General features: G+C 42.8%; 3 protein-coding genes across 4 annotated transcripts; 2 read left to right on the plus strand and 1 right to left on the minus strand.

Annotated features, from left to right (window-relative positions):
• Positions 1-39,457: 39,457 nt before the first annotated feature.
• SEC13 (SEC13 homolog, nuclear pore and COPII coat complex component) lies at positions 39,458-57,380 on the plus strand. 2 transcript variants are annotated; one of them, XM_036738756.1, is made up of 9 exons: positions 39,458-39,563; positions 42,496-42,540; positions 44,171-44,286; positions 46,918-47,069; positions 47,355-47,488; positions 49,304-49,437; positions 50,204-50,327; positions 51,318-51,464; positions 56,845-57,380. In XM_036738756.1, exons 1-9 carry the CDS (start codon positions 39,561-39,563, stop codon positions 56,953-56,955), a joined length of 966 nt encoding a protein of 321 aa, XP_036594651.1. In that variant the 5' UTR covers positions 39,458-39,560; the 3' UTR covers positions 56,956-57,380. The 2 variants fall into 2 exon arrangements, with proteins under 2 accessions (XP_036594651.1, XP_036594652.1); XM_036738757.1 differs by having other exon boundaries at positions 39,493-39,618.
• Positions 57,381-71,551: 14,171 nt separating this feature from the next.
• GHRL (ghrelin and obestatin prepropeptide) lies at positions 71,552-79,087 on the plus strand. The gene is made up of 5 exons (XM_036738846.1): positions 71,552-71,597; positions 73,344-73,478; positions 73,706-73,811; positions 75,908-76,016; positions 78,877-79,087. The coding sequence occupies exons 2-5, from the start codon at positions 73,375-73,377 to the stop codon at positions 78,894-78,896; spliced, it is 339 nt and encodes a 112-aa protein (XP_036594741.1). The 5' UTR covers positions 71,552-71,597; positions 73,344-73,374; the 3' UTR covers positions 78,897-79,087.
• Positions 79,088-83,498: 4,411 nt separating this feature from the next.
• On the minus strand, positions 83,499-107,618 carry TATDN2 (TatD DNase domain containing 2). Its single transcript, XM_036737337.1, has 6 exons — positions 106,829-107,618; positions 98,829-99,284; positions 93,320-94,192; positions 87,597-87,724; positions 86,260-86,443; positions 83,499-85,750 (listed from the first exon to the last, which is right to left on the minus strand). Exons 1-6 carry the CDS (start codon positions 107,312-107,314, stop codon positions 85,610-85,612), a joined length of 2,268 nt encoding a protein of 755 aa, XP_036593232.1. The 5' UTR covers positions 107,315-107,618; the 3' UTR covers positions 83,499-85,609.
• Between the last annotated feature and the right edge of the window lie 7,425 nt (positions 107,619-115,043).

Below are 115,043 nucleotides of genomic sequence, written 5' to 3' on the forward strand. Positions count from 1 at the left end.
AAAACAAATGCAATGTAATTTCAGTGAGGATTCAATGGGAAAGATCCTAACTACTGGCAGAATCAAGAAAAGCCTCTTGAAGGAGATGGCACTTGAGCTGTCTTGAGAGGAGGTAGGGGTTCCAAGAGGTGAAGGTGAGGATAGAGAGCATTCCAGGCATAGGAGCAGTCTCTGCAAAGGCACAAAGGCAAGACATGAAGTTCCATGTATAGAGAACAGCAAATAGGTTAGTGTATGGAACATGAGGGTGAGGAATGGGCAGTAAGCCTAGGAAGAGAGGCTGAAGATACAACATGTAGGGCTTTAAATACCAAACAAATGAGGGTTTTATCTTGGAGGAAAAGGGGAGCCACTGAACCTTCTTGAGCCCAGAAGTGACAAGGTCAGTCCTAGGCTTTAGGACTATCAGTTTGGTAGTTGGATGGAAGATGGATGGAGAAAGAGAGGAACCAGAGAAAACCAATGTGGAAGCTATTGTGATCATTGCAGCAAGAAGTAATGAGGGCATGAACTATGGTGGTCGTGGCATGAATGGAGAGGAAGTGGACATGAGAGATGTTGAGGAGGCAGAATCAAAAATGTCAACCAAGTGGATGCAGGGGTTAAGGGAGAGTGAAGTGTTGAGGATGCCCCTGGGTTGTGAGTTCAAGTGACTGGAAGAATGGCTATGCCCAGAATCTAAACACAATACTCAAGTTGTGGCTTACTAGGGCAGAGTGCAGTGGGACCATCGCTCTCTAGCCAAAGATAGCATGCCTCTCTTAATGTAGCCTCAGATTACATGATTTTTTGTTATCACATTATTAACACACATTGAGCTGGTAGCCCACTAATACCCTATTTCAGGTGAATTTGCTATCTCACCTTGCTCTACCCCCTCTTCCACCATGTTCAGAAGATAAAAACAAGGACAGATAATTCAAGATGAAGACAGAAATGTGTTGTGGTCCTTTACAAGTAAACACTGTATCAAGAGTGCTAAATCTCAGAATGAACTAAATTTGAAGAAGGGCTGGGATTAAAGATGAGAAGGGGAAAAAAATTAATTCCATTTGGGACATGTTGAGTTGGAGATGTCCAAGGGATATCTAGACAGAGATGTCCAACAGGCAATTGGTAATGTTGGACTGAACCTCAGGAAAGAGATTTTGTCTGGGAATATAGATATAGGAATCATCTGTATCAAAAGGACAGACCCACAGGGGCTGGTAAGATTCCTAAGGCAGGGACAGCTAGGTGGCACCATGAATAGAGTACTAGCCCTGGAGTCAGGAGGACCTGAGTTCAAATCCAGCCTCAGACACTTGACATTTACTAGCTAAATGTGACCTTGGGCAAGTCACTTAACCTTAATTGCCTTGCCTTCCCCCCCACCAAAAAAAGATTCCTATGGTAAAGGGTATAAGTGTGGAATTGGGAGTCAGAGTTCCTTGGTTCAAAGCCTTATTCTGCCATTTACTATCTATGTGACCTTGGACAAATCACTTGATCTCTTTGTGAAATGACTTAGTTCTATTTAGTTCAATTTAACAAATAAGTATTAAGTGAATAAGGCTCTGTGCCAGGCCGGGAAAATAATTACCCCAAAATCCTTAAATACCTTTAAGGCCTTAAATGGAGAAGTAGGGGTAAGGGGATAAATTTATTAAATTGAACTAACTGTTAAATTAGTTCAATTTAACAAATATGTATTAAGTGGATAAGGCTCTGTGCCAGGCCAGGGAAACAATTACCAAAAAATCCTTAAATACCCCTATGGCCTTAAATGGAGAGGTAGGGGTGAGGGGATAAAAAATAAAAAAAAAAATTTAGGTGAGGGTAGAGATCAAGAAAGACTTTATATAGGAACCCAGAGTTAGGTTCTAGAAAGGAATGAGCAGCAATAGAACACAAGAACAAGGTATTTATTTGAGAGTAAAGAAGAGTGTGTAAGTGAACTGGTTAACAATGAGGTCATGACTGTGAAGGAAGGCACATGAGACAAAAGCAGAGGAGGTGGCCTGGAAGACAAGGAAGAATGGAGTGAGTCCAGGTCATGGTGAGGGTAAATAAGGTTAGAAGAGAGGCAGAGCCAGGCACAACTGTGATGGCAAATATCTGTAATCTCCACTATTCAGGGAAGCTGAGATTGGGAGATCACCTGAGCTTGGGAGTTCTGAGTTGTAGTAGCATTCCAGTGCTCCCCTAAGTCTGACACCCCCAAGAGTAGATGGCCATTAGGCTGCTTACAGAGAGACAAACTGGCCCAAGGCAGAAAAACAGAGTAGGTAAAAGCTTCCATACTCATCCGAATTGGGAGCAGGTCTGCGAGTAGCTGTCATATTTCCAAACTGGACGAGATAAATGGACCAAGTCTCAAAAAAAAAAGAAAAGGCAAGGAGTTGGGGAGGGAAAATGAGGCTGAGAGAGAGATGGAGGGATTGGCCGTAGTCAGAGGAACTTCATAGTTCTGGGTCAAAATGTTGAGTACTTAAGAGTGATGGTGAGGTTAAGGACATGTCTATCTCTCTGTAAGACTGAAGTTGAAAGAAAGAGGTCATAGGTTGATGATCTAGAAAGCACATGGCCAGGGGACCACCCAGGGCCTCAAGCACACACATATACACAATCAGTAAACATACACACATACACAATCGGTAAAGAACTTTTCTCTCCACTATTACCATGAGTTATTTGGACAATAGAAGTCTAATAGGAAGGGAGTTACCTTTCTAGCAGCCCCAAAGTATAGGTGTATCCAAGCCCTTAGAGGATTTTGTGGGATGGTATAAGAGGATATTGGGGCATTGCCTGTCTAACAAATCCAAAGGATATTTCTCTTGGGGAGAAAGGGAGAGGAGAATTCCAAAGCAGAGCAGCACTGTGAATCTTGAGAAGGACAGACACTGTAGGACTACATAAAAAAGGAGGACCCACTAGAGAGGGAAGAGAATTGTGTCTGTTTGTGATACTGTGCCCCTTTATGTATTTTCCACGTTTCTTAATGAGCTCCCTCGTATTTTATGAATTTTCCATGGGGTGAAAGGAAGGCTGTCCTGTACTTTAAAACTACATTTATTACCATGATTTCTCATTATAGGAGCTAAGAACCCTTTCAATTCACAACTGTCTCATCTTAGATATGAACTATGGTCAGAGGTTTCCTAGAGTAAACTGGGGTGAGAGGGAGAAGGGGAAGGCTATATGAATTTATGTTTGATGATTCCTTTTGATACACAATAAAATCAACTCTACTAACTCCTCTAGCTATCATGCAGGCTGGTCAGGATTCAAGTCCCAAGGAGTTACATTGGTAGCAGCAGCCAACTGGATCTAGAGTTAATTTGTAGAATGAGGCCACAGAGCAACTCAAATATTTTACCGATCAAAACGTACCTTTCTCTTGACTTGAATAGAATGGGCACGTTCAAACGAACAAGATAATTTTTTATCTCAGATTGGTGACTTTTGGAAGTTCACCAGCTTGTCTTTGCCTATCCCTCATTATAAAGTGCCATTTGCACTAAGTGCCATAGGCCACTTATTTTCAGCTGAAAGATCTGGAAAGGAACAGCTTCTCTTGGACATGTGCTCTTATCCCTCCTACTACCAGGATGGAAAAAATAAAATAAAAGCCAGGCAGAGCCAATATATCCTTTGTCTATCAAGCCTATTTATATCCAATCAATATATTGTAATGTTTAGACAGGCCAAATGTGGGGACTCAAGATCCTTCTTGATTGGATTACAATGTAATTTGCTTATTCATTCTTCCATTAGGTACAACTTCCTTATACCTCCTGATTCCATTTATGGCAAGAATGCCAATATTGATATGATTCATATCTTCCAGTAGTATGCCAACTTATTTGCTACTGAAGAAGCTCCCATTTAAAATACCAATAGTTAATGTATATAGTCTAAAAACAATATCCTCTTTAGCACCCTCTGCTCCCTTTTCTGCCACTATAGAAGAGGAACACACAGGATTAAGGGATATTTGTTTTGATCCAAGGGTTGCCAGAGCCAAATGATTCATCAACTGGTACGCAGCTTATCCATGGCAAACATCTCTGTACTTAGCTAAACTGCCCTTCAGACAGCAGACACAATCTCACATTACTCTACTCAAATTCAAATTCAGGCAGATTCTATCAATCCAGAAAGGCTTTCACCAGAATACTCTTCAAGAAACCAGGGCCACCTCCATGTCACGAGGCAACATCAAAGTTGTGCTTATGGATGATTGTGCTACTGGGCAGGGGAAGAACCCCTGAATCCATAGCTGGGCTTGATGTCACTTGTCTTAACTTGACTTCCAGTGCTTACAATCCTAGAGACTGCTGAGACCGGACCTCCCAAGACCTTTCTCTTTCTTCTGGTTTGACTTGAGATTTTATCTTATTCTCAGATGAGGAGCTCACTGGGGCGGGGCAGGCGTGGGGGTGATGTTAATATTCTAATCTGTAGAAATTCTCCAAATTCCGTTTCAGGTTTGTTTAGATAAATGAGTTTACTTGCTATTGCTAGTTATAACAGCCTTTTGTGTAACCAGCATTTGGTTGGGAGGGGCTAACTCATAAGGGTACCCTTCCCCTTTAAAGAGCAATCGAGGAAGTAACTTTTGTCTGAATCACTAAACACTGTGCCCCTAGAGTCATTTGAAGTATATCAGATAGATTCAGTTCTAATCAGATATACCTCTTAAAATCAGGAGAGATCTTTCACTCAGGCTCTAGGGTTCCTGAGTCCTAGATTCTACCTCCTCCTCTCTTCTCTCCCCTTCCATCAAAGTTGCTGGCAATATACTCATAGACCTCCTCCTACTTTGCAAAGGTAGGCCAGACCTCAGATCATATCTATCCATGCCATCTGTACCCACATACCCATATTACAACCATGATAGGTCCCTCAATCCATTTAGAGGTCATCTCCACTGACTGGAACTAGCTAGAGAGGGGCAAGTATCAAATCTCACCTCCTTCATAAGGCTTTTCCTGATCCTTCCAGCTGCTGATACTCACCAAGTAAATTATTTTATCTATACTCAAATCTGTACGTCACCTCCTTTTAATAGAAGATAATCATCTCGAGGGTAGGGATTGTTCCATATTTGTCATCGTATCCCCAGAAGCTAGAACAGTGGATAGGAATAAATACTAGATCCATAATTTCATCAATATTGGGAACTCCCAGATGAGGAAGTTCTACCAATGAAGATGAGCACCTTTCCTACATACCATGGTTCTAGAGAGTTCTCTGGAACACTGTGACTTAAGTGATGAGCCCAGGGTCAGTATGTGTCAAAGGAAAGACTTGAACTTAGGTCTTTCCAGCTCTAAGGTCAGCTCTTAATCTACTATGCCATGCTGACTCTCATAAATGCACTTAATAAATGCTCATTAATTGATTGATCCATTTGAACAACTCGAAGAAATTAACTAAACCGTATTACCAAAAAAAAAAATGGGGATCTGGGAACACCTTACAATGGAACCTTCCCCAATTGCCCTTTCTGCTATGGGAGACCATTCTCCAGCCTGTCCCTCTGCCAAACAAGTCCTGGTCCTTATCTTTTTCCCTTTCTGATTATTCTAGGACATCATTCTGATAGCCAGAAGTCACTTTATTTGGTAAGTTCATAAGATTTAGAATTAGAAGAGACTTCTCAAAACATCTTGTCCATATATTTCTGTACATGGCCAATATGGGAATTTTTTTTGCTGGACCATGCATATATGTTATGAGGGTTTTCGTTTTCTTTTATTATTATTACATGAAGGGATGGGCAAGGGGACAATGAAAGAGAGAGATAACAAATGTTTATAAAATAAATAAATATTTTTTAAAAAAATAAAGCCTATAGAGACATTAAAAAGAAAGCAAAGAAACATGGAGCTTCCACCCTTCATTTTGCAAAGGCAGAAACTGAGGCCCACAGAGAAGTGACTTGCCCAAGATCACAGTGCTAGTGGGTAGACAGAGCCAAAATTCACACCTAGATCCAATTCCAGTGACCACACAGCCTCAGGTAAACAATTCAAAGGACAGGTTTTTTGTTTTGCTTTTTAGAGGGGGTAGGGACATCTAACGTCAGGGAATTGGTGTGACTCATTCTTCCACTGAATTAACCAGATCAACCAGTTGCTTTAACATAGTAGAAAGACAGTTCAAACTGGGTGCTTTTCTTCCTTCTGGCAACCTGAGCAATAAATTACCTTATCAGCCCTAGGTCCTGCAAGGTAACAAGAGAGGTGTCAAGGACCAGGATGCTGCTGATGAAGTAGGGCAAGGAGTGGCTAAAACAGATACCCTTCCCAAGTGTCAGCTTGGGTCTAGAGATCTAAGAGCAAATATAAAAGGAGGAAGGTTGGACTTGATCACTAAGGTCCCTTTCAGCTCCAACATCCCATGAGTCTAAGAGATAGTCCATGCATCTCGGCCAATCTAGTCAGGCATTGCTCCCCAATAAGAAGGAGAGATGACCTTTGGACTAGATCCAACACAGTCAATCAAGGGTTCCTGGGAAGACTCCAGGGTATAAGGGGAAGAGAGAACATCATTCATAGATCTAAATGGTGGAAACCTAGCAATAGTAAAGAATAAACTAAACCAGAGGGAAGAGAGATGGCAGAGGCTATTAGCTTTCTTCTGCCTCCTCAGTGACATCCCTTCTCAAAGTTTTCCCTTTCCCCAAAGTTCTTTCTGGATAATGAGCTCCAGGGAGAGAAGTCTAGGAGAGGGGAAAAGGAGCCACTAGACTGTAAGCTTCATGCAGGCAGCACTGGGGTTTTATCTCAATTTCATAGTTCACCCAGCACCTAGCCCAGCACTCTGCATCCACTTTCAATAGATTTGTGATCTCCCTGGGGGCACACTCTCAGACTGTGCAGATCACAACCTATCCATCCCTCATCCACCCATGTGTGTCTTCCTGTCAGTTCTCCACCCACCATGTTGGGGCCTGCTTCCAAATTTCTCAGTGGTGTGTGGATATCAGTGGAGCAGCTGCTGACCATCAGTTATTCTTCCCTCAACACACAGCTGATCCACCTTTTTTCTTTTCTAGTCCTAGGGTCTTCTATATGCATTTGTAAAGTTTGGACCCTGCATACAATAAGCATTTAATAAATATTGTTTAATTGAACTGAAATAAACTCATTTCATCAATGCCTACCTACCATGTCCTTATGCAGTGCATTCTCCTGAATTCCATGGTGGGGTTCCACAACTTTAGACCCACTTCTTGGAAATCTCTTTCCCATTTTCTGCCTAGCTTTTGGATTTATTTGCCTCCTGGAAGCTTATGTTGACTCATCCCAGCCTCCTCTTTACTCTCTCGATCATGACTTGGACCATTTTCTTTTTCCATGCCCCTTCCCCCATTCTTTCCCCAGGCCCTTAAGTTAATTGGCCTCTAATTACCTCCTCCCTAGGGGCTGCACATTCAACTAGTTGTAGCATGAGACGTAGACTTTTGGACATGTCCAATGTGGGAATTTGTTTTCTTCAATTATGCAAAAGTTTGTTTTTCTTTTTTTCCCAATGGTGGAGGAAAGTGGAGGGGAGAGAAAAATGACTTGGTCTCTTCCTATTTTGGCTATTATATGGTTGTAACCTGACGCAGGTGATAGCAGATCTGTGGGGGCATGGGGAGGGAAATGTACCCTGGAAGGAAAAAATTTTTTAAAAAACAAGAAAAATTCTTGTTAATTGAAAAATAATAGTGCAGGCCCAAAGGGACCAGGACTAGAAAGGAGGCTAGATCATTGATGAGTGATATGTGGAAAATGCAGCCTTTCTGCAAAAGATCATAACTGATAAACCATTTAGTATAGATAGAACTCCAGAGGCCAAGTTCACACCTACTTATAGACTCCTAGCCCACCCCTGACATTTGTCCTCTCCTCCTAGGACTCAAGAAGCTCAGCACTCTTGATTCAACTCAGTATAGCATTTGACCGACCAGGCTCCGCAGAACAGGTTCCCAACACTGGTGCCACTGGGCAGGAGTGGGAAGGATCAGGACATAGAAGACAGCACAGTCCCCCAACACCCAATCCCACATTCACACCAAGTCCACTCTGCACCAGCTGGGACAGCCCAACCTCAGCCTTCACACCCTCCTTCTGATCTCATCTGGATCTTTCTCTCTCCCATACAGACTCACTCCTCCTACTCCACAGCCTCTTCTGAGCCTTTCCAAGTGTCAAACCAATTCATTTTTCCTGAATCATGCCCACCTTACATAACTCATGAGCCATTCTACCACAACAACCACCTTCCTGTACCTAGGATGGAAGTTTCTGTTTCTCCTTCTCCTCCTGCCACACACTTCTATCCCCTCAATCCCATCCAGTCCCACCCCAAACCACCCTCAACCCCCCAGCCCTCTACCCCCCCCATCCCTTCTATCCCCCCAACACCCTTGGGCCAACACTTCTTAAATGGGACCAGGTAACAACCAGCAGCTGTGTCCACACAGCCTTAGACACACAGCTGTTTCCCCTTTTCCAGCATGCTCAGGGTCTACTACATCAACATCTAGGGCAAGAGCTACTGACTTTCTAAGTTTCCTGTACCTTTTGGTTTTTAATAAGCCTTAAACAAGTGTTTATTCAGTGCCTACTATATGCCAAGCACAGGGAAAACAAAAAAAGGCAGAAGATAGTCCCTACTTTCAAGGAGTTCACAATCTAATGGAAAAGACAACATGCAAACAACTATGCACAAGCAAGCTATATACACAAGATAAATTGGAGATAACCTCAGAGGAAAGTTATTAAGATTTAGTAGGACTGGAAAAGACTTTTTGCCTTTCAGTATGAAAGATAATCAGTTCTAGAGTTTATCATGCATATGCACATGAGAAATAAAATAGATTAATCTCAATAGGACAATATATTTATCAAATTGTCCATATAACTAACTCCTTTCATACACCCCCCAGGGTTTCACGTCCCCCAGGGAACCCTGACCTAGGAGCTCGGGCCAAACCAGAAGGAGCAGACAATATGTGGAGTACTAACAAATACAAGGAGACATATGACATGATGCTAAGTAGAAAAAACAGAATGAGAACAATTTATAAAGTTTCCAGAATCATGTAAATAGTAATAATTAAAATAATATACTATATTAACATATTTATGCATTTGTATAATTTATTTAACATATTTGTATAATATATTTTGTTCTTATATTACAAAACAGCAACAAAATATGGAAACATACACAGAAGGAAAGGACCTCAGAAGGCAACATGGGATAAAGAGGATCAACCAATGAGCATTTATTAAGGGCCTGCTATGCACCAGGATATAGTGCTAGGCACTGGAAATGTTTCTGTTCCATCTCGTGGGCTTGGAGGAAATGGAATACAAGAAGGGAAGAGATAGGAGACGTTTAGAACATTCAAACCAAATTGCCCATCCTCCTTCCATGCAGGGCAATTCATAAATCCCGAAGGCTTTGCCAACATTGGTGCAGACACAGCAGGTTTTGTCATGCTTGCTTCTTTGTCAGGCTCATTCACCTGGAGACAGGAGACAGGCAGATCAGCTCCCCAGGCAGGGGCGCTCTACCTTTCTGAAACTCCAGCCATTGGTCAACACAGGGGTCCTCCCCATCTCGGCCCTTTTACTCTTGGAAATTAACCAAGTCATCGACCCGACCCAGACACCCGGGGCAGGAAGCCATCCGAGGAGTCCTGGCTGCAAAAGGAACTGGGCAGCACAGTGGGAAGACCACTGGTCTGGACGTTAGGAGAGCAGCATTCGAGGCCTGGTTCTGCTGATGCATCATTGTGTGACTTTGAGCGAGTGCCTCGGGCCTCTGTTGTCCCCTCCTGGTACAATGGGTAGGGGGCTGGACTTGGGTCATCCTGACTCCCGGCTGTGCCCCCTTACTACCTGTGTGACCTTGGGCAAGTCACTTAACTTGTGTGGGCCTCAGTGTGCTCATCTGTAAAATAATAATAATAGCAATGCTAGAGGCAGCTGGGTGGAGCAGCGGACAAAGCAACCTGGGCCTGGAGTTCAAATCCTGCCTCCACCACTTCCTAGCTATGTAACCCTGAGCAACTCGGCTTCTGCCTGCCTCAGTTTACCCATCTGTAAAATGAGGATAATCATAGCCCCTACCCCTCCGGATTATTGCAGAGATAAAATGGGATATCTGTGAAGCACTTACTATATAAATGCTGCCTATTATTGTTATCTGTGAAAAGAAGAAAGTTGGGCTATCACGCCGTGTCTCCAAGTCCAGCCACTGATAGGGGAGAAGTGACCTCAGCCTCTCTGAAATTACAGAAGAAATTCTTAATCGGTAAAATGGGGGTATATTTCCCATTGTTATGAGGATTAATTGAAACACCATGTGCACAGTGTTTTACGAAGCTTAAAGACCCCCACTAATGCCAATTCCACCGTTAAAATCCAGAGGCTGGATGAGATTCAAGGGTTCTTTGCCTGGGGTCCATGAGCTGTTTTTATTCTTATTTTGATAACTTTGCTTCCATGTAATTGATTTCCTCTGTCATGCTACATATTCTATTTCCTCCCTTTAACAATGCCGTGTTGATAAGGGGTCCACAAGCTTCAGCAGACTGTCAGAAGGGTCCCTGACCCACAGAAAGGTAAGAACCCCTAGATGAGATGATCTCCAAGATCTCTTCTGGGTCTCACATTCTAGGATTCTCGTTTACCAGTTTCCTTCTTCCTTGAAAGGAGAAACAAGGGCAGCTTTGAAATCCTGGGAACCTGGGAAGACAGACCACTCAAAGGGGTATAGGGGCAGGGGAGGGGCGCAGAAAGAGGAGGCAGGGACCCCAAAGACATACGCTCCAGCCTTCACAGTCTTACCAAGAGCTGGCTCTCTCTTACATTCCTGCTGTCTGGCAATTGGGGTCATCCTAGGACAATTCACTTCCCTCTGGGATCAGTGATGCTATTTCCTAACTTCAGGAAATTTTAGCATCTGAAAGGCCTATTTTTTTACAGCAGTAAGATTGAGGTGTCTCTATCTGAAAACTCTTCCAGGGTATTACCTAATTCAAATTGAGGACAAATCTAGCTTCCTGGTAGGTTTGTGAAATAAACTGACTATGCAAAGGCACAGACCACTTACCTAAAGTGAGTAGAAAGCCCCCCTGAGCAGATCCAAGTCCCAGCTGGGACACCCCCCATATTCCAACACTCACATTCCAATACAGCAACCTGCCTCCATATCTCTGAGGCAAAACATGGTGAATTTGACATCGGATATTCCCCCAAGAGGGAGTGCAATGAGACTATTGATAGGCAAGGCAAGGCAAGGAGGATTTATTAATCATTTACTGTGTGTTACTGTACTACACAGTGGACATACAAATAAAGGCAAAAAGAAAGACAGTCTCTGGCCACAGGGAAGAAACCAATAAAAGGGAGATGAAATATGAAGCAAAAGGGAGAGGAAACATTCCCTTAGGGACACCTTGGGGGGGGGGGGGGTCCAGAATGGTGTAAACTCCATCCAGAGGGTCAGAAGCACAATCAGGAAGGGGAGAGGACAGGGAGGCAGGTGGTAAGGAGCTGAGATTCCAAGGCACTATTATACTTTTGTGCTAGGTCTTAGAAGAAGGAAACAGCAAACCCCTCCAGTATCTTTGCCAAGAAAACCCCAAATGGACTCAGTAGGAGTCTGAAATGACTGGGCAACAGCAACAGCAAAAGGTCTTAGAACCAACTGAAAAGTGAAAAAGTGGAAATAAATTGTGTTGTCTTGGCAAAATGAAAAGACATTTGCACTGGCATTCGCAGGATCATAGACATAGAGTTGGACAAGACCTTAGAAGTTCTCTAGACTGATCCCTTTATCTTACAGATGAGGAAACTGAGTCCCAGGGAGATGAAGTGACTTGTGCAAAGACACAAAGGGAGTAAATGAGAGACAGGATTTGAACCCAGGTCCTCTGATTCCAAAGCCAGTGCTATCTCTAATGTTTTCAAGTCTTCAGCTCTCCCACGTAAAAAAGAAAATGAGAGAGAGACACGGAGAGACAGAGACAAAGACAGAGAGGGATGGATGGATGGATGGAGGGATGGATAATAGAAAGCAGGTAGATGACAGACAACAGGAAGACATTCAAATAGATAATAAAGGATAAATAGATAAAAGATAGATAATAAAGGATAAACAGCTTGATGACAAATGATAAAGGATAAACAGATAGACAGATGAATAGATAAAAAGAGCATTTATAAAGTGCTTATGTGCTACAACTCATATCCAGAGAATACAAATAAAAACAAAGTAGACCCTGCCCTCAAGAGGAGATTGCATTGTAATTGGAGAGGACAACATTAAAGGGAAGGTGGTAAACTAGGAGGGAAAGCACATATCTTCTATCTCTGAAATTCTGGCATTCTGTGCTTTTTTTTTTCTTGGGGACTGAATGATCCAGTCTCTTACTATTCTGGGTATTATATGGCTACACCCTGACACAGGTGATGGCAGAACTGTAATTGGGACAGAAATGTGCCCAAATAAACCAAGGAAAAAAAAGAAGCTCATCTCTGAGGTCAGAGCTAACAGAGTCTCACCTAAGGCAACAGAAAACCCCAGTGGAGTTAGGGTTTAATTTGGAAATATGGCCTCAGTGATTATCTACAGAGTGCGGGCTGAGTTCCCTTGGTCCTCACACAGCCTTCTCACCGGGAAACATCCTTCAGCTCCTTTAGACCTATTGGTGAGGTCCTCCCCAAACTCCATTTTGAAGCCACCCATCCTTTATTCCTTTCTGATTCTGCTAGTGACTCTAGGTTTTACCACCATGCATTGGCTACTTTCTCACCCTGAAAGTATCCTCATCTCCAATGACCCTCTAGAACATTCCCCTACCTCTGAGGACCTCTTGTAATGATGAGCTCCTCCAGAACCTCCATTTTGAGGAAAGGCTCGGGTCAATGGTTCATCATCCTTCTCCTGGCTCTGTTTCTGACTCTCCACCATCACACTAGGACTTTCCTCTCCTGCCCATTGCTTCTCAGCTCCCTTTATATGTTCTCCCCTCCCCCCATTTCCACACCACCCCCAAATATAAGCTTCTTGAGAGCAGAGACTATTGTTCTTTTTGTGTGTGCATATTATGTATTATATATATATATGTATATATATATATATATATATATATATATATATATATATATATATATATATTTGTGTGTGTGTATTGGCACTGGACTAATCATGACAGGTCACTTTCCGTGCCACAGCTAGAACATACAGACTTGAGAGCATGGTTCTAGGATTTACAACTGGAAGGTTCCTGAGAAATCATTCTTTCATTTTGCAGAGGAGGAAACAGACCCAGAGATATTCAGCGACTTACCCAAGGACTCACAGGTAATAAGTACCAGGTAAAAAAAAATAACCTGGATTTGAATGCAGGTCCTGACTCCACATCCAGGGCTCAGGGTAAAGGTCCAAGCCAGTAGACTGGGCTCTCCTGGTACATCTCAGAAGCTCTCCAACACAGCTGCTACTCCACCGTGTCCCTCTCTCTAGTTTGCCAGGGTTCCCACTGGGGAATATTCTCCTCTCACTGGCCCCAACTCAAGGACACTCTCAGGCAGCAACCCCAGCCCTACTGCTGCTAATGACAAGGCTTTTAAGAAAAGGAAAACCATCTTTCCTCTCTCAGAAAGCAGACAGTGACCCCTGGTTCAAGACAACAGCGAAGTGTTCCAATCGTCCTCCTGTTGATAAAGATCTTAGCTTACAGTTGTCCCTCTGTGTGTGTCATGCTTATACCCACAAGTAAACTCCTGTTTTAATGGCCCTCACTGTGACATCTGGATCCACACTGGGAGTCCCTACTCCCAGATTACAGCTGACAATCCATGCATTTTAACTCTGATTACAGAAGAGGCAACACGGGGCTGTGGATTCTGCATCATTAGCCTGGGTTGGAATCTTAGCTCTGAACTTACCTCCATGACCTCAGGCAAGTCCCTTTGAAGTCCCCTACTTCTCTCCAACCTCTAAGGTCCATTCCAGTTCTAACATTTCATGATTCTATTGCAGATAGATAGAGAGATAGAGAGATAGACACACATATATCTTCAATGGCAATAGGGAGCCACTGAAGATTATTGAACAGGGGAGTGACGTGATCAGACCTATATTTTAGGAAGATAACTTTGGTAATTTTTAAAGAATGGATTGGAGAGACTAGAATCAGGGAAAGTAATTAATATATTATTATAATAGCCCAGGTGAGGGCGGATGAAGGCCTGAACTAAGACAGAGGTTCCATGTACAGAGAGAAGGGGATAGATGTTAAAGACATGAAAGTAAAACTGACAAGACTTGACAGCTGATGGGCACTAAGACATGAGGGAGAGGGAAGAGTTAAGGATGACTCTGAAGGGAACCCAGGTGACTGAAAGAGGGGAGAGTTTGGGGGAAAGACCTTGAGTTTTGTTTTAGACATGTTTAATTTGAGATGGGCAGCTAGGTATTACAGTGGATAGAGTGCCAGACCTGGACTCAGAAGGACCTCGGTTCAAATCCAACCTCAGACACTTACTAGCTGTGTGACCCTGATTAATGCACTTAACCCTGTTTGCCTCAGTTTCCTCATCTGTAAAAGGAGCTGGAGAAGAAAATGGCAAAGTACCCCAGTATCTTTGCCAAGAAAATACCAAACAGGGTAACAGAGTTGAACACAATTGAAACAAGTCAACAACAACAAAGAACTTGAGATGCCTACAAAACATCTAGTTGGAGATGCTGAATGGGCAGCTGGTGATGCAGGGCAAACTCAGGAAAGGATAACTGAGCCCGTGGAAGCTGGCAAGATCACCAAGAGAGAGACTGTAGAGAGAGAAGAGAATCAGGCCTAGGGCAGAGTCCTAGGCAATGCCCATATATAGGGGTCGGGACACCGATGACGATAATCCATCAAGGGAGACTGAGAAGGAGCAATCGGAGATGTAAGAGGAAACCATGACAACAGCAACGTCACATAAACCCAAGGAGGAGAAAGCGTTTGGGGGAGGTGGTGGTAAATAGGGCCCAATGCTACACAGAGGTCAAGTTGGGTTGAGGTCTGAGAAAGGGCTATCAGATTTAGCAGTTAAGAGATCACCGGTCAAAAGCCATTCCCCAATAGGTAAGTGGTCATAGGATATGAACAAAAAAGTTCTCAGGAGAATTGCAAGCTACTACAAACATAGGAAAGAATGTTACAAATCATAAATAACAAGGGAAATAAAATCCAAACAACTCTGACATTTCACCCCCACATGTTAGACAAAGATGACTAAAGATGGGAACAGTCATTGTTGGAGGGGCTGTGGAAAGATGGGCACTCCAGTCCACTGTTGGTAAAGCCACACATTGTTCAACTGTTTCGTAAGGCAATTTGGAATTATGCAAAGAAGATGACTAAAATGCCCATCACCTTTGACCCAGAGATTCCACTGTTACCCCAGAAAGGTCAATGATAAAAAGAAAGGCCTGAAATACACAAAAGTATTTAGAGCAGCGCTTTTGATGGTGGTAAAGAATTGGAAACAAAGCCGATGTCCATTGACAGGGGAATGGCTTAAGAAGCTGAGGTACATGAATGTAATGGAATATTACTGCACTGAAAGAAACGAGGAATATTAAGAATTCAGAGGAGCATGAGAAGCCTTACTTGAACTTAAGAAGAAATAAACAGAACCAGGACAATAATCTATATGACTACAGCAACGTAAGGAACATAATAACAGTGAAACAATGGAAACCATATACTGGAAGATTATGACCAAGCTTGGCCCCAAAGAAAAGATATGAGAAGAGACCTCCCTTTCTGGCAAGGTAGGGAACCAAAGGAGTGGAACAATGCAGGTAATGTCAGACTTTTTAAATGTGTTCATTAGTTTTGCTGAACAGTTTATTCCCTCTTTCTCTTTCTTTGTTGTAGAGAATCTAAGTTTCCTTTTCAGTTCTAATGACACTAAGAAGGCTTTCTTAGAGGGAGAGAGCATGGAGAGAACTTTGGGGGGAAATGTAGGTGATATAAAAACAAAAGGCAGCGGTAAAAATTTTGTCGTTCCATCATTTTTCAGTCTTGTCCCACCCTTCATGACCCCATTTGGGGTTTTCTTGGCAGAGATACTGCAGTAGTTTACCTTTTCCTTCTCCAGCTTGTTTTACAGATGAGGAAACTGAGGTAAACAGGGTTGTGACCCGCCCAGGATCACATAACCAGTACATGTCCGAGGCCAGATTTGAATTCAGGAAGATGAATCTTCTTGACTTCAGCCCTAGCACTCTATCCACTTTGCCACTGAGCTGACCAAAAAAATTTTAAAGAACAACAGAAACTCAAAGTTTTAAAATCAGATGTTCAAAAACAAAAAAAGTTTTTGTATGCAACTAAAAAATAAGATACACAGGCAATGGGGCGTAGAAATTTATCTTGCCCTACAAGAAAGGAAGGGAAAAGGGGATGAGAGGGGAGAGGGGTGATAGAGGCGAGGGCTGACTGGGGAACAGGGCAACCAGAATATAAGCCATCTTGGAGTGGGGAGGAGGGTAGAAATGGGGAGAAAATTTGTAATTCAAAATGTTGTGAAAATCAATGCTGAAAACCAAATATGTTAAATAAATAAATTGCATTAAAAAAAAAAAAGAACAACAGAAAAAGGAAATCATTAGTAACCTTGGAGAGAGCAGTTTCAGTCAAGTAGGGATAGAAACCAGATTGAAAGGGTTTGATAAGTGAAGTGGGGGTAAGAAAACGGAGGCAATAAGTATAACTAACTCTTTAATTGATTTAATGTATAGTCTGTATATGTAACGAGCTTTTTGTTTTTCTTTTTCAATTGGAGGAAGAGGAGGGAGAGAAGGTAGATTTCTCTTCATTAAAAACAATTAAATTTAATTTGGAAAAAAGTTACGAATAGTCAAGTAAAACAAATTCCCACATTGTCCACGTCCAAAAAAATATACATCTCAATCTACACTCAGAAAGACTGCTCTTCCTGGGAGTGTGGCTATAAAAAGGAAGAGACATTCAGGACAATGGTCTGAGGGGATGGCAGGAATTGGTGAGGATTCTTTAAGACTGGGGCATAATTTACGGGATGTGTTTGTAAGGAGTAGAGAAGGAACCGGTGAATAAGGAAATGGTAAAGAATAGAGGGGAAAAGATAATTGAAAAGACACAATTCCAGAGGAGATGAGAGAGGATGTGATCAGAGGCAAAAGAAGAGGGATTGCTGTTGGCAAGAGATGAGCCATCTCTTCATAAGGGACTGGAGGAGGAGAGAGTAGAGGGCCATTTACAACTTTAATCACCCACGTGGCGCCATAGGGCATAGAGTGCTGTTCCTGGAGGCATCTCCCTGAGTTCAAATCTGGCCTCAGACCCCAAATGGGGTCACGAAGAGTTGGACACAACTGAAAAATGACTCAACAATAACAAAGTATAAAACTGAGGAGAAGGAGCTTGTAACAGATGACCATAATTTTTCAATGAAAAATGGGTCAAGATCCTCTGCTACAGAGAGGTATTGGAGGTTGGGATTGGATATAGATGGTTTGGAGAGAGTAGAAATGCAGCACCTTGAAGTCTGCAAGGTGTTTGATGTGTATTTTCTCTTTTGAACCTCATAACAGAAAAGTTAAAGGTGACATTTGAACTCAAGTCTTCTAACTCCAAGTCCAGCAGTCTATTCCCTGCATTTCGCTGCTCTGCTGAGTCAATGGGCAGTCTGTCCATCCAGCTGTATGTTATAAACTGTGCAATATACATTTCTCAATCATTTGATGTCTCCCTTATGGATTAGTAGGCCACCCTCTTTCAATCGCCCTGGATTCCACCGAAAAGGCCCTCCAGTGTCTGGGGCTGGAAGTAATCATCGTCAATTGATCTGCGATGACATTTGAAAATGTCTGCAAATAGGAACATTTGGAGGGCTTCACTGTGAATTAATGAATGAAAAAGATATTATTAAGCAATTACTGTGTGCAAACCACTGTGCTGCTCTGGTGACAGAAACAGAAAAGCAAGGCAGTCCCTTTTCTCAAGGGTCTCACATTCTAATAGGGGGAGAAAACCCATCAAGGAGGCTGAGACTTTGCGGCAATACATCTTACTTTTCATTGCTAACACCATCTCACTAAATGATGTTGAGGCAGTTGATAGAAACCAAGGCCTTTTGGTAGTAGGAACATTCTTTTCCAGAGCTTCAATAGCCATGGCGACTGAGGGGCAAGGACTGCAGGTCCTGCATGGGAAACTGCCAGGTGGCATCTCCACAAGGGTTGCTTCCCTGGATTATTACTCGGAGGCCAAGCTAGAAGCAGGGCCCATAGCCTGGGAGGTGCTGCTGTACCTACGGGCTCTTGGATTTACCTGCCCACGAATGGCAGTTGGTGCTGATGGTAATGGTAGCAAGGATGCTGGGCCCCTTTTCCTCCAGGATTGCCCTCCTAGATGGTGGCTGCAGGTGGCAGGCTGGAAGCACAACTGGTAGCATGGTAGGGATCTTGGGTTTGCCCATCAATGGCATTATCTGCAGGGAATCCCTCTTTCATGTGGACTCTGTACAGGATATGCTATAGCAGCAGTGAAAACCTTTGTCAAGCACACACCTCCCTAACATCAATAACTGGACAGTTGCTGGTGAACAAAAGTGTATCTGGGGTTGCCTTGATCAAGGAGTTTTGTATGATCTTAACATATGCAGGAGAGACTCTCTGTTGGAGGAAGGCCTCTAAAGCTGGTTTTTGCTCTATAAATCAGGCAGGAAGGCTCTGATCCTTGATAGGCCTTAGTTTGGTGCAATGGAAAGTATACTGAACTCAGAATCACGAAATGTGAGTTAGAATCCTGCCTCCATTGCTTACTTCCCTTTGACCTTGAACAAGGTCTCATTTTTCTTCTCTGTAAAATGAGACATTTGGACTCAAAGCCCCTTCCATCTCTAGATCTAGGCACTAGATATAGCCGTGACTACCCTGATCTTTGCCCCAATCTAGAAAATTTCTGTAGAATGAACATACAGCTTAATTCACAAACTCCTTGGATCAGGAACTCTGGTATGTGAGTTCTTGTTAACGGAGAGATGTTTGTACTTTGTGAATGAGGCACAAATGTGCTTTGGGCCCCTTTTCCCTTTGCAAATCTGAGGCTTGCCAAGGAAAATTAATTATCTGACCTTCAAACGTACCAGAGATGACGTTCTGTGAAAAGGTCTCTGCTTGTCACAGTGAAACCAATGATAAATATAGGACCTGGAGCAATTTCTCAGTAAGATTTCATGTCAGTATTTTAATAATAGTCAAGGAGAGCCCTGGGAACCAATTACAAAACTAGGGCAATTTCGCTAAAACTACCTGGTCTCCAATCCAGAGAACTTGTCGGCATTTAAGGCTGATGTGACCAGGTGGATTCTAACAGGTTTACCAGCCATCAGATGGGCCAATTTACAATTTCTTAATAATCATAACAGCTCGGTTCATACAACACAACACATACAACAGTCATGCTTGCATAATAATAGTTTCCAATAAGCTTTCCTTACAATCGTCTTACAAAACGGAAAGTAAAAGTACTATCTCCATTTTACAGATGAGTAAATTGAAACTCACAGAGGTGACATGACTTGACCGCAGTGACACCACTAGTAACGGCAGAGCCAGGATTTGAACCCAGGTCTTATAATAAGAAGAACAATATTTAGATAGCACCTATGTGTGTCAAGTACTACGTAAAGCACTTTACAATGATCATCTCATTTCGTCCTCACAACAATCCTGGAAGGTAGGTGCTATTATCATCCCCCTTTTACAGATGAGCAAGCTGAGGCAAACAAGTTAAGTGACTTGTCCAGGGTCATACCGCTAGTAAGTGTTGGAGGCCAGATTGGAACTCAGGTCTTCCTTGACTCCAGGAAGCCCATCCCTCTGGGAACAGTGGTGCCACCTAGCTTCCCCTTCTGACACCCTGTCCAGTGTTCTTTCTATTCCTTCTTGTCCTCCTCCAACACAAGGAACTTGACTGCAGGCTTAAAAGGAGGTGGAGACTCTTGGAGAGAGAGCACATGCAGTGGGCTCTTTCTATCAGCTCCCACCAGAAGCATTTTGTTTCTCAGTACCCATTGGATGGTCAATGGGGGTCAATGTTCCCGCTAAATTGTTTGAGGAATTAACTGTAAAGCCTGAGTATGTGCAAGCCTTGTTCAATTCCTATGACACCACCCTGGTCCCTGAGGGGCAGATGACCTGGTCCAGAAGGGCCCAGATTCCCAACTCTGAGTTCAGTTCACGTTCTATTGCACCAAGCTAAGGCCTAACAAGAATCAGTGCTTTGCCAGGTACAAAAAGTAGCCTTAAAAACCCTCCTCCAATAAAGAGTCCCTCCTGCATATGTTAAGATCTGACAAAACCCTTTGATTAGTGCAACCCCAGACACAATGTTGTTCAACAGCAGCCCTCCACTGAGGGATTGAGCTGGCCACACATAGCTTTGCCAGGGCTGAATACCTGGGCAGGCCACCTCCTCCCCAACAGCCTATGAAAACAAAGGCCTGGGGCCAGGGTCACTCAGGGAGTTTCCTTCTCTGCCACTACTCCCAAGCTGCTCCACACTGCTGGAAGAAGCCACACATCCATACCAACCAGTCCCACTCCAGATTCCTAATCCCAACTGGGACCTGTTTTTTTCCCATCAATCTTTCTCCCCTCTCAATCCACTCTCTATCGCACTCCTCACATTAACTGTTCCAAACCTAGAGCTCTCCAACCACCTCCACCCCCTCTCTCTCGGCATATGATCTCACCTCCTACTTTAATGAGAAAATCAAACTAATTGGTGTGAGCCCCCTCATCTCCACTACTTTGTCCCTCCAAAGCCTGTTACATCTTCCCCCTTGTCTCTATTGCTCCAGTCTCAGAGGCCCAAGGGGGTCTTCTCTCATACCTCCTTGGGGTGAATGAGGAAATATACCAATCAATACACAGACATTAACAGCCAGCTGTGTCATAGGGACCATGCAAAGCACTGATGATATAGAAACAAAAGTGAAATCAAGAATTTCTATTCTACTGGAGGGATGAGGAGGTAGGAGGTCGGGATACTGAGAGTAGGAGTCAGAGGGGAGGAGAAGACTAAGCCAGATGTTGAAATTCTTGGAGATGAACAGCAATGTCCTAGAGGTACATAGGTCACAAGGAAAAATGATCTGGGTAGGATAGAGCAAACTCTCACCGAGAAGTGGTTGCTGGGGGATGATGCAGAAGAAGAATCTCAAAGTGGGAGCAAGGAATATTCCAACTCCAACTCCTGTCCCTGAGAGTCAATGAAATGTGAGGGAAGGAGCAACCAGCCTTGGAGAGGGTGCCAAGAGGCCAGAGCTTCAGGAGAAACTTGGGTTCCAATAGGCAATAAATATGGAAGGAATGTGAGAGGAAGTGATCCAAGATGAAGAGAAGCTTGAAAATAAGAGAGGACTCCAGAGGACGGAGTGAAAAGAGCAGGCAGGGGAGGACTAGGAATAATCCCAATAGGGAAGAGAGTATGGGAAGAGGTGGCCAACCAAAGAATGGCAGGGGAGACAGGACAATCTCAGATGCAATCCTGGATGGGTGGGCCCTGCCCTGCTCCTTCCACCTATGTCACCAGTGACCAAGGTCCTAGCCCTCTTCTGGGGCTCCCTTCCCTCTGATCTTCCAGAGGAACTTGGTCCAACAGAGGATCAAAATTCATGCGACACAGTAGCAGAGCTCCCCAGACCACTGGGGGGCAAACTATGGTCCCCATCAAGACACCAGTGCTTGAAACAAAGCTCTAGCTACCCCACCTTAGGTATAACTCAGCAGAGCTCTAATATTCTACAAGGGGAAGGGTGGTTGTATTAACAAATGGGTAGAATGTTATGTTTGAAAGAACAAAATGTTGCTACAGCTTTCAAGATTATAAAACAACTTCCCAGCAGCCTGGTAAAGCCATTCTCTTGGTCTACGTGATGCCTGGCCTAGAACCCCTACATATTCAACAAGAATTTGTCAAGCTCCAGTTCAGGGCAAGGGGCTGGGCTAGGAGGGGGAAATACAAAGACAGAAAGTGAGAAATAGCCCCTGTTCCTAAGGACCTCACACTCCGCCAGGGCATCCGTAGGAGACGGCACTTCCGTGGAGCCTTGGAGGCAGCTATGGAGAAGGAAGGGCGGCCCAGGTTTGGGTATAGCATGAGAGACGATGCTGAGTCTGGGAAACAGCAAGTACGTCATTTTGACTAGAACTTAGAATTTGTAAAAGGCAGTGATGTGAAGTGAACTTAGAAAGGTAGGCGGAAAGCAGACTGTAGAGGGCTTTAAATGCCAAGCTGAGAAGCATGTATTTTATTTAGAGGAAATAGGTCACTAACAATTTAGGCAACTAATGTGCAGCTGACAGAAGTCAAACCTGGAGTCAGAAAGACATGAGTTTGAATCCCACCTCAGATACTTACTAATTGTAGGACCCTGGGCAAGTCACTTAACATCTATGTGGTTCAGTTTCTTTATCTGTAAGATAGGGATAATAATAGCACCCACTTCACAGGGTGGTTATGAGGATCAAATGAAATATTATATGTAAAGTGCTATATTATTATTAACTAATTAGCTATTATTATTAACATCTGTATATACATAGACTAGAGCAGCTAGATGGTACAGCAGATAGAGGGCCAGGCCTGGAGTCAGGAAGACCTGAGTTCAAATCTGGCCTCAGACACCTACTACTGTGTGACCATGAACAAGTCACTTAACCCTGTTTGCCTCAGTTTCCTCATCTGTAAAATGAACTGGAGAAGGAAATGGCAAACCACTCCAGCATCTTTGCCAAGAAAAATCCGAATGGGATTACAAAGTCAGACATGACTGAAAATATATGTGTGCAGATGTATTTGTATGTGTATATATATATATATACACACACATATATATGTATATATATGTGTATATATGTGTGTATATATGTATATGTATGTATACATACACATATGTGTGTGACATGTACATGTGTATTACATATAATCATGTATATGATTATATTATATATTATTAAGGCCTCAAATATATCTCATATATTTATATAGTCATGTATTGCTATATCTATATCTGTCTACATCTCTGAGGCCTTTTTGTGGGATGCAAAAGTGAGTCTGCTTGCTACGTTAACGGAAACCAAGACAAGACTGAACAAACCAAGACACTGCTTAAATCTCTCTTCTCTTCACTTTCAAACTCCTAGAAAGAATCATCTACACTCACTGCCTCCACTTCCTTACAACCCACTCTCTTCTCAGCCCCTTGCAATCTGGCTTCCGCCACTCAACTGAACCTGCCTGCTCAAGGTTATTTCTGAATTCTTAGTCACTCGGTCCAATGACTTTTTCTCAGTCCGTCTCTTCTCTGACCTTCCTACAACTTCTGATACTGTTAACTGTGCTCCCCCTCTTGCCGGATCCTCTGTTGGCTTCCATGACAATGTTCTCTCTAATCTCTCCGCCCACTCCTCCAAATCTTCCTTCTCTGGCTCCTTGCTAGATCACTCTCTACCTCCCACCCCCTAAGTGTGGGTTTCCCCCAAAGCGCTAACCCGAGTTCTTGTCTTTTCTTTTTCTTCTTTCTCTCTCAGCAGTTCCATCCACTTCCATCGGCTTGATTAATGTCTCAATACAGATCATTCCCAAACTGTTTATCCAGGTCGAATCTCTCTCCTGAGATCTAGCCTTGCATCAATGATTGGCTGGGAAATACCTCTTCTTTGATGTCAGGTAGGCATCTCAAGCTCAACATGTCTAAAATCAGGACTCATTCTCTTCCCTGCTTAAGATGCCACTCCCTGCTTCCAGGCCCTTTCTTCTCTCATTTATGCTCCACACATCTGCCCTAAAAGCATGATAATCTGACCATGACATTCCCCAGGCTCAGAAACCCATTGCCTCTAAGAAAAATAAGGGCTCCTTATCCTGGTATTTAAGACCTTCCACGATCTGACCCCTACCTACCCAGTTTTTTATAATACTGTTCCCAACCTCTTTACCAAGGGTGGGGAACCTTCAGCCTTGAGGCCACATGTGGCCCCCTAGGTCCTCAAGTGAGGCCCTTTGACTGAATCCAAACTTCAAGGGCCAGAGGCCGCCTGTTTCCCACCCCTGCTCTATATGATCCCCCAGGCTACTCCCCACTCCTGAAATGCCCTTCCTCCAAATCTCTACTTCTTGGAATCTCTGTCTTCCTTCAAGACTCAGCTCAGATGTTGTCTCTTCCATGAAGTCTTCCCTGATTCCCTCCCCCTCCCCCATGATTTTCAATGAACCTTATAGTTATTTGTGTACATTTTACATCCTCGTCCAGTAAAATAATAAGCTCAATAATAAGCTCCCCCAATAAGCTTCTCGACTGTTCAGATTGTTCTCTAGGGCGCATGCTTGGCACAAGGGATGGTGCTTGGCACAAGGGAAGCCCAAGAATCAAAGGCTGATGGCTAGGAACTCCCAGAGCAACAGAAACTGCTAAGCTTTTGACTTCGTGTCCCCAACATCTAGTATGACCAGAGGCTACAGTGGCAGAGAGAGCTGGTGGTGCAATGGATAGAGTGCTGGGCCTGGAGTTAGGAAGACATGAGTTTAAATCTAGCCTCAAACATTTACTAGCTGTGTGACCCTGGACAAGTCACTTAACTTCTGTTTGCCTCAGTTTCCTCACCTGTAAAATGGGGGGCAAATGAGATATTTATAAACAGCACTGTGCCCACACATAGCAGGTGGTGTAGAAATGCTTATTCCCTTCCCATGGTGGATAGAGTGTGGGACTTGAAATCGGAAAGACTCGAGACTGTGTTTTGCCTCAGGCACTTAGCTCTGTGTGACCCTTAGCAAGTCACTTAACCTCTCCATGCCTCAGTTTCTTCATTTGTAAAATGAGGGGGTTGCACTGGATGAGCTCCAAGCCCCCCTGCAGCCCTGACTCCCTTGAGCCTCGTGCAGAATTGTATTTAATCGCTGAAGTTTCTTGAATTGAACTGAATGGCGGAGTTCAACTGCAGGAGAAGAGAGAGAGAAGGCACTCTTGGAGGAGAGGGGGAATACTGTGACCAAAATCAGAAATGTCTAAGACTCGTCCGAGGGATGGTGAGAAGTGCAGTCCAGCGGGAGTTAAGTGCACGTAAGGGTACAGTGAGAGATGGAGCTGGAAGGGTAGGTTGAGACCAGATTGGAGAGGGCCTTGAATGCCAGAGCAAGGAATGTGGTTGTAGTTATTTTGGGAAAGGGACTGTTTGGATTTCCAATGAGGTCTGAGCAGGGGGTGGGGAGCCTCGAGGGCTGGGCCAGTACTTGGGCTTCAGATAGCTCTATGGGGCGCATGCTCCAGATGGTGCTCAGCACGAGGGATGCGCAAGAATCAACAGCTGACACATAGGAGCTCCCAGAGCAACTGTTCCGGGGAAAATTATAGCAAACTTTATTGTTATAGCAACCCAGGATTTCCATACTCATCCACCTGGCACAGTGCCTAAGGAATACACTTACTTTCAAAAAGCCACAGGAAAAAAAAGCCAATTTGTTTTTTTTCTTAACTCTAAACCAAACCTGGAAATAGAAACATCCTCAAGACACCGAGGTTGGGATCCTGGACACAGCTGGGGGAGAGAGCAGGGCAGGGAAGACAAAAAGAGGCAGCTATTCAGCTCACTTCAGTTCAGCACACTTCAGCAAGTATTTGACTAAGCTCCTTCTAAATGCCAGGCATTGTGCTAGGAGAAGTAGATACAAAACAATCCCTGAACTCAAAGAGCTTACGTTCTGCTGAGAGGAAGCAAAGGATACCCAGATAAGGAAGGAAGGAAACAAGTCTTCATTTAGCACAACCATGAGAGGGAGTTGTTACTATCTTCAATTTACAGTTGCTGAAACTGAGGCAGAGATTTAAGTGACTTGCCCAGGATTGCACAGCTAGTGTCTGAGGTGGGATTTGACCTCAGGTCTTTCAGATTCTAAGCCCAGAGCTCAGAGGCAACTAGATGGTGAAGTAGATAAAGCACAACCTCCCAAGGTGGTTGTAAAGATCAAATGAGATATTTGTAAAAAAAAAAAAATGCCTCCCACAGTGCCTGGAACATAGTAGGTGCTTTATAAATGATTCTAATCAGAGTTACTAAGTCTTTCAAAGTGTTTTTTACAGCATTCTTTTCATTGGATAAATCATTCTCCTGATTCTGTTTGCTTCATTTTGCACCAGTTTGTACAAATCTTCCGAGGCTTCTCTGAAACCATTCCCTTCATCATTTCACCTCATGCCTTCCACCTCCTGCTTAGCACAGCATGTCCCCTGAGGGAAGGTGGCAAGGGGATGGGCCTGAGAGTCATCCATCTGCCCCAAAGCAAAAACTTCTATCCATGCCAGGAAAAGGTAACCTCACCTTCTACTGCAAGCCTGATCTCCCAACTGGTAAACTCAACTCCCTTGAGGTAAAAGACAGAGGAGAACATCTTCCCCCTACACTTCCATCTCTTGCTGTGCTCTTTTCCTGATCTCCACCCTTCAGAGGGAGAGGAGTACTGAAGCAGGATGTCCCACCTGACCATCTGGCCATGTGCCTCCCATCTCATGCCACACTTGCCCCCAACCCAATCTCCAATCTCCATAACCTTCCTAACCTCCATTAGGAAAAGTGGAGTCATCTACTCAATTATGGCCCCCTCCACTCACACCTGGTCATACCCTTCACATCCCAGTGATTCAAAGCCCACTAGATCATTCCCCAACTCCCAACACTTGATTCCTTATTCCCATCCACCCCAGAACTTCAAATAAGCACCACCCAGTCCTTCCACTGTGCTCTCTGGAATGCCTATTCTATAAGCAGCAACAAACTTCCCTTCATCCTAAATCTTTTCCTCTCCCACTCCTTCCATCTACTAGCAATTACTGAAACCTGGTTCCCCAAGATGACATGCCTCCCTGGCCACCCTTTCACTCATTCTTCTCTGCTCACTGGGATGACAGCAATAGCCTGCTGGTAGGTCTGCCTGTCTCAAGTCTCTCCCCATGCCAATCCATCCTACAATCAGCTACCAAAGTGATATTCCTAAAGCACAGGTTCAGGCACATCACCACCACCCCTCCTCCAGTGGATCCCTATCACCTCCAGAATCAAATACAAAACGCTCTGTTTGGCATTCAAAGACCTTTGTAACCTGGGCCCCTCTACCTTTCTAGTCTTCTTATATTTTGCTCCTTACCACGTACTCTTCAATTAAGGGACGCTGACCTCCTGGCTATTCCACAAATAAGATGCTCCATCTTTAGACTCCAGGTATTTTTTCTGTCTCCATGCCTGGAATGCTCACCTTTTCAACTCTGACTATTGACTTCTTTGGCTTCCTTGAAGTCCCACTAAAATCTCTTACAGGAAGCCTTTCCCTACCTCTCTTAATTATTTTGCTTTCCCTCTGTTAATTTTTTCCCTATTTATCCTGTATATAGCTTGGTGTAAGTAAGGTGAATTTTAGTGTAAGTAAGGTGGATTTTAGTATGTGTAAAGTGGATTTTTGTTATTATTTCTTAGAGGTCAGTTTCCCAGGATCTATGGCTATAACAACTCAGTTTTCCAGGATCTGTGGCCATAACAATTTCTGTTTTCCAGGTATTAGATATGAGTTCCCAGGCTCATGATTCAAAACATCTCCACCATGCTTGCGCAGCATTCTATAAGGATAAATAGTATAAACATGTGTGCTGAAACTGTAAACATCCACTGTGACTGCACGGTGAGATAAAGGGATGAGGTGATGTAAACTTGTGAGGCTAATCCTGGCAATATGCCTTCTTTGTCTGATGCCCTATAAAACAGGTGGTCAGTGGTCAGTGAGCTGGGGAACCTTTATGGTTGAATGCACAAGCTGGGATGCTGTGTGCCTTGATTGGCCCCCATCAAAGATTGGTAGGGGGAATCTATGTTTGCCTCAACCAGCCCCCATTGAGGCTTGAGGGATTTAGGGGAACCCTTTAAGGTTGGATGCACAAGTTGGCCTGTCTCAACTGGCCCCACTGAGATATAAGGGTAGTTGCCCCCACTTCTCGCCAGCCCCTGAGAGAATAGCGATTGTGATGCTTCCATTATCAGCAATACTGTATTAGAGAAAACTAGACTAGAATAAAGCTTATTATTAACCCCTTTGAAGCTGTCTTTCATGTCTGACCAGATCACGAGTGAACCTGCTAGAGGCTGGAGTCCAAGCCTCCAGTGCCTCCTGTGTATTATCTGTCTAACACTTGGTTTGTATATATTCATTTGCAAGCTGTCTCCTCCATTAGACTGTAAGCTTCCTGAGGACAGGGACTGTTTTTCACCCGTCTTTGTATCTCCTGCACTTCGCACGGTGAATGGGCACACTTTCAGATTCTCATTCCTGTCGCCTCAAAAAAGAGTTTAAAATATTCCTGTGCAGCCTAAGTTAGATTTTTTTTTTTGCTTAGAACTAATCCTTCCTTTAATCTACCCTCCCCCAATTTCCATTCTCCCTTCTCCCTGCTATTTCTCTGTTAAGTGAAATATATTTTTATACTCAATTATGTATGTATTCCTCCTAACTTTAGATGATAGTGAGGTTCAATTATCAGTCACTACCCACTTTCTCCTTATTTGTATAGACTTCTACTTGTATACCCAGATTACATAAGATAATTTTCCCTGACATTCCTTTCTCTTCCTCCCCCGACTTCAGTGTATTCTCCCTTTATGACCCCTGATAATGACAGTGTTCAAAAGAGACACACATATCCTCTCCCAAATTAGAATATAAGCAGTTTATCTTTGCCTATAATTTATGATTATTTCTTTGTGTTTACCATTTTATGTTTCTCTTGACTCTTGTTTTTGAACTTCGAAGTTTCTACACAGCTCTGGTCTTTTTGTTGGGAATGCCTGGAAGTCCTTTATACAATCATATTCAGTTTTGCTGGGTAAGTTATAGGCTATACGCCTATATACTTTGCCTTCTGGAATACCATATTATAAGATTTTTGGCTCCATTATAAGAGTAGCGGCTAAACCATGTGTGATCTTGACTGTGGCTCCTAAGTACCTAGTAAATTCTTTCTTTCTGGCTGCTTGCAGCATTTTTTTTTTAAACTGGGGACTCTGGATTTTGGTTATAATGTTCTTGGGCGTTTTCATTTTGGAGTTTCTTTCAGGAGGTAGACCACTGGATTCTTTCTATTTCTACCTTGCTCTCTGGTTCTAAGAGATCCAGGCAGTTTTCTTTTAAGATTTCTTCAAGTATGATGTGGGTCATGGGTTTCAGGTAGTCCTGAAAGTCCTTAAATTTGTTCTACTTAAATTTGTTTTCTAGGTCAGTTATTTTTGCTATGAGATACCTTACATTTTTCTACTTTTTTTCAGTCTTTTGACTTTGTTTTAATATTTCTTGTCTTACAGAGTCATTGGTTTTTCATTTTCAGGGAGTCTGTTGTTTGGGCAAAGTTTTGTACCTATTCTGCCAAACTCTTAATTCCCTTTCCAATTCTTTCTTCCACAGCTCTCATTTCTTTTCCATTTTTTTTCCTTTAGCACTCTCATTTCTTTTTTAAAAAAATTAATTCTTTTTCAGTAAAGAGGTGGGAAACTACAGATATGGAATGCTGCATACAATTAGATATAATCACTATGATGGCTTGGTTTTGCTTAACTGTTTTTCTTTGTTGAGAAGAGGGAGCTATAGATGGAGGAAGTATATCCAGAACTTTGATACAACTATAAAATGTATGAAAACAATACCTAATTTTTAAAAAATTTTATCTTGTACCATACTACTTGGCACCTCATTAAACAAAACATTACATTACTATAAATGGCTATTTAACAAACATATTAAAACCAATCCATCCAAATAAGTGCATCCCCTTCAAAGTAGTCACCTTAGAAGGCCACACCCTTATTCCCATCAAGATGCCACTGCCCACAATGTCATGAATAATGGGAAGCTTCTCTTTGGAAGCTGCCTGTGGCACTTTGAACATCCTCAAAGGCAGCAAATCTTCAAGCAGGGATTTTTGGACAGAAGTCATTTGGAGTCTAGCCTGGCAAATATAAACAGAGACTGATTTTCTCAAGGGGATCATAAACTGACCCCAAAACAATCCCCAAATAGGAGTTTCCAAAATAGTTTGATCTACTGCAGCTCCTCTGAAACAGAAGCATAGTCTCTTAAGGTAACTGGCTTGGAAGATAACACCCATTTGGGGAGTTGGGGAGTATATTTGAATATAATGGCATATTGCAGTGCCATTAAAAAAAATGATGACTATGAATAACACCAAGAAGCATAGGAAGACATATGAACTGATGAAAAATAAAATAACAATATACACAATAAAAATGGAAAGAGAAAGACAGAATACTATGTGATCATAATGACCAAACTTAGTCCTGAAGAAGAGATGTGAAAATGTATTTCCTTCCTTCCATCTTTGCAGAAGTGGGGCAGAAGGAGAGGGGGTATGTGAGCTGTGCATCTACTATGAGACTCGGCTGATGGGTTGGTTCATTTTGCTGAACTGCTTTGTTTTTTTCTCTTTCTTTTTTATTCTTCATGGTGTTTTTCATGCATAGTACCCACAACTCAACCACTAATCAGTGCACCATTTATGTTTTTAGGAAAAGGGTACCCTCCAGAGCATATCAAGGAGACAGGATCAATGTAATGTCAATGGGGACATCCAAGTCTTACACAGAGATATCTGCAAAGCCAAAAGTCTCATCTTTTAATTTTGTTAAATTAATTAGGGCTTCATTTACTTGGCTTAATATGCCTCTGTTACCTATTAAAATACCAATACTTATGAAAAAGATTATACTTTGTAATCCAACAAAAATGAATTTAACAAATCATTAATAACCCTACACACTGTCTAACTATTTGTTCGCTTTACAGTTAAAGAAACTGAGGCCCAGGCGTGAAGTGATTTACCCAAAGTCATACAGGCAATTCATGATAAGCCTAGGATTTGAACCCTGGTGTCCTAATTTATAAGCTGGTGGTCTTTCTAATATATGGCACTCTTCATTATGGCATCATTAAACTTGATAACAAAAAGCAGTAATATCGTAAGAGAGAAAGATAGCCTGGAAAGGACCAGAGCATGAGGCCAGTCTAGGAATTGGTTGTGTAGCCAAGCACATACCCTGTGAGATGGGGCACCATGGAGCCATAGGGAGACCAAGAAAGGATAACCAAATAGGCAGAGAGGGAGACACTGAAAGAAAGAGGGGTGAACCCAGAAGTCACCTGTCAAGGGCTAGCTCTTGGAGCCAGGTGAATATAACGAAGGAAATGCATGTCTATAAACATGGTAAAAGCCTGCCCCCAAGTGATGGTGCTCTCTGAGATCTCTGCTGCTCTGTCAAGGAAGCAAAACAGCCCCATCCTCACCCACCACACAGACGCACACTTTCTGGGACTTTCCTGAGCAATTCACTTCAGCAGGCTCTCACCTGAGGATGCTTATGAACTAAATCTTCAGGCCTGGACTTAAAATCATGGGATTTAGGAGGGACCTTAGAAATCCTCTAGTCTAATGTCTTCATCTTACAGATGAGAAAACCGAGACTCTGAGAGACAAAGTCAAACGCAAAGAATCCGTATAGTGTAGTAGGAAAGGATGCTAGACAAGGAGCCCTGGGTGCAAATTAGGATTCTAATACTTACCAGTTGTGTGACCCTAGGCAAGTCACAAAACTTTTCAGAAGCTGTTTACTCATCTGTAAAATGGGCATAAGAACAAGTGTCCTACCAGCCTCATAGGGCAGTTGTTGTGATGTTGTGTTAAAGCATTATGTAATTAAGAACTCATAGGATCATTGATTAATTTAGAGCTGAAGAGACGTTCAATCTCATCTAGTCCAATCCCCTCATTTTACAGATGAGTAAACTGAGGCCTGGAGAGTTTAAGTAACTGGCTAGAAGTGATAAGGTACTTCCTTGGAGGGCCCAAATAACACTTTCTAGGGGCAGTGAGGTGGCACAGTGAGTAGAGCACCAGGCCTGGAGGCAGGAGGTGAGTTCAAATGCGGCCTCAGACACTTGACACACTGACTCGATGTGTGACCTTGGGCAAGTCACTTAACCCCAACTGCCCTGCCTTCTCCCCTCCAAAAAACAAAAACAAACAAACAACACTTTCTTTTAAAATTTAATCAGGAAACTTCACATACCTGCTATTTAGGGAATTGTGCTGAAATTTAAAAATGCTTAAAGTAGATAAATAGAAAAATGGTACAGACCAGGGCAAAATCATCACAAAAGTAAAGTTGGCTTCCAGAATCCCACTCTCCCCATTTGCCTTTTTTCTACCTCCTGGAGAGTATTCCCTTGTGTCTCCCCCACACAACCACCAGGAGCCTTCATAAACCACCTTCTCTCCCTATTATGACCTGCACTCAGGAATAGCTCTCATGAACCAATTCACACTAAGATGAAAACCTTTACTAAGCTCATGAGCGCGCCACTTCACAAAGTGTAACTCCACCAAAAAAACAGGTGCATTTTGAGAGTAACCTGGTATATTAAACCAAATAAACAAAGATCTGATCATGGCATCGCAAGCATCACGCAATCATAGGATTTTGGAAATAGAGAGCATCTATCTTTTTATAGATGAGGAAAGTAAGATTCAGTGAAGTCTTCTCAAGGTCACATGCCTAGTGAGTAGCAGAGGGAGACCAGAACTCCAGTTTCCTGCCTCAATTCAGTTGAATTCAATAAGTATTTATTAAGTGTTTACTATGAGCCAGGTACTGTGCTAGGTGCTAAAGATACAAACTCCAAAAAAAGTGGCCCCTGCCCTCAAGGAGCTTATATGCTGGAGGATAAGGGGAGTGCTAAATGTACATTTTGAACATATGCTAATATAAATACAAAGAAATATAGGGATGAAGCACTAACTGGGAGGATCAGAAAAGGCCTAGAAAGCTAGAGATTCCATGAGGCAGAAGTGAGCTAGGAGGGCAACCCAGCCTTCATAAAGGAACAGAAATGGGAGAGAGAAAGTAAGCCAGTCTGGCTGGAACACAGCCCGTTAGGGCAGTCATGGCAATAAGACAACAAGCATTTATTAAGCACCTACTAAATGTCACATGTTTTGCTGGGTTGTAAAATCCATCTGTAAAGATAGGCCAGGGCCAGACTCTGAAGGATTCTAAATGCCAAACAGAAGAGTTTAGAGTTTATATAAAGGCAAAAAGGAGCCCCTGAAGTCCCATGAGCAAGGTAACATCAAGGTTATGCCTATGCTTTAGGAATATTATTTTGGTAGCTGTGTGAAGGATGGATTGGAAAAGGGAAGAGATTGGAGGAAGGGAAACCAATTAGGAAATGTCTGCAATGGTTCTGAGACATGGTGATGATGGCCTGGATTATAGTGGTGACTCCCTGGCCCAGGGTACTTTGCCTTCAACCAAGTCAGTAAACCAGCAGAAAGGTGTCATTTTTCAGATGGGAATCCTCCCTAGGTCCCCTGAAGTCACACCAAGTAGGCAACTGCCTATCCTGCTTATATGTGAGGCCAGGATTAGAGGACAGTGTAGCCAACCATGTCAAGAGAATAATGCGCACCATCCTAGGTGGGAATGAAGAAGATGCTTCTCAGATTGGCATGCAGACTTCTTGGTCTCTTTTAGCTCATTCCTGGTGAGGCAAAAGTGACTACAAATCCTGAATAGGTTCAAACAATCTCAACTTCTAACAACCTCCAACAGAGGGATGAATGTTCTGGGACATGTTCACCAAGTAAGTTCACAGTGTCTTTGGCCTGTACATCAAATAAAAAGTTGTAAATTGCTTTGTTAATCCGCATAGAAAGCTCAAACTAGTCATTTTCTATTTCACAACATCCTTCAAAATTCTCAGAATCCTAGAGCCTAGAACCATTTGACTGTGAACTCCTTGAGAGCAGTGACTGTCTTTTGCCTTTCTTTGTATCCATAGTGCTGAGCTCAGTGCCTGGCACTTAGTATGTATTTTTGTTGATTGGCCATTGACTAATTGACCCAGGCAACAGGGACTCCTGGAGGATAGAGGTGGACTGGTGCAAAAGAAAGTGCTGGATTTGTAGTCAATTCTGCCATTTACTTCCTATGGACCTCAGTAGCATCAGAGGCAGGAGCTGCCCCTCCATGTTTCTGCCCTGGCCCCATTCTCTACATATGTGTCCATATTTGACCCCTGTGTGCATCCAGTCTTCCAACAGACAGTATTTGTGGGACCAGGTGCCCCAGATTTATAGAGAGAATGTTCTTTTCTTACTATGCTAATTCACTAAATGCCTTTGCTTTGAACTAATTGCATCCTCTGGCTAACTATTAAAAGGAAACACATCACTGGGGGCTTTTTACTGTGCTTTTGAGTAGACATAGACTCAAATTGCATCTTGACCTTGGGGTAGCTTTTCCAGGGAGTCAATGTCTCTAGATGTTACAGTGGGAAATATGGTTGCTTTGGGTAAGAAGCTATCCTGGAAGATGGGTGTGTTAAAATACAGACCTCAAAACAGTGACCCCAAGTCTTGGGGGCCAAAGATAAAATCTCTCAGAGGCAAAGGCAAAGGGTAATACAAGGGCCTGATAATCATCTAAGACCTCATTTACAAAGCCAAGGAGAGTTCTGAGGGAAGTTAATTGAAGTGAATGAAATCCTGAAGAGTTTAGCACTCAATTCATGCAACTAATTTTAGCCTAACTGAAATGGAGAGACCAGAAAAAAACTGCACAAAAACTGAAGAGAAACTAATTTGGAATACATAATAGGAAGCAAACTTCTCAAATTTCCTAAGAACCCATGAGACATGATTATTCAAGAAATAATTAGATGCTATCCTGGGGGGAATGAAAGCTAAAAATGAAGAAGGGGAAAAGAGAAAGATGCCAAAAGGTCGTTGCTTGTTCCCAATATTTTTCTCTTTCTGGAGTCAAGATACAAGAATTAATTGGCAAAAGAACAATACAGAAATGAAAGAAACAGCCAGTAAACGAGGTTGGGAAGATTCAGACTCACTTGGTTTTGTTTTTGGTTTGTTTGGTTTGTTTTACTGACCCCACTTTAACGTTTAATGTAAATAGAGACTTAGAGGAGACCTTAGATAATGCCAAGCAGGGTTGGCCCTATGCAGAGGAGGAAGATAACTTAACAGCAATATGTCACTCAGCCCCAAATCTCTCCAACTATAACCTAATATTTTATGGTATTGGGAATTGGTTAACACAATAATCCATTATCAGCCATTAATACTTTATCATTAATTGGTTTATCACTGAATTGACTAGGAAACTCTAGGTTTGAGGGAGGGAATACAGGGAAGGGTTTCTAACACTGGAAGTCAGATCCTGTCAGGCAGGAGAAGGGAAATTCTCCAGGTTACAGACTACCAAACTGAGCCCTGCCCATCCCCACACTCATGTTGGCATATTAGCCCTCTTTCTGGTCATTCTCTTTACCTTACCCCATAACATCACATTCTACCATCACATACCTTGAGCTTCTCTCTCTTTCTGTCCTCCTTCACATTCCCTCTCCACAGCTCCAAAATCTGCTCAAGGAGAAGGTGAGAATTTCATGCAGGTCCATGGGAATATTAGGGAACCTGAGGCATGAAGAAGTTTTAAAAAGAATTATGGCTAAGCCTTCCCCATGACAGAGCGATTGAAGCAATAAGTAAGGGGATGTGGATGCCCATCGATTCAAGGATGCTGAGACCCCCCAAAGCAGAGTTACAAACTGCCAGAGCTGGGCCTCCAAACATCTTACCTACTCCTTCCCCTTCACTTGACCCAAGTCAGTCTTCTCACAAAATGAAAATTCACCTGAACCTTGATATGTTCTGGTCCCACAGTTGTAAAGAAAAGGGCAACCAGAGTCCTAATTTTATGGAATCTCAGAAGAAGAGAATTGGAGATCTGGAAAGTAAAGATCTCCAGTCCTGTCCAGAAAAGCATGTGCTGAGTCTAGATCAGTAGCCCCTAGATTGCAGAAAGCAATTTATCACATTTGTTGCCACTGATCAGTCATTTCAGTCATTTTCAACTCTTTGTGACCCCGTTTGGGGTTTTCTTGGCAAAGATACTAGAGTGGTTTGCCATTTTCCTTCTCCAGCTCATTTTACGATGAGGAAGCTGGGGCAAACAGGGTTTTAAGTGACTTGCCCAGGGTCACACAACTACTAAATTTCTGAGGCCAGATTTGTACTCAAGAAGATGGGTCTTCCTGACTCCAGGCCTGGTGCTCTATCCACTGCACCGCCAGCTGGCCCATTCACCAGACTACGTAGATTAATTGAAATGTAGATCATAGATTTCTAGCTACAAGGGACCACAGAAGTCTCTAATCTGACCCCCTCATTTTAAAAGGAAGGAACTGAGGCCCCAAAAGTTTCAATGACTTGGCCCTAATTCACACAGGCATTAAGTGGCAGATCTAGAATTTAAAGCCAGGTCTTCTGACTCTAAATCCGCTGCTATTTCTACTGTACCATGTCTAAAGACATCTGAATTCCTCTGGCCTAATTCTGTAGGAAATTCTGTGGACAGATTTCTCATCTATAATTTTGTTTCTTGATGGGATTTGCCCACTAGGAAAAGGGTGCTCTATACAAATGACTAATCCAAGTTCCCAGGCCAGATATATATCCCATTAATTAGTAAATTAATCCATTGTCATTTGGGGTTTTAAGAAAGTCTCTTTCTGAGTTTGGATTGGTGAGATTCAGTTCTCTAGAGCTTGATCAGTCATGGCTGATAAAATCAAGTTTCTGCGGCTTCAAGGCTGAGGACCAGACCTGGACCACGGTTCAAGCACACAGTGGAGCCTAGCCTGAAACAGCCAGGATGCCTTCATTACTGCAGTCCTTTATCTCAGCATCTCTGGCCTACTCTATTGAAGTAGGATTATTCTCTTTTGGGGGGGGGGGGGGGGTGGAAGGGGAAGAAAGGGACTTCTCACCTCTCCCAGGACTTCTCTCAAAGTAGAATCTCCAGTCTCAAGGCCTTGTATTATTCTTCCTCGGACCTTGTATTCCTCTTCAAGAACTTTCTTCTTCTGCATGATCTGGTTTCTTCTCTCAAAATCTATTTCCTCTCAAGGCATAATCTCCTCTCTGGGATGCTCTTGTCCTCTCCTAATTCTTACCCTAATCTTTCAGATCTTGGTCTCCTTTTTCAATCCCATTCCACCCTGAAACACATAAACACATATACACATATACTTCTCCTGCTTCACAGCCTATTAACCAGGATCATCTCCTTGTCATTTCATTTTATGGCCTAATGTAATGGCCCAGTATTTCCAAAGTCCTAGGATTTTTTCACTTGTCAAATTTCAGGTGAAAGTAGATTGCTAAATTAAGAATGGCTTCAGGGAGGAAGGGGGTTAGAGCAGAGGTTTCAAACTCGTGGCCCAGCTCCTGAGTTACAATGAAAACAAGGTTAAAATGTAATTGGGAAATATTAAACAAAATAAATAAAAATACAATTCGACATATGTAATGTTAATTTGTGGTTTTCTAAGTCAATAGGCAGCCACAGATCCATTTCTATTTGAGTCTGATACTGCTGAGAATCCCCAAATATCTTAATGGTGTTCAAGCTAAGGCAGGAGGATCCCATAGTATAATAATAATAGTAATAATAATAATAACAATAAATAGCTTCTTTCATAGATCTTTAGACTAGCAAAGTGCTTTACTTACATATCTCATATGACCCTCAACAACAATACTGACAGATAGGTACTATATTATTTTTAATTTATGAATGAAGAAACTGGATCTGAGAGATTAAGAGATTTTCGAAAGATCCCAAAGTTAGTAAGTGTCTGAACTAGGATTCGAATCCAAATCCAGTATACCATCCTGGCTAAATACTGCCTTACTTATCATGATGTTTTAAGGGAAGGTGGGACCTCCACCCAGCCCCACCCCACACAACATACTAACTAGACAGCATGCTAGCCCTAAAATTCTATGATCCTCCCTCTTTTTCTTATCTTTCTCCCTAAATTCCTTTTCTCTCCCTTTTTTGTATCTCCCATCATCTCCTCTACCCCCCACCCACATTGACTGAATAATAATAAATTCCTATTACTTGAGAGTTTATGCCCCTCAAAGACAGGAAATGTGTGAAGCTAGCTGTGCTGAGACGTTCAGCACCTCTGTGAAGGCAACCTGTGGGGATGGCACAGTGCCTGGAACTCTGTCCACAGTAAATAACAAAGATTCTTGACCTCCAGGAACTTAACACAGTGGAACGGGTGGACCAGGAAAGGAAGGAGAGTTTGGAAGAAAGGAATAAAGAGAGGGAAAGCTGTAGTTGAAAGCAGGAGGGATTTTAAGTACAAAGGCCTAGGTTTGAATCTGGACTCTGCCTCTCAGCAGACATATGACTTTGAGTAAATTTCTTCCCCCTCAATTTCTCCATTTGGTCCTCAATTTCTCCATCTGTAAAATGAGAGGGGGTTAATACAGATAATCTCTAAAGCCCACTCCAGCTCCTATTTAACTAGGTTTAGGGATTAAAAAAAGGAGCAAGAATTGACAGCATCCTGGTTGGAAAAAGTGGAGAAGAAAGCAGACAGGCACTGAGGCATAAACTCACTGGGAGTCCCTATCAATAGAGACAAGTTCAATGAGACAAGGCTGGATTACCCAGTAGATTGATTGATTACCCAACCTCATATCTATTATGGCTTTGGTTTTCCTCACAGCCCTGTGAGGCAGGTAGCACAAATATTTATTCCCATTTCACAGATGAGGAAACAGGCTCAGAAGGGTTGTCAGTCACCTAAGGTCACCCAGGTAGCAAGCAGTAGTGCGAAGATTCGAACACAGGTGTCCCTGGCCGGCACCTTGTCCATTCCCTCTATGGTAACCAGAGCCCTGAGCGCAGGTACCTGTGGGACGAGACCCACTGGTACAAGGCACTTAGAAGGTACGGTCTCAGGACCAAGGACGGCTGCAAACTGGGCAGGGGCAGAACATAGCGGAATGAGCCTGGCATAGAGTCTGGGAGACCTGAGCTCCAGTCCTGGTTCAGGCGCTAGTTAGCTGTGTGACCTCTCTGAACCTCAGTTTCCTCCCCTATAAAATAAGAGGGATGGACTCGATGGACATTTAGGTCCCTTCCAGCTCTAAGACCATGAGCCCATGACAAGCTCTAAATCCCTGATTCCATGACCTCTACCTAAGGTTCCCTCCTCAGCTACAAGTTTATCAACCCATAAGATCTGGAGAGACGAAACCAAGATGCTCCAGCCCGCTGCGCGTGTCTAGATTTCTGCGCCTGCGCAGCACGAGAGGCGCCGACTTGAGATGCCTCGGAACTTTCGTGCGATCGCTGCGTTTCCCCTCCGGAAGCCTCTCCCTGGAGGACAAGCCCGGATCTGTCTCCTCTGCGCTCTGACAGCGGCACCGGAAGTGACCCGTCCTGGGCGCCGCCACCACCGGGAGGAGCTGCCACGTCCGAACCCGGGGACCTCCACCACCACCGCCGCCGCCGCCGCCGCCGCCATGGTAAGAGCCCTCTGCTCTGCGAGCTCGGCTTTGGGAGTCCCCGGCGTGGACCCAGGTGGGGAGGAGGTGCAGGGGGGGAGGCAGGGCACGGGTCCGAGGGGCCGCCGCTTCCCTCACCCCTCCCCCTCCCGGCCCGGGACTGAGGGCCGGACTCCCGGCCGGGGTGTGAGGAGACCCGCAGGCCCGGAGCCGATGGGGACAACGGGCCCAGCCTACCTGGCCCCTGCCCCGGTCCGAGAACGGGGGCGACTAGGTACCTTCCCCCCCCCGCCGCCCCATCCCGGGGCGGCGGCCCCAGCTCTGGTCCAGCTGGACCAAAGTCTCCTGATCTCCGGGGTTGCTCCTGCTCGTCCCGGTGTAAAGGGTCTGGACAAGAGAAGACGCCCCGGCCTCCCTGGTCTTGGCGGGTCAGCGTTCGCCTGGGTGGGGCAGAGACGTGGCTCTTCAACCACTCGTGAAACCGGCCTCTAGGAAGCACTTTGTGCGGACCAAGCATCGGGGCTGGACCCCGGAGAGCTAGAGGCCGCCCCGGGTTCGGAGGAAACGTGTCAACGGCCGAGGAGAGGCAGAAACGGGCGCCGGGATTTCTGGGGAGGGGAAGCGAATTTAGCCCCCCCTGGGGGGGAGGGGGCAGAGGTGGGGGAGAAATCGCGGTAGTGGAGCTTTCAGCCCCAAAGTTAAGTCCAGAGCTTCTCGTGTGGTGGAAGACGTCTGAGCCACTTAAGGGGATGGTTGGGATATGGTTTAAGATGCAGTCAATGTCAATTATACAGGATGTCCCAAAAGTCTTAGTGCAGCCTTAACTGAGACTTGGGACACCCGGCCCCGAACCCAGGTTGGAACCCTGTACGTGATAAGGAAAGAATCATTTATAATGAGAAATAGAGTCACATAATGCCCCGAAAATAACACTGAACTGGCAGTTTCTAGTCGAGGCTTAACATTTGGTGTGATCCTGAGCAGTCCAGCCTGGACTCTGGTCACCTCCAGCTCTGATTTATGACTCTTCTTTAAGTCTTAAGTTTGTGGCTTAGGCTCGATCTTTTATGAGTGAGCCCTGCCACGTGGTGTTGTTTATCAAAGTCCAAATAATTAATTGAGTTAGGAAGCAAATCATCTTTTAGACTATGTATATAAATTGCTATATTGATACCAAGCCACAGTTCATCCTGAGGAACGTTGTACCTCCGAGGTTGGTTTCCCTCTGGGACATTTAGGAGGAAAGTCGTCCTTGTTCTCCCTACATTCTTATGCTGCAAAAGTTAGGAATAAATTCTGAACATCCATAAGTTAACCTTAATAACATATCGTGAGTCTTCCATTAATGTAGCTATATTTCAAATTATATTTTTATCATCTATAACTGTTTTATCAATCAGTAAACATTTATTCAGTGCCTTCTTTGTACTACTACTGTGCTAAGTGCTGGGGATATAAACAGAGGCAAAAGATGTACCCTTGCCTTCGAGGAGTTCACAATCCAATGGTGGAGACAACCTGCAAACAGCAAACCATATACAGAATAAATAAGAGATAATTAACAAAGGGAAGGCACTAGAATTAAGAGGGGATTGGAGAAGGCTTTCTGTAGCAGGTGGAATTTTAGTTGGGACTTAAAGCAAGCCAGGAAGGTCAGTAATAAAAACAGAGGAGGGAGAGCATTCCAGGCATGGGGGAATAGTCAGAAGAGAGAGCCCAGAGCCAAGACAATTCATCATATAGAATACCTATTTTATTTCCTCCACAGTTCCCTCTTGCAAGCTTCAAGAGGTGGCCCCTAGTTTTGATTTTTTTTAATTTGGTAAACAAAAATATATTCACTCCATTCTGCTACTTGGTGCTATAACAGACTTTGCTTATGTCCTACCCCTGTATCCAGTCCTTGCCTTCACTGTTCTAAAATAAAGAATACTAAATCTTATGATATTTTTCTAGTGGATTTAAACAGGAAAAGTTGAAATGGATGAAGTTGTAAGAAAAAGCCATATTACACCTAAGTGTGCAATTTTGCTTTTTTCATATAATTTTAATATTGGCCATACTTTAGTGCTTCAGGTATTTGTATTGGTAGTCCGTTATTATTAATAATTGCCATATACATAATACTTCGTGGTTACAAAGTGTTTTACATAAACCCTACCACAAAGAATTTGTAGGCCAGTGCAAAATTCCATTCAATTCAGGAAGCATTTATTAAGAACTTGCGGTGAGCCAGGCATTGTTCTGAACTAAGGATAAAAAAGACAAAAAGGAAAAAAATTGCTGCCTCCTTAGAGCATTCCTTCTTTTGAAGGGAAGGGGAAACGACATGGGCAAATGGGCAAATGTAAAACACAAAATAATTACAAAATGAGGAGAATACTGACAGCTTGCAGGCTAACGCACACATCAGTAACTCACATAAAGCAAGATGTCACAAGCTCTGTAAGAGACAAGAAGTGGTCTTGCAATTCACAGGAGGCCCAGGTCCCTTTTGTTCTGTGAGGGTGGCCAGAGAACGCTGCCTAGAGCAGGTAGGATCTTCAGTTGGGCCTTGAACGATGGATGGAATTTACAGAGGCAGAAAACTATGGGAATAGCATCGATAGCCCTAGATGTCTTGTAGTCATCGTAATCCACGTGTGCTCTACAGACTGCTTAGCACACAGGTATGCCTCCAGTGCTGGATGGATGACTTCACCCAGTCAGAACTGGTATGTTGAGTAGCAACCCCAGGAGGATTGTGGCCCAAGATTGGAGAGGAAGGGGATCTGATCCAATTTGTACGGAAAGCAAATGATGTAGAAAGTGACCATAGACTGTAATTGTTGGAAGTTTATACTGAGAAAATTTTGAAATGATTGGGGACCATTAGCTGGAAATAATGGATCAGATTCCTGAGGAGGTTGCTTTATAATTGCCATTATCAATTTAATGTAATCTTTGGTTTTAGGTGTCGGTCATTAACACTGTGGATACCTCCCATGAGGACATGATTGTGAGTATTCCATTTAACAATTACTTAAATCTGAAACTGACACTCCTGTGGGATGGCAGAGTTTTTATTTTTAATTATGTAGTTTTGATGTGTTAGTTTATGAACCAAAATGGTTTCGGAGGTTTTTTTGAGAATTTGCCAAACTCTAGTGTTCAGCCATTAGAAGACCACATCCAGCCTTTCTTAGAGTAACAAGTCCTCTTCAGAAATGCTCCCATTGCTTGAGAAGTTGTTGTGTCAACATAGAGTAAAAGGCCTTAACCTTTTTTTGTGTCATGGTCCCCTTTGGCAGCAGTCTGATAAAGGAGCCTAGGGACCCCTTCTCAAAATAATGCTTTTAAATGCATAAAACAAAATATGCAAAATTACAAAGGAAACCAGTTACCCTGAATTGCAGTTGAAAGCTTACAGATGGAGATCCTCAGTTTAAGAAATCCTGGGATAGAGACAGTTGTTACTTTCCATTCTAACTTTCAGCAGTTTATCTACTGGGCCACACAGTGACTGGCAGCTGGCTTTTCTTTTTCCAGACCTTCTTCTAAAAGTGTTTCACATCCTGGGTTTTTTGTTTGTTTGTTTGTTTTTTGCAGGGGGGAAGGCAGGGCAATTGGGGTTAAGTGACTTGCCCAGGTCACACAGCTAGTAAGTGTGTCATGTGTCTGAGGCCACATTTGAACTCAGGTCCTCCTGACTCCAGGGCCGGTGCTCTACTCACTGCACCACCTTGCTGTCCCCATCCTGGGTTATTTTGTTGGCTGTGATGCCACACATTCAAGGTCTGCAAAGGCTATGAAGCAATTGTCAGAAAGGAGAAAATATAGCCATAAGACTTAAGAGATCCAGATTTGGCCAGAACCTGAGGGAAACAAGGGTTTGGGCCTTGATCTCCTGAAGAGGAGTCAATACTTTCCTTTAATACTTTAGTGACTTCTTATGGTCCAGCTTGGATAGGAAATTGGAAAGTAAATGGCTGGGGCAGAATGTTAGTATGAAATAAATAAGCTCACTTAGTCTAATAAACCTAGTTATTACAGGAAACAGAGAGTTGCTTGAAATTCCTATGGTACAAGTCAACAGCGCAGCCAGTATATATGGTAAAGGTGTCTGAAATATTTTGCGGGAAAGGAACAACAAAGGTATATGGGTGGTTAAGATTGTGGGAAGAGGGAATAAAAGAACGGTTCTAGCCTGTCTTTCAGATTCAGTAACCTTTTATTATGCATTTTGAATTTATGTCCTGTGTGCTAGATAAGATCCTAGGAATATAGAAGTGAACAAGACAGGGTCTCTGCCCTCCAGGAGCTCACCTATGGTGGGGTCATGATACACACTAAGAAAATGCAACTATGTATTAAACTGACAAGGTGTAAAGGGATTTTAAATATTTAACACTAGCTGTGTCTTTAATCTTCTCACTTTAAGAAGAACATTTTATATTGCAGAACACAATTTATAGTCCTTCCTTCAGATTTCTCTGGGACTGAATTGGCTTGAACAGTGTTTTTGGTTTGGTTTTTGTTTTTGTTTTTGTTTTTTTGTTTTTTTTCAAATTTAAAATCTCTGCCTTAGTAATAATGGGTATGAACCTCTGAAGTCTACAGATCTCCTGATTTTTCTCTTCCATATTCAGCACGATGCCCAGATGGACTATTATGGCACCCGCTTGGCAACCTGCTCATCAGATAGATCTGTCAAAATCTTTGATGTGCGGAATGGGGGTCAGATTCTCATTGCTGACCTAAGGGGGTGAGTATGTCCAACACTGAAAAAATTTGGGGGGGGGTGGGGTTTTGCTGCTCATATCTTATACACTAGGCTTTGGAAAATGAAATAAGAATCCAGATTTTATGAGAATCTTATGTGTTTATCAGAGAGGATGGAGAGGAGGCCATCATCCTACAGAGCATATCTCTGCCTTTAAAATCCTTGTTTTGCCCAAAGTGGTTCCAGCATTAGCTCTTTAAAGGAAATGGCTTCATTGGAATAATATCCATAATGATTCATAAAGCAGGAGTTAATCAGTTGGGGAAAATGAGGCACAAAGAAATTGGATAATGTGCCTTCAGACAGTTGAGAAGGGTTCTTGGTTTCCCAAATTGTAACTGAAATGCTTAGTTCATGATTTTTTAAAAATACAAGCAAAACAAAGAAGTACTATTGATAGATTGCTAGGACCAGTTCTTGTAAATTCTTTATTCTTCCCTACATTGAATTGGTATTTATGCCTGTGCTTAGAAAAGAGTCAATAGTAATTCTTCTGTGTTCAGTCCAGCACCAATAGGAGCATCAGTGGTAGTAGAAATCGATCTAGTCATGGTTTTATTATCAGTTCTTTTACTGTGCCCAGGTCAAGCCATTAGCCCAGTAAACCAAAGGGAGGACAGCTGCCTGGGATTTGTAGAGACTGATGAAGATGAGGGTGGCCTCTTTTTGGGCCCAAGCAGTGGGGCCCAGGAAACATTGGGGCAGTCCGGTTCAATAAGACTTGCTATATTCTAGGCATTGGAGATGCAAAGACAGAAGTGAAACCATCTGCCCTCAAGGGCTTTAGATACAACATATGTACTGCTAAGTAAAGACAAGGTGGAGGAGGGAGAGAGCACTAGCAACCAGGGGGGTTGGAGAATGCTTCACAGAGAAGATGCCTGGGATGAGGCTGAAAGGAGAGGACGGGTTCTGAGGAGCAGGGATGAGGGCAGATTATATCCCTTACATCAGAGGCAGCCTTCTGTGCAAAGGCATGGCGTGGAAACAGGGTTACCAAGCTCAGTGAACAGAAAGTTGTCCAGTAACTTCTATCCTGTGGAGGGAAGAAATATGAAAAAAGGCTGCCAGTCTGTTGGAGCCAGATTGCGGAAGACCTTCAGAGCCAGTGGAGCAGTTTATATTTTATCCAAGAGACGATGGAAAGCCGCTGAAGATTTTTGAATAAGTGAGTAAGTAGCATGGTCAGACCTTAGGAATATGATTTTGCCAGCCATGTACAGGATGAGTTAGAGAAGAGAGAGACTGAAAAGAGATGCCAGTTGGGAGATTGTTATTGTTATAGGCCAGGTAAGAAGTGATGAGAGCCTTGTTAGGGTGGAGAGAAGGGGATAGGAGAGGTATGGAATAGAGCAGACAAGACCTTGCAACCAATTAGGTGTGTAGGGAGAAGGAATAAGGGAGAGAGAGAATCACGGATGATACAAGTTATAAACCTGGGATCCTAGGAGAATGGTGTGGCTGCTATTTTACCTCTGCCTGCTGGGAAGCAAGAAACACGGATTTTAGTCGCAGCTCTACCCTTACTACCTATGTGAGATCTTAAACAAGTTAGTATATTTTTGGGCTTGTGTCTCCCCATCTGTAAATTAAAGGAGATGGACTAGATCTGTGGTTCCCAGCTTCTTTTAAGCAGACATATCAGATCATAGATTGAGAACTCAAAGGAACTCTAAAGGTCATCTAAGCCAAACCTCCTCCCATTTTATAAATGAGGAAAACTGAGGTCAAGAGAGAATCCAGGGCCTCTGATTCTCAGTCCTTTGCTCTTTGCCCTTTACCACACTGCCTCAAAACCCATTTATAACTTTAAAAAATGTTGCACCCCCTCATCTGATAGTTATATGGTTTGTGTTCAGTGAGGCTTCTATTAATTTGGTAATACTTTAAAATTAACTCATATTTTATTAATTATAATGGCATCTACATATATTTGAAAAACTCATTATCCATAATGTTTGTTTTGTTAGAGCTAAGAACAAATAACAGTTCACATCTGAATCTATAGGTCATAAACCATGGGTAAGACTATCTCTAGGGTCCCTTGGAGCTCTGAAATGCTATGGTTCTCCCTAGCACTGGACATTTTGGGAAAAGCCATTGTTTCTATTACTTACATGAACAATTTTGTCCTTAGCCATTGTCTTAGCCAATAGTAAAACTATAGAATAGAGCTGGCAGGAACCTTTAAAATCTAGTCTAATCCACCCCTGGCCCACCCCCATTTTACCGGTTAGGAAACTAAGTCTCTGAGAGCAGAAGGACTCCCCTGGGATTACAGAGGCAGGATTCCTGTGGAGTACAATGGAAAGAGTATTGACTGAATTCAGAACAGCAGCACCTAGATTCAGAGCCCAACTTTTTGGTGACTTTGGGCGAGTTGTTGACCTCATTGGACCTCTGTTTCCTCATTGGTAAAATGAAGGGGTTGGACTAGACAGCCAAGGTCCTTTTCAGCCTTAAAACTGTGATCCTAATCCAGTGTTCTTTCCTGCTATACTGTGCACCTCAGGAAGCCATTTTCAAATCTGTCTATTTGTGAACCCAGAATGTTGGGTGACAAATTCCCAAATCCCTTTATGGCAATTTATAAATCTTTGGTCTTTCGTATAGTCACGAAGGCCCTGTATGGCAAGTGGCCTGGGCTCATCCTATGTATGGAAACATCTTAGCCTCGTGCTCCTATGACCGGAAAGTCATCATCTGGAAAGAAGAAAATGGCACGTGGGAAAAAACATATGAGTACACAGGACATGACTCGTCAGGTATGACGTGGTCCGATGGGAAAGGGCGCATCAAGAAATATGTAATTATGGGACCTTCGTACATCTGAAACAATGCCTTTTCTCCAGCCCCTCATCTTGATTTTCTCTCTTTTTACTCACATGTTTCCCTATTGCTGGTATTGGGTTGCCTTCTCTCTAGTCTGTCCCATTGCTAGAAAAACATCCCATTCTCCAGTTCCCCCTAATGCCTCGAGTGGACTTTCCCTGCTTCTCTCTCCTGCTTGGGACACTCTTCATTTCTCACTGTCACTGTTCTTCCAACAGTGAACTCGGTATGCTGGGCCCCCCATGACTATGGGCTCCTTCTTGCCTGTGGCAGCTCTGACGGGGCCATCTCCCTGCTGAGCTACAGCGGCGAGGGTCAGTGGGAGGTGAAGAAGATCAACAACGCGCACACCGTAAGTCCTGTGCATTCGGGCAGCAATTTCATTACAGGCAGTTTCAAGCAATTTGCCTCCAGAGTAGCAGGGAACAACCCAAGTCTTAGAGAAATAATCAACTTAACCCAAGGTCAGTGCAATGGGAAGAGATTCCATTTTTTCCACGCTAAGTTTATCCAGGAGACTAAGGGTATCAGGTGCTAACTTGATAAAAATTTGTCATTCTTGCATGCTGGAGGAGGTAGGGAGGCATAGTGCCCATTACAGACTGGGTGGCGTATGGTGCTGGCTTGCTTGGGTTGGGAGGGTTAGTTAACACGTGCCACTCTCATAAGTGGCAAGGGCAGGGACGTGGCAGTAGCTATTCATCCATGGGGCATCTTCGAAGCACTGCCATAGGCTGGCAACCCTTGAGTGCACCATTTGGCTATGACGATGTTGGGGAATTCATTTCCCTCAACTCCAAAGCATTAAAACTAAAGCAAGCAAGGGAGTATTTTTTTCTTTTTAAATGTTTTATTGATGCTTTTTTATACAGCACTATTGACTTCACAGTGACTCCATTGTCCTTCTCTCAGCCCTCATAGAACTTTCCCTTCTACCAAATATGTACATTTGAGATAAACATTGGCCACGTTTGAAAATTTTTCCTCATCCTATACACATGACCTTGGGAGAAGTAGGAAGAGTGATGCTTTGCCATTATTCTTCTGAAGTCACAAGAGTTCACTGCATTGATCAGAGTTCTGAAGTCAGAAGAGGTGGTATAACTTTCTGTGTATATGAAACTTCTCCCTCTGTCTTTGACTTTGTAGGAATAGATGCATGGTCCTGGTAAGAAAGTGTCAACATACTTGAGTGTGTACACTTGAATAACTTTGAGTGTCATTCCAAATTTTTTTCCATAATGATTGGACCAGTTTGCAGTGCTGCTTGTCTTACCACAGCCCCACCCACACTTACCATTCTGATCTTTGTCATCTTTTCCAATCAGATGGGAAGGCAGTGAGGCCTCAGAGTTGTTCTCATTCTCATTTCTCTTAAAGTCATTGATTTTATGCAGTCTTTCATAAGGTTGTTGAGAGCTTGTATTTCTTCTTTTGAAAACTGCCTGTTCAGGACCTTTGATCACTGACCAGGGAATAATAGGCCATAAAGCTAGTGATAGACAAAAGAAATAGAACAAGTCAGTTCCAGATTTTCATTACTCCAAATACAACTAACATCAGCTCAGCTGAAATCTTAAAGCAGGTGGCTGAAAGCCTAGACAGTTTCTTTGCAGATTCCTAAATCCACTTCAAACCTTGCACATGTGTAAAAGAGCCCTGGGAGTCTTGCTGTCAGGGCTTGGCCATTTCTTCTCTCCTGAATAGTCCATTTAGAAAATTCTAATGAACCCAGGATAATTTTTCTCTATGCTTTGACTCCCTCTCTACCTCCATTAGAATCCCTAGCTTAACTCAAGACTTAACTCAGGTGCCACCTACAGGAAGCTGTTCCTGATCCCCCTAGTTGTTTGTGCTCTCTCCTTTCTCCACCAGTTGTGTCTGTATTGATCTGTTTCCGTTGTAGTATATTAGCTACCTGGGGGTGGGGACTGTTTTTACTTTTGTCTTTAAGTCTACAACACCCACCACAATGCTCTGCACAGTTAATAGGCACTAAATAAATGCTCATTGTGTTGAATTACTTCATATGATTGGCTTCTGGAATTTAAGGGAAGCCTGTGCCCTGCATCTTCCTCATAGAGTAACTACTCTTTCCTTGCAAGTGAACCATCCTGTTAATTTGTGGGGTAGAAAGCCAAGTAGCGTCTTGCTTCCCTCTGTTCAGATTGGCTGCAATGCTGTGAGCTGGGCTCCTGCTGTCATCCCCGGGAGCCTGGTAGACCAGCCGTCTGGACAGAAGCCAAACTACATCAAGAAGTTTGCCTCAGGCGGCTGTGACAACCTGGTCAAGCTATGGAAGTAGGTGGGCCCTCCGGGGGACTTGGGGTCTTTGGTTTGTCCTTGCTGTTCCCCCAGACGCCAGCTGGTGTTGCCAGCTTAGTTTAAACAAGGCTGTCTCCTTTGCCTCTTTATTATATTCCAAAATGTTTTCCCTCAAAGCCCTCACTGTGTCAGTGGGTTCTGAAACTGATCTCTCTTCATAATCTTAAGACATTTGGTAAGAGTCATCGCGTCCTCAAGAGAACTGTCCTCGGGGGCAGCCTTTTTGCAGGATGCAGTTAGTTATATTAAATAGATTTCAACAGACTGAGAGGGAAAAAATCTAAATAATTATATAATCTGTATACTTTAAGGATTGCAAAGTGCTTTATATATGTTAGCTCACTTGATCCTCACAACCACCCTATAAGGTAGATGTCCTTACTGTCCCTATTTTACAGATGACAAAACTGAGGCAGACAGAGGCCAAATGATTCACTCAGTCACATGGCCATTAGGTATCAGATTCAAGATTTGAACTCAAGTCTCCCTGATATCCAGATTCAGTGCTCTTACCTACGGTGCCACCTTGATGCCCAAAAGAATAGAGAGCTCACCATCCCCCAAGTGGATGCTTAATATAATACACCAGTTTGTGGTATATTGGTTTGAGGAAAAATCCCATTATCCAAACAGCCCAGTACTGAGAAGCATCATTGTTCACTTAGGAAAAAAAAAAACAGCCTTTCAAGAAGACAGCAGGCTATGGGCTGCTTTCCTCACTTTCTTCTTGTCTGCCCTTTAGGGAGGAGGAGGATGGTCAGTGGAAGGAGGATCAGAAGCTGGAAGCTCACAGTGACTGGGTCCGAGATGTTGCCTGGGCCCCCTCCATTGGCCTGCCAACAAGCACCATTGCCAGCTGCTCCCAGGTGAGCCCCCAGTGTACAAAGAAGAGTGGTCATGTGATTGTCTTTGAGGTGACAAACGGGATAACTGGCCTCATACTTTGTGAGTCCCGTCCTTTGTGAGAGACACTTCTGAGATTCACAGTGAACCAGAGACAGGAACTGTCCAGCTTTGGAGGGCAAAGAGAATAGGAGACCAGAGAGCAGGCTTCAGTCTGCTGAGGAAAGCAACCAGTTAACAAAACCACCAGCAGCAGCATGACAGACAGTGAGAATGGCAGTTTCCTCATTGGTTGTTAATCTACCTGCTAGAGATGCGGTCAGCCATAGTTGGTGCCATCTAAGACATGTGACCATTTTCTTCTAGAACCTAGAATAAATGTGTTGTTTCTTTTTTGTGTCATTTTTCTTCTTGTCCTCAGTTGGAAATGATATACCAGTCTCATTTTTGTCTTTGTAGCCTCGTTATCTGCCCAGTGCCCATAGTAGATGCCTAATAAATGCTTGTTGGTTGATCTAGACAGTTATACTCAGTCAACTGAGGAAATTCCAGAGTTGACAGGATTTAACAGATATAGGAGGGTAGATTTGTCCAAGTCTTTGGTCTGTCCAAACTTAGGGTTAGCAGAATAGACCAAGGAAAAGTGGAGTCAGCTACATCAAAGGAAAAAATAAGGTAACCAGAGAAAGTAATCTCTTGTGACCCCATCTGAAGGGAGAGCTGTCTTTGGGACAATGGAGGGAGGTTGGGCCTGGAGCCTAAGAGCAAGAAAGTCTAATTTGGTGGCGTGAAAACTTCCCCATTTTCATTATATGAAACTGATTTGGGTGTGGACATAAAAGGTTGTGTTTTGTTTTGTTTCCTATCCTTTTAAATTTAAGTTCCTAAGGAAAGTGAGACAGTAGCCCCAGTGAAAGCCTTTGCCAGTCATCCTAGGAGGGGGACACTACAGATGCCCAGCATAGGTGTCCTCTGAGCCCCAAGGAACCACTGCTAACTGCACTTTTTTCTAGGATGGTCGAGTGTTCATCTGGACCTGTGATGATGCTTCTGGAAACACGTGGTCTCCCAGATTACTGCACAAGTTCAATGATGTTGTGTGGCATGTGAGCTGGTCTATCACAGCCAACATCCTGGCTGTTTCAGGAGGAGACAACAAAGTAAGTGTTCTCTCATTTGAAATCCTTCAGCTCCTGGATTGAGGGGCCTCACAGTTGGGGGATAGGGAGACATCAAAGATTCTTTTTAAAGAAAGTGATTGATGCCTTTTGTTTTTACATCACAGTCATTTCACAATCTTAAACACACACACATATAAATATGCAACATTCTGCACCCAGTGTCATCTGCTGACACCCACACCTAGCCCAGTGGGAGGAGAGAAGTAGATTTCTTCATCTCTTTCCCAGAGTTTGGTTTCTTTTGGTATTGTCACAATGGCTGTCGTTCTCCCTTTCCTTCTTTCCTCATTCTGTCTCAGTACATATAAACCTTTCCATGTTTCTCTGAATTGTGCACATTTAACATTTCTTATGGCACAATGATATTCCATCATAGCACTTATCAGTTCAGCCATGTAATCAGTGGGCGCCCACTTTGTTTCTAGGTTTGTTTGTTTACTACCATAAAAAAACTACTCCTGTGACTATTTTGGTATATATGACCTCCTTGGAGAATATGCAGTGGGATCTCTAGATTAAAAGGGCTAAACAGTTTAGAGACTTGCTTGCATTTTCCTGAATTATTTTCCAGAATGATTAGACCAAAGCACAGCTCCACTAGTAATGTTTTATAGTTGCCTGCCTTCCTCCAGCCCCTCCCACATCAGCTATTTCCATCTTGTCACCCTGATTTGCATTCAAAAAAGACTTTGAACAGACAAAAACCTAAATGGAAATTAATGTCTCCCTCCTCCAAGAATGAATGATCTGTATTTTGACCACTAGAGGGTAGCATTGATCTTTTTCCAATCAAGATTTGGCTTTCTTATTTTGTCTAGATTGAGAGCAGGAGGGCGGGAAGTAGGAAGGTGGGGGGCACACATGACTAGTTTTTATCTTAAACAAGCCAGTGATTTTTCAACTCAGTTTGGGGGGAAAGGAGGGGGGAGGAAACCCCCAGGGAGGGGAAGAGATTTTTTTAAATGTTCCCAAACACGAAGAAAGCCACTTTGTAAATTTATTAAAGTCCTAATTGAGCACATCTTTTGTACCTGAGGTGGGGTGGGGGCTGCAGGGGAGACAGTATTATTATATATACAATATATGACATGCTTCCTGCCTGTCAAGTTCATGATCTCATCAGGGATTCAAGCCATACATACGTGAAGTAATTAGATTAACACAAGACAGGCTATGATTTGGTGCTAGCGTGTATGCTACTAATTGACCTCTTTAGGTCAGAGTAATGTGATATCTCTACAGGCAAGAAAAATTGGGGCAGGCTTTGCGGAATAAATAGGTCTTCAGCTGGGCCAAACCTCAGAAGCACAGTGACGTCTGTTACAGAAACCAGCTGTTACAAAAGTATGGGAACATCCATCTTAAAAAACCAAGTGATATTTTAAAATAAGTTTTGTTGGGAAAAGTTATCTTAAAAATCTGCTACCTTTACGTCCTTGCCCTCCTGGATCTCTGTAGCATTGACACTGCTGACCACCCCCTCCTGGACAGTATCTCTATCCTGGGCTTTATAGACACTACCCTCCCCTGGCTCTTTCTCTTTTTACATTGGCTCCTGTTCTTCCCAGCCCTTTAAGGTGAGTGTGTCTCCACACTCTGTCCTTGGCCTCCTTCCCTCCCTACACTCTTCTGGCTCTGCCCCATGGCCTTGTCCCCTTCTCCCCCTCTCTCATCACCTTCCAGCCCCCCCAATAGATTATAAGCTCCATGAAGAGTGGGGAGTGACTCGCTGGCTTGTATTTGTGTTCCTGGCACTTAGCGCAGGGCTTCGCGCACATCAGCACTCATACCCAGCAGATGTTCCTACTCCTGGGCAGCCCTGGCTTCTCTCCTGAGCTCACACTGTCCATCACTACAAAGATCTCAGACTCATTATCTCTACTTCTTTGTTTTGGTCACTGATGCTACCTGTGGCACTCATGCCCAGCAGATGTTCCTACTCCTGGGCAGCCCTGGCTTCTCTCCTGAGCTCACACCATCCATCACTACAAAGATCTCAGGCTCATTATCTCCACTTCTTTGTTTTGGTCACTGATGCTACCTGTGGTCAGGCCCTAGCTGTTACCAGACTCTCTCCTCTCTTCTCGCATGTTTCTTGCTGGTTCTGTATCAGTTAGTCGAGGCATCTGTACCTTCCCCTCCTTAGGACAGGCTCTCAGCACCCACGCACCTGGACAGCTGCTGTTGCCTCCTCAAGAGTCTCCCTGTCTCCAGTCTATCTTTCATACCACGTGGTATAAATTGGGTTGGTCTGTGGACAGTCCAAGGCTTAGGGTTAGAGATGGAGAGACATTTGTCTGTGGAGAGCCTTTGCAGGTCACTTCATGGAGTCATACAAGGGTTTATTAAGCAACTTCTGTGTACCACATGCTGTCCCTGGGGACACAAAGATGGAAAAGAGTGCCGGATTACTAAGGGGGAGGGTTGGGAGAACACATACTCTAGGTTTCAGGAAGACATTATTTGTGAAACGTTATTTTCTTGGTTCTGCTTCCTTCTGTATGTGTTTGTGCATGTGCTCAGTTAAATTCAGCAAGTATGTATCAGGTACTACTGTGTGCAGTTTTGAGCTGGGGAAACAGACAAAAAGCTGACAGTCTCTGCTGAGGGGGCAGTGGTGGGGGGCAGGAGAAGCAGCATTTACCCAGGTGAGTAAATATAAAATCTAAAAAGTTATTTTAGAAAGAAGAGCATTAACAAATGGAGAAAGCAGGAAAAGCTTCCAATAGGTGGCGGCACTTTAACTGAGCCTTGAAGGGAGAAGCCAGAAGGTGCCAGGGAGGGAGGAAGAAGAGACTTACACAAAAAGCATGGAGAAGAGCAGGTGCCCAGCCTGGCTGCGCCATGGAGTGAGGTGGGGAGGGAACGATACGTACCTAAACCTAGGGCAGGCAGCTGGAGCCAGGCTACAGAGGGTTTTAAATGCCCAACAGAAGAGTTGACCTCATGCCCTAGAGACAAGAGGGAACCACTGGAACATCTTCATCAGGGGTGATGTGGTTTGACCGGTGCTTTAGGAATCTCAGGTAGACTGCTATGGAGAATGGACTGGGGAGGGCAGGAAAAACAAAGTAGGAGGCTGTAGCAATAATCCAGGAGAAATGTGCTAGGCCTGAGCTGGCAGGCGGCTGGAGAACACATGGACGTGAGAGGCAGTTTAGAGGCAGGATCCACAAAACTTGGCAACTGATGAGAAATGGGTGAGTGAGGGAAGGGGAGGCGTTGGGGGGCTGGGCACCTGTGAGCCTGGGGAACGGAATGACGGCAGGGCCTGTAGCAGGAGAGGTAGGAGCTTAGGGGCAAAGCTCTTCTGGAGTGAAATAAGACATACTTATGTGAAAAGCTAAATGACGGGAGTAAAGCAACACTTAACCAGACCTCATCAGTCAGCATCAAGGGCGCCATGAACCTGGTTTTCCAGTCTTTGATAACTAGTTCAGTATTGTTCAGTATACAACATAGTGTTGGACAAACTCTCCCCAGGAAAGTGATACAGAAAATAAATGCTATGAACTCATAACAAGGAAAGATCATTAAAATTGGAATTGGTCAAAAAAAACTTCATGAGAAAAGTAGAAACTGAACCTTCCTGCTCCCGGAGAAGGAGTTTTTGTGGCAACCTGAACTTACCTCATCAAGGGCAGGTGTCAGACACTGGTTTACTCCTGCCAAAACCAGATTCAAATGCAATTGGGAAATATTTGAAAAAATGAATATACAGTAAAACATTGTTAATAGATGGTTTTCTAAGTCAATCTGCACTCCATGAGGATCCTTCTGTATGGTGTTGTGGCCCCCCGTTTCTCTTTGACACCACTGCTGTAGGGCACTTCCCTTCCACTAAGTGAAAAAAGGAACAGAAACCTTAGGTTGCCTTTCTTTGAGATTAAAATAAGTACCTTTATTTTAAAAGATTGTAGTTTCCATATTTTCTTTACTTCCTCCACCAAATGAATCCCAAACCCTGAATTCATACTTTGTTGTGCCACACAGTGCTTATCCTTGTTTTCCAAAAAAAATCCTCCACAGAGAACCAACCAGAGCCAGAGGCATCCCTTGGGTGGTCCTTGCCAATCCCAGTGATGATGGAGTAGCAATAGTTCTTCAGTACAGTCTTGTGTGCACATCTGCAGAGTCACACTCCCTCTTCATCTCTCCTTTGCCCCTGATGTTGTCATGGGTTTGATAGAAGGAAAAACTTGCTGACAAGTATCGCTATTAGAAAGAGAAGGGACCTGCCTCTTGCAGTAAAGACTACTGGTCAGGCATGCTGTTCAACTGTGGTTGGACTAGATGGACTCAGTCTCCCCTGGAAGTTACATGAGGCTGTGATTCTCCACAATTTATAGGCAGACAGTGTTACCAAAAGGGCATTTGTTTTAAAGAAATGGGCTTTTGCAATGGTGAGCCGTTTGTAACTGAGCATTATCATTTTCTCTACTTCATGGTCTGGTTAGGGAGTCGACTCTAGCTACCTCACAAGTTTGTCGTAAGAACCAAATGAGGTAATGTGTATGAAGTGGGGAAGGGAAAGGATTAAGCATTTGTATTACACTTGCTGTGTGCCAGGCACTGTGCTAAGCACTTTTACAAATATTTTTTTTGTTTGATCTTCACAACAGCCTTGTAGGGCAGGTGCTATTTTGATCTCTCTTTTATAGATAGGGAAACTGAGGCAGACAGGTTTAGTGACTTGCCCAGGATCAAACAACTACTGAGTGTCTGAAACTGGATTTGAACTCAGGGCATCTTGACTCCATGCCCAGCACTCTAGCCACTGTGTCTCCTAGTAGGCTTTATCAAAGCACTTCATAAACTTTAACGTACTATGTGTCAGCTATTATTATATTTTTATAATCTGTATAATACGTATTTTATATACTTCCTAAGCAATGTCGTCATCTAAGCAATATGCATTTGTTTTTTCCAGTGTGGATAGTTAAACTGTGTCTTTCCAATTACTCTCTATTTCTTTGAAGCAGCTTTGTAACGTGCCAGGTGGTGCAGCGTCATTTGTAAATAAAAGGAACCTTTAGAGAACCTCGCCATCATCAATAGAGAGTCCTCTCCTTAAGACGTTACATGGACCTCATTATCCATCTGAAGCCCCTCCCCCTCTCCTAAGACATCTTCCATTACATGTTTGTGGAACACAGGGCTTCCTGTTTAACATATTCAGTATTCAGGAGAGCATTGAACAGAACAATTTCTGTACTTAGGTCCCTCAAGGCATTCATGTGAGACACACCTTGTCTGAAGAGAATCTTCAGGGCTATATTTTCTTCTGCTGAGTCAAATACACTTTAAAAAAATTTTTTTAAACTATTTTCCTTATGATAATGAAACTTTTTGCCTTCAGGTTACTCTGTGGAAGGAATCAGTTGATGGACAGTGGATGTGTATCAGTGATGTCAACAAAGGCCAAGGTTCAGTGTCTTCAATCACAGAGGGCCAGCAAAACGAGCAGTGACCGAGGAGGTGCCAGCAGGGCAGAAACGTCAAGGAATCACCCAGCCATGGAGCCAGAGGACAGCTGTCCTCAGCCATGACTTCTGGAACTGCTACATCACGGGTCAGCTGATGAACAGGTTTTTCCCAAACTGGGAAAGGAAATGAGATGATTCTGAATTCAGTAAGATCACATGTTCCTACAAATAGATGCAACCACAGTATTGATCATCTGCCTTAAAATGATTTCATATGGTCTCTAAGTTAACTTGACTGGTTCAGAACGCTTAGAGTTTAAGAAAAATTATTACAAATGGTCTTCAAAGTTGTTCATTTTAAAATATTTTTTTTATCAGCTACTTTTGTGTACCCCTAGAATTTGGGGTTTGTGTTGGGGGGGTAGGGTTATTTTCAAAATAATTGAATAAAGTCAATAATAATTCTCTATTTTTGGTGATCAATTTCGATTTTTTTTTTCCTTTAATTTTTTTAATTTTAGGGGCAGCTAGGTGGCGAAGTGAATAAAGCACTGGCCCTGGAGTCAGGAGGACCTGAGTTCAAATCCAGCCTCAGACATTTAATACTTACTAGCTGTGTGACCTTGGGCAAGTCACTTAACCCCAATTGCCTGGCCCTCCCCCCTCCAAAAAAAATATATGGAAAAAAAAGAATTTATGTAATTTTCGTTTTCAACATTCACTTCCATAGGCTTTTGAGTTTTAAATTTTCTCTGCCTCCCTCCCCCCTTCCCAAGATGGCATGTAATCTGATAAAGGCTCTACATATGTGTTCTTATTAAACAGATTTTCACATTAGTCATGTTGTAAAGAATTAGAATGAATGGGGAAAACCACAAGAAAGAAAAAAACAAAACCAAGAAAAGAGCAAATAGTATGCTTCAGTCTGCATTCAGACTCCATAATTCTTTCTCTGGATGTGGGCAGCATTTTCCATCAAGAGTCTTTTGGAGTTGTCTTAGATCCTTGCATTGCTGAGAAGAGCTAAGTCTATCAAAATTAGTCGTCACACAGTGTGGCTGTTATTGTGTACAGTGTTCTCGTTTCTGCTTGTTTCACTCAACATCAGTTCATATATGTCTTTCCAGGTTTTTCTGAAATCTGCTCAGCATTTCTTATAAATAGTATCCCATTACCTTCATATACCACAACTTGTTCAGCCATTCCCCAATTGATGGGCATCCCCTCAATTTCTAATTCTTTGCCACCACAAAAAGAGCTGCTATTAATATTTTTGTCCATGTGGGTCCTTTCCCCATTTGTATGATCTCTTTGGGATACAGACCTAGTAGGAATATTGCTGGGTCAAAGGGATCAGTTTCAATTTTACAAAGGATTTTCACATCCAGTATCTTTTTTGGTCATCAAAACCCTGAGATGAGCTAGACCAGGATTCTCATTTCTGTTTTTAGAGGCAAAGAAATTGAAGCTCAAGGAGATAAAATGCTTTGCCTGAGGTCTCACACAAAGGAAACATGAGGATCTGAACACAGGTCTTCCTATCCTTAGATCCCATACTCTTTCCCATGTATTGTGCCACCCCTAATGTCCTGATTCCAAGAGGAGAGGACAGTCGCTCTCTTGAGCCTTTTTAAGGACATCTCATCTATTATCATTCTCCCCCTGCTCCTCTATGAAGACACACCACTCCCACCACCGTAGAGCCTGAGATGATGACTATACTTTGCTGTGTCCTAGAGTCAAAAGCCACAAACTAGCCAAGTATTGTAGAGCCGCTTGCTCGATGTCCGCTGGGATGCAGGACGATAACACATGTTCCTTGGCTTTGAGAAGCTTCATAATCTAGCCACTAGACCATAGCACATGTAATAACTCACAGTTAGGAGATGTTTTAAAGTTATTAAATGTGTTGTAAATTCAGTGTAATTTCTCTCAATTTGCAAATATCTCCATTTTACGGATAAAGAAACAGGTTTAGTGACTTGCCCATGGTCACACGGCTAATAAGTGAAGGAGATTGATTAGAACCCAGTACTTCTGACTCTGAAGCAGGTCTCTTTCTCCTACAACATAGATGCTTCCTAAGTGGTTATAATAAAAGCAGAGTTTTTCACAAGAGTTGGAGGGAGCTGACATCATCTGTCTACATCTGCACCTACCAGCTCTAAGTTAGCACCTCTGCCAGCCACATGGCCAAAGCATCACTTTCCACTGATGGGCATGAGGTGTTGTGAAGGTCCAGATAGGGCCTGGCACGTTCTCATTGTCCCTTGGAACTTTCCATTGGAATCTTGGTGATTATTCTTGGGGGGTTCTGAGACAGACAACAGTAGAACTAGCCGGGTCCAGGTCTTCTCCACTTGAGTCTTCTGATGTCCAATGCTCCCAAAATCATCCTGGTTTCTCCAAAATCATGCATCACAACACAACATCTGGCAAGGCCCGCCTGGCTGAGAAAGTCCCCATTACAGGCCTCACAAGACTAGCAACCATAGAGAAACCAGGCTTCTTACCTAGGGGGAGGGGAGGCTCATCTCTGCTTGGGGAGGCTCTGGTCCCCATCAGTGGAGGCAGCAACCCCATGCCAATGAAACGGTGGATCTTTTGAAGTATTTTATACATTCCAGTCTAGTATAAAGTGAATTGAACCAATTTGAAAGTATTCCCAACCCATTCCATTTCCCATAAGTTATGTGACAGATGAAATCTGAAATAACAGGAAACAAAGGGTCACGCTCCCAGGTACATTGATTGATTAAGCAATGCATGGCAACTGCGTAACAAATCAGGACCAGGCCTCCCCAGCTCAGCACTGGACCCCAAATACAGCAGAAGCCAGAACTGAAAGAAAACAACAGAATATAAACCAGGATACAAAATCAGGTTATCTGATTTCTAATTAGAGGAAAGATTAGGGGCTTTCTGAGCTGGGGGGGTGGGGGGGGGGAGGAGTAAATAGGCAATTCCCTGAAATCCGAAAAAGAGGCATCCCACTTCCTCAAGAGTCTATATTCAATCAAAGGAATAAGGAAACAGTAACTGATTGACCAGTAGAGGACCAATTTTTACATAAAACATACAGGTTGCCTGAGATGTATAATTGTGAGAAAACTCTGCCATCAATCTTTGGATCTGACTGGGTTTCTTGTCAGCATAACCCAGGTCCTTAGTTAAGACACTCTAAGCAACAGGTAGGGGTGGTCCAGCTTCCCAGCCACACAGGGCTAGGTTCAAACAATGCAATAAAGTTTTCTCACAATTTCCATAATTGAATAAAATTTTCTCACAAGATAGAAATTGGACTAGACCCAAATTGAACAGAAAGGGAACTGAGCTAATTTCAGAATTGAGTCAGAAGATGGAGTCAGTGTGGTTCACTCAATTCCCACAGTTATCTTCTTAACTACAATCTGAGGATAAATGAACTAAATGGGTGATTGGGAGAAAGGGGGAGGAATTTGCACCACAGATTCTCTAAACTTCTTTGTGGACAATCCATCTGCAACATGGTACTTACTGTTACAAAGCATGGAGCGTCAGGCTGTTCCCACAGAGCAGCGGTCTGGGCAGATTCCCTGGAGGCTAGGCCACTAACTAGGAGGAATCGATGGAAATGTAAGGCCCCAACAGCTTCATCACCGGAGCTGATCAAACCTGTCTCATGACCAGTCTTGGAGGGCCTTGGCCATCTCACAATTTAAGGGTGGGAATCCACAGAAGCTCTGATCTCAGGAGTCAAGGGAATAGGACAAGGAAAGATAGAAGAAAAGAATTCTGAGTAACACAGCTCTAAGGATGTCAGTAGGAGCTAGAGCTTGAGCTTGGGGACCGTTCTAGTCCAATTCCTCTACCTTACAGATGAGGAAACTGAGGCACACAGATCAAGCCATCTGCCCGAGGCCACACAGGCAACAAATGTCAGTCTGGTCACCTCACTCTAAATCTAAAGCTGTACCAGACTTTTGTATCCCTCTTTTGCCTGCCCTCATTTCTCTCTCCTGGAGATAGGTCTTAAAAAGCTGAGTTTCTCAGCCTGGTGGCACACACCTGTGATTCCTGCTCCCACAGGGTGTGGGGATGGTGGATTGTTTGAGCTCAGCAGCTCTGGGCTACAGTGAGCTAAAGATGCCCCTGCTAAGTCTGGCATCAATATGGCAAACCCTTCACAGCAGGAAGGCCCCAGCCTGCCTAAGGAGGGTCAAACTGGCCCAGGCTGGAAACAGCAGGTCAAAGCTTCCTTGGCAATCAACAGGGGGACTGACTGGGCTTAGCAGCAGCTGCTACACCTCCAGCCTGGACCAGATAAGGAGACCCAATCTCAAAAAAAAAAAAAGTTTAAAGCAGCTAGAGGGTGCCATAATGCACAGCGCACAGGCCTAGAAACAGGAAGATAGGCGTTCAAATCCAGCCTCAGACACTTACTAGCTGGAGGACTCTGGCAAGTCACTTAACTTCTGTCTCTCAACTTCCTCATTTGTTAAAGGAGATCATAATAGCACCCACTTCCTGAGGTCGTTGTGAGTATCAAATGAGATAATATGTATAAAATGCTTAAGGCAGTACCCGGCACATTGTAGGCACTTAATAAAGGATTGTTTTCCTTCCCCTTCCCTCTTTGCCAGTAAAATATCAACTCCTTGAAAGAAGGGACTATTTCATTTTTGTCTCTATCTCTCTAGCTGCTGGAGAAGCTAGCACAATGTCTGTATCAGTGGACAGAAAAGATTGCTTGCTTGTTTGATAGATTGGTTAAAATCTGCAGTTCATCAGGGAGAGTGCCCTGTGCATCTATACTGGTTTCTTTAGTCAACTCTCTTTCTCTTCCTAATGTTTTTTCTTCCTGTCTTCAGCATCAAATTCATGAGTGCTTTATACCTTTCCTGGGCTGATCTCCCCTGTAGGATTTTTAAGCCATAGGATCCCACCTATCTTTTCTCTGAACCCTTTGAAATCTTCTCTCCAAAAATAAAGGGTCTATGTCAGACTCTTCCCGAATCTTTAATCACAAACTCTCAAGCAGAGAGACTACTTCCCTGCAAAGGTCCCAGCATTTCCATTCCAGCAAATATCAACAATGCCTCAATGATGAGAATCAGATCCAGAAGAGTATTGCCCTTTGTTGGTTCCTCTACTTACTGAGGGATGAAATTATCATTAAGACAAATCCAAAAACTATTAGTCATGCTGCTGGTTAATACAGTGACATTAAAAGTTGTAGAGAAACCCAGTTCTCCAAAACCTAAAAAACATCTGAAAACAAACCCAGAAAGACTAATGATAAAGGAAAGCACAAAGAAACAGAAATAAGTCCCTCCATCCGGTCCCTAACTGCACAAAAAGACAGCCAGAAGATGATGGAGTCTGCTCACGGTGTCAAACCAGGAATGCCAGCTTAAGTAAATGCAAAAATAAATGAATAAATAAAACACTAGAGGCAAGGAAATGATGCCAATGGTGCCAAAATGAAGGTTCCCAGGAAACTAACACAGACTTTGGTACCCATGCCACAAAACTGGTGGAAGGGAAGAGAGCCAATGAGAACTCTAACAAATGGACCTGAAGCTAGCCAGCACTCCAAATAATGACATCACAAGTCAGCACCAATCCTAATAATCTAGTGCCAGAAGCTAGATCCCAAACTTGGTCTTGGTTAGACAGAAGCCGGGAGCAGAAAACCACATCCCATAGGTCACTGTGCAGGGAGATACAGTCTGGCACTCCCGGGAGCAATGGAATCCACAGTAGGAGAGAGGAGACAAGACCAACTCAGTACCTGGATGGGGGTTGAGGGGGCAACTAGGGTGTGCTATGCAGGAGACCTAAGACCAGCATGACTTCCAGCATCCCTCTGGAGCCTCTGTCAGGGCTTTAACAGAAGCATAACATTGCCACATGTTGCTAAGAGGAGTAAGTCCAGCTGAGCAAAGAAATAGCTTAGAAACAGAAAAATAGAGAATTCACTCCGTGGATAGACTAGTTCTGTGTTTGTCAAATACGATATGAATCAACTCAGCTTATCAGTGGAAGCGTCAACATAGAACCTACATTTACTAAGAGGCTGTTTTGAACTGTTCCTAGGAAGAAGGAAAAAGTTGTTTATAGTTTCAGATTTATGAGTTACCTTGAACACATGGGTCTTCGTCATGTAACTCCTTAGCAGGCTTTGAGTGTGTCTACTTTCCCCAACAGATTCTTAGTGCAACAGTGGGAGAACGTGACCTAAATCATGTCAACTGTGATGTATTTATTATTTCTGCGTTTATTTTCATATACAAATACATGTGATCTTATTGTTACTTCTTTTGCCTTATTGCTAAGCAAATGCTTTCATTTAAGAACTAAATGTGCTAGGGGCAGCTAGGTGGTGCAGTGGATAGAGCACCAGCCCTGGAGTCAGAAGAATTCAAATCTAGCCTCGGACACTTGACGCTGGGTAAGTCACTTAACCCCTATTGCCTCACACACAAAAAAAAAATCTAAACGTGTCATCATTGTGAGTGGCCTGTTTTGTGTAAATGGAAGCACAGTAGTGGAAGCCCAAGAGCTAAAACAGTGAGCAGGGGAAGTATATTCCTCCATAATAGGATTATCCCCAAGACCTCAAGAGAGTTTTATTGTAACCTTATGGTAGTGGTCCTTCTCCATAAACTTAGACCAGCTAGTGTAAGGGCAGGTGGGAGATACTGAACCATCCTAGAAAGTGAGTAGGTGATCACACACTCATAAGAGAGGTATGAGGTGCATGGATGGCCAGCCCACACACTTATAACATTGAATGGGCTTATGCTAAGCACAACACACACATGTTACACAAGTCAAAAAAAGTACTGCAAGCAGTCAGAAAAAAAATTTAAGTACCAACGGACTAGGTCAGGATCACAAAAGACTTACTAGCAACTACTTAAAAGAAAAAACTGGAATACAACATTCCAAAGGGCAAAAGATAAAGGCTTACAACCAAGAGTAATTTACCTTAAAAAAAAAACTGAATATAACCCTATGGAGAGGAAATGGGCTTTTATAGAATAGAAGACTTCAAGTATTCCTAGTGAAAAGGCAAAAACTGAGCAGAAATTTTGAAATGCAAATGCTGGAGGCAAGAGAAACCTAGAAAGGGAAAGGGGGAAAGGGAAGGAAATAAGCATTTATTTAGCACCTACTACATTGCCAGGCATTGTACTAAGCGCTTTGAAAATATCTCATTTGAAGTAAATGCATCTAAACCACTGGAAGAAGCTAACTAGGAGACGAAATGTGTCCTGTAAAAATCCTATTATCTTCAAGGATCACAGAAGGAGACAAATAGTACGAACAGTGGGTCTGGGCACGAGTTTGTTCTGTTTTGTTGGTTTTAAGAGAAGAAAGCAAGGGGGGTGAAGAAATCAGGAAAAAGTAGGAAGAAGTTACTAATTCCCATAAAAAAGATGCATGAGAACATGGGATGGATAGAATTACAGGAGGTAAACTTGCTGTTCTTTGAAAACAGCACTCATCTCCTGACTCCATGAATTTTTACTGACTATCCCTCATACTTCCTCACTTCCAAATCCTAGCTTCCCTGGCTTTCTTCAAGATTCAGCTCCAATTTCCACCTTCTATATGAAGCCTTCTTGGTCATTTCCCACTCAGCTTCTAGTGCCTTCCCTCTGACATTACCTTCCATTTATATTGTATATATCTGATATTTACATGGTTGTTTGCATGTTCTCTCTTCCATTAGAATGTGAGCTCCTCAAAAGCAGGAACCATGTCTTTGCCTTTCTTTACATCCCTGCCCTCCATGCTTACTTAGAACTATGCCTGGCACATTGTAGGTGCTGAATCCATGTTTGTTGGCAGAATGACCATCTTTTCTCTTCTGAATCCCTTGCCTTTGATGGGCAGCAGTGATGAAAAGATTGCTTGTGTCCCTAAGGTCATCAGTTTCTTGCCCCAGACAATTTTGATTTTTTTGAGAGATCCTGGTATTCCATAATTCACAACCCTATTGAGAGAACACTGGTTTTTAAAAGAGGAGCTTCAGTAACAGGGATCAGTCAAGGATTTTTTAAATGAAATCATAGTTTTCTAAATGTGATTCAATATGATCTGTTCTTCAGATTCTATTCTGAGCCAGCTCATTGTCCATAGAGAATGTCTATCAAGATAAAAATGAACAGTAGGTTGCCTGTCCTCTTCCCTGTCATAGTTGGAATGACCTACTTTGTTTTTCCTGTGTGAATTATTGAAGTGATCTCTTTTTATGACTACGGACTTCATTGATTCATTTACGATTTAATTACTATTGTGGGCACATCCTTCCTCTCTTGACCGTTTCCTGTCAAGTGGTAAAGTCTTGTCCTCGGTCTTCATTTCTCCACTAATGTGGCCTTGTTCCATTATTAAGTCACACTCACAGCTTCCAAGTTGAAGTAGCAGTGAACAGCACCAAGTTAACCCTTTAGGGCTGATGGATCCTACACATCTGAGCTGTCTCTTGGGATTAAAAAGAGAGACAACAGCAGTGCTAGAGGACACTCAGATCTGAAGAGAGACCATCCTATACAACCATACAGCCCCCACAGAAAAAAAAAAACCTGTACAAGGTAAAGACGATGAAGTAGTATCTGAGCCAGGATAGATGCAAACTCTCAGACCTTGTCCTTTCTAGTAGGAAGAAATCGCCATGTTAGAGAATCAATTCCACATACTCAGACCAACCCCCTCAACTGGTACTGATCCAAAGAGGTTTTATAAGAGATTTGCATTCTTCACCCCTCAAAAAAAATTTGCACCCAGATCCATTGTTTCAGGGGCTGGTGCCTAGCTAACTCTGGTACTATAAATCATTCTCACCTATTTAATAAAGTTCCTAAGGACTTCAATTAGGCAAGAATTAAGAAGTTAAGTCAACAAGGATTTATAAGTGTCTCATAAGTCACCAAAGATTTATTGAACATTAACTCTGTATAGGGCCCTGTGCCAGGCTCTAAGGGTGACACACACAAAAAGTGGAATATAAGAGCTATGCCCTTGACTGACTTGCAAGCTAGTTGTTGACCACCTTCTGGTCAACAGAAATGAAGTTCTTTTTATTAGAGCAAAGACTCAGAAAATAAAGGGGTGCCTATCAACTGGGGAGGCAGCTAAACAAGTTGTGGCATATAAATGTAATGGAATTATATAAAAAAATGACAAAAGGGCTGGTTTCAGTGAAATCTGGGAAGACTTATTTGAACTAATGCCATTTGAGTTGAACAAAACTCCAAAAATGCACACCATAACAACACTGTAAAAAAAAACAAAAAAACAGCCCTGAAAAACTTAAGAACTGTGATCAATTCAGTGACCAATCACAAGCGCAGAGGACTGAGGAAGAAGCATGTCAATCATGCTGACAGAGAAAGTGATTGATAGACTCACTGTGCAGAATGAGGTACACATTTTTGGACTTGGCAGTGTGGGAGTTTGTTTTGCTTGGCTGTGCACACTTGTTACAGGGTTTTGTTTTCCTTTTGTTCAAGGGCAGAGGATGGGTAGGTCGGAGGGAGAGGTTGGTGTTAGGTTAGCAAAAATAAAAGAGAGTCATTAAAGCATTATTTTAAATGACAGAAAGAAAACAAGAAGAAAACACAAGCAAGAGGGCTTTGAAAGTTTTTATGCTGAAGTTATTATATAGACTTTAAAGTAAAAGCAAATTCAATTTAAGAAAGATTCACAGATTCTCTTTCTTTGTTCTACCTCGTATATGAAAAGGTATATTTTATTCAGTGTTTGTCCAGTTCAGAATAGCAACAAAAATACATAAGTAATGAAGCTTCAATTCTTGAAAGAGTATGCAATAATTCAGACTTTCCAATCAGCCTCACCGGTCTTCCTCTCGAATGGGCTGAATCAGTAAGATTTGCTTTGGCAAGTATTTCTCAACTCACATCTAGCTCGGCTTCAGAAATTACGTCAAGCGGGGAAAAAGTTGGGTATTTTTTAGTCTCCTTGAAAGAAAATCATAGTAAGAGCCAGGCAGCTTCTCAATCTTTTCCTGCTTGTGGCCTGGGAAGGTAAGCCCTTTACTGGTATTTCCTCTCTGGCTGCCTAATCACTACATCACAGACTTGATGGGACCTGTGACTAGGGCAGATTCTTGCATAAGCATTTCCTCACCATGAAGATAAAGTGGCTGGTGTTTATCTAAAATCGGCTGGTGGGCGGAGGTTGGCAGTAGGGAGATTTGTGCTCTGATTAGAGAGGGTGGATTCATTCCCCAGCTGGGGGACAGTTACCACAGACAGAGCGGAGGCCTTAGAATGCCTCTTTCCCACAGGACACTTGCTTCTGGCCTGGGCAGATTGATATGTGGGCAAAGTTTGTCTTACCACTTCCTCCAGCCCTCTTTCCCCAACCTTTATCTCTTTCAGCGAACTCCCCATCCCTCATCCTGGGTCCCGGTTTCTGAGTCCCCATCTTTGCCAGCTCTTGCGGGGCCCTTCAGTATGCCCAGTGGTGATCCGTGATCCACGTCTTTCACATCCTTCCAAGTACCCCTACCTTGTGTCCCATTTCCTCGGAGCTTGGTTGCAGAACTGGGGGATCTGATAAACTAATCTGAACGGGCAATGATAAGGGTGAATATCACTTCACATGTCCCGGTATTTTCACAGGCATTATCTCACTGGATCCTAATAAGCAACCACCATACAAGGGAGGTGGTACAGTATTGTCCCCATTCTCCAGCCGAGAACACTGAAGGCCTATCAGTTGTATGTGCCTAGGCCTGAAAAATAGGAATGGTAATGGCGCCTAGCTCTCAGTGCTGCTAAAAAAGATCAAATGACATTACAGATGTAAAGTTTATAGAGTACTGGGTAAACGTCAGCTTTTATTATTCTGTCTTGTTATTTTAGCATGAAGTTCAGATAGAAACAGTCCTGGGACAGGTCACTATCCTGACATTTGTTTTCACATTTAACATTTTACTATGCAGTTGTATAACATGAATGCTTTCTGTCATTGAATAAAAGTACTGGATGGAAGGTTGTCTTGAGGAGGTTCAATGTCTTGAGACAACCCTGCCCCTGCCCATGGCAGATGGGTCAACAGGAATGACACGCACTCCCATCCTGTTCCTGATTTTGATTTCCTCTTCTTGGTGTCTATGTTTCTTAAGCTTTTAATTCCAGATTGTTTGGATACTTGGGGTATTCAGTATGTCAACATCTATTAGAAGTACTACTCTTAAATGTTTATAGATTAGTATTAGGTCTGGGCAATTAGGGGCAACAGTTTTATTTGTGATAATGCTCAGGATCCAGGACTGTTTAATTACTGGATCCTCAAGGATAGTTTGGAGTTTCTGCTCGTAGGAATAGGATTCTGAAAGACTCTGATGGTGGGGGAGCACATTCTAGGCACGACGCAGTACCTGGCACTAAGTGATATTTGTGGATTGAAGGATGAATGGATTGGCAGTTGTGTTAGAGGACAAATTGGAAAGGGGATAGACTTAAAGACAGGAGACAAGGTAGGATATTCACTGTGACAGGCTATCAGAGTCATCCTGATGAGAGGTAAAGAGGGCCTGAGTGAAGGTGCTGTTTGTGTGAGTGGAGACAAGGGGACATATCAGCAAATGCTATTATTCATAAAGATAGATCCCAGTCTGCTATATTCATTTGAGGACATAGGGACTTTTTTGGTTGTTTTTTTTTTTCACAAGGAAGCCATGGGACAATGAATGCTGAAAGCAACCGGCTTATATTTGAGGCATCTTGACTTCATACAAGGGATGTCTCAAGGCCTAAAGGAAGATACCCAGGAGCAAGAGGGTGAAAAGAAAGGGAAATAAAGGTTCAGGTAAAGGATATTCCTAGATCTCAGTCACCAAGAGTAGGAATAATAAAAATACCTGATATTGGTATGCACTCTTAAGGTCGACAAAGCACTTCCATATAACCTCGCTTGATTATCACAATGACCCTGTATGTTAGGTGCTAGTATTCTCTTTTTACAGATAAGTAAACTAAAACTCAGAGAGGTGGTGACTTGTCTATGCTTTATGGTCATAGTGTCGGAGGCAGGATTTGAACCCACCTCTTTCTTGACACCTCATCCAGCTCTTTCCACTACACTACAGTGCCTCTGGAAGTTTAAATTTGAGCTGAGTCATTGCACCTCTGTTGTGATCTTTAGGCCATTTAGGAGCAAGATGGGAGTCCATGATGGTCCTGGGAGAATCCACCAAGCTAGTCACAGCTCCTACTCCTGGTCAAAAGTGGGGTAAGGGGCAGTGCCTAAGTTCTTTGTGAATTCCACAGCAGGGCAGCTTAATAGCCCCAAGGAAGCATGTCAGGTTCCGGATCTCAAGGGTCATAGTCAGTTTAAGCTGCTCTAACTCCAGGACTTATTATAGAAATAATCCATAGACATACACATTTATACCCCCCCCCAAAAAAAAAGATACCCAGAAGATGCATGCTGTAGTCTCACACCTGCCACTTTCTTAGTCTAGTCTAGGGAAATGAGATCACTCCTATACCAGGTCTCTGAAGGTCAATTCTATATAGACCAATTGCTTGATTCAGATGATCCAGAGTGATTAAGAAGAGTATATGATGAGGTGGGCAAAGAGGAAGCGATTGAGCACATAGGCAAGATCACCAATCTGAAGTAGTGAAATACTTGTGCCTGCCTGGGCATGTCTTACATTCAAGTCCCCTAGAGGGCGTGTTCTAGTTGGTCCTGGTGTCTCCAATAAGCCTTTCTTCCACCTCTTCCAAAGATGGAAAGAAAGAGCCGAGACTGAAGTGTCCATGTGGGAAGACCGAAGGTTTCATAGAGTTTGATGGGGCCTCACTCAGTGGTCTGTGATTCTCTGATTCTGATTGGTTTTCCATCTCTGATGTCACAGACACAGAGCCACTGAGGCCATCCACTCTGCAAGCATGGAAGATTCCAGGAAAGGGCAGGACAGGGGTACTGGGGAGGGGGCATATCTGGAGCAAAGATAGTCTGCCCCAGGAGAGAATAGGCCCAAAAAGACTGGAGGAGTTCTTTTGGGATTATCACAAGGTAAAGTTTACAAGACTTGGTGACTGGTTGTATATAGAGGAATGAGGAAAGGGAAGAATCACTCTGAGGTTATAAATCTGTTTAATTTGGGGAGGGATACTGGCATAGAAAGAAGGGAATGTGGTTACCGGGAAAAAAAAATAAAAAAATTAGGAGAAGGGGTGGGTTTAGGGGAAAAGATAATAGTTCTGTTTTGGACATGCTGAGTTTTAGATGCTTATGGGACATCCCCATGGAAATGTCCATCGGTCAGCTGTAGATCCAATATGAGAGTCCAAGAAAGATAGTAGGACTAGATATACAGAGATCTATATATCATTTTTCATAGAAGAGATTATTGAACCCATAAGAGCTGATAAGACCACCAAGAGAGAGAGGGTGGAGAGAAAGAAGAGAAGGAGGAGGAGAGAGCCCTGGAGGACGCTCTCAGTTAGAAGACAAGAGATGAATACGGAAACAGCAAACAAGTCTGAGGAGTGATCAGACAGGTAGGAAGAAAACCAGAAGACAATGGAGTCATGGAAGCCAAGAGAGGAGATGGTAGCCAAGAGGAGGAGATGCTCGACAATGTCAAAAGCTCTTTTTGGCTTCTAAATTCCTTCCAACTTGGCGTCTTCCCACCTTTCCAGTCTTCTCACACTTTGGTCTCCTCCACTCATCCTGCTCCCAGCCCCCAAGACTATTCTATCAGCTTCCATCCAGTCCTACTGGCCTCTTTGCTTCCCATAGCCGACATGCCATCTCCCGACTCCATCTCTGCGTCTTTTCCCTGGCTGTCCTCCATGTTTGGAATGCTCTTCCTCCTTAGCTCTGCCTCCTCACTCCCCTTAGCTTCGTTCAAGACAGCTCAAATCCCACCTTCTACAGAAGACCCTTCCTGGGTCTCCTCAATGCTAGTGCCTTCCCTTTGAGATTTCTTTCCATTTACCTCATCTATATTTTGTCTGTACATAGTCACATGTTGTCTCCTGCTTTATAAGGTGAGCTCCTTGAAAGTAGACTGTTTTTGCCTTTCTTAGCACTGTACCTGGCACACAGTAGGTGCTTAATAAATGCTTTGACTAATCGATTGATGGATGATTGGAGAAACTAAGACCCAGAGAAGCATAGGGACTGACCCCAAGTCCATACAGCAAGTATGTAAGAGTAGGCCCAAATGTCCTGGTTCCCAGGGATGAATGGTATGTCTGTCCCCCTCCTTTGGCTTTCTGGCAACAACTGGAACAGGCTTCCCACCCCAAACCAACCCTGTAATTCCTCCAAACCTTCTGACCTCCCTTGTTTTGATTTCCATCAAGGTGATGTGAGCATATTAAGTTTCCAGGGTGCATGAAACATCTCTGTGCAAACAGCCTATTTGGAAGGGTGAGGTGGGGTGTTGGCATAGAACAAACTCTACTCACTATATAAGAGCCCAGAATAGGTGGTGGTCAAGTCCTCTGTGAGATCCTGCAGGTAAGAATACCATTTTAAAAAGACTCGTTGATCAGTTAACCTATGTGCTTATTTCTTTGCAGGCTTAATTCACTGCACGGACCTTGGGCAATTGCCCTGGGAATTTCCTGATCTATAAAATAGAGATTGGTGGGTGGACAAGATGCAAAGCCATCACTAGGAATCCTGGCACCCAGGGCAAATCCAGGTGGTTTTTCGGTTGGAGGAGGGAGACATAGATCATGATACCAGAGAGCATTTCTAAGCCATATAGCTGTTACCCCATCCCCTTCCCTGGACCAGCCCAATCTCTGTGTCTAGAGGTCCCAGAGTAACCCCTCTCTGGGAAGAATATGCCAAGTGATCCTTCTTCCTGGGTGGAAAGTGGTCCAGGGTACCCCAGACCCACTTGCCACTCATCACAGGGCCGCCCAGGAATTGCACTGCCCCACTGCCCAAGGTTATATTTGGCAGGACAGAGCAATATCCCTTCAGCAACCCCCCACCCCCAACACACTCCTGCTTCGTGTCCTGGGCCACCAGAGTCCCAGAGTCTCACTCCCCTCCCTGACCTGCCCCTAGTCAGAAAACTCTCACAGGAAGGAGGGGATTTGGCATAGGGGTTGCCCTGCTTTAGTTAAAACAGGTTCTAACTGGGGGTGATAGCTCTGCTCACTCCTCCTTTGACATTCTATAAATCTCTGAATCCTTTCCAGCTCAAAAGATCTTTCTCTGGTTATGAGGCCATTTACATCAATACTGATTATCTCATAGGACTAGGCCATAAGCTCTCTGAGGGGCCCCACATCTTCTTTTTCTTCAAATTAACCAACAAGCACTTATTAAGCCCCTATTATCGTCTAGGTGCTGGGCTGGGTGCTGAGGATACAAGTCCAAAAAATGAAACCATTCCTACTTCCAATTAGTTCACACATGTAAAGTGTTCTGTAAACTTTAAATTGCTTTAGAAATAAAAATAGTATATTTAGTATATATAGTATTATTACTATCGACAATAATAGTAATATCCTCATACTCCCCAAGCGGATCTGGGAAAACAGAAGGCTCCCAACACATACTGAGTAAAAAGAGGCAGCTAAGGGGGCACCACAGTGTACAGAGCATTGGGCCTGGAGTCAGGAAGACCCGAGTTCAAATGTGACCTCAGACATGTACTAGCCGTGTGACCCTGGGCGAGTCACTTAACCCTGTTTGCCTCAGTTTTCTCATCTGTAACATGGGGATAATAATAGTACCTACCACCCAGCTTTGTTGTGAGGACCAGATGGGATAATTTTAAAGCACTTAGCATGATACCTGGCACATAGTAGGTGCTATATAAACGTTAGCTATAATTTCTGTTGTTAATTATTAAAGTTTGGATGATGAAATCGTAAGATAGAGAAATTACTGTGTAAGACAGGGGGAAAAAAAAACAAAAAATAAATTTCTCCTCTAGTTTAATATCAGTCATATCATGTGTAAGGAACACTGGCTCTGGCCTGAGACCTGGATTCGAATTCTTCCTCTGAGGTTGCCAGTGTAACAGCCTTGCTAGGAATACTTTGGCAGATTGATTTAGGCAATTTACTTGACTTTCCTGGGCATCAATTTCTTTATTTGCAAAATGAGGGTGGGGGAGAAAAAAAGTGAGGAGGAGGAAGAATGCCAGACTCGATCACCTTGGAGGTCCCTTCTAGCTTTAAATCCATCATTTGTTGAAAATTTCTCTAGAGACACGGGTTATACAGTAGGGCTAAAAGAAGCTGGGCAGAAACTAGCCTGAGAGCACAGAAGGGGGGAGGGGGGAAGGAGCAGACAGGAGGGAAGGGGAGTAGTGGGTACTTGCGGCCAGGCCCACGGCCCACTGAGCAGAGTCACCTAGGGGAACACAGCTAGTCTCTCAGCCTGGGTGGAGGAAGGAGATGTTGTCTTCCTGCCTTTCTCCATTCAGGCCCTGGCTGCTTCCTGTCCCATCAGAGAAGATGCTATCCAAGGTGGCCTTCTGCAGCCTACTCTTCCTCAGTGCGCTCTGGATTGATGTGGCCTTGGCGGGCTCCAGCTTCCTAAGCCCTGAACACCCAAAGACCCAGGCCAGTACCCATCCTCCTCTCTTTGCCCACAAAGGGCTGTTGTCTTGGTTCTGGATTCTAGTCTTGGCTCTGCTGTTAGAGCTGTGTGACTGTGCATGTAACCTCTCTGGGCCCTTTCTTCTCAAAATTTCTCCCAAATCCCTTGCCCCACTCCACCCACAAAGAAACACAATGGAGAGAATTTAGAGGGGCTCACTCCCTGAAGGAAACATTCTGTGTCTTTCCAACAGCGGAAGGAATCCAAAAAGCCACCTGCCAAACTTCAACCCCGTGATGTGGAAGATACTTTCAGCCAGCCAGAAGGAGTAGAGAAGGGTTTGGAAATCCAGGTTGGTGCTTCCAGTGTCTGATGGCGATGAGAGGGCACAGGGGAAGGCAGAAACTAGGTGTCTCATCTATCATTCAATAACCAGGCACTGTAAGGGACGTATAGAATTACATGATGCAGTTCCTGCTCTCAGGAATCTTACAGTTTACTTAGCGGGCCCAGGCATTGGAATAGGACTCGGTTAAAGGGATAGCATCGTATAGTTGAATTGTGAATCAAGAGATCTGGTTTCTAGTCCTGGCTCTTCCACTTTGTTTCCCTATATGTAAAATTGACTACATAATTTCAAAGGTCCCTTCCAGCTCTTGACACTTAAAAATGAACTTTAATCCACATGCATGAACATGTGTTAACACACAAGGTAAGAAAGGGTTAATTTATAGATGGTACCAGCAGTCAGATTTCTAGTACAGTTATTTTTTTCAGTTATGTAGATCCCTGCTACCAGACTACAAGCTATAGTCAGTCACCCCTTGATTTAGCAGAAGAGCCAGGCCTAGAACCTACATCTCCAGGTTCCTAGCCTCATGCTCCTTCTCTTTCTTCAGTATAGCACCTCCACTCCTGCCCTGTATCATATTTGATGACATGACTTCCAGTTGACTTTGATTTAAGTGAAGGAGGGCTGTGCAAGGTCACCAGCCTCACAATAGGCCCCTGCCCAAGCTCCACTTAATGGCTGTATTTTGGGCCCTCTTGGCTTAAAGTGAATGTCAATGGTAATTGTTTCTCTTTGGAACAGCAACCCTGAGGGTCTTCCCTCCCAGACTGATTTTTTTTTCTAATTAAAGGGGCCATCCCTTGACTCATTTCTTTAAGGGGCCTATTCATTGAATGGGCGTTACCTCACTCTAAGTGAGTATATGAAAAGGCCCGAGCCTAAAAGGGCCAGTCTCCCAATGCATCCTAGGCTATCACCAATTGTCTTGATGAATATCTGGGCACTGGATCCAGATGGCTCTGGAGAAAGTGAGGCTGGTGACCTTGCACAACTCTCCTTCACTCAAATCAAAGTCAACTGCAAGTCATGTCATCATTTCCCTGATGTCATAGTCCTCTTCGAAAATGAAGGACCAATACAATACCATATTTGACTCAGGTCTTGATCAGAAGAGCTCTAAGACTAACAAGCCTATAATTCTATGATAAAGCTATAGGCAGATTTCCCCCCTCCTTTTTAAAGAAAAGGCTATACTTGGTGCCTTAAACTCTAATTCATCTCCTGACATTGCTGGTAAGGAGGAAAGATTGGGCACTATTTTTTCCCATTTTAGAAATGAAAAAACTGAGTCAGAGTCAATGACTTGACCAATGTCATCAGTAATAAAGCCAGATTCCCTGTTCAGTGTCCTGGATCTCTGGATCCTCATTAGCCTAGAGGGATACCTAAGAAACTAAGTAATCCTATTTACTGTCAGAAGCAGTTTGGGTCAGGATAAAAGAAAAGAGGAAGAGAAAAAAGGAGGAAGGAGAAAAATAAGCCAAGAGAGAAGAAGAAAGAAGAGGAAATGTTAAGAAAGGTGTCAAAGACCATAAACATACCCCCAAGATTGGCCATAAAACTATTTTAAAAGCACTAAGTAGGATTTTCTGCTTAAAAATATATCTCCCACCTTTAGTCAGAAGTGACTGAAATTCTGTCATTAGAGATTTATTCCTTTGAGTTTTGAAGACTCTTCCAGAGTCTGCTGAGACAATCTGAATGACCCTGAGTAGGGGGTGGGGGGCTGAGGAAGGGGGAGAGCGGACAACCTAAATCATTATTAGCTAACTTCTTGACACTGAAAGCAAGTCTGGGGAATAAACCTTAGGGTAGGTTCCTAGGGAAAAAAGAGAGGAAGGGAGAATAGTTTAGGTGTTTGAGCTCAAAGACAAACTTTGACCGAGGACTAGGCCAACACTTTTCAGCATCCACTACCAGTGTTAGTCAGTAGCTCCTGTGTCCCTGGGCTATCTATATTCCCTTCTCCAATGAGTGTTATCTTGGAAAGAACATGGCTTTGAAGAGTATTTCTATGCTGAAATCCTACTAAAGAAAAGTCCCATTTGTCTCTAATCCCAGTTGGGGGGGTGGGGGGAATTGCCTCCTTTCTTTAGTTCAACGCTCCCTTTGACATTGGGATTAAAGTGGCAGAGGCTCAGTACCAGCAGTATGGTCGTGCCCTGGAAAAGATCCTACAGGAAATCCTTTTGGAAGAGAACCGAGGTAATTTCTTAAACATAGGATAATAACAACAATCATGATAACAACAAGTAGCATTTATTTAGGCTTTCAGGTTTGTAAAACATCTTATACTTATGATGTCTTTTGATCACAAGATTTAGAGCTGGAATCTTAGAGATTCCCTCATTCAAGTCCCTCAGGTCAGGATATCTGGGAAGGTAACAGAAGCCCTTGGTCATTCATTTAAACATTCAAATATTTATTAAGTTCCTACTGAGTACAGAACACTATGCTAGCCTCAGGGCATGATAGAAGCGTTACAGAAGGCATTTTTCCTCTCCATCATGAAGCTTATAGACCAGTAGGAGGGATAAGACAAACATATATAAGGAGAAGGGGGGAAGAAAGGGTATGACCAATGAGGAGACCGACCCCTTCTGGAAATTCACGATGGTGGAATGGAGGGGATCAACCCTCCACTTAAGAGCATGCACAGATATTCTTTGAGAATTGGGCCTTCAAAGGCCAGACCCCCATTACACAGACAACCGCAACACACACAATATCTAACAAACGCATTAGAGAAATACAAAGTCTGCAGGGAAAAGTCGTCATTGATCAGAAGGAGATGGCACATGAGTTGGTTGGGCTTTAAGAAGACCTAGGAATTTGACAGATTGTGGCTGGGAGGGCACTCAGAATAGGGAACAGCAAGCAAAGGCAGGGGAATAGGAAGATGCCCAAGGTGTGTTGGGGTACAGAATCAGTCGTTCAGTGTAGCTAGAGTAGAATGCAAGGAAGAAAGTATTAGGCTGGGAAGGAAGGGCTCCAATGCCAGACAGGAATCTGACCCTGTGCCTCTGTTTCCCATTGCAGAGAAGACTATCTCTCATTCAAGGGAGTCAAGCCTACCTTAAGGGTCAAATGAGATTACACGTGTGAAAAACTTTTTGTAAGCCTTAAAGTGCTATATAAATGCTAGCTGTTAAGCTTCCTCTGATGGGGTTCTCACTTTAAGAACAGCTTGGGCCAGGTGTGGTCCTCACTGTGATGTCTTCAGAAGTCCACATTTCCCTGTTCCCTGTTCCTCTGGCATCATCATTTCAGCACGTTGGCCAGGTCTGGCCTGAAATACCTCAAGCTTCTCATAGTAAAGGGTGCCTATGCCATTATTTAATAGGGAACTTTTAGAGAAAATTTCCCATAAATGTCTATGTGACCAGTAGTGGAAAATTCTGAGTTGGGCCAGCTCCTGCCTTGTTACTCCCTGGGGATAAAAATACCTTCCCCGGCCCCTGGAGGCTACCTGTTTGAGGAGCTGAGAGAGAACAGAGAAGGGTAAGATGGGATTAGACTCTCTCCCCACTGCCAGCAGAGGGCACTCCCTCCCAACAGTAGCCTCATTCCAGCTTCAGCCCCAACCTGTGTCGGTAACAATTTCCGATATGCCTTTATACTTTGCTTTCCATTGCATCGCTTCATCCTCACAACAGCCCAGTGAGATGGGAAGGGACAGTATGTGATATTATTCCCCTTTCACAGATGAGGAAACTGAGACAATTTAATTCTAGCATCTCAATGATTGCTACTAAAGATTCCAACCTAATCTTAAGTCAGATTGAGTCCATTTACGGGGTATTTAAGAATGATAATAATAAGAGTTGATGAGACCAGCTGCTCAAGAGGTAGGGTGGAAGAGTAGATAGAGCCTATGAGCCAGGAAGACCAGGGTACAGATCCCAACCCTCACTCATACTGGCAGTCTAAGGGACATAGGTCATGTTACCTCCCTCCTAGGCTCTAGACAGCTTTCTGACTATAAACTGTAGGGGTGATTGGTAAGAGTTTCCCCATCCTGGAGTTCCTTTACCAATGAAATGGCATGTCCAGTTCTTATTCTAAAAATAGCTTAAATTTATTTATATTAACACTAACAAAATAATGGTTAGCATTTATAAAGCTATGATAATCCAAAGCCATTTGGATAACTCATAGTCGGCTTTTCCTCTTCCAGCCCAATTTTGGGACTTTTTGTTGGTCATTAGAGCTCAGGAATGATAAAAATCATAGACCCAAGGTGACCCTGGAGGTCACTAAGTTCAGAGCAAGAATCCCCTCTATGACATTGCATCCAAGGCTAACCATTCTACCTCCTCCCCCACCCCAACCTGTCCAGTGATTAAGAGCTCACTACTTTGCTAAGCAACCTGATACTCACTGCGCTACCTAGCTGCCCCTATTCCCTAGACTTCTAAATTACACTGAGGTGCTTGCTTAGGCAGACAGATGGTGCAATGGAGAGAAGACAAGTCAGATTCAGAAAGATCTGAGTTTGAATTTCATTGAAGACACTGTAATCCTGAACAAATAACTTAATCTCTGTCTCCCTCAGTTTCCTCATCCGTGGGAAGGGTTATTGTGAAGATAAAATCATTCATATACCACTTCTCCAACCTTAAAGCCCTCAATAAAATGCTAGTGCTTCACCCAATGGGTATTTGCTGATGGGTCAGCTGACTCCAAGCACTAGCACTCTTAGCCTTCTCCAGTCTAGGCAGCCAGGTGGCAAAGTACATAAGAATGCTGGGATTCAGCATGAGGAAGACCTGGATTCACGTCCCACCTCAAACACTTACTAGTAGTGTAACCTTGGGCAAATCACTTAAGTTCTCCGAACCTTCATTTCCCCATATGTAAAGTAGGAATAAAAGTAGTAGCTTTCTCCAAGGCTAGGGATGGAGTGAGATAATGTGCAAGGTGCTTTCCCAACCTTACAACACTCTGTGAATGCCAGCTATTGCACAGGATGGAGGCTGGTGCCTTTTGTTTTAAACGGCATCAGCAAGCAGAATAACATATGGGAATTTTTATTTACCTAACCTACTTTCTCTTTATTTTTCAGGAAATACAGGAGAAAACTGACTCACCGGAGATGAGCCCACACATTTTTCTAACCAACATGCATCATCCCAAGTCTCGCATTCAGATTTGCTTTCCTGACAACTTCCCCTATCTATGTATTAACTTATGCTGGGGAGAGAAATAAAATTACCATTGTAGCCTGAGACCTTAAAAGCGGAACTCATTTCACCCCAGACAAGTATTCTGTAACATTCTTGGGAAAGAACTTGAGCACTGGCCAACAGCATCAGGAAGACATTCCACAGGGATAGAGGGGTGCCCATTCAGTGAAAACCAGATAAAATCCAAATTCTTTAAAGTTGACAAATGAAGAGCTGACTATTCAGAGGGTGGGGAGTCTCTTCACAAAGGATCCCCTCTGGGTGGGGTTCTTTTAAATATTAGAACTCTCCAAAGTGCAGAGAAGTGTTAGTTTCTAGATTATTCACTAGATGAGCCACAATTGAAACAGTCTTTTTGATGTCACAGACCACAATGGATGACAATAAATTTCTCTGAATATGGAAGTCAATGAGAAAAGAATTGATCTATCCTAGTTCACTGTACTTTTCCTACTCCCTCTATGTCTTCCCATAGGAAATCACAACCCACACTGAGGCTTTTCTGATATTGAACTTGATGGCCAGTGTACTTTGCTGTTCAATAGCCATTAAATATACCCCTAACCTCGGTGGACCAAGTAGGCCACATGTGTGATTGGATTTTAAGGGAACTATAAGAGTCTATGTCCCCTCCCAACTCTCTTGCCCTACACGTTGTGCTGCAAAGAGCACGGGAGTCAGGAGAGATCAGGGTTTGACCAACTCATGCTTAATAGTGGTGAGTCCCAGCATGTTCTCCCACCTCTATTAGCCTCACTTGATTTTGTTCAATGGAGATGGGGAACCAATGTGATATAGCAGGTAGAGGCAAACTCGGGAGTCAAGAAGACTTAGAATGAAGTCCTCTATCTGATACATAGAAGCTTGGTGACCAGAGACAGCCACTTAACTGCAATGCCCCAGTCAACTCTAAAGATTATAAATTAAAGATTGGTTTTGAAGGAGTTTCCGCTCTTTCCAGTGGAAGGAGTCTAGGTGCACACACACGCACACATGTGCGCACACACACACACGCATGCACACATGCGTGCACACACACCCCACCTCCCATTTCTTAAGAGGAATAATACTTGCTTGATCTACTTTCCCAGGATTGTGAGGGAAACACCTTTAAACACCATATAAATAGGATCAGCAACATAGATTTTACATAGGTATAGTTCAGGTGGTGTGATTTCCAGAAGCCCAAAACACAACCTCCCTATTCAAATGTTGCCTATTTGAACCTGTCACTTAAGGACCTCATCACTGTTTAAAAAAGAAAAAGGTATCTTGAAAGTGTCTACATTTATACTTCAATGTTAATATCACAGAAGGTAATAATTTGGGGGTAGGAGGGAGCCAGCTGCAACAAATAACCAATGAGAGACACGGAAGAACAGGAGTGAAAGGGGTCATCATGGAACTATTCAATAGGAGAAAAGATGGAGTGCTCATGTGGGAAGGACAGGATAACAAGTGGAATTCGTGAACGTTCCATTCATATGTCTCCATTCCAGAAGGCGAAGGACCCCAGTACATTGGGTGGACTATGTCGAACTTTTGGATAAGAGCCAGTCACACAGAAGGGGCAGACATGATGGGGTTGCGATCTGAGACTTTTGAGGGAACTTCCAAATTGATGACATCACAGCACCTGAGTACTTGAAGTCAAATCAAGGCCTGAAGGACAGATTTATATGGGATGGGGAAGGACAGAGGGCCGGGGCACTCGAGTTAAGGGTTAAGTTTCACCAAAGGAGGAAGAGTTAATAGTACTTGTACAGAGTATTTGACTGTGATTAAATAATAAATGAGGGGTCTCAAAGACAAGGCTTAGATTTAAAACCTTTGACTCCGGTAAGTAGCACTAACTTCATACCTTCATAACTTGAATTCTATGGAGCACAGAATCTCCAAGTAATACTTTGGTCTAGGGGGTGTGAAAAGATTCTGCCTCTCCTGCAGGCAGATGGATCCCACTTTGGAAAGGATCTTAGCATAAGCCACAAGACTTTAATAATGCATTTACATAGTGCTTTAAGGTTTGCAAAGTACTTTACAAACACTATCTAATTTGATCCCTATAGGTGCAATTATTATCTTCATTTTATGGACAAGAAAACTCAGGTTCATAAAGATTACATGACTTGTGCAGGGTCACACAATTAGTGTCTGAAACAGTAGTTGAACTCTGGTCATCCTGACTCTGTGTCCAGCGCTCTACTAGCTACCATCCACCAATATAGGTCTTACTGTCTATGGTACTGACCGTATAAGGTGAATGAAGCAACAGGAATTACCATGTTGCTGAGCTGCCTTGTATATACGTTAGTGGCTCCAAATCCATATTCTTAGCCCCGAGGATAAGAAATTCTTTTCTAATGATATTTTCTCACATAACTACCCAGCTTGGGTGAGAAAGAGGCCATGTCCTCAAACCTTCTTTGTCCTGTGGTCTTCCGTTGCAGCTTAGCAACTGATCAACACCTGCCTTTCTGCTCTCAGTAAAAATAAAAAAAATCTTAACCTATTTCATCCTAGTTATATGGAAGATGAACCACCAAATCCCCTCTCTCAGAGGTATTTGCATTTTAAGTCTTATCATTGTGTAATGATTTTGATCCCTTTGAAAAAATTTAATAGGTCCTAACAAAGACGAAGAAGATAGTGATACTGGGTGCCACCCTTGATACTGGGGTCAACCACTCCTCCTATACTTAAAGATATCTCTGCACCTAGCACCAATTTGGGTGACAAGTACCCAATCACACACCTATCCTGGGGCCCAGGATACCCCAAGTATCTGGTTTGTTGGGACCTGAGTCAAGGAGCCAGCAAGTGCTGCTGAGAGTGTCATGTGGTTGAGGACAATGGCATAAATAACCACCTAAGGGCAGAGTACCTTGAGTTCCATCTCTGCTTCTTGCTCATCATCTAACACCAAGCAAGCCCCTTCCCTTCTCTAGACCCAAGTTCTGCTATCTGTAAGACAAAAAGCTTGGATTTGATGCTTTCTAAGGCCTTGTCCAGCTCTAAATCCTATGGCTGTCTAATCAATTATGATAAAAGCCCCAAACCATAGGTTGTTTTCACAAATGAGGACTCACAGACACAGATCTACCCAAATAGGAGCAAAGCCACACACCAAGCCAGCAACAAAACAGTTAAGTAATGATGGGGAGGCAGTTTGCTATAGTGAAAAGCGCCCTAGACTCAGGAATCAGAATACCCTGGGCTTATGCCCCAATTCTGCCCCCAAGCAAGCAAACTAAGCAGCTCAATTTCCTTACCTTGCACTGACCACCTCAACAGTGCTCTGTCAAGCGTGAGGCAGCCCTGGAGATGAGTCCTTGATATTCCCAAAAGCATTGCCCCACTTCTAACAGTTATAAAGCCATTTCTGGGAAAGAATGCCCAGTGCCCAAGAGCTTTCTCCCTGTTTCTTTTCCTCCTCATAACCAATAGGGACAGTCCAGGAGAATAAATTTCAGGCAAAAAACCAAAGTAATTTATAAAACAAGCTGTTTAAGATCACTAGCACCGGGGAAAACGAGGGACATGGGTTCAAGTCCTGTTCCCCTTCCAGTTTCTATCCATGTAATCTTGGGCAAATTAATACCTCTCTAAAACTGTTTTCTTATCATAAAATTAGGTTGTTGGACTCAATTATCTCTAAGGGCCCTTCCAGCTTTGACACTGCCATAAATGAGATGCCAATAATTGCAAGCATCATTTTTTTTTAATGTCCTTCCCATACTTTCCAGGAGGCATCAACAGGGCTACAAACACTTTTGTCAAAAATGCTCTCCATCAACATCACACCCAGCAGAAAAGAGGGTACCACCTGAGTGGAAATGGAAGCTATGTTCTGTCCATTTTTTTCTCCTACACTATCTCAGATAGATGTGAACCTGTCCGACTTGGGACAGATGTCTAGGGAAGAGGATTATTTTTAATGCCTTACTACTCTAAGACAAATTATGGTTAATGCTTCTTTTCCCCGCTCAAACTTAGCTAAAATTCTAACAGGATGCCCTGTGATCTTACTTCAGTAATACAGATGTGACACAAAAAGAGAAAGCCACATCCACCTTTCCTTTCTGTGTGTGCCCTGGTAATTCACTTAACCTCTTGGCTTCAGTTTCTTCCTCGGTAAAATGAAGGACTTAGACAATTTTCCAAAGTAGGGGTTCTTACCCCGAGGTCTGTGAACTCTTTAAAAAAAAACATTTTTATTAAAACAAATAAATGAAAAAAAGTTTTTGTCACTATTTCAATATAATTGGTTTCCTTTGCAATCCTATGTATACTAATTTATGCATGGATAAGCGAACCATAAGTTTCACCAGACTACCCAAGTGTCAAGAACTTCTGCTCTAACGGTTCTTTCCAGTTCTAAATCCTATCGAATTCTAACATCATCCACTCCATCCTGAGGGTATAAAGCCAGGTATCATCTCTGCACATCACTTATTATATCACTTACAGAGCAGTCAAAACAAACATGGAAAACAAGGAAGAGAGCTCAAGGATCACTTTATTTTCTGAAAGAGTCAAGCCAGGAAACTTGGTGGCTCTTCTGGTGGCACAGCTGAGAGATGTGCCTTTCCAAAAGCAGGGTTGAAAATAATGCCAAATATCTTCAACCTCAAATAACTGATCGACAGTGAATAGGATGTGTAAAATAATAATCCTGAAGTCTACATAGCACCTTTCCCCAAAGGGGGGAAATACATGGGATTGCCAACTTCCATTTATTTCATTGCTTTAATCCCATCAACCAGGATGTTTTCATTTTATTTCAGGTGTAGGCAGCAATTCACTTATAGTACTAAGTAGAAGGTGAAACAGTGAGTTCACATCTAGTGGAGATTAGTACTTGTGTTCACAGTTCAGTTGGGTGACAATAAAAGCACTTTATAAAATAGAGTTAGCTAGCTCTCAAATCCTGTGCAAGAGGATCAAGATTGCCTCTAATTTCTCACATGGGAAAAAATGAGGAACAAAGCAGTTAATGAATGGTACAGCAAGCTGGCAGATCTGGCAATAGGTCCTAGGTCTTCTAACAGTGGTGAATGCACCAGACTGCAACATCACATACACAGTATGAGGAAATAGCAGAGAATTTAAAAAAAACAAACCACCAACATTTTTAGCTCACAAGAACACCTATCTTCTGAGACCTCAGAAATAAAGTGAAAGCTAGATATTTGCAACTAAGATGAACCTTCTTTTAAGAAACAGAATACTTAGGCCAGCCCATCTGTTCAGTGAAGAAGGGTTTAGATCAAAGATCCTTCTAAATTTAGAGAGAACAAAACACAACACCCATTCATTTTAACTTCAGGGAGCCAATTATGAATACGCCTTAAAGGAACACCAAACAATGGGCCAGACACAGTACATAACATAGAATTACACTACCACTGGCCCAGCAGGTTCACAGTCTAAACAGAGATGGAAGAGATGTTGACACAAGGAAAAGCTTTAGGGAGACACAGTGGGCTTCAATATGTCCTCCTGCTTAAAAGACAGCAGGTCTGTTTGTTTCACATGGGGAAAACACTGAAAAGAAACAAACACTGGAGAAGTTATTTACCACTCAACTGGAGGACAAAATGCAGTTGTCACAGACAGAAATGGAAGGTGCATTTGGTTCCCAGTACTAGTCCAATGGTCCATGAAAAAGGTGGGAATTGGAGGCCAGAGCAATCCAAAGTGATACCAATAGACAGGCACTATGGAGAACTGAACTCAATCATTTTAAAATTTACCCAAAATGTGCCCTTGGGTCTCTTGTGGGTCAGGGAATGCCCTCCTCCCATGCAAAGCCTCTGTGGAGTGTCCTCCAGGTATCTACCATTTGAAATGACCACTACTGGCCATCGGTGTACCTTTCTGTTGCTTAGCCAAAGAGAGAGAGAGACAAACATAACTCACACACAAGTGAGGCCAAAAGTGGCATCTTGTCTGAGGACAATCTCAATGGCTTGTCAAAATAGTAATATGAGAACACAAATCTCAAAACAGTAGCATATAGTTAATTTCCTACAGAAAGATGTTCCTATCGAGGTATATTTTAAAGAGAAAATTAGTGACATTGCCCATATATGCCTGCTTAAGAAGATGACTTTATTGAAAAACTTTATGCTGCTTAACCACAGACTACAGTTTGTGGAGATTCAGTTCAGTAACCTTCTCTGCACCCTCAGGTGCCCCAACTTCCCCTTTCCCTCAGGCACGTTCCAGCTAGCAAGATAGCTTCCTGTTTACCCTCTGAATGAGTTTCTCATCCACACAGGAGCTAAGGGCCTGTGAAAAGACTTCAACTTCCATCCCTTCTTTACAATACCACACCAGGTTCTCCAGATAACCCTTTCACAGTCCAAGCACACTCTATGCTGGGATCAGGCAGTGGACCATGTATGCGCCCTGTGGTTGGGTCTCCCGGAAAGGTGTGAGGGAAAGAGGAAGAAGGTTGTAAGCCACCAAAAGTTCACCTCAAGGCAAATCTGGCTTAAAGGGTAATCCTATGTTTACATTCTCTGTACTGGAAAAAGATGCAGTCAAAATTTTAGAAAATACAGTTTGGTGTAGATTTATGAAAACTCTAACGTCCCCTGCCTTCCCTTAAAGGCTGTAAAGGCGGCTGGTATTCTGTCGCAAGGTGGCCAAGGTCTGGGAAAGTGGCTCACCTTTGACCTTAGCAATCTCTCGAACTGTGTGGAGGGCCAGACCTGGGTGGGCATACTGGCAAAGGCTCTTGGGGACCTGGAAAACATCAAGGGTTTAGAACAACCATTTGTTTTCTGAATCATTCAAGTAATGTTAAATCCCCACCCACTCCCACTCCCAACCACACCCCTTCCCCAACAAGGATCTCTTTGGGATTGCCCTTTAGAGACCCCTTTACCTGCAGCTGCAGGGAGAGTCCTAGGTCATGTGGGGCTCTGGGTGAGAGGCAGGGTCCCATGTTTCCTTGGACTACCCTTTACAGGGTAGGACTTTGCACTGCCTGCAGCAGGAGGTGGGTGGAAGGGAAGAGAGTGGTTGCCCTTCATCTTCTCCTCCCCCAGGCCTTTTGGTTCTGCAGAGCAACAAAAAGGAGAGATCTGCGAGGTCCCAGAGTGTGGTCCTGAAAGGTCACTTGGGCTCTATCTCTGTTGCCCTTGTGGGCATGACCACAATCCAACCACACCTCCCCCAAACATGGCTTTTTAATCAAAGGCTGTAATCGGACTCCATCATCCCCCACCCCTTGTCCCCATAGACAGTTTTACCTGACGAGGGAGGAAGTAGGGAGCATCCGTTTCCACAATGATCCTCTCCAAGGGTATCTGTTTCAATGCTTCCCTGGCTTCCCAAGCAGAAGAATAGGTCACAAGGGCTGTGAATCCCACGGAGAGGTTGGGAAAGTGCTTCAACAGGGGTTCAATAACAGAATATTTACCAGTGAAGCAGTGCCTTTGGGAGAAAGAAAAAAAGAAAATGCCAACCAATCTTCTCACCTGAACGGACTCTGTCACAATGTTCTGGGACTCTTTATGTACAACCAAGAAATGAGAGCAGAGAAGGGCAAATGATGGAGGGGATACTGAGGACACCCACAACAATTATTAGTGGTCCTCTTTAACACTTCTTCATATCCATACATAACTCCTCCCTTCCTGTCTGCCTTTCTTAATTCTTCCCTAATTATACTTTAGGTCTGTCCATGGCACCCACAGCTCCTTCTTATACATCAACTTGGCTAAAGCCTTCGAGAGGCTCTGTCTCTCTGAGAGAGATCACCCATACCAGAGACTAGTTGCTCTTGAAAGGACAAAGGAAATACTTGGGGTCTAGTCTCATCAGCGCATTAGCCCATTTTCTCTCATTTTGATCCAATCAGACAGCAAAGACTAATCTAAATTTGAGCCTCTACCTTCAGCTTCCTATTCAATGCCACAGCATTGTACTAGGTCTTACCTTCTTGCTACATGTTAGCAAAGTAAGTCTTTCCAAAAGAAAGGGTTAAAACCACTCCAGATTAGGCAGAGATTGGTGTGACTTTCTCCAGAGAGAAACCACACAAAACCACTGCCAGAACCATCTATGACTCAAAAAGTCCTGGATACTTTTCACTCTGCACAAACTGGACTGAACCGGACTGGAGGAAAAGACAACTATGTTCAAACCTGGAGGGTACTTTCCGACTTTCTCTTAATAGTAACTTGCCAAGACTGAACATAGTGATGTTCTTCCTCTCTGTTTTACTAGTTTTGCTCTTATAGAGAGAACCTTGGATCTGCATCTTAACAAAAATGGATTTTTTGAAAAGGGAAATGAACTTTCCACTCAAAAACAGAGGAAATGGTTGACAGAAAAATAATGCTTTTTCGGTTCCCTTTGAATGTACTAAAGTGTTTCTGACATGAATCAACACTTCCCTGTTGTGCCACAGACATGATGACATGATGTGATGTTCAAGAATGAATCATCCTGCAGGCTGGCTCCTCAGCCTTGCCCCAAGTTCCAAAACATCTGGAAATTCCAAATATTCCCAGGAGAACCTTGATCTGAAGTTCCCCAATTTCAGGCCTGTAGTACAATTCCTGAGTTTCTAATGTGTCATTACCTATGGATTTTATAGTCTGTAGGCACAAATTTCTTCATGATTGAGAGTAAATCTTCATCTGCTTCTCGGCAGTGTATCACCAAGGGTTTCTTCAAAGCCACAGCTAACTTCAATTGCCTTTCAAATACCTGAAAGATAAAAAGCAAGATGCAGAAGCTATTTCAGGACACCTGATCCATCTAACAGATAAAATTTCTGAAAACAGATGAGCTACACCTTTGCAAAACAGCCAGGACTACAGTGCATTGATTACTAGCCAGATTTTAGTCCATCTCATTAAAAAAATTAATGCAATACACAAACATATGTTTTCATTACTGGAATCAAAACTTTACAAGACCTGCATTTAAAGATGAGGCTCAGGAGCTTAAAAGAAACATACTAAAATTAAAAATAAAAGCATTCCACTGATTGGGAAATGGATAAACAAATTGTAATCTATCAATGTACATACAAGGAAGTTAAAGAATATAAACTGATACGGAACGAAGAAAACAGAACCAGGAAAACAATGAACACAATGACTACAACGATGCCAGTGAATCACCAAAATAAGTAAATGGACCAAACATTCTGTCATCAGACTAAGCAAGCTTCCTTTGTAGTGAGAGTCCAGGCAACTATGGGTGCGGACCCACTTCATACACAGTCAGACCACTGATATGTTGGTTGACTTTGCTGAACTGCCTTCCCTGCTCCCTTTCTTTTTTTATTCTTCTTTTAAAGAGATGGAAACTGCCAAAAGATTACTTTATAGGCCTAGAGTCAGAGGCAGTTAATAAACATTTATTAAGTACCTATTATGTGCCAGGCATTGTGCTAATCGCTGGGGATATAAAGAAATGTCTAAGATAGTCCTCAAGGAGCTCACAATCTAATGGGAGAGAAAACACACAAAAAGAAGCTGAAGAGGGGAGAGAGAGGGGGTGTGAAATCCTACAGCTGAAGTGGGCAATGGTCTGAGGAGGTGTTAGAGTTGATAATATCTTACAAGATGATGTGTTTCTGGAAATCATGAAGTCCAGGAGAACAGCCAGCTAGGAAATGATGAGGCGAAGGCCTTTGATGCCCTCCTCAAATGGAGGATCTGGGAGGTGCTCCCAGATCCTCCATTGAACACTCTCTACCAACTCCTACCTTTCCCCCTAGGAGGAAGGGAGGATCTGTAGGGGTAGGGAGTGCTGAGGAGGTATGAGTTTTGGGATTGACCTCTTACAAAATGAGTTTCTGAAGATCATGAAGTTCATGAAAGCAGCCCAGTGGAAAAATGAATGAATAATAACCCCCAAAATGGAGGGAGGTTACAAAATTCATCCGAAGGAACAGAAGGCCAAGAGTCTTGAAGGAAATAATGAAAAAAAAAAGTGGGCAGGAATGGGCCCTACCAATATCAGATCTCAGACTGAGAACTCAAACAAAGAAGTAATCATCAAAACAGTTTGATACTGGTTAAAAAATAAAGAGATGGATTAGAAGAACAGATAAGATACACACCCAAAGACCCCAGTTACTGAATTAAAGATTCGTTATTTGAGAAACACTTCCGGGAAAAGTGTACAGAAAGAAGTCTGACAGAAATTAGGTTTAAAACATCTCACACCATATGCCAAGACAAGCTCCAAATGGAGAGTGTTTTAGATATAAGATGTCACATTATAAACAAATGAATTTGTTTGAATTTCACAGATCTGTGCTTAGAGAAAGAATTCATGACCAAATAAGGAACAGAGAGGACTACAGAAGAGAAAACAGACAATTTTGATTACATAAAATTAGAAAGCTTTCACACAAACAAATCCAATTGCAGCTAGGATTATAAAGGAAACTGCTAACTGGGGAAAAGAAATCTTTGCAGCAAGTTTCTCTGATAAATGTTTCATTTCCAAGAAATTGATTCAAATTTGTAAGAGTGAGCATTCATGGTCAAAAGATATGAAGATACGAAGAGGCAATTTTCAAGGGAAAAAATGCAAGCTATTTACAGTAATGTGAGAAAATGCTTCCCATCATGAACAACTGGCAAAATGCACATTAAAGCAACTCTAAGGTTCCATCTCAACAATCTTCTGATGGCAAGGTTGACAAAAAGGAAAATAACAAATGCTGGAGGGGCTGCTGGAAAATAGGCACATCTGTTGGTGGAAAAGTGAACTGGATCAGCCATTCTGAAAAGCAATTTGGAACTATGCCCAACGATACCACTACTAAGCCTATATCCCAAGGAGATCAAAGAAAGGGAAAAGTCCTATATGTACAAAAACATTGATGGCAGCTCTTTTGTAACGGCAAAGAACTGAAAAATAAGGAGCCCATACACAGAGAAATGGCTGAACAATGGGTGTAAGGAAATTCTATGATATTGTAAGAAATGAAGAAAGGTCATTTTAGAGAAACCTAGAAAGACTTGTATGGACTGATGAAGTGAGAACTCGAACAAATAATTTATAACATCAAAACTGTAGAAAATGAACAATTTTGAAAGACTTAAAAACTCTGAAAAATCATGATTCCAGAGGAACGAAGATGAGGAATTCTACTCTGCTCCTGACAGAAAGGTAATGGACTAAAGGTGCTGAATGAGATACACATTTTGGACATGGCCAACAGGAATTTGCTTGACTATATTTATTTGTTACAAGGGTTTTACTTTACCTTTTTTTTTCTGGGGGGTGGAGGGATGTGGGGAAAAGTAAAAAATGCTTGACAACTGAAAAATTTTAATTAAAAAAAGGTGGCTTTCTGAGTAGAGGAAGGATATATCTGGAAATGAAAGTGATATAATCCAATAAACATTTATTAAGTGTATACTGTGTGCCAGACACTGTGCTAAGTGCTGGAGATATAACTGATAAAAAGGGAAACAGTCCTTGTTCTTAAAAAGCCTACAATCTAATGGAGAGAGACAGCAAGCACACACAAAAAGGAGGAAAAGGAGTGAACACACTGGGGATACCCAGGTGGGCATCTTGTTCCATGGAGTTAATACCAAGAAGGGCAGTGGATGTTGAGTGGAGTGAGCCAAAAAGTCCAGTTTCTGCCCTCGGTAAATGAAGGCATTGGGAGGAGTTTGCTGTTCTGCCCTCAGGCCTCCAATCAGAGGGGAGAAGAGGCTGAGGGAGATGGTATCAGTCAAGGCTTAAGTCAGCAGTGTGGTGGGGTTGAGTTTAGAAGTGAAGAGCTGGGGCAGCTAGGTGGTGCAGTGAGTAGAGCACCGGCCCTGGAGTCAGGAGTACCTGAGTTCAAATCCGGCCTCAGACACTTGACACATTTACTAGCTGTGTGACCTTGGGCAAGTCACTTAACCCCAATTGCCCTGCCTTCCCCCCTGCAAAACAAACAAACAAACAAAAAAAAAAATAAAAAAACCAGAAGTGAAGACCTTAAACAAGCGGGGCATCTTGTTTCATGGAGTTGAAACCAAGGAGAACAGCAGATGCAGAGTACAATGAGTATAAAGAGTGCAGTGAGTAAGTATAAAAACAAGATATCAATTTCTTTTTAAAGAACAAAGGAATGCAGCCATTCCCCAATAGATAAGTGGTTGGAAGATGTGAACAAACGGTTCTCAAAAGAATTGCACTATTAACTATTAAGAACTATTAACAACCACATGAAAGAACGCTCCAAACCACCAATAAGAGAAATGTGAATCAAAACAACCCTAAGGTTTCACCTCGCACTCTGCAAATTGGCAAAAACGACAGAAAATGGAAACAGTATTGGAGGGGTTGTGGAATGATAAGCATGCTAATACATTGTTGGTGGAACTGTAAAACTATACAACAATTTTGTTGGAATTATGCAAATAAAGTGACTAAAATGTCTATACCCTTTGAACCAGAGACTCCAGTAGGCCCCCACTGGGCTTAAATTCCAAGAACTCTATTAATAAGAAGAAAGTTCCCACATACTCCAAAAATGGTTATAGCATCACTTTTTGCGGTAGCAAAGAATTGGAAATAAAGGAGATGCCCATTAATTGGTGAATCGCTAAACAAACCGTGGCACATGAATGCAATGGGATATTGTACAATAAGAAATGATGAATGTGGTAAACAGAGAAGCGTGAGATCTAGATGAACTGATAGAGTGAAGTAAGCAGAAGCAAGAAATTAGTATACACAGTGACTACAACAACGTAAATGGAAGAGTAGCCACACACTAAAAAATCCACAGCGAGTGTAACAAATTATAAAGATCAAGCAGGACTTCAATGAAGAGACAGGAGGAGACATCCTCAACCTACCCCTGCATGGAGGTGAGAGGTCCCCACCCTCCACATTATACATGTTTTCAGACTTTTTCAATGTATTGAGCAATTGTGCTGATTTTTTTCTCCTCTTTAAAAAACACTATTTATTACGGAGGATAGTTCTGTGAAAGGGGGAGTGACACATGGAAGCTGTGTGATGTAAGAAACAGAAAATATCATCAAAAAATTATGTGAAAGAAAAGAAGAACAAGGGCAGTTTGGTGGAACGGAAAAAGCGCCAGACTGAGGAGTCGGCTTCTCTTCCCAGCTCTGTCATCAAATCTGTCTGATCTCGAGTAAATCACTTCATTGCTCTGAGTTTCAGTGTCTTCATATGTACAACACGAGGAGCAGTGCGGTGTGAATGAATAATGCCAGCCATTCTGCAGCGCCGACTGTGTGACAGGCACTATGCTGAGCGCTTTCCAAACATGATCGCGTTTTATCCCCACATAAGCCCTGGAAGGTAGGTGCAATTATAATTCTCATTTTACAGTTGGGGAAACTGTGGAAAACAGAGGTTAAGTAAGGTCAAAGAGCCAGTGTGTCTGAGGCCACATTTGAATTCAGGTCCTCCTGACCTCAAGTGCTGTGTTCTAGTCACCAGAGTGCCACCTAGACTCAGACTAGCAGGAAAAGCATAGATTCAAATTCTGCCTCAGCTTCCTAATCTGTAAAATAGGAATAAGCCATAACACTTACTTCACAGTATTGCTGTGGGGACAAAATGAAATCAGAGTTGTAAAGCACTTGGCAAATGTTAAGACGCTATAAACATGTTAGTTATTACTATTATAAAGAAACTAACTGGACTATAGCTTAAAGGGTCCCTTCCATTGTTGTAATTCACTACAAACGAATACCTCCACGTTTAAAAAAAAAAAAGCACAATCATTTCAAGCATTGAATATGTTAATAATTTTTCTTAAAATAAAGAATGGTAAATAAAGAGTAACTTTCAGCAATTTAATTCAGGTAATAGCTCATCCTCCAAAGGAAAAATAAATATGATTAGTTTTTTCAATTTTATAGTCTGCCAGGCCTCTAATGAATCAAACTATACGCTAATATATCAGTTTAGAATATAACGTGGTGGTAATCTGTGTTGTGAGCAGCATCTCCCCAAAGGAAATGCGCAGCTAGCAGGGTAAAATGAGCGAACGTACAACATCAAAATGGTTTGTAAGGCTGGGAACTAAACTCCAGAGGCAGTGGGGTTTAGTGGGGTGAGCACTGAATTTGATGTCAGAGGGAGGGCCTGGGTTTAAGTTGTGTTTAACAACACAACTGGCTGCGTATTGTGGGGATATAAATATACATAGGAAATACGTCCAAGGGTCGTTGTGTGGATCAAATGAGATCATGTATAAAAAGTATTCACAAACTTTAGAACATTAGATAAAAATATCATAGCTATTATCATAATTCAGTAAAGGTTTACTGAAATGGGCAGGGGGGAGCACCTCCTTACCTTTTGCTGATCTGAGACAGGAGAAGTACATTTATAAGAATAATCCAGTCCCATTTCTCCAAATGCAACAGCCTTGGGATGCCTCAAAGCCTGAAGGAGGTTTCTTTCTTGACGTTCATTGTAGTATCGGGAAAAATGAGGGTGACAACCAAATGCCCCCCAGACAAGGTCCTCCTTCAATAGATCCTCCCATAGGCCATCTGTCAGGGTACTAGGGTCACAGAAGTCAGCGATGCAACCCTGGAATTCTTTTGGGAAGGAGCTGCTATAAATCTTTCTAAACTTTGAAAAAGTGCCTTGGAATGACAACTTGGAATAAAGCATGTCCAAGTGACAGTGGGTGTCAATGAAGCCCAGTGAACCTTGGCTCCCCCTGCTTCCCCGGTATGAGGAACTTGTGTGCTCTCGAGAAAAACGAGGTGCCTCTTCACGGAATGTTCTTTTCTCCCTCATCTTCTCCTCCCATATCTGAGGAGAGTGAAGTGAAGAGGACTTGAGGATCTTGCCTTCTGCCACTTCCAAGTCCTTGGAGGTATTCCTGGGCTTGCTGTTAGCAATCTCAGCAGAGCCGTCACTGGGTTGGCTCTTATCATTCCCCATTATGTTTGAAGCATCACCAATGCTGTTGGTGGAGGGATAACAGAAAGGCTTGGGACTGCCAGACCAGTAACTGGCATAGTCACACCAAGGGCTGCCATATAAGTGAGCTGGGTACATGACGAAATCAGTAGAGGAGGATGAAGGCTCTGAAATTACAGAGAAGTTCAAAGAAACAGAATCCTCTTGGGAGAACCTGACGGTGGAAATATCTTCCATATCTGACCAGTCACTTTCTGAAGACGGATCTTCTATCACCACCTCCCTCTCTTTAGGCTGTGGAAGACAACAGCAATAATCATGGATACAATAAATTATCTTTCGTGTATGAAGATGATGCTACAGAATATAATGTAAATAGTATTTTTTCTAAAGATAGTTGTAAAGATAAGTTTTCAACCTTCATTTTTTTTTTAAGATTCTGAGTTCCAAAATTTTCTCCCTCCATCCTTCCCCTCCCTCCTGTCCTTCCCTTTCCCCAAGATGGCAAGCAAATTGATATAGGTTATACGTGTACAATCACATTAAATATATTTCCACATTAGTCATGTTGTGAAGGAAGAAACAGAACAAAAGGGGAAAAAAATCAATCACACACACGAAAAGTGAAAATAGTATGCTTCAATCTTCATTTAGACTCCATAGTTCTTTCTCTGGATGTGGATACCATTCTCCATTATGAGTCTTTTGGAATTTACTTGGATCATTGTATTGCTGAAAAGAGCTAAGTCTATCATAGTTGATTGTCATACAATGCTGCTGTTACTGTGTTACAGACTATAATTAAGGAGAATGGTTTTGTAATTGAACCATTCACAGTCTTGGTCACCAAGAAAGGACAAAAATGGTTGTCCTTCATCCTCTCCCCCAGCTAGCAATTTCCAAACAGCTGGCCAGATCTAAACGTGTAGTCTAAGCCCAGGAAACAGAGCAAAGCTAATTTATGGGACCTGGGATTAAACCTGCAGCCAGGTCCTGACCAGCACCATGCTTGCTACAAATAAATGACTTTTCATAACTATCCTTTTTTGCAGAGGTTAGAAATTTGATTCAATTTGACAAAGATGTACGAAGCACCTAATATGTGCAAGGCATTGTACCATGCATTGAAATACAAAGAAAAAAATAAAATAATCCCTACCCTAAAGAAGCTTACTTACATTCTAATGGAAGGGCTACGTGAACACAGACAGATGAGAAAATCCAAAGCTATGTTTGGGAAGAACAAAATGCTAATCATTGAGAGAAATCAGGCAAGCCCTAGTGAGGCAAGCGGCACCAAGATGTGTTTGAAGGAAGCCAGGGATTCTGAGAGGCAGAAGCAAGGGGAAAGAAGAGAATTCCAGCGATGGGCAAAGGGACGCAGGTGTGAGGATCAATTAGCAAGCTAACTGGACTAGAAGGGAATAGAGGTGAAAAGGAGTATGGCAAAAGTGGCAAATGCCATGTGGCCCAGGCTGGCTTTTACTTAAAGCATGCTAGAGACGTGATTGACCCAGGGGATTAAGGCTCAGGTCACTTAGTTTCCTAGTGGCCTAAATATAAAAAGCCGGCACACAGAGAAGTTTCTCCCTCAAGCTTATAACTGACAGACCAGGACGTCTAACAAAGAGGCAGGAAAGCAAATGAAACAATAATGTATCTTTGTTGAATACTGTTTCCCTGATGTGGCTAAGTAAACCTCCTTTCGTTAAATGTCAGGTATTCTACAAGGGTGTCATATGTCATTCAGTCAATAAGTATTTATTAAGCATCTACCATGTGCCAAGCACTGTGCTAAAGAAGCTCCCAGTCTGACGGGATAAAAAGGATACATACAGGATAAATTGGAGATACTAACTTGGGAAAACACCAGAATTAAGAGGGATCAGGACAGGCTTCCTGTAGAAGGTGGGATTTTAACTGAAGGAATCCAGAGAAACCACGAGGTAGAGATGAAAAGAAAGAGCATTCCATGCCTGGAGATCAGCTAGTGAAAATGCCAGGAGCTGAGAGATGGAGTCTGGTGTCACTGGACTGAAGAGTATGGGGGGAGGAGGAAAAAGGTGTAAGAAGTCGTTGTTTGTCCTTCCTTCTCAAAGAGGGCCATGACATCAGGAAGGAGATTCTATGGCTTGCAAGTGAATTGGATTTAAGTGAGGGAAGGCTGTGCACTTCACTTTTTCCTCTGGAGCCTTCTGGGTCCAGGGGCAAGATACACATCAAGACGATTATATGCCCCCAACAGCATATAGTAGCTATGTCGAGCAACAATCCTCCATAACGGTTTTTTATGTACAAACACAACAAAGAAGGTCAAAAAATTTGTTGTGGATATTTCAACTTACTTCCTAATGACTTGGAGCAACCAATCAATAAACATTCATTAAGCGCCTGCTATTTGCCAAGCACTGTGCCAAAAGGAACATATATTTCTTCTAGACATAATAATACTTTACATTGATCTAAACATTAAGAGTATATTTTGTATTTTTAATTATTACAATTAAAGTTTAATTTAATTTATCATAATATATTATAATTATAATATATTGTAATTATATATTTTTATTATATATATTCTATATAAATATATTGTAAATATATATTATAATTATATATTTTTATTATACATATATTCTACATAAATGTAATCTGTTGTAAATATATAATATATTATAAATTTAAAATTAATTAATTTAATCAATAATTTAATTTTTTTAGTTTTCAACATTCAGTTCCACAAGCTTTTGAGTTTTACATTTTCTCCCCCCTTCCTCTGTTCTCCCCTCCCCAAGACGACTTGCAATCTGATATAGGCAAGGTATGTTACCATATTTGAGCCTCACAATTATGTGAGAGAAACAGGGAAGGTATTATCCCCATTTCACAGACTAAAAAACTGAGGTTGGAGAGGAAAAGGATTTGTCATACAGCTAGAAGTGGCAGAGCTAGGGATCAATCCCAGGTTTTCTGACTCCAGGAAGTCAGAAAATTTTCCAACTACACTAGTCTGTCTCCAGTCATTAATAAACATGGCTACTTTCACTCTGGTCAGATAGTTTGAGGAAGACTTGGAAAAAGATTAAAAGTTTAACTTTAAATAGATCTCAAAGGTAAGAAAGCTAAACGAACAAACTTCAATCACAACAGCTAGATGCCTAATGTAGCGTTAAATAGATGTCTGCAGATGACTGTGGCCAGATGTACTGAAAAAGAGACATTAATTTTTACCCTGAAGTCCTAGGGCATGAGCTTAAGATTGCTAAAATAATCATCCTCTACACCAGTGGTGTCAAACTCAAATAGAAATGGAAGCCACATAAAGAACCCTGAGGGCTGCATATTGACTTAGTCTTAAAATGTTATATTATCTGTTTTATTGTATTTTAATTTGTTTTGTTAAACATTTCCCAATTACAATCTGAATCCCCCTGTTTGACACCTCTGGTGTGCACTCATTGCCCCTGCTTTCTCACCTCCCTCTCCTCAATTGCAATATGGCTTCCCTACCACCATACTAAAACTGCTCTCTCTAGAGTCGTGATGAATGAGACCCAATGGCCTTTTCTCTTGTCTCCATCCTTGATGGCCTCTCTGTAGCATCTGACAACCTTGACCTGACCCATTCCCCTTTCTGAATTTTCTCTTCTCTTCTCCTTGGGTTTTAACATTGCTGTCATGATTCTCCTACCTGTCTGACCCATATTTATCAGTTTCCTTTTTCTTTTCTTTTTTTAGGATCATCTATGTCCCATCCCCTAGGTTATGTGTATAACCCAGAGCTCTATCCTGGGCCCTCTTTTCTTCTCCCTCAGTAATTTCATCACTTCTTGTGTGTTCAACTATTATCTCTATGCAGGTAACTCACAGCCCTCACCTCTCCCAAGTTCCAGTCTGGCCTCTCCAACTGCCTCCAGAACATTCCAGAACATAGGAATCTCAAACTCAACATGTCCAAAAGAGGGCTCATTATCTTTCCCCCAAACCCAGCTTCTCTTCCAATCCTCTTCCTCTCTTTCCTCCTCCTGTCAAAGGTACCACCATTGTTCCAGTCATCTCTGTTTGGAAACTAGAAATCAACCGTTTCTTCCCTCTCTCCCTCACTCTCCATACCCACTCAGCTACCAAGTCTTATTGCTTCTAACTCCACAATATCACTTGCATTTATTGTCTTTCTCTACTCATGCTACAACTACCACAATTCAGATCCTCACTGCCTGGACCATTGCAATTGTCTTCCAACTGGTTGCCCTGCGCCCAACCTCTTCCCATTCCATTCCATTCTCCACATGACTGCCAAATTCATATTCCTAAAAAGCACAGGCCTGACTATGTCACTATTCCACTCAAGAAGCTTCATAGAGGCTTGCTGTCTCTATGGCAAAATACAAACTATTCTGTTTGGCATTATAATTTGGCCCATCTATTCATCTATCTTTCCAGATTTAGACATTGTAACCCCTTGTGTACTCTACAGTCTAGCCAGACTGACCTATCCCAAATAAGAAAATCTATCCCCTTCAATCTTCCATGGGGTCTTTCCCCTATCTCATGCTTAGAATGCTCTCCCTACTCACCTCTGGCTCTGGAACCTCTAGTTCCCTCCAAGGCCCAGTTCAATTGCTACCTGCTATTCCAAGTCTTTCCTGATTCCCCAAGTTGTTAGCCCTCCCCCTTTCCAAATATATATAAATACTATTGTATTTATTTTGTATATATTTTATTTATCTATCTGTGTGCATGTTTTTCCCCTCCCCCAATAGAACGTAAGTTCCTTCTGAGTAAGTACTACTTCATTGTTATCTTTGTATTATTCTTGATGCCTAGTATGTCATTGTACGCTCGTTGAACTGAATATGTCAGACTGAAAAAAAACCAATGCACCTAATCAAAAAACAGAAAGGGAATGCACAATGTCAGCCTTACTCACCCTCTGTTCTCCTGAGTGGGACTCTGTGCTTTTTTCCGTGACTGGCCTAGAGTCACCAGGTGGCTTTTCACTTGAGTTGCCTTGAGAGTCCCTAACCGTCATTATGTTAGCCATATTTCCTCTGTCTGCTTCATCTTCTTCCTGGTTGCTTTCTGGCAGGTGCTGCTGCTTTTCCTTAACTGGAAAGGAAACCATGACACTCTTCTTGCCAGGTTCTTCTCCGCTTCTAAGGCTGGAGTCTTGGTTTTGCTCTGGCTCCCCAGTCTCTTTCTTTTTCTTTCTTGGTATGGATTTCCCCAGAATGCCCTGGAGAGCCTTCAGGTAGATCACTGTGGACCCCTGGTCCTTGAATCTCCTCTTCGTCTTCTGGGTCACCCCTGCTTCCTCCACAGAATTACTCTGACTCCCAGCCTCAGCTGCAAACTCAGAGCTGTAGGATTCATCCTTGGGATCAACCTGCACAACAGAAGAAAAAAATCTAAAATACGCTCCTATCATAAGAATTTTACCCATGGTGACAGCCAAGCTACGAGCATAATTTGCTAGAATATAAATGTCTATCTTAACAGAGCAGTGTACATAAGAGGTGTCAAACTTGCAGTCCCCAAAACTCCTGAGTGCAGCAGAACTAGATTAAGATGTGGTGGGAAAATGTTTAACATAATAAAGAAAAATACAATACAAGATAGATAATGTTAACTTGTGGTTTTCTAAATCAAGATGTGGCCTACAGGGATTCATTTCTATCTTAGTTTGACAACACTGGTTTTTAAAATCAAATGTTATTATATTATGGCCAACTTTAAGTTTACAATTTTTTTTCCTCTTTTCTAGAAGAGATACCCCACGCTGAAATGGAATTCAAAGAAGACAGAAGATAGAGGGAGCCAAGGGGAAGTGACAGAGGTTGGTAGTTCTCACTTTTTCGTCTAATAACCCTAAGGACTCCAGCAACTGCACATGACATAATCTCCATCTCCAGCTGAAAAAAAAAGTTCTGCTCCTTTGGCATTTTTTTTTACATTTATATAATTTTTTTCAAATTACATGTAAAAACAATTTTAATTTTCTCTCCCTCTCTTTCTACTCTCCCCTATCCCTGAGGCAGTAAGCAATTTGATATAGATTATACATGTGCAGTTACGAAAAACATATGTCCACATTAGCCATGTTACAAAAGAAAACTGAGACTCCCCTCCCACACACAAAAAAAAAAAGCCCAAGAAAATAAAGTTTTTTAAAAGTATACTTTGACCTGCATTTAGACTGCATCAGTCCTTTCTCTGGAGGTGGATAACATTTTTCATCATAAGCCCTTCAGAATTGTCTTGGATCACTGTATTGCTGAGAATAGCAAGTCATTCACGGCTGATCACCTTACAATACTGCTGTTACCATGTACAATGTTCTCTTGGTTCTACTCACTTCACTTTGCATTAGATCATGTAAGTCTTTCCAGGCTTTTCTAAAACTATCCTGCTCGTCATTTCTAATAGCACAATAACATTCCACCATAATCATATACCACAACTTGTTCAGCGATTCTCCAACTAACAGGCATCCCTTTGATTTCCAATTTTTTATTACCACAAAAAAAAAAAAAAAGACCTTCTATAAATGTAGGTTCTTTTCTCTTTTTTTGGTCTCTTTAGGATTCTGACCTAGTAGTGGGTATTGCTGGGTCAAAGGGTATGTACAGTTTTATATCCCTTTGGGCACAGGAGTTCCAAATTGCTCTCCAGAATGGCTGGATCAGTTTACAACTCCAATAATCTCTGGCATCCTTTCAACAAACACTTTTTGATCACCTACTACCTGGCTAACTCGATTCTAGGCTCCACTGGGGGAGATACGAAAATAGTAGAAGGGGTACCTTGCCTTTTTAATTTCTATTTTTTTTATTGGGACCTGTGAGTTCAGCAGCTTCTACACTAAGGAACTCCTTGGTAAGGAATCTCCCTCCACTGGTACATATTAGCATCTTATTTGTACCTTATAATCAGAGTTTCCTGGGGCAATACTCTCATGATCCTACGGCTAACATCAGATGAAGAATCTAAACCTAGATAGTCTTCCTAACCCCAAGGTCTTCTACCCTACATGCCAAATTGATCTTCCTAAAGTATAGGTTTGACCTATTCCCTTCCTTAAGAAGCTTCAGTGATAAAAATGTTTAGCATTTAAAACATTGCTTTATACCATGTTATCTGTCATAGACATTCTTAGGCAATTATCTATTATTATAATCTAATTGTAATAAATAATTAGGCAAAGTCATCAGCCTCACTCTCTCCCTCCAGAGTCATCAAAGTCCAGTGGCAAGACAAAAGTCAAGACATCTGTCAATGGCCCAGGATGCAGTGGGTGTCCTTGGCCTTTCTTTTTTTTTTTTTTTTTAAAGGTGTTTTATTTATTTTTAGTTTACCACACACGGTTCTACATAGTTTTGAGTTCCAGTTTTTCTCCCCTCCCTCCCATCCTTGGCCTTTCTAAATTAGGTCTTTCTCAAGTCTCTGTTTGTCTGAGGCAACACTAATTCAGTGACTAAGGGTTAGGTAAGAACTGAGACAAAAAATGGCCCAATTTACCATCATAAGATGATCATTCTGAAGGGAAGACCTTTAGAATTTCTGGCCAGAATAGGAAACAACTGTTATTTACACTCATTCTAAATCTAAGCCATCAAAATCTAATCAATGAGCCAATACCTTGGGTTGAGGGCTATTACTGGCCATTCAATAAGAGCCAGAGTGATTTGTGTTTAAAGGCATAGTCAAGTAGTTCCTTCCCTTTGAAACACAATGGGCTTTTTAAAAGCCTGTTTTTTCAGAGCTACATTTCAAGAAATCTTGAGTGAAAACTTGCACAGGACAAAAAATAAATTGTCCCAGCTTTTTGAAAAAGAGAAAAAATAGCAAATAAACAAATAAAATTGTAATTTATTTATTTTTTGTTTTCAACATTCACTGTTACAACATTTTGAGTTCTAAATTTTTCCCCCTCCTTCCCCTCCAAGATGGCATGTAATCTGATATAGGCTACATATGTACAATCATATTAAACATATTTCCACATTAGTCATGTTGTAAAAAAAGAATCAGAACCAAGAGAAAAACCACGAGAAAGAAAAAACAAAAAAAGAGAAAATAGTATGCTTCAATCTGCACTCAGACTCCACAGTTCTTTCTCTGAATGTGGATAGCATTTTCCTTCTTTATTCTTTTGAAATTATCTTAGATCATTGCATTGAGAAGTAGAGCTAAGTCTATCAAAGTTGGTCGTCGCACAATATTGCTGTTACTGTGTACAGTGTTCTCCTGCTTCTGCTCACTTCACTCAGCATCAGTTCACGTAAGTCTTTCCAGATTTTTCTGAAATCCACCTGCTCATCATTTCTTATGGAACAATAGTATTCCATTACATTCATATACCACAGCTTGTTCAGCCATTCTCCAACTGATGGGCATCCCCTCAATTTCCAATTCTTTGCTACCACAAAAAGAGCTGCTAGAGATATTTTTGCACACGTGGGTCCTTTTCTCCTTCTTATGATCTCTTTGGGATACAGAATTTTAATTATTTTTTAAAATCTAGGTACCAAATCCCAAAATTTCTTACAAAATCTAAGCAACCAAAAATTGTTGCTCATCCTTTGTTCTAGAAGACCAATGACATCATGAGAGTGATGTCTTGATTTGCCTGTGAATTGGATTTAAGTGAGGCAGAGCTATGCAGCAATAGGGGGCCAATAAAGATTTTGAGCTATAAAAAGATAAAATAATTGCTTTTGAAAAATCTAATGATGATATTTAGAGTGCATCAGCACTGAGAGACCAGTTAGGTTACTACTATTCAAATAACACAGGCATGCAATTTTGGCGGTGGGGTGGGGGAGGAAAAAAAGGAGTGGAAGGGAGAGGAGAGACAACTAAGTTAAGGAGGCGATAGGCAATTTTCAGAAGCAAGTTGCCAAATTTTGGATTTCTGTTCTTTTTGGTGTGTGCTAGAAGACAGAAAAGAAGGCCAGAAGAACCAACTAGCAAATTGAAGACCTTCCCTGCTCCACACATTACACATTTGCACCAGTTAAGAGAATCATTTGGTTGGAAAAATTTATCTTAAAGTACAAGTATCTTCTGGGAAGACATAAAGGAAGAAGCCATATGTTTAAATGACAATGGGGAAAAGGAGAAGGCAAAAATCATACACAATTTCTAAGTCTAGAAAGAGAGAATGGTGATATCATTAACAGGCATAGATAATTTAGGAGAGGAAGTAGCCTTGGAAGAAGTCACTTCACGGCTCTGTGACTCAATTTTCTCATCTATAAAATGGGAATAATAATACTTACCCTATCTACCTCACTAGGTTAAGATTCATAAAACGCCTGGAAAACAATTTGGAAATATGCAATTAAGTGACTAAAATGCCCATAGAGATTTCTCTATGCCAAAAATGACCAAGAGATTTCCCTATGCCAAAGAGGCCACTAATAAGAAGAAAGTCCTCATATTACATCAAAATATTTGTAACAACATTTTTTGTGGCAGCAAATAATTGTAAACAAAGTAGATACCCACTAATTGGGGAAATGGTTAAACAAAATATTGCACATGAATGTAACAGATTATTATTGTACTGTAAGAAATGACAAACATTAAACACAGAGAAGCATGAGAAGATCTACATGAACTGATACAGAGTGAAGCAGGGCCAAGAAAACAACATACACAGTGACTACACCAATATAAATGGAAAGAACAGCTACAACACAATTAAAAATGAATGCTGCAAAATTCAAAGAATAACCATGGCTTCAAAGAGAAATGAGAAAACATCTATACCCATCTCTCTTCCAAGGCAAAAGAATTATGAATGTGTAAGGTACGTATCTTTTCAGAGTTATGCTGTTATCAGCTATGCTAAATTTTTCCCTCTCTTTTACTATTTTTTGTCATTAAAAATACTACTTATATGAAATGGCCCTCTAGGAGGGATAATGGATATTGAAGGAAATTGCGATGTTGTTAAAAAAAGATATCAATAAAACTTATTTTTGAAAATATTCATAAAATGCTTTCCTTATAAGCATTATATAAAAAGAATTATTTAGTCCTGAAGATAAATGCAAGTATCCAAGGGTCAACTGAGAAATCAAGGACAGCAAAAGTCAGGTGTGCAGCAGATAAGAGTGGTATCCAACTCTTCATGACCCTATGGACCATAGCATGTCCATGGAGTTTTCTCGGCAAAGATACTAGAGTGGTTTGTCATTTCCTTCTTCAGCTCATTTGACAGATGAGGGAATTGAGGCAAACAGGGTTAAGTGACTCTCCCAGGAGTCACACAACTAGTGTCTGAGGCCACATTTGAACTAAGGTCTTCCTGACTCCAGGCCCAGGGCTCTTTCCACTGAGCCACCTAGCTACTCCAAGGAGTCAGAAACAGTTTCAAATACACCATCAACCACTTGCTAGCTGTGTGGCCATGGGCAAGTCACTTAACCTCTATCTGCCTTAGTTTTCTCACCTGTAAAATAAAGATAACCATAGCACCTCCCTTCCAGGCTTGTTGTGAGGATAAAAAAATTTATAAAGCATTTTGCAAAGCTTAAATTACTATGTAAGTGCTATTATTCATATCATCATTATCATTATTATAATAATAGTAGATTGAGCTTTCTGAGGAAGAAAAATGTACAGAGCAAAGAACAAAGGCTACAGAATATGTCCTGGGAGATCCCTCAAAGCTCAGGGTAAATGGGAGGAAGAACCTCTCCACAACATGAAAAAGCAATCATAGCAGAACTAGGAGAGTACGATATCATGGAAACCAAGGTTTCACGGAAGCTGAGAATTCAGGAGTTGGGAAAAACATCAGAAAACACCTAATCCAACACGCGCCTGACTTAATTCTACAATATCAATGACAAGTGGTCACTGGTCAGTCAATAAACACTTATTAAGCACCCTTTGTTGTTCAGTCATGCCAAACTCTTCATGATCCCATCTGGGATTTTCTTGGCAAAGAGACTGGAGTGTTTTGCCATTTCCTTCATTTTACAGATGAGGAAACTGAGGCAAACAGGAGTTAACTGATTTGCCCAGGGTCACACAGCTAGTGAGTGTCTGAGGTGAAATCTGAACTCAGGTCTTCCTGACTTCAAGCCTAAGCCACCTAGCTGCCCCCACTATATGCTAAGTTATACAAAGAAAGGCAAAAGACAGTCCCTGAGTCGAGGAGCTCACTCTCTAAAGGGGTCAAGATATCCACCCTCTTAACCACTGGATCTCTTTGAGAACAAAGGACACCAATCTAAAGGGGGTAAGACAACATAAAAAAAGATGCTGAACAGGGCAGAGGAAGAAGAGGGTATCTGGAGTGGTGCACAGTGAAGGAAGATCCAAAATAATTCACAAGAAGAATCTCTCAAGGACGCATTATGGCTCAAAAAGTGTCCCTTGCTGGTATCTGAGAGGATAGGAAACCACTTTCTCTGTATCACTTTGATCACCTAAGTCTGATCATTTGGGGACACAGAGCCACCTTAAAATGGTGGGAGTGATCCCAGGGGGGATAGCATTGGCTCATGAAAGTAACTACCCATTAGGCAGCTGGAGATTTCTCCAGTCTGGCCTTTCATTAATAGAAGGTCAGTTAGTGCATTCTATCGATTCCTGGCTTGTTCCCACTTTTCATGGCAAAGCCTATCCCGGTGCATGGCTACACAGTTAGGTTGCTGTGATTATGGGATGCGATTAACCAAGTGTTTCAATCCCTAATTTTAAACTGAGTAGTTCAGACCACACCAGAGAAAGGTGGAGGTAGCAGGAATGAATAGGGATTAGGAACCCCCAGGGCCCAAACCAAAGATTTGTATTATCTGCATTATCAAACAAGAGAAACAATCACAATTAAATACAGCCTTCACCCTTTCCAAAGAAAGAGGGAGGGGTAGAAGCAGGAGTGGTGCATAAGGATCCAGGCTGACAGCATTATGACTAAAGTTTTTAATGCAACATTATTTATGTTTTAATTTATTTTTATTCATTTGGTTAAATATTTCCTGTTTACGTTTTATCCTAGTTCAGGCTGTAGAGGGCTGCTGAATGAGGCCTGACACCTCTGTCCTAAACTATTAAGCTTAAGCTTTATAACAACGTAGAGGTAGGCAGTAAAATCAAGGTGGTAGTGTTACTCTACGTTCAGTCCCATTCAAATCAGGTTACACATCTATCCTATGAGGTCCTAGAGTAAACAGTCCGGTGTAGACTTTGTATAATAATAGTTAGCATTTATAAAGCATTTGAAGGCTTGTAAAACACTGCACAAATATTATCTCATTTTATCCTCACAAGAACCCAGGAGGCTGGTGCTATTATCACTCCTATTTTACAGATGAGAAAACTGAGGCAGGCAGGGGTTACACTCTTGCCCGAGGTCACATCTACTGTCTGAGGCCAGATCAGAGCTCACAGGTTCCTGATGCTAGGCCTGGCACTCAGAAGCCAAGAAAGGTGAGACAGCAAAATGCTAATAAACTATACCTTACAAATAAAGAACAGTCGCTCCTCCCTCCCCATTTCCCAATTCATCCATCCTAAACAAGCCCTGGGTCCAGTCGGTACCAGCCTTCAGGGCCATCAAGGGAAAGCTCGACTTAAGTTGTACAGTGGACAGGGCAGCTGGGCCTGGAGTCAGCAATACCCGAGTTCAAACCCAGAATCAGCTACTTTCTAGCTCTGTGACCCTGGGCGAGTCACTTAATCTGTGTCAGCTTCCTCGACCATAAAACGGGGATCATAACAGCACCTTCTTCCCAGAGTGGTCATGAAGATCAAACGAGATAAGATCTATAAAATGCTTGGCTAATAATGCTCCCCCCCCCCCCCGCCCCCTTCTTCCTTCCAAAACCCCTAGGAAGTTAGGACCTAGTCTCAGAAGGGCTCCAAGGGTCTCAAGGTGTAGCGTGGGAGACCCCACTCTCTTCAGTCACTTACCTTCCGGCGGGAAGCTTCATGCCTTAAGGTGCACATTTCTTTGGCTGAGGGGCTGCCAGGTAGGGATGGGCTTTCAATGGAAGAGATAAGGCCTTCAGTCCTCTTCATTAGCAGGGTGCGGCTGCCAGCCCCACCCGCACCTGAGGAATCAGAACAGAAGGGTTGGCGAGAAGGGCCAGAGAACTTCCTGCAGGGTGAATATTTGGGGGTCCCCTCTTCCTTGCCAAGGGCCCCCGACTCCGGTGGTCTGCGGGGCCCTCTCCCATGGGTAGGCTTGCCCTTGCCTGGCCGGCTGGAGCCGGGAGGAGGGGGAGGTTTGGCATCCGAAGAGGCTGGGGAAGCCCTGGAGGAGGAAGAGGAGGAGGAGGAGGAAGAGGAAGCCGCGACAGCCGCAGGCTCGGGCTCCCGGCAGCTGCGCTTGTTGGGGAAGCCATCAGAGCCGCTGCCCCACTGGTACTTGACCTTGCGCAGCCGGTCGGACGCCATGGGCACCTGCAAGTTTAACGCGGGACCAACAGGTTATCCCCGGCCCAGGCCCCAGGAATCTGCGCCCCTGCCCAGCGCCCGGAGGACGGGCCCCGGCTGCGGGAGCTCGCTGGGAGCAACGTGGAGCCGCCGCGGCCCGGAGAGGGGCCAGGGGGCCTCCCAGCAAGAGGGCTACCCCGCAGGATAGACAGCGGCCCGGGGAGACCGCCGGCGGGCCCCGGGGGTGGAGCCGCCTGGGCTCACTGGGGGACCCCGCCTCCCTCAGGCCGGACTCCTGCCTCCCACGCTCTCGCCTGGGCCCCGCGAGCCCGAGCCCGTGCGTCCCTCGCCGCCCCGCGTGGCCGAGCCCGCGCACGACCAGGTCGAGGCTCTGCATCCACGCCCCCCGGGGCCGCGCTCAGCGCGCGGTCTATCCATTCCCATCCTCCTGCTCCAGTTCCCCTTCCTCCCTCTCGTCCACCCCTTCATCCTCCCTTCATCCTCCCTTCTCCCCTCTTCTCCTACCTCTCCCTTTGCTTCCCCACTGCTCTCGCCTTTCCCCTTCTCCTTAGCTTCCCTCTCGCCCCCTCCTCCCTCCCATTCCTCCCTTACTCCCGCGTTCCCCCTGCTCTCACGGGCTCTGCAGCGCGGGCCCCAGAGAACAACCCTACTCGGGCCCTCAGGCCTGCTCCGGATTCAACCCAGAGGGGCGGGACCCACGAGGAGTCGTGGGAGTCTCGCCCGATGATTGGATGACCCGGGGAAAGTGAGGTACTGAAGGAGGAAGACCAGAGAGAGCAGCTGGAGGATCTGTCCAGGGCATTCCCTCACAGGAAGGGGTTCTAGTGCGGTGGAGCCTTCAGCCAGCCCTGACCCCAAGCCTGCTTGTCTGCCTCCTTCCCCACGCTCCACTGCAGCATCTTCTGCCCCACCCCCAGCCCCAGCCCTCTTTGCCACCTCCCCAGGTGGCCAGCAATGTCGCCCGCCCCCATTCAACAAGCATTTATGAACTACCTAATGTTACTGTAGCCCCAAAGATGAAATAAAAGTCTCTGTCCTCACAGAGATTATATTCTAGAAAGAAACCCCCTAAATTTATAAAAAAGGAAACAAGACCCAAACAAGTGAAAGTACAACGTAGGTCACAGGACTAGGGAGTTGCACAGTTGGGCTTTGAACCTAGGTCCTGAGTCCCAAATCCAGACCTCACTGCACTATGCACTATTCTTCTTCCCACTCCCTGCAATCTACTTCCTCTACCTGTTACCCAAGGGAAGGCCCCTCCTTTCACTCTTCCCTCAACTTCTGCAACCCCTTGAAATTTGGGGAATTTTCTTATCTGTCCCTGTCCAAATTCTCTGGCACCTCAATATACCCTCATTAGCGACCCCCTTTCTGAATCAAGCAGACCACTCTCTTTGGGTCCCACTTTCCCTTAGGACCTATACTAGTCCAAGTGATTCACAATTCCAGGAAAGAATTAAGGGTGGATTGCTTCGATGAGCAAGTAAGTCCCTGCTGGGATAATTCTGCTTACTTTTTGGTGCTCTGTCTTCTGAGTGTCTAAGTCTCTGAACTTTTCCAGACACCTCAGGTATGTAAAGTCTCATTCCTGAGATGTCTTCTCATTTTTAATTACTCCTATTCCAATCAGTGCCAACACAAAGGATGGTGACAACTCCAGAGATAATTTACACCTTGTCTGGAAGATTCACACCTTGCTTGGAGACAGTAGGAGGAGAAAGGTTTACCTTGTTCCTCTAGGTATATGTTAAACTACTTCACTTAACTACTAATACTAATCTTACCTCCTAGCATCTAACAAGGTGCACTTAATCACTGGTTGTTAAATTTAATGTACCTTTTGACAGGGGCCTTCTAAAGACACTGCCTCAGCCCAGGGTTGAAGAACTTTTACATCAGATTTTATAAGATCTTCTATTGCCCTCCCCTTCCCTCATTAGTCCTCTGCTTCATAAACCAGTGAAAATGGGTTTAGATGGGTTTTACCTGGTGAAAAAGATTCTCTATGTGAGAATTATAGTTCATAGAATAGCAATAAACATTTAGTATTTACTGTGTAGTCAGGCACTATGCAAAGTGCAGGGGATACAAAGAAAAAGCTAAAACAGTCCCGGCCCTCTGGAGTTTGCATTCTAATAGGGGAGACAACATAAGGATCAATACAGGATACATACAGAGTATATACAAGGTGACCTTAGAGGGGAATGAACCAGTGGCTGGGGGGATGGAGGGAGATGGGAAAACCTTCTGTAGAAGGTGGCATTTGAGCTGAGTCTTGAAGAAAAACAGGAATGCTAAAAGTGACCAAAGAGAATATTTCAGGCATGAGTACAGAGGTGCCCGGAGGTAGAGATGAAGCATTCACTGTGTGTAAGGAATAGCAAATAGTCACAGACTGGACTGTACAGTGCATGGAAGGGAATACAGTGTAAGAATACTGGAAAGGTAGAAAGAAGCCACATGATGAAGAACTTTACATGCCTAAAAGAGGAGCTTATATTTGGTCAGAAGATAAAGGAAGCCCCTGGGATTCATTGAGCAGGGGATGACATGATCAAAACTATGCTTTAGGAAAATCACTTTGCAAACTCTGAGGAATGAATTGGAGGATTCCAATCAATTCAAGATCTTGAGATAGGGGAAATCAATTGGGCCTGTTACCCCACCCCACCCCACCCCCACCGGCAAAAAAAAAAACAGAGGAAAAGGATCTAAACATACAAAATAAGTATAGCAGCTGTTTTCATGGTAGCCAAAAACTCAGGGAAGAGTGGCTAACAAATTGTGAAATATAAATGTAATATAATTATATTCCATTACTGGAGCTGTATATGTATCAGCTGCAAAGAAATGATCATTGAACCCATGGGAGCTGATTAGATCACCAAATGTAATAATACAGAGAAAAAGGAGAAGGCCCAGGATAGGGCCTTGGGGTACACCTACAATTAGTAGCCATGACTTAGATGAAACACCAACAAAGGAGACAGGCAGGAGAAATCACAACAGAAACTAGTGCCATGAAAACCTGTGCTGGAAAGTGTACCCAGTAGAAAAGGGTGGTCAGTAGGGTCAGATGCTGCAGAGGGGTCAAGAAGGACTGAGAAAAGATCAATAGAATTAACAATTAAAAAATCATTGGTAACTTTGGAGAGCAGTTTCAATTGAATGATGGAAGGAACCTCAGAGGCCATTTATCTCAATCTCTTTCATTTTACAGATGAGGAAACTGAGGTTCAGTGACTTGCCTAAAGGTAGTATCCATCAGAGGTGAGATTTGAACTCAGATATTCCAACCCCAAAGCCAAGGCTCTTTCCACTGTTTTAGGTTGAGCAAATAGACTAATTTTTTGTCTGAATTTATGTGTCTGCTGCTGGTGCAAGGAAACAACATCAATCAGTCATCAAGATTTATTATGCACCTACTAAGTGCCAGGCACTTCAGTAAGCCCTGGAGATACAAAAAAAGGCAAAAGACAGTGCCTACTCTCGAAGAGCATGCCTAACGTGGGACACAACATACAGAAAAATATATACAAAGCAAGCTATATACAGGATAAATAGGAAATACTTAACAGAGTGAAAGCACTAGAATTAAGAGGGCTTAGGGAACACTTCCAGTAAACTTTGGGATCCCCTAGGTGTGATGATGCGTTTTGGTGAAAAACCTGGTTGTTCTCTTGCATTTGTAAGAAGTAGTATTCATGAAGCCCTCAATGCAACTGCTTGTATGTTGTGTGTTAACCCCATTCCTTCCCTTCCCCTCTCTGGATTTCTCTATTTTTATTAATTGTAGCACCATCAAGTCATTCCCTCCCAGGCTTCAGAAAGGCAAAACTCTCACTTATGTAATTATCTTCCTGGTTTTACATACAGTCTATGCCTTGGCAATCACTCCAAGAGGTATTCAGTATTCAGATTTTCTTATCAAAAAAGGGAACTTTACCCAGTGAATGCTGAGGGACTCTAGTATTTGTTGACATTTGCTCCATCAGCAACAAACACATAAATTCAGACATGCAGGACTTATCTGTGTAGTGGGTCAGCCAATGCTACTTCCTTGGGCTCTTTTAAGATATTTTAATTGATTTTCGTTTCTGTATTCTGTATTTGTGTTCTGGTGTTTGAGTCTAAAATAATTTTTTTTAAAAAAGATATTTTAGTTGAGTTCACCTTCCTAGAAATCGCCAGCAACCCAATAATGCTTCCTTAGAAGGCAATATGTTTATCAATCAGACACAGTCAAACCACTAGTGTACTAGTGTTCTTACTTCCTTCCTGTCATTCCACAGTCCCTCACTGGTCTCTGGGAGGAGGAAGAAAAAGGCGACTTGAGATAACTGTGATGATGTAAGAAACAGAAAATATCAATAAAATCTTATTTTATAAAAAGAAAAGAACAGAACTCGAAGCCTTCAGTCATACCCCTAAACTCCTGTGGGGAAGTTGTAGCCTTTTCCTTGCAACCCAACTTACAAATGAGAAAGGCAATAAGCATAGGGACCCCTGAGTATACAAAGGACTATGTTTGTACCCCCAGCATTTATGACACTGCCTGACTCATAGCAGGTTTAATAGACACTTAATGATTGATGGATAGATTGTTGTATTTGACCCCAAAAAAAGGCAGAACTGAGAGCTACAGCTAAAAGGTACAGAGGTAAATTTGGGCTTGATATAGGAAAAACTTTCTAACAAGTTCTAATGTGGAATCTAATGCCTCAGGAAGGATTAGGTTCACCTTCACCAAAATTATTCAGACAAAAACTAGATGACCACAAGTTGGTACGTTGTAAAGAGGATTCCTCTTCAGGTAGGATTGGGATCAGGTCCCTTCCAACCCTTAGATCCTGTGATTCTGTGACTCTACAAACATTTATTCAGCATGTACTATGTGGCAGCATTATGTTAAGACTCAGGTGGAGTTCCTCACCCTCCATAATGGTACCTAGTGAAATCTTCTAGAAACCAATCAGAGTGCTTACAAATGCGGAGGTGATGCTAACCTCAGGATTTTCCCAGGTTTCCAGGTTATACATATTTCGTGTGTGTGTGTGTGTGTGTGTGTATGCACGCGCATGTACACATGCGCATATTGTCTCTTTAACCTGTAAACTCCTTGAGAGCAGGGACCATGCTCTCTGTTCTCTCTACAACACCTAGTACTACTGTCTTGAACATAATAGATATTCAGTATGTGTGCGATGGCTGAATAAATGAATCTGAGTTGAACTAGGGGAACCGAAAGAATCACTCCTCCCTCTAAACCATTTTGCCCCAGAGAATACCAGAAGGGAGCCCTGCCCCCTGCCAAACCCTAAGTTCCCCGATGACTGAGTGGAGTTACCAAAGGTCAACTGCGATGTAAACAAAAGGGGAATCTGTGATGTTCTCCAGCGTCCCCACCCCCTTCTTTGGCTTTGGGGTAGCCTGGTGTAACAGTAAGCCAATGATAACAATGTATACGATAACTGTCAAATGCCCATGTGGTTCTGTATCACAAAGTATATGAGACTCTCCACACGGAAGGTAGAAGAGGTAAACCATTTATTCAGACACCAGGGAACCAGATCCCACAAGCCATTTACCCAGTCTATCAGAGCAGTAAAACATTCAATACACAGTATCACAACATGGAGCCCCACCACCCCAAAACCTCTCCGACCGCCCCCCCCCCCCCACTGGGGTCTTCTCCAAAACAAACTCACAGTACAGCTAAGTCAGCCTGTTCAGCCCTAACAGTCACCAGGGCAGCCATTAGCAGCCATACCTGCTCTCTTTCTCCCTTTCAGCATTTCCTGTGACATAACTTCCTTTTCCTGTCAGGAAGCTCCTCCCACCACATGTGCCTTAGGCTTCCTGTGATGTAAGCAGGTCACATGGCCCATCGATGGGTGGGAAAGATCTTCAAATCTAAATTGCTACAACGTTAAGCCTCAAGATCTTTCTTATCCGTTACATAGGGCAGTGGGAATTCTGGGATAACTGGTGTCAATAGAACTTTACACAACAATATAACAGGAATAACACAAAATAAGTATATAAAACAATGTCATCATTCCCCCCTCGAATAAATGGGGCTCAGAATCTTGGGGTGGGGGCGAAGGTCTCTTCCTCCAAAGCTTCTTCCTGCTGAAATTGGAAATTTCCTGCCCCCAAAAGATAAAGACTCCTATTTGAGAGGTCGGTTCTTTAGCAAGCTGGCATCTAGAACTCAGTTGATGCCAGGTCCAGGGATGACACATCACAGTCGTGGACAGGTCCAGAAGCCACATCTGAACACATCGGAGGGTAACATCTGGCTTAAGCGATCAGGCATCTGCAGGTGGATGGTATTAAGCCTGCAGGAAACAAATCTCACAAACAAATTTAATAAACACAAAGCCAAAAAGAAACAAAGAGACTATCATAGCCTCATTCACGATAGAATACAACTTCATAATTATTTTCTCCTTGGCAAACTATTGTTACAATGTTGTCTTTCCCATGTACTATAATTTCGGCAGTTTTTGGAACATCCTCCGGCTTCCATTTAACCCATACTTTAGCTCCCAATTTTATTCTATCAGTAGAATCAAATCCTTCCTTTCCTCTGATAGTTATTTCGGAAGGTGGGTCAGTTTTCACAAGGGGTATTGTTTTGCAAGGAGTAATATTCACTTGAACTATTTGATCATTTTTACACAATTGTATAGGTTCTTCACCTAAATTCTGGAGTGTCATAATAATTTCTCCTTGATAACTAGAATCTATCACTCCAGCCAATACATGTATTCCTTGAGCTGCTAATCCTGGTTTAGGTAATGTCTGTCCAAAATGATTCTTAGGGATTCTCATACATATCCCAATAGAGATTTTTCTTATCTCTTTTCTATCCAACCAAAAGTCCTCTAAACAATGTAAATCATATCCTGCCGAACCAGGTATTCCTGGATACAGTGGTGAGACATCTTCCCTGACAGTCCAATACTCAATATTTTGGATCTTATGTGTTCACTGTTTTCTAATTTGCAGATTTGGGGTCATCACTTCAGCTAGAGGTATACTTACTCCTAATGATCTATTATTCAAATTACGTAAAGCAGTGAACAAATTATCCTTCCAATGTTGATACAAATTATTAGAACTTAACTTTCTTAACTGTTGTTTCAACAATCCATTCTTTCTTTCTATCAACCCAGATGCTTTTGGATAATAGGGAATATGATATATCCACTCTATATTGTTCAATACACAATATTTCTTTATTAAATTACCTTTGAAATGTGACCCATTGTCACTTTGAATCTGCATCAGGGTTCCATAATGTAGACTTATAATATCTAGAGTTTTATAGGTGTTTTTCTGGGTTGCATTCTTATAAGGACAAGCCACTAGTACACCTGAATAGGTGTCAACACAAGTACATATAAATTTGTATCCTTTATCTTGAGGTAGTGGTCCAATATAATCTAGCTGCCAAATCTGGGCTGGAACTTTTCCCCTTGCTATTTCTCCAGTTACTATCCGAGGAACAGTTCATTCCTTTTCCAATTGATACGTATGACGTTCCTCTGTTACTTGCTTTAACAATGAATGAACTACTAATACCTCAATCTTGTGCCCACTGGTGTGTGGCCTGGACCCCTAAATGGCTGGCCGTTTGGTGGACCCATTTTGCTAGCACTGGATCATCAGTTGGTGTTGAAGTAGGGACAATACGTTCAGCAGCAATCTTTGCTAGTTG

The sequence above is a fragment of the Trichosurus vulpecula genome, chromosome 9 (assembly GCF_011100635.1).
Source record: "Trichosurus vulpecula isolate mTriVul1 chromosome 9, mTriVul1.pri, whole genome shotgun sequence".
Classification (NCBI taxonomy): Eukaryota; Metazoa; Chordata; class Mammalia; order Diprotodontia; family Phalangeridae; genus Trichosurus; species Trichosurus vulpecula.

Coding starts and splice junctions, on each gene's coding strand:
- TATDN2 (XM_036737337.1), bottom strand. CDS start 107,314: ATGGCGTCCGACCGGCTGCGCAAGGTCAAGTACCAGTGGGGCAGCGGC. Junction 99,285..106,828: donor ATGAAGCTTCCCGCCGGAAG/GTAAGTGACTGA, acceptor TCTGTTGTGCAG/GTTGATCCCAAGGATGAATC. Junction 85,751..86,259: donor CCTACTTCCTCCCTCGTCAG/GTAAAACTGTCT, acceptor GATGTTTTCCAG/GTCCCCAAGAGCCTTTGCCA.
- SEC13 (XM_036738756.1), top strand. Junction 42,541..44,170: donor CCTCCCATGAGGACATGATT/GTGAGTATTCCA, acceptor TTCCATATTCAG/CACGATGCCCAGATGGACTA. Junction 44,287..46,917: donor CTCATTGCTGACCTAAGGGG/GTGAGTATGTCC, acceptor TCTTTCGTATAG/TCACGAAGGCCCTGTATGGC.
- GHRL (XM_036738846.1), top strand. CDS start 73,375: ATGCTATCCAAGGTGGCCTTCTGCAGCCTACTCTTCCTCAGTGCGCTC. Junction 73,479..73,705: donor AGCCCTGAACACCCAAAGAC/CCAGGCCAGTAC, acceptor TTCTGTGTCTTT/CCAACAGCGGAAGGAATCCA. Junction 76,017..78,876: donor CCTTTTGGAAGAGAACCGAG/GTAATTTCTTAA, acceptor TTTATTTTTCAG/GAAATACAGGAGAAAACTGA.